We start from the raw sequence: 144,179 nt of genomic DNA, 5'->3' as shown, positions 1-144,179 counted from the left end.
AACTGTCTACCTTCCTTTCTTCCTTCTGGAATTAGTTTTCTGCTCTTTCAGTGAGATAAATCATGTCATGAAAGGCTTCAGCAAGGTCCAGAGCTGGTGCAAGGGAAGCACAGAGGAGTGGCCAGGACAGGCATGGGGATGAGATATGTGAGGTCAGAGCAGGATCTGCCCTTCGATTCTTTGGACCTATTTTCCAAATCTAGGAGGCTTTTAAAATGTCTTTCTGGTGCAATAGAACAAAACTTCTATTTTTTTGCCTCAGTGGACATGCTGGGATGTCACTCTGCACCAGGACCAACAAGCAAAGAAGAATCCCTTTGGGAGTGCTTCGTACCCCATACAAACCTTTGGTGTCCAGCAGTTTTCCTGCCACTGAACTGTGATGACCTCCTCAGAGGTTTCTTAACATGACAGCCAAGCTGTGGGGAGCAGGGCCTCACTGGGAAGGTTTAGGCAAACACGGTGGCAGGAAATCAGTGGCACCTCTGGCCAAAGACCATTTCCAGCTGATCCTCACATGCATTCCCATTCTGCATCTGCAAATCCTCTACACTGAAACACAAGCAAGGATAAGGCAGAACAAACTATGTTTTCTTCCTTTCATGATCATTGACACAGAAGCTGAACCAAGTTACTGTCATCACTTGGACATGGGCAGCTGAGCACTAGTTATGGAGAGTTTCAAAGCAACACCATGAAATCCTGTATGTTTTTCTGATAATGAAGTTCTATTCAATGTATGAATTCCAGATACTTCACAAAGTGGCTCAAAATGTATTTGTTATTTGTCTCAGGCTATTGTGAATCAGCCAGGAGCTGCCACAGACCCTGAGACACATCACTCACCCTGGCCAGAAAAAACTGCCGAACAAACAGCAGGACTCATAAACCATACCCATTGGGCTCCGGCCAAACAGTGACTGAGATAAGGAAGGTGACTGAGTGGGAAAATTAATTTGATTAACTTTATCAGCAGGAAGGTGAGGAGTGGAAAATCCCTAAGCAGGAGAACAAAGGGGCAGAGGTGATAGAGCAGCAGTTTGAAGAGAGAGGCAGCTTTGGGCAAAAAGGAGGAACAAAGGCGCATGCCTTCATGGAGAGGGCTTTTCTCTGCATCATCAGCCAAAGAAACAGAAAACTAGCTGTAGGGGAGGAGACTCCAGGGAGAGAGCAGGAGGAAAGTGTCTCTGTGATTCAGGGAAAAAATCACGCAAGGTTTGGGGAAAAGGGGTAGGTGAGGGGTGATGAGGGTTATTGGACTTACTGTTCGCTTTCAACCAACTCATCTCTGGACCTTCCCAGATATGCCCACTTTTCTTCTCTACCCAGAAACTTTATCAGGAGAAAAAAAGGGCTTTTTTTGGCCTATAAAAGATGCCTGGTCATGCAAAGAGAAGGACTAAGAGAAATAACACTAATAGAGTTGGCAGAGTTCCCAAAGTCCCAGCCACACAGCCATCGCATGTGGTAGGCTGGCTATGAGGCACAGAGAACGTAACACGCTGAACTTCTTCAGTACGTGGGCCCTGCACAGTTACCCTGAACATACACCTACCACCAACACAGCTTACGCTCCAGAGTGTGAATGCATCATGTGCATTGTCCTGGTGGATATTTAGAGGCTCATCCAAAGGATGCTCCAGAAAGGTGCAGAATCTCAGGTCTCACTCTGCTGAGATCTGAATCTCTGTTGTGCCCGAGTCCTTTGCAGAGCCTGGGTGCTATCATTTACCTACTTCACATTGCTTCAAATATCATATTGCTTCAAATATCAATAATCTATTAGAAGCTAAATTATAAATCACAACACTGATGCTATTTTTTTTTCTTTTTTGGCAAAGAGTATGTTTGCCTGCCAAGGGCGCTATGATGTGACTTAGGATGGACAGAGTATTATGGACCATTTTTATGAGAAATAAGAAACACAAAGGCTGTGCCCAAGAAGTGTTAAGAGAAAGGTTCAGAAAAAAGAAAATAAATAGTGCCTCAGTGTATCTGCAAGCATGAGAGCACACAGATTGAGCATTCTCTCAGCAGACAGCAGCCTGACAGATAACTAGGAAGGGTCTCAGCTTAGCTAATTGCTTTTCATCGAGAAATATTAAAAATCTCTTCCTACATATAAAGCTTGAAGCAAAGAACAGGGAACATACTCCTCCAAGGTGACCCACTAGTGAAGCCACTGAGATAAGAATAGACTCTGGCTCCCAAATCCTCACACAGACCGACCTGCAAACATCCATCACTTGTGCAATCACTTTAGCAAGACTAAGGACACTTCAGGGTCACTGTTGGGGAACTAAAGGTGACTTGAAAGATAGTACTGTGACTATTGAGGCACAAGACTCAGGCATTTTTTCAGGGATTGCTATGGAAAAGGAGATCCCAGGATAAACATCCTTAAAACAAGTGTGGTCTGTAGTGCATCAGCACAAGAAACAAAATAGAAGAACATGGAACAGAAGTGCTGGAGAGCATGAACCTCTGTCAAAGCGACTTAACTTGCTACAGGGGGAATGTGAGGCACCATCTGAGGTAAACTGCTGCTCTGGCTGAAGATGTGCTGTGTCTCAAAAACACATTTCCCAGGCAGATTCCCTGTCTGAGCAGGACACTGGTACACAGCCAGTGATGCTACTGTGTGCTTTCAGCCAGTTGCCAGCAAAATATTCTTGTCTTTTGCCATATGCAAACAACCACAGCACTGAAACCACCTCCCTTCAGTACTTTTGAAAAGACATTTCACCCCTGAGTAGCTCTCAACTTGCCAAGCACAAAAGTCATGTCCATCCCAGCTTGCATGTTGCTCTCAACAAACAGAACTCTTTGGGGACATAGTTCTGTTTATACATAGAAAGACATTTTTTTGCAGTGAGAGCAAATACTGGCTTTGGGGATGGTGTGCACCAGGTAAGTGGTACAAAGCGTGGCAGAGTGAACAGTAAAAGCATGAGTAAATTCAGGACTTAGACAAAAACTAGCAGCACATAGGCAGCAGAAAGCCGTAAAGATAAGGACAGATACAGTACTGACTGGCTGCAGTTTACACCTCCATGGCTCCTGTGGTTGTGTGAAGACATCTAAGGTACATGTAGTTGCTCTCTGGTTTTGATAAAACAGATTTTAGACTTAGAGGAATGCAAAAACACCTGAAGAGTGCAAAAAACAGTCCCAGATTAAGAGACCAAGGACATCAGAATGATGGAGACGTTGAGCTGCACGGTATAAAGCTGAAAAGTAAATGACTGGGTGAAGCTGGGACCTCCATCACCTGACAGAAGAAGGAAATCGGGCTTGGGGTCTCCATACTGCTCACTAGATGTGATGAGCACCGATCTGCAGCCCCATCTCTTTCAGTAACCTGACTGCTTAGAAGGATTGTGACCGCTTACTGCAGCGAGTGAGATCATTTATTCCAGTGATGTCATTGCATGCCACCACGAGGATAGCATTCCAGCAGCACACTCTCTTTGCAATACCATTCTGTTATCAAGCATCATAAATTAAAAGTGTATGGGCGGTGTTCGCTACTTCCTGAGCTCTTTCCTGGGATGCCTGTGTAACCTTTCCTGGTGTCAGCTTTCCTTCAACCTTGCAGTATCTTAGCAGCAAATAAAATACCACAGAGTGACTTCATTCATTGCCTTTTACCTCTGGGAGTCGACAGGGAATTTGTCTCGGGCCTTGAAAAGACTGTGTCCTGGGTGGATGGATGGAGAACAGGTGTACTAAACTCACACTGTTTTTCTTTCTCCAGCTGAAAGTGTTCAGCTTGGAGCTGTATGTCAACATCTCAAACCCGAAAATCTGACAGGTTGGGAATCACACACGATCCCAGAATAATCAGTTAGCCATAGTGATTATATATGTGCTGTGGCTGGGAAAGGGACTTACAGGGACAGGCTTTGGAAAGAGCAGATGGTCTTCTAGGAATCACTCAAAGGCACAGCACTTCATTTTGGCTAGCAGAGCTAGTGCCGAAGAAGGAAAGCGTTTTAATTAAGGCTTTGGCTTCCAAGAATGTGATCAAATAGTGAGTCCAGAGCCTTGGCCCAAGGCATCATCTGATTTACTCTGCTTTTCTTCAAGTGAGGACACAGGAACGGAGACTTATCAAGAAAGATGGCAAAACCCCCAACTTTTTAATGTTTCTTTTAACCTCTTCCAGCTATTCTTCAGATTAGTTTAAAGTATTGGCACTTTTCATTTTAGACTCTTTGGCTTTGCACTAGAATGAATAAGTGCAACTGAGAAGTGGTTTCAGATGAAAATTCAGCCCCATAGTTACTGCTGGCTGAAGTCTCGCACACATTCCTGTCCACACTGCACACAGGACCTTCTCCTGGACAGGCTACCCCTTTGCTGATGATTGGTTCCTGCTTGCTTAGCAGCCACCATGAAAATGGGTGGTAGAGTCAGGGTTCAGAGGTTGAGAAGTTTATTTGGCTCCAAATCGGCAGCTAAGCTGGGGCTTAACCAACAGTGTGACCATCCCTGTAGCTTCCAATGAGCTATAGGCTTGTGTCATTAATGGGGATTTCTGTGAGGGTGAGCTGGGCTCTTGCAAATGGAAATGGAAATAAACAACTGTAATGAAGTCTTGGCCCAATGCAAAATAAAACAACAGTGCTCAGAAAACCCTGCTTAGCGATCATTTGTTTATTTCCTCCTCTCAAAAATTAAAGGAGATGCAATGGGTCCTTCAGAGAATGTGTTCCCAAATTGAGCTTTAAAATTACTTTACCTGAATTAAAGGTATCCCTGCCTTCACTCTGAGTCAGCTCTTGGTTGCCTGTCAGTCAATGGGCTGTGTGACCCTGGAGGGGAAGGAAAACAAGGGTGACTCTAAGCCTCCAAGATCATCTAAGACTTCAGTATAAAATAGAGGAGCCTGTTCTCCTCCTGGCCCAGTTCAGGTGATCACCAGGGCACAGAAGTCACCCACAGTTTTCATCTTGAAATTGAGATGGATGAAGGGACACAGTGTAAGAAGAGGCAGAAAGCCATCACCCTTGTGGTATTTAGAGCTCTCTCTCTAGATAAATGTAGATGTCTAGATAAATAATTTATATTTCAAGGTTAAAATGATGCAGACATTTATCTAGAGTAGAATAATCTGTTCCTGTCTCTTAATGTCACACACATTTGCCTGACACCTCTCCAATCATCAGTTTGGGCAGTATATTTGTTTTGAAGGGGAACACTAACAATTTCATGTACCACTAGCCCCACTTGATGTGAGAATCATGGGAGCAGCCATACCAAGTAAAACAAAATCAAAACCAGCATCAGTTCTACCGTCACCTTGTTTCGATGCAATGCCTGCAGGAGAGAATGAGCACAGCCATTGACCACCTTCCTACTGTGGGTTTGTCCTTGCAAGGTGACAGGCCAGTATGCTGACTTGGGGAGGTACCTGCTCCTTCAGGGAGCCCTGAGTGATGTGAGCTGTCTTATTTCTCCGCCTCTGGCTAATTTACAGTCTTTCATTCCACTACAGCCTGTGTTCTGTCTATAACGCCTCTGAGAGCAGGGGCTGCAAGTTTTTAAATGAAGCTCATTCCAAAATAAACGTTTGTCTCTTTTTAAAAAATATGAACAAACTCTTATCAATACTTTTAAATTCCACAGCTTTTCATTTTTCCCGTCGTGAATGTTAATTTTCAAGTATGCTGAACTAATCTGACAGCATTGCAGCTGTGCAAAGGGAAGATGGTTAAAAATAGCTCCAGTGCTACATCCACAAATAACAACCATTAGCTCATCACCCCCACGTCCAGTGTGACAGCACCAGGCCAACCGCATCAGTTTGATGCCAGATGCCTCCTGTGAGCACACACTGATGCTGAATGAGGAATGGAGTCCCAGATGAAAGGGAATCCCGCAGATGAGGGTGGGAAGATGAACAAGTTGTGCAGGGAAGGTGCCAGTGGGAAAGCAGAGATTGCACTTGACAGAGAGCACAGGCAGACACGCGGCGGTGGGGAAGGCAACGTTCACCTACCATGGGCAAGATCTGACTGGGAAAAGGATGGCCAGCACTGAGGTGCTGGAGTTTCAGTGTCTGTTCCCATGAGAGATCCCCCATGTGCCTCAGACCTTAGACAAAGTTGTGATGCAAAGTTGAGGTGGCTCAGTGTCTCACAAGTCTGTGACAGGGGAGGGACATGAAATTCTCCCTCCCTGGGCTGAGTCCAGCGTTAATAACCACCAGACCATTCTCCTTCTCTACAAGAGCTAACAGTCATTTCTTGCTTCACAGCAACATTAAGTAATTGAATTTTTTAGCAGATGTTCCCATGCTAACATCAAGAATGTTCCTGTACATGTAGAAACATATACAGATAACAGAACTCTGCTCATTACATTGCTTGGATATTACATCCTTTTGTTGGGCAAATTATTTAGCTCGAGGAGGTTTTTTTTGTGTGTTTCCTGCCCTTATTCAGGGCCTGCCAAAGCTCCCTCGTTGTTTAAAATACTAAAACTTTGAGAGCTGCATGCTTTATATCTAATGATCTAGCTAATGATCTAACAAATAGACCATTAAACCTCCTACTGTATGCATTTGTGTTAAGGAGATGGAAATTGTAAGCACAACCATTTGTGTTTTTTCTTTTCTCTGAATTGAAAGTACACTCCCTCCTTACTCCACTTTAAACACTGAAGAAAAACCACATATTATTGTCCAGATAGTAGAGAGTAAGGGAAGTTAGCTGCTGGTCAAAACCTGCTTAAAAGATTTATGTCATCAAATACATAAAGATGGAGCTTGGGGCAAGAAAATGATGAGTTGTAGGAAAGGGTTGGTTGTAAGAAAGTGTTAACACATTTATTATAGCTCTAGGGAAAGGTGTAGTTTACATTCTTATCAGACCAGCTGTTAAACTATAAAGGCACTAAATTTTGCATCTGGTTTTGAAAACCCAGACAGAGTCACATGATTGACGCAATACCAAGTTGATCAAATCTATTTTTTGAACTATAAAATGCTGCCTTACATTAGACACAAAACTAAGGAATCTGGTTGTTATGGCCTACACACCACCAGTGGTGTTTCGGCGTATCAGCTTGTATTAATTTTGTTGTCAAAGATACAGCTGTTGTAGGAAATATTTTGAATTTTTAGTACCATCTGGTGTGCTGAAAGAAGGAGAAGAAGAAGTACTTTAAACGTTGGCATAAATCCATTTTCTAAGTGGGTAATATTGGTGCTTTAGAAAGGGGCTGTCAGAGCAGGAGATGAGAGGAGTTGTTAATCCGGGCTGTTTTCATCCTTCTATCGCACTACAAACCCAACCCTGCCTCGATTAAAACAAACATGTTTATGACTCTGACACAGTCCTCAAGATGGCTTGTCATTACCAAATACGTTTGCGTTTTTGAACATATTTTTCAGGGTTTGATGTTTGGCCATGCTGGGAAATGACAGGCTTGGGGATTGCACAAGGCAGAGAGAGGGGGGGAGCTGAGACCTTACGCAAGGCTCCCCGTGGGGGTGAGTACCTGCTTGATTTCTCCTCAGTAGCGCTTGTAGCTCCATTTGCCTCTCCAAAGCTGCCAGTGCGAGCAAGTATCTCACTGCTCTAGCCTGATTTTCTGTGGTTTAGCTTGGGTTTTTTGGTGAGATGGACCCTTATCGTGCAATTAGCTCAGAGAGAAATAACTGAGCTTCTGTGGGAATGGCTGACTACCCCTTGCATGATGACTTGGGTTGGGGAAGAAGCAGCAGCTCTGATGCAATAGTGTTTCCACATGGGAGTCCTGCAATCTTCATGCACAGTCACCAAAGTAACTTTGAGTGTTAAGACAAGCTTAAAACCACAGAAAATGAAGATGACAAAAATTAAGCAACTGGTTCCGGGGGAAGAAATGAGATGAAAAGTTCCTGACACAAACGTTTTCATACAGTCAGCAAAAGTCCTTTGGGAAGCAAAACACAAGCCTCGGTTTCTCTTTGCCCAAATCCTACCAGGTTTTGGGGAAAAGCTGCTGTAAACCTGTGGAGGCTAGGAATAGTGTGTGTGTGGAGACTGCGGCTCTAGTGCTGGCTGTACATCCATCTGTCACAGGGGACATTCAAAATAGGTTCCACAAAGCAAGAGGACTTACTGAGAGACCAACTGCTGTTCTTCCAAACCCCCCCCAATAATCAATGTATGTTTTTGTGAGAATCATGCAAACAGTCATTTTGCCTTCTTTCCATAAACTGCTGGATTTGTACAACACTGCCTTGCTGCATCATTAATCTTGCCAAACTATTGTATTACTTTTTGCTGAAATGCCACTGAAACCTGTTAACATCATCTCTTGCTCCTCCACAATCAACACTTCGTGCAGACAACTGGTTTCCTGAGAGACACTGATGTATATCCTGCCTCTCTGTGAGATACTTTCTCCTTCACCAATACCGGGCTGTAAGTTGATTTTATTGAGTTTACTCAGAAGAAGGACTGAAGACCTTCAACACTTAATAGTGAGCATTTATTTTATTTTTCCCTTCTATTCCCTTCCTTTACAAAGCCATACTTTGGATACACATTCTTCTTCTCATGCACATCTCTAGGGTGGGGGCAGAATGGATGTTTTGAATACCGTGTTCAATCAACATTAGAACTGGATGCTCTTGCTCTCAATGGTCAGTAAAATTTAAAGTCTTCCCAAATGTGAGCTGCATCACCAGACCATGGAGTGGAAATCAAGCCCAGGAACTGAAAACAAGGCTGAGAATCATCATAATTATCTCCCCTTGGAAAAGTACTTGGTTTTGCTCTGGCATTTTGTAGCAGCAGGAGACCATCCTGTGATGATATGCCCTTCCACCAACATTATCACTCAATTCCTTTCTTTTTGAAGGTTTTTATAGGGATTGGGTGCAGCTGTTTTACATCAGCCCCGTCTTATTAGAGTTTCTAAGAATCCTGATTAATTTAGAGCCTGTTTCAGCTGCTGCTTAAGCAGATTGAACATTTTGCCCTCACCCTTCTTGGTCTGTTTTCCCAGTAGGTTTTAAAACACTATGTACAGTATTAAGAATTTCCTTCTGTTGTTTATGGGCAAATATATGCAGAAATTTCTCTCTATTGGAGGCATTTGTCTTATTCTCAGGGGCTTAATTTTTTCTTTCTTATTCCCTCTCTTTTAATTTCTAAAAATGCATCTAATTTGCAGGATAGTACAGAAATATGTGGGAGAAAATTTAAGCTCTGAGGAGACTTTCATAGCCTGATGTGGAGTAAAGCTCTGCTTAAAAGCTGGTCACTCATACTTGCAGGACTTTCCATGGTTGGTTGCCTTTGTGTTTGCAGGGATTGAGCATGAAACTGTTCTTAGGGAGGAGTGTGTCTCCTTTCCCAAACAGTAATTTAGCTTTCCTGTAAAGAATTCCAGTCTCCTATTTGTATTACTTTCCTGCTGAAGGGTTTTGACATCCCTCTTCTTGGAAGTTACTTGTGGTTCTGCTTGTTGCTGTAGTTGAAACCATGTCCAAAGTCTCCTAGTTGCAGGGCTACCACCTTCTGGGGCTTGAGCTTGGGCGTTTTCATGGTGTGCTGCAAACCTCCTCCTCTTACTCTTGAAGCAAAGGGATTGAGTAGCAGGAAGAGGGACAAGGCACAGGGAAAGACAGGTGGCCAGAGGCAGAGAGCCATGAGGATATGAGAGCCCGTCTCTGTTTGGTCACCAGCTCCCAAGGGAGGCTGGTTTTGGTGGCTGGTGAAAGCTGTACTCTCTCTGCCCTTCTGGTAGCTTTTCAGACACATGCTGACTGGCAGACTATGGGCAAACCAGAAGGTTTGTGACACAGAGAACAGAGCTCCGGTGTTATGGGTTAGAAGAGCAGAGGATGGTGCCTTGAAGACAGAAGGGCTGTGGCTGAATGAGAACAAAAGGAAAATCTTTGCAAGAGTTGAAAAGAGGATTTTAGAAAGCTGGTTGCCTGGAAGCAGTGATATAAATTCTCTCTGTGGGCTATGAGCATTTCTAAAGCCTCTTTGTTTTAAATGGCAACTAACTGTCCTAAAAAGATAAATAAATTATGTTGTTTTTCTGTTGATTTCCTGCAGGTAACATTACAGGGATAAGGAAAGTCATTTCAGTCTGATAGACTTGAGAATTCTGGTTTGGTCCTTTTTTGGCCTCTTAACCTCAGCACCTAGATACATTTTGGCAAATGCCATTTCTCTCCTCCAGAAAGAGCCTCCTGATCGGTGTGGACTAATTGTCATCCTCTTTTACAGATGGACCGAAGGCCTCAGAGTTAGCCATCCCATAAAAGCTGTTGAGGCATTCTTCCCAGACGTTAAGAAGATGGTTTGAAAGCTATCTGGCTCCTCAATGAGGTGAATTTTCTCTGAATCTGGGAGTTCATTGTTAGAATACCTGAAGAATTCATTCACCAATAAACTTCAAATGTTGTTTCCTTGCAATAAAGTAAACAATGTTTCTGTTATTGTTTATTCTGCTTTTGGGGCAATGAGAGTTTACAGCAACGGATATGGAGGCAGCACAAGACTACTGGAGAAAAAGGGTGAATAGCCTGATTATTGATTATGTGGTGTGATGGAGCCTATAGATCTCAAAGCAGTTGTATTGTACCATAAAAATGCTGTATACTGCATAACACTTCTACTAGCTTACTGGGGAAAAAGGGTGAATGAAGGAGAAATAACAGTTGATTGCTCAAAAGGCTATGCAGAACCACCACAAGAATCTTGTTTTGAATAGCATCCATGGTTTCCTTAAGTGATCCACATAGTTTAATAATATCTTAGTTTTATACAGGTTGTCTGAACAGTTTTACACAGCAAATAAGTTATATAGAAAAAACACATTGCCTCTAACTAGGGGACAGAATCATGAAGCTTGAGGTCCTGTAACCTTTTAGGTGACATTTGGAGTTTATAACATTCAGTAATCTAATTTTAGCCTGCCTTTTCTCCCCAAACAGGAGTTTACTCCTTTTTAAAGTGAAAGCCCTAAAGATCTTGGTGTTAGTGCAATGCTTCCATTTCACTGAGTTGCTCCTCCCACTCTTACATTCCTGTGGAGTTTCTGCTAAGAGTAATGGAAACCAAGTAATAATTTAGAGTTAAATTTCTGAACTCATCTTGTTAAAACAGGTTAAAGCAAACCTGATATTTTCCCTTTTCCAAAGAGAAAATGTGACCCTTGGGGACATTAACGCATTTGCAGCTAGGATCTTCTAGGGAAAAGCCTGTGGTTGGACTTTATTTTCATCAGTAGAACAGCTCAATGCAAATTCCATTTACAAATTGCCATTAATTAGAAAAAAAATAAAATCAGACCTATAATGCTATCACATCTGTGCTGTACAATATTTCCTTGTCTAATCTAATTTCATCCTCAGGCAGCAATGTGGTGCAAGGTGTCTGAAGTGACTCGTGAAACTCACTGGCTTAGAAAACCCCTGTCTTAGTTTTAATGAACACTTCTATAAAGGTGTAGTGGGGAACTGGCGGTTTTCAGAAGCGGCTCACAATTCTGCTTTCCTCATGAAAAGCTGTGGCATGAGAGGTTCATCTTTCAGAGAGCAGAGCAGACCTCTTGAAGAGCCTGGAATGATGATGGGACCGATGGGAGAAGCCTGCCTAAGACAAAAAAGACACAAGCATGGCTCATTTTACTGGGGCAAGAAGAAAAAGTTGAGCACAGCCCAATGGCAAGATAAGGGAAGAGAGAAGCTTAATGAGCAGGGCGGAGCTTTTGATCGACCCATATTTCCCCTAACTGAGCAAATTAATATAGCTTTTAATAAAAGACTTAGTTATGTTTCTGACAATATTACTACCCAGTAGTTTAGTTAAATTGCGTTAGTTAAAAGATAATTCTTAGTTAACTGACTCTGGTTGAGTTCCAGTCAGGGTGCCCACAGAGAAGCGCAGGGGGGCGAAGGGGACTCACAGTGGCACAGCAAACACTGTGAGGTTTGTACTTCGTTGCCATTAACACACTTTCTGCTCCTTACAGCCCTTTGCAGCTAAGGTTGTTAGATGGTATTTATAATCCATGATAAACTTTATTTTTCTATCTGAGGAGCTTTGGGTTTTCTGCTGCTGAAAACAAAGGCTGACCATAGATGCAGGGCTAATTTACTAACTGGATGTTTATTCTCCCTCCATCTTGTTTTACTTTGCTATGAAAACATATTTTGTTTCTGCTAATCTAGAAAATTAAGCTGTAGTAATCTAAGGCTATTTACCCTGAATGAAACTATTCACACAGAGTTTTAATAAGCTATAACTTATATAAATTGACTTCACACCTTTAGCTGATTGATTTATTTAACTTTCCTGAGTGACCCTGTGTAGGCAGCCCAAACTGTTTCATTAGTAAAACGAGGACTGCCCTTGAAGCTGTATCTCTTACAGCTATTCTCAGCCCCTCTCCTGCCCTTTTTCATTACTCTGGAAATTTAAAAGCTTGCCAGGGGCCTGAGGCCAGCTTTAGCTCACTGCTGGGGACTACACTGTAGACCCAGACTTTCTTTCACACACACCCCCCCCCCATAGGAGCTTCGTTTCCATCTCTGCTTCTACACCACCTCGTCCTCCCACGGGAGTGGATCTGCAGAGCTAGGCCTCACAGCGCGGGGCACCAGCGTGTCTTCTAACATTACCCACGCATCTCTATTTTTCTTCTTTCCCTTTCTGACAAATTTTCTGCCTCTTTACGGTCTTGTGTTGGTTCGGCATTTTTCCCCTGCAACCTTTGGCGATAAGGGCTCCCTCAGACACATTTCCTAACCAGCTAACACAGCGTAAATCAAAAGCCCTGAGGTAGGAAATGCATGAGTGCCCCCTCTTGTCTCCTCTCAAGCACAACAGCTCCAGCACTTTTTCCATGGACGAGAGAGGGGAATAAAGTAATTTTGCTTAATCAGGCCATTTGTGTTTCTTTACCGACTGAAATGCAGTAAACCAGAGATATTCGCAGCCTGGTAAATGAAGGTGTGTGTGCCCATGCTTGCAGACTGAAAGGCTGCTCTGTTCTGGGTTTTTTTGGTGGGGAGGAGGTTCAGAAGGACACACGCTTAGTATTGAGTGAGCATGAGGTTTTTCTGCCTGCTCCACATTCTTCATTGTTTTCTCTGCAGACAGAGAAATGCTTTTGGTATTGCTTTGATCAGAGAGATCATAGATAATAAAATATTCTCTTTTTTCTCAGCCCTGCTTGAACCTTGGGATTCGCTGTTCCTTGAAAGAGGATCTTCAGAATGGTTGTGCTGTGATATGAAGAGGTCTGGCTTCCCAGCTAGTCAGACCCATAAATATTAACAGTCTCACAGACCCTCTAGAATAATTGAGGGAAAGAAAATACTTCTATCCTTTTGAAACATCCTAAGTGATGAGAATGGAAGTGACAAATGGAGGCCCCACAAAAGAGCTACCAGGAGGATGGATCCACCCGTGGTTACTGTAGCTATGCTGTCATCTTCAGGACATCCGCAGAGCTACCAGGGTGTTGCGCAGCAGGGTGGCTCTGGGCAGGATCCATTGGGAAGTGGATCCATGCAATGAATGCTATGTTCAAGGGAATCCCCTGGCCAGGGAACCATCTGCTCCATGCAGTGAGACGAACATGGAGGGCTTGAACATGAAAAAAAATCCTTATCTGTAGGTTTATAAAAGCTCTGAGAGGTTTTCATATTTTAAATTGAAGGTCTGCAACACAGCCTGCTTTTTTTTTCCCTCTCTCTGCCTTGTTTTTCTTCTCCTGCACAGCTTTTGGTTTGCTGGCTGGAAAGTGACCCCTGGAGACAAAGTTAATCTTATTTCAGGAACTGTGCCCGCAAAACTGGGAGATGACTGTTGAGTTCTGGGTAATATTGAGGAAAAACAAAACACAATGCAGCATTAAAGTCCATGAGAAGGCAGTGCTTGTGAGGAGCGCCACGCTGACAGCTAACAAGTAAAGGCTCTGACTTATCCAGGTAACATGCAAGCCAAGTGCTATGTTATCCCACTAGCATGTCTTGATGTCAGGGCTGTTTATCTACCACCTAATCAATATGGCACTGTGCCTGGCCTAATTAGCTCCATTTCTTTAATTAGGCCAGGCAGGATGCTATGCTGGTGTGGCCATGCTGCTTTGAGACCTCAGTGAGTGTCTCTGCAGGGCATGGACCTGTCAGATGTGCCACCCTGTGCTGTGTGGGACTCTGTAGGCATATTCGCTGCGTTTGGTTGGTGTTCAGCCCTTGCTGAACCCCCAGCGTTGGTCAGTGACTGGGAAACTTGTGTGCTTTGTTCATACTGGAGTCCTCTCCCAGGGAAACAAATGATCCTGTAGCAATTGGTGGGCCCCACTCTATGGAAAGCACATTTCAGGGCTTTGCCTTATTAATCTCCAAATAATTGACTCTTCCAGTGCAGATTCTGTCTCCTGGGCGGATTCTACTGAGGAGAGAGTTCAGGCCTTGCTCTTATTATGATTGAGTTAAAAAGTCAGTCATCCACGAAACATGAGTCCACCAGAAACATGGTTTGATGAGTCCCAGAGGCTTGAGAAGGGACGTCTCTCCCAGAGCTGCCAGCACACTGGGCGGGCTGACACCAGCCTCCTCCTCGTCCATGTTGCCCAAGTCACCAGGAGAGGAGATGCGCTTATCTCTGGTCTGGTCCCGTTTTTCATTAAGCCCTTCAATGCTAAATTATTATTTTTATTTTCTTCACAGCTTTGGGATATTTTTGCTTTCCTAGGATACTGTTTCCAGATGAGACTACACTGTATTGCCTCGGATCTCCGCCAGAATTACAGATGTTTCAAAGGAAATGTGCAGAAACCATGTGCCTGAAACAGAATAAATTATGCTTAAAATGAAGGAAATGTCCTAATAAGTGAGAAATGCACCAATTTCTCTGAGAGCTTTTCCCCTGCCTCTACCACCTGTGTTTATTTTTGTTTTTTACTTTACTATGTGGTACAACAGCTGGTTCTTCCACATGAAAAAGTCTGCAACGAGGCCAAAGTTTTAAAAGGATTTTTAGAATTTCTGAAATTTTCTAACTTTGGAGTACTTTACTAAAATATGCAGATGTATTTATTTGTCTGTATTACAGGAAGACACAGTTCTGGAGCAGCTGTTAGAATAGCAAGTCCTCCAAGACAAGCTCCAGATTGAACACCGGACCCAGTCACCATACAGAACCCTAAGTGTTAGCAGAAGTGTTCCCACCTTGAACCAGTGGAGTGAGTCCCTGCACTCAGCTGAATGACACGGCTCTTCTTCCATCTGCAACATTCTGTATTCAGAGAGGAGCATTTCCAAAGTTTTGTCTCCCCATAGCTATATCCCAGGTGTACCTGCAAACTCGAGTGATGTGCCTTGGCTCCTTGCTTTCCAATGAGCTTATCCCTTATTTAACAAATGCCTGTTGCCTGTGCATATGCTTACTCCAACAATGTAAAATACTTCTGGTCTGCTAAGTTTAGGCTATTGGGTTTTTCACCAGTTTCCCCTTGGAAACACTCAAAAAAACCCCTACTTGAAAAGCTTGGCCCAAAATCTCAGTACACTCAGTCTGACAGAAGGTACCAGATTTTTACACCATCCTTGCCAACTGCACCTATTAGTCAAATATCTGATGGGATCTTCACATAGTCACCTGTTTCAATGCTAGTTCATTTCTTTCAAGTCCTTCTGGAGAACAGGCATTTTCACCAGTTTCAGGCAGGAAAATGCATCTTAGATAAGTTTATCTATCTGAAGAGGCAGAAGGTATTTTTCTACACTGTTTGCTGTATTTTTCTCTTCTGTGTCCAGTTTCTTTAATTTACCATATACTCATGCTATCTAACCATACCTGAAGCTCACCTTGTCTTCTGAACTTCCCTGGAGAACCATGGTAGTCACAGAAATAACACTTGTGAGATGAGATCCTCTGGCCTGTTATAGAAGATACATGTAATTCCCCAGGAATTTTATTGTAATTTAGCATGCATTTATGTCTGCTTATTTGAAAGTTTATCTGGATAATGAATTGTATCCCTTAGGCATTCCATAATAGTTCTTATTTTAGTTATAGTATATCTTCAGTGCATTTCTAATACCAAAAAAGTCCTTGTCAAGCAAAATGATCAAAACTGAATGTAGTTTCCTCAGTGTAATTTAACCCAAATTTGAATTCCTTTCTAGCTATGTATTTTAATTATGCAAACTAGGGACTCAAAACAATTTTCCAGTGTTAATGGAAAGCACAACAGATTTTCCCAATGCTGAAAATGCAAATCTCCTCAGCCTTTACTAAGCTCCCAGCCATACTGTATTTCGACTCATCTTTGTTCTTAAAGCTCTTTAGCACCGTGTGAATAGCACCAGCTCTCACAAACCCAGGATCTCGCTGCCATGAGGTTTGTTTGTAAATATGTAGTAAATATGTAGTTTGTAAGTGCCCAGCTGGGGCTCTTGTGCCACTGAGATCCACACGTGGCCAGTGTTATTTCATGACACTTCACACCCTGCAACCTATTGTCTCCCCCTGTGTCTCCCCAGCATTCGCAATCACGCCTTCCCTGTGCTGTCATGGTCACACAGATTGTTTTTCTTTGGACTCCAATAATAAGTCAATTAGAGCAGGATTAGCCTCTGGGAAGTGAAACCAGTTACTCCCAGGATGAGGGCCTTAAATGATCTGCCTGAGCATTTTGATTTCCTTCCTTTGTTTTTCCTGCATTCCAATGAATCCCTTCTCTTGTAATTAGTTTGCCAGTAGGCATCTATCAAATGTTTCTCTCTTAACTTGTTGCCAGAAAAATGAGTTGTGGCATCTTGTCAGGGTACAGCCAAGTTTGGTGTCCGGTAGAGCTAGAAAACAAACAGCGAAGCCCTCCCACCCCCCAAAATACTCTGCCTGAACTCCATGCTGAGTTTCCACACAGGAACGGGCTTGTTTTCCTCCCTGGCTGAAGCTCTCATTTCACTCCGCAGGCAGTTGGGAAGAATCATGGTGGAGTCCTTTTTTCTAAACACCAGCCAGTGTTTAGACAAGGGGGCTGCATTTCTGGTCACAGTTCTCATTTCCTGAATTTTGTCTTTGTTCTGTGTTAAGACCTAAGCAAATTCAAAATATCAGCTTGCCTGCTGTGCCTGGATTTTAATAGGACCATCACCAGCTTCTTGCCATCCCATCCCACCCTTGTCTCACCCCCAGAAAAAACAGATGATCCTCCCCCTGTTAGCCAAGCTGGTCTTAAGGGCCACTGTGCAGATCATCAGTTGTTCTGGGAGGCCCTTGGGGTTACAAATATCTCCACTGCAGTTTCCCATGAGCTTCCTTACCTCTAGGAGCAGCAGCTACAGGAAAGGCATGGAAAGAGCCAGGGCGGCACTCCAGCTGTGAACACAGCTGTGCAAGGTCTCCCTGCATCCCAGCTGCCGCCCCATAGCCATGCAGCAGCTTCTCTGTGGCATTTAGGACTTCTGCACACACATTACACATGAGACACAGGATGCAGGTTTTGCTGGAGGGCCACAACCATCAATAAGCAAGAAAAGGAGGCAGAGCATGATGAAAAAAAATCTGCTGACAAATGAGTTTTGTGAGGAGCTGTAAGAAAAACCTCTGGAAAGATGCTGGGGCCTGACTGTGGACCATGTATAGGTGATTCCTAGAAAATGCTCATCTTGTTTCCACACAAATCTCTGTAACTGCAGAGCTATAAAAACCTGCAACGTGGGCCTCACTTTGTGCAAAGATCATAGCAGAAGAGTTTCAGATTAAGAGAGTCACAGCATGGGTCTTTGCAAGCAAGGCTGTTGAGAAAAGCTATTGGTTCTCAAATCTGGAAATGCAGCTTCTGCTTTTAGCTTTTCTACCTGCTGCCTGCATGGAGCCTGCAGATTTGGCTGAATGCTCTGGGTGCTTTTCTTGCTACTGTGCTCTGAATCACACACTCATAAATCTTCATCTTCCAAACTGCAAAATCTGTCCTATATTTTAAAGTTAATAAAGCAAATATCCGTTGACGGGGAATGGAGGATTCATGTCAGGTGGAACCAGTAAGAGAGACAAATGCAGAGATGTGCAGGCAGAAAACATCCAGGCAGTCACCAAGCTCTGCTTAATCAACTCTGATGATGCCTTTGTGCATGGCCTTTAGCAGTGCTAGCACCCAGAGCACCCAGCTGTCCGGCCTGGACTCCCCGTGCATCGGGCTCTTCTCAGCATCCTCCTCCTGGCAGCGGGGCTGTGATTAACAGCCTGGCCAGGCTGGACCAAGGGCCTCTTGATAAATTCAGTGCTTTAGAACAAAGCCATCATTCTCCAGAGCGGCTGAATGCGCCGTAATGAACTGAAATAAGGCAGAATGTAAAAGGAGGGAGATACAGGCACTCTGCTGGAAAGCAAAGTCATTAAAAATAATGAGCAGTCTTTCACTTCCTTCTTTTTATTAACTTTCTGCAGAGGACAACCTGGCACTTTATTTTTAACACAGTCTCCACTTCACTAATATCCGTTAGACAGATGGCTAAAATTTTTCCATAACATGCCTCAAAATATTTAGAAAAACAGTAAAAAAAAAAGCCAACCCAAACCCAAAACTGACCCCACCCCCCCTTCCCTAATTCTTCATCTCTATATTCCTCAGCCAATTATTTTTTCAATAACCACTCTGGGTTCAACAACTTCTGCCACACTCTGTGGTGATCACATGAAAAGTGGTCCACAAAGGTGCCATGTCCAGCAGAGTTTGAAGTGTGTGTATACTAACCACCATTAACAACCAGCGGAAACTTCAATGAGTGAAGATCTGCAAGCTCTTCCTTGGGACAGAGGTGTCCCCAAAGCCATTGACAGAGCTCCGGCATCCCAGTTTGGGCTGGGTAAATTGGTTCTGTCCTGCAGAGCAGGGGTGATGCAAGTGACAAGACCCATCAAGCACTGAGCAGCTTGGGCCACTTTTGCAATGGCAGCTCAGGTACATCTCCAAGGTTCTTAGAAAAGTCTGTTCACAAGAAACCAGGCTGTTAATTGCTCTAGCAGCTCTCTCTTCCTCTATAACCCTGCTCAGAACCAGAAGGTCTGATCCTGCCCCCATTCCCTGGACGAACACTGCCCTCAGGCTCCTCTGCCCATGTCAGCTGCCCAGCCTTGCAATGCCCTTTGTAGACACCAAGGTACTGAGTGAGGAGAAGATCCAGCTTAGTTAAAAGCAGCATTAAAATATGCCAGTGCTATAATCAGACATGTGGCTCAAATCATTGCCCCAGATCTTAAGAGGTGTGGAGTAGGATTTAGGCTTCTAATTTGCACTTGTAACATGTCTTCATTGCAGCTTTACATGGATTTTTTTTTATTTATTACTGTGATTCTACTACCCATGTGGGGGCCTCCTGGACTCCTAAAACCCAAATTGGCTTCCCAGGTGCCCCTTTGGGTGAGATGGGTCCCTGCTGCACCCCAAGCTAGGCTCTCAGTTTCTGCTGCTTCCCTCCTTGCATGCATACACAGAACCTCTGCAGTTGGATCTCAAAAAATCTGCCATGAGGCCAGAAATGAGAAGGAGGATGCAAGACAAACTGAATGTAATGTCAAAATAAAGAAACCAGAGCATTTGCACCAGGCTTGAGAAGGGGGTGGGCAGAGAGGGGAAGGGAACTGGCTGGAGATGGAGAGCAGTATTGCACAGCCCTTTGCTACCTGCTGGCTACAGCCCAAAGTGCTGGGAAAGCCTCAGAGGTTTGGGTATGGTGGGCAAACAGAGCCACGAGCAGCACATACAGAGGCACAAACAGCCCCAGCTGAATTCAGCATTAGCAGGCTGCACCGTCCCTGCAGCCATAGGGGCCCCAAAGACACCCAAAGATCATCCTTTACAAGCACCTTCAGATGTGGCTGCACAGCAGTTTGGGGACTGTGGTATCACGGTCAAAGAATTTTGTGTAACTTGCATGGTCTTTGTGATTTCTCTGGCACAAGAATTCAGAGAAGCGACTGAAAAACTGTGCCTGCCCTTGGACTTCGGCCTAAAAGCCAAGAAAGAGTAAGTGATGGTAACACTTATCCAGAATTTCAAATATTTTTTATGTCACTTTGACACGTCAGTTCCTCTGTACCTTACAAACCCTAGGCTGTGTCTCACGTCAGTCAACTGATGACAAATCACTGGCTGGTCTCAGTCTCCCTCTTCTGACACATTTGTGAGCAGACTCTGATTCTGCTCACTCAAAGCTTTGGCCGGCGCTGAGCAGGACTAAGTTGTAATGCAAAGGGAAACAATTTCAAAACCTTGAGCTGAGGATGCATGTGCCATGCACCTTGCTCTGAAGTGCATTTGTGGCTGGAGCTGCTTGGAGATCCCTGTCTGTGGAAGATCATGGTCTGTGACTTCCTGGCGAGGGGGAGTGAAGGGGCAGGCGTTGATCTCCTGTCTTTTGTGACCAGTGACAGAACCAGAGGGAATAGTATGAAGCTACAACAGGGGAGGTTTAAGTTGGCTATTAGGAAGAGGCTCTTTACTGAGAGGGTGGTTGGGACATGGAACAGACTCCCCAGGGAAGTGGTCACAGCACCAGGCTTGACTGAGTTCAAGAAGCATCTGGAAGATGCGCTCATTCCCATGCTCTGACTTGAATGGCCCTGTGTGGAGCCAGGAGTTGGCCTTAATGATCCTTATGGGTCACTTCCAACTCAAGAGATTTTATGATTCTATGACTGCAGTGCAGCTCCCCATCATTCACAATAGCTGCCTTAGTCTGGGTTTATGCAGCTGTTGTGGCCACCTAGCACTGATCACCTGATAACAGAACAAATATTTAATTCTGGGTTGCTTGCAAATATTTGCACTTGAGCTGTGTTTCTTGATTGTAACTGATGAAATGCATGCTGTCATTTCTGTCAAGGAAGGTCCAGTGACTTTTTCAGGTTACTTTCCAGTGGGAGTTCTCTCTGAGTTTGCTGTCCATACTCCAGCTAGTTTTCCAGCCACTTCCAGCAGCAGCCACCAGGCCATACACCATCAGTGTCAGATATTCAGTTTTCCAAGTTAAACTATTTTTAGAATTTCCTATTCCTATCTGCATTAATACACACAGTTATGTGTGAAGATTATTTCTGTCCTGTTTGGGACTGAGTCAAGTTTTCAAAAATCGTGACCTTGTCACTACCAGCATGAAACAGCAGAATCTTTGTTTCACTCAGTTCACTACAGAAGGCCAGAGGAAATTCAATTAAGGGAAAAGTACTCATTGTGCTCTCATATCATCCTATATTAGTTGTCTTCCTCCTGTTCTACAAATTGCTGTGGGCTATGCTGGTATACAAGGTATACACCAGCTGAGGATTTGTTTTTATAAATCCCTTTTGGGTTTGCACTCCAGCAGGGCCCGTGCCAGTGACTATCTCTGACAGCCCAGAAGAGATATGAACTATAATTGATGGTGCCCCTGAGAGTTTTTCTTCCTGTTTGTCTGTGTGTGTGTGCGGGAGAGAGAGACCGGCTTTCATCTTTTGCCAAAAGTGGCTTTAATCTAGCACTGAGCTTTTCTTCTTCATGAATGTTCCCCAATGCTGCTACATTTTGTTTTCAGGGTGGGATCAGCAAAAGGCAAGTTTCAGAGAACATCTTGCTCCAGAAATTTCAGAGAGCAGCCTTTTTTTTCTTTAGAAAAGAGGCGAGGGAGGCAGCAGTGATGTGATGACAAAGCTCAGTTTTGAAGACATGGAGGCAATGGAAGTGCTGCACCAGGCCAGGCCCTGTATAGCTCTGCCAAATCCTGCTGAGGCAGTTAGAGAGGTCACAGCTTCCCCCCTGTTCGGTCCCTGACCTTCCCTTCCTCTGCCAGAGGTACCCATCCCAGTACAGGATGTCGCAGGCTGGAGAGGGCTGCATTTCACACTCAGCTTGACAGCCAGTGAGGAGGAGGCTGGTCTCTTCACTGGGCTGTGAAGTGAAGCAGAAGGATGTAAACCATGTTTCCAGCTGCTGCATGTCCCCCAGAGTCCATGGGGTCTGGAGGGATGTGCCTCAGCCTATGCCTGCTCCCCTCACCATCATTCCCCGTGGCCAGGGGGCTGCAATTACCTGTTGGCTTGCAAAAGCAGCTCATATGCACATGCCCACCACCCCAGACTTTAGTTGTCCCAATTCCACTCCAATTAGCAATTTCCAGCTTAGGCAGACCTGTGTGGATAGAAACTGATATCAGGAATAACATCTGCTGGAAGCAAACAGACTGTGGATCCCACTGTCTACAAGGGGATGGGGAAAATGGCCAAAAAATATTTGGCCATGTTTTTGGGTTAAGCAGTGACACGGAACTCAGGACATTCATGTCTTTACCTGATTCTGGTCCAATTTTACTCTAAGTTAGTTGTCTCAAGACCTCATAAATTGAGCAATTAGAAATCGCATGCTCTCTTAGTGCCTGCAAATTAGAATCACAGCATCATAGGACAGCCCAGGCTGGAAGAATCTTGAAAGATCATCTGTTCTGACCTTCAGGGTAAAAGAGAGACTAGCACCCTGTCCAATTACATCCTGAAAACCTCCAGTGATGGGGACTCTGCCACATCCCTGGGAAAGTTCTTACAGTGAATGATTGTTCTTATATCAAGATGAAACCTGTCCTGGTGCAACTTGTACCCATTGTCCCTTGTCTTCTGTATATGGCTCCTTGTGAAGAGCCCTCACCATTTTGGTAGCTGCCCTTTAAGCACTGGAATACTGTGATGAGGTCCTTGTTCAGTTGAGAAGACCCAGCTCAGGAGCAGACGCTGAAAGACAGTCTCTTCTCAACTGAGGGGTGACCTCATCACAAGATTTTCTTAAATGAGAAGACACCTAACTAACTCCTTCAGTCTTTCCCCAAAGGGCAGGTTCTACAGCCCTTTGATCATTTTTGTGACCCTCCTTTTGGCCTTGCCCAATTTGTATAGGGTTTTTTGGACTATGTGGGACAGAATTGGGCACAATATTCCTGGCCTGATGAATGGCCACTGAGTAGAGTGGGGTGATCATGTCTCTGTCTTTGCTAGTAATGCCCCTGTGGATGCAGCCCAGGGTCCAACACTGCTTCTTGTTCACCAGGACTCCCAGGTCCTTTTCAGCAAGGCTACTCCCCAGCCACACAGATCCTGGCCTGTACTTTGTGGCCTTTGTGGCTTTTTTGTCCCAGATGCAGGACCTTGTACCTGTCTTTGTTAAACATCATACTGTGCTTGCTAGTCCAGTCTTCCATATTGTCCAGGTCTCTCTGTAATGTACCTTTCCCCTCTCCCCCTCACGTGCCAATTTAGTGTGATCAGCAAACTTAACAAGAACACTTTCAACCCCATCATTTATGAAGAGGCTGATCAGAAGCATTAGGAATTGTTTCAAATATAGAGAAATATTTGGGCATTTGTTCTGAGGCTGAAGACACCATTTTTCCTCAGTCCTGGGAAGTTTATAGAGACAATCCTCCTGGAAATCATTTCTAAGGACATCAAGATGAGCAAGTGCTTGGGAACAGCCAGAGTGGGTTTCCCAGAGGTGAAGATCAACCTGACAGTCCTCAGTCACAAGATGAGTGGCAGCTGGACATGGGTCTTCTTTGACTTTACTGAAGTTTTCTACAGCATCCTTGCAGACAAACTGGTGAGACATGGGCAAGAGACTTGTACTACAGGATAGGTGGAAACTGGCTAGATAGATTGTGACCAGCAAGGCTAAGGATGGTGAGCAGCAGGGCAAAGTCCACTCAGTTTCTGGTTGACACTGGCATCCTCAGGAATCTATAGTGAAGCCTATAGTTCAACATCTTTATTAAAAGTCTGGATAGCAGGATGATGTGCACTCTTGGTGGTTCTCTGAGTATCAAATTCCCTTATATTCAGCACTTGTGAAACCAGGTTTGGTGTACTTTGTCCAGTTTTGGTCCTCTCCAGTACAAGGGAAACATTGAGAAAGTTCAGCAAGGTGTGTAAGGAGAGACTGGGAAAGCTGGACATGTTCAGTCCAGATGGCTTTGGGGAACTTTACTGCTGTCTAGAAAAATGTAATGGAGTTACAGATAAGAGACCATACTCTTTTTGGAAGCGTGAAAAGCAGCAGACATAAACTGCAACACATACAATTCTAATTAGATGGTAAGATAAAATATTTCCCCACTATGAGGGTTATCAAACACTGGAAGAGGGTGCCCAGAGACTGTGGAAAGTCCATTGTTGGACATGTCCAAAACTCAACTATGCTGAGTAACCTGATCTAGTTGGCCTTCTAGTTGAAAAGCCAACAAAGAATGGAGGAGCAGGATTCTGCATTTTATGTGGCATTTTTCATTCTTTAACTTAATGATTTTTCCTCCTTATTGCTGTATAGGGCCAAGAACTATCCCTGTGGGGTCTTGACTAGAAAAAACAGTTATCTGAGGATGTTTTCTCTTCTACAGTTAATTTTTTTGTCACTTCTGCCAATGAAAAAACCATGATGGTGTTAAACGCCCTGCAGAAGCCTAAATAAATTTTACCAGTCCTAAAATCTTATCAACCAAACTTATTTTGTTAAAATAGCTTGAAAAATGACACCAGTTGCATCTGACAAGATCTGTTTTCCATAAAACCGTGTCAACTGGCATTGCTGATAGCATTCTCCTGCAAAGAGAACTCAAATGAGCTTTCTTACAGGCCTCTGGAAACATAAGCCAGAACTTTCCCAGTTGGGTGCCAAAGATTGCACATTTAAATGATGCTGCAAAGGCCATGGGAATGGCAGATGCTTAAAATTAGGTCATGTTTATTTATATGTGGAGCATGGGTTTAGGCATCTAGCTTCTTATTTGAAAATTATGCAAGTGTGAACAGCCCACTTCCAGACAAGCATGGTTGTGCTTGTGATCATTCATTTTGCTTATATGTAAAAACCTGCTAAAAGTGGGTGTAGACAGCAGGAACTCGTTCAGCATGGCTGTGCTGGCAGGGGAGGTCAGAACTTCCTCCACTGCCAGGTGTCAAACACAGCACCAGACAATACTGGAGGGGTGGAACAGATGCACCTGATGGGAATTTTCCACAGAGTATGTATGGGATGGAGATTACATGGTGTTTGAAGAAAGAGACACAGAGAGGGAAGGAGAGATGAAGAGAAAGAGAATAACCCTTTAAATTAGAATTAAAGTGGGAAAATTATAAGTCCTGAGTCCTGTCCCTGAGTTCAAAACATTTCACTTGGTTCTGCTTACACAGCCATCAACGTGTGCTTTTTCTTGCTGGCTACATCCCATCTCCCGGGGTAGGAACTAAACATTGATAGGATAAATCCAACTGCATCTCACATGTAGTATTAAAAGTCATAAGCGCATCACAATCAGCCTGTTTATGGCCAAAATTGGCAGAAAAGAAATTCACAGCAAACATCTTTGCAGTGCTGAGGGCGGGAGGTGAGACTTTAAAGATGATCTAAGTACATGCCTCAGCAGGGCTGACTTTCCCCTGGGTGGGCTGCTGAGCTCACGTGGGTGCAGCATGTCTGATAGCCAAACAGGCTTGTTCAGAACAAGCTGGGCGTCGCTACACAGCCCCGCTTTATCACACCAGCTTTGCACTTAACATCGGCTCCTGAATGCATAAGTAATTTTTAAGTGGTACTTCTGGCCAGAAATGGAACAAATTCATATTTAAATGACTGGGAGTTAGATGTCTAAATGCCTTTGAAAATCTCATCCTATGGCTTTCAAGTCACTGAAATGCATCTGTAAGTCTCAGCCAAAGGACTCGTCTGATCTTGCCATCTATTGATACAAACCCACGGCTACAGCTGGGAATGTATTTTCTTAACAGAGGTTTTCAGGCACCTGAAGGGACGGAGCCATTCAGTCTATGAAAATCAGCTCCTGCCTTCACCAAAATGAAGAGCTAGCATTTGCAGGGTGTTTCTATTATCTCTTAAGAGCCTAAAAAGAAAAGGGGGGGTTGTGTCCCTTATTGTTTCTAAAACAATAGGACCCAGGGAAGCGACTGTTTCTAATATTGGACAATACATTTACTATTCAAGGACAAGCAGTTTATCCTGTAGGATGCCTGCTCCATCTCCAGTGCCCAGATTTGAGGGCATGATTTCCAAGAGGCAAATTCTGCAGTTCAGGCTCTTTCCAAGGTTTCTCAACTTTGTGCCCCAAAGAAGCAACCGGCCCAAACTGATCATAGATTTAAATAAATAAAAAATAATAATAATTAAAAAAAAAAGTGTAATAAACTATTTTGGGGCTAAGGGTAGGGGAGATGGTTTCCAGCCTGCGATTTTGGAGCCTCAGTTCTTTCCCACCATGTTTGTTCCTTGTCTTACCTCTGGAGAGCATGTATCTGCTCTACAGTGGCCACATTTTATCCCTAATTTACCAAGCCATTTTTTTTCATGCTTAGTTCAGAAGGGAATGAATTTATGGACCAGAAGATCTCAAACACAGAAATAAATAAATAAATAAAATCACAGAGAGAGAAAGAGAGGAAGCAATGTGGCGAAGCGATGGATCAGAAGCAATAAAAATGCTTTTCCTTCTCCAGCATCTAGGGAACTTGTGACTACTAATGTGGGAGGACTGAAACTCGCTTTTCCTTCTCCAGCATCTAGGGAACTTGTGACTACTAATGTGGGAGGACTGAAACTCGCTATGTACTCCTGAAGTTAATTTAAAATATAATCAACAAAGAGAATGAACGTCTGCCAAATGAGCAAGCCATTAAAATATGCCCAAACTATGTTATATAAGCAGAGTTTAATGCAACTGCATGGTAAGAAAATGCATGGAGTCGCTAAGTCTGTATGTACTACAAATCAAAGTGTTGTTTAATTAGAATTATTTTGTCACCATCTTGTGGGACATTAGGGTAACATCTGGCATACTTCTTATTTCAGCTTGTGGGTCCAATATGTGCTGAATAAAATGGTGAGGAAGTGATTGCTCTAAATATTACGCTGGTGTCAGCACACACTATACTGTAAAATGAGCATTTTAGAGCTCCTGCAATTTTACTGTGCTGCTGAGCAAACTTTCCTGTCTGCAGGCCAAATATTTCTCCCAAAGGCTGTACGCAGATTCTTATAAAAGTTGGCACAATAAAGGGGGGAAAGAAATCAGATTGCTAACATAAACAGCTATGTCTTCTCAGAGAACATCTCTGTTTCGGCCATCTGATTTCAAATGGTTTCCTTAAGCCCTAATTTATTACTTCAAGTTCAGAAACTGTGCCTAGCCTGAAGATGCTTAGGAAATACACTCCCTCTCTCCATCGGTCCAAGCAGTTGGTGTCTGATGCAAACTTTTCTGGGTAAATATGAACCAGATGTTCCCCTATCTTAACTCGTGAACTTCTGTCCTGGGTTTCTAACCTCAGTCAGTGCGAGTCGGCACAGGACAAGGGGCTGTGCAGGTTAGCATGCTGCTTGCAGAGCTGTCTCAGTACTCCTCCCTCGCTGCCCGTGCTCACCAAAACACATGATCTTACCAAGGTTGCTGTATACAGCACCTAGCACAACAAAACAGATTTGAAGTGAACAAACACACGACACTGTGGGTTTCTAAGAGAGGTGCTAAGCCTGCATGGGTTGGTTACAGCAGTCCCTCCATGCCAGCTCAGCCCATGGATGCCTTGCAACCAGCTCTTCTGCTGCTGCCCTGTCAGCTGAGGATGTTGTATCAGAGAGTCTGCAACAGAGAAATCTGGAGTCAGATTATATTTCCCAACTGTTAATAAAATTTCCCCTGGAATAAAAGTAGAGGAGCTGGCGCCACTTCATGTTATTCAAAACCACAAATTTCCTCTCCCTCGCAATCTGCCAGAATTACAGACTCTTTTGCAACTTCTTAAAAATTCAAGATGTTTTCCTCAAGTGAGCATCCCCCTCCTTCAAAATGCATCCAGGGAAAATTAGTGATCCAATTTAGCACTCTGTTAATGAGGAGATGGAAGGGTGATAGTGAACCAGACACATGCACAGGAATACATTAACAAGTATTCCATCCCTGCATATCCCTTGGCCTGGGGGTGTGAAAGGATTTTGTAGCCAATATGGATAGGAACGATGCTCTGCGGCCAAGGTGAGGAGCATAAGTTATGTGTGAGAGAGATGAGGAGGATTTCTTCATACACAGCCTCACGGCTGCCCTGAGGCCAGTAAATGGGATGGCTTTGCTTCACTGGCTGTGGCATCAAATTGTTGCCATGTTTCTTGGTGCTCTTTTGGCCTGTACTGCTCTCCACATGGTGGGTGTGTGGGCATGTTTTGGAGCAGCTGTTGTGGTTCTGTGTGGCAAGGTTCGAGGGGAGCTGCAGGGATGGCTTCTGCAAGAAACAGCTAGAAGCTCTATCCAGGCCCCACAGAGCAAACACCAGCTGGGTTCAAGGCCAGACCCACAGCTGACCAAGGCTGAGCCAACCAGCAAGTGTCACAGTGCCTCTGGAAATCACATTTAGGAGAAAAATAATTGCAAGCAGCTGTGCTTTGCCACCAGAGAAGGGAGTGAGAAGAAATTTTGCAGACACCGAAGTCAGTGAAGAAGGGTGAGGAGTAGGCAGTCCAGGTGCCAGGGAGAAAGATCCCTCTGCAGCTCATGGAGAAGACCATGGTGGAGCAGGTGGTCCTCCTGCAGCCCATGGAAGATAATGAGGAGCAGAGACCCCCACCTGCAGCCTGTGGAGAGACCCCACGCTGTAGCAGGTGCAGACATATGGAAGACAGTGTGACCCATGTTGGAGGATCCTGGTAGGACCTGCAGCCTGTGGAGAGAGAACCCCATGCTGGAGCAGGTTTGCTGGGGAGACTTGTGACTCTGTGGGGAACCAGGCTGGAGCACTGTGGGCCTGAGAGACATTCTATGATTCTATGACTGTACCCCATAGAAGTGACCCATGCTGGGGCAGCTGGGGAAGAGCTGAAGCCCCATAGGAAAGGACTACTCATGTTGGAGAAGTTCATGGAAGATTGTCTCCTGTGGATGGGACCCCACACTGGAGCAGGGGAAGAAGCTTTTGAGTTGAGGGCCCGCAAGATGGGGAGACAGAGTCCCTCCAGTAAGTGAAGATAAGGTTCATGACCATCTGAGGAACCTGAACACACACAAGTCCATGGGACCTGATGAGATGTATACCAGAGTCCTGAAGGAATTGGCTGATGTAGTTGCCAAGCCACTCTCCATGATATTTGAAAAGTCCCAATTATTCATACAGGTCAGGAGATGATGTACTTGAAAGCAGCCCTGAGGACAATGACTTGGGAGTGCTCGTAGGTGAGAAGCTGGACATGAGCCACCAATGTGCATCTGCAGCCCAGAAGACCAGCTGCATCCTTGGCTGCATCAAAAGAAGTGTGGCCAGCAGATCAAGACAGGTGATTCTGTCCCTCTACTCTGCTCCAGTGAGGCCTCACCTGGAGTACTCTGTCCAGCTTTGGAGCCCTCAGCACAAGAAGGACATGGACCTGTTGGAGCACATCTAGAGTTAGGCCATAAAAATGATCAAAGGGCTGGAGCACCTCTCCTGTGAAGACAAGCTGAGAGAATTGGGTTTGTTCAGCTTGGAGAAGAGAAGGCTCCAGGGGGACCTTATAGTGGCCTTCCAGTACCTGAAAGGTGCCTGTAAGAAAGCTGGGGAGGAACTGTTCACAGGGGCATGGAGCAGTAGGATGAGGGGTAATGGTTTAAAACTCAAAAAAGGGAGATTTAGGTTGGGTATTAGGAAAAAGTTCTTCAATATGAGGGTATTGGATCACTTGAACAGGTTGCCCAGAGAGGTAGTGGCGGTCCTATCCCTGGAGATACTCAAGGTCAGGTTTGATGAGGCTCTGAGCAACCTGATCTAGCAAAGATGTCCCTGCTTACTGCATAAGGGTTGGACTAGATGACCTCTAAAGGTCCCTTCCAACCTTGTGCATTTTATGATTCTATGTTTTTTATCTATATCTGATGCATGGCAGGGCCTGTTCAATATTTCTTGTCTGGATTTATAAGAAGTTCCTTTTCATGTTAAGAAGTACCTTTGACTTTAAGGCAGGTATGTAGGGAGCTGGGTGGAAAATCATCAAGCAAATTATTTCACAGCTTTTAACAGCATATGTCACTTTATATCTTTCCTTTTTCAGTGTGTTACAGTCCTTCTGTCCTGAGGCCTCAGGTTGTACAGAACATTATAAAATAGACCACTGATGTCAGCTGGACCCTCATTATTATGGTAACAAACTTGTGAAATTTGTTACAGGCAAGAAATGCTGAGAACAGTCAAGAACTCTAAACTGAAGAAGACATCTTTCATATTTGATTTGCCTTATTGTTTCCAGTAGGCTGAAAGAGAGATGGCCCCTGGACTTTATCAGGACAGGAGATCTGCCCTAAGCAGGACACAACAGATACCCCAGCACTGAGCCTTAGAGGCAACCTGCCATATTATGTGGGCCACAGCTACGCTCGGGACACCCAGGCTTCTTGAAAGCATCTGCAGAAAGAAATAGGGCTCAGTTGTGAGATTGACAGAAGGCACTTCTGGGTAAACAGCTGCCACATCATCTCTAGGTGATGCTAAGGCATGAGCTCTTCACTGACCATGGAAGTCCACAGTGGATGGAAGCAGCTCCTTCCTTCGTGGCTTGTGGGTGAGCACTTTCCTGATGACAAAGGATCAACACAGTATCACTGAAGCAATGACTGGGTCAACCAGGCAAGTGTGGAAAACTAAATCACTTCCCAGAGGAGCAAGCAGGGTGTTTATATAATCTTATACATGCTCTGAATAGAGCAATTAGGAGCATACACTTTTTAGGAAGAAGATCTAGATTTGAGACTCTTGTCTGCTTTTTGTAGCTATGTAAGGATGGCAGCCTGTCTCCCACATGCCAATAGATCACTTTATGTCCTCATTATCTAATATGCTGATATTTTTAGCTCATATGGTAAAAGCAGTGTGAATTAGCAGCACAGCATACAACCAGATAGATCTTTAAAGCAAAATATGCCCTCAGATGTGGATGAAACTTCTGCTTTAGGAGTGAGTAACTCTTGTGCAGCAATGAGGAATTTTCCTGGCAACTTTTCTAATTAGACAGATATCTTAAATAACAACTCCCAAGTTAAACCCCCCCAAGAGTTATTCCTGGGTTACACCATTTCTCCTGTTTTCCGATTAGCAAGAGCGTATTTTGAAAAACAGCCACATGCTTCATCCTGAACAAAACACTGATGGAAGACACGTAGCCAGGAAGAAACGTCAAAACCCCCCAGGGCCTGAGGTCTCAAATGGGGATCTCCACACCATCTCCATGCAGCAGAATGACACACACATTACTGTGATTCAGAGAAGGGCTGGAAATACACCCTGGTATGGTAAGTTGTGGGACTGGAGCCAGAAGTCTTGTCTTGTGCTGAACAGTGGTCACACGAATTCACGTAGGATTTTAATGTGCCACGTTACAAAAACACCCTACCAAGGTGCTTGTTAGACTTGCACCAGCTTCTGCCTTCTGACATGGAAAATGCCACAGGCTAGGTGAGGCGTTTGTATGCAGGGGGTGGGTAGAAATATTGAAATAAAAATGTATCTGAATATGTGTTTCTAGGGCAATAACATTAAAATATGTTACCTTGCTTTTTCAGTGGATGAAGCAGAGAGAAAAAATCTTGAAGAGCTAATTTGTCCAAAAGAAGGTTTTTTTGTCAGTTAGAAAAGTCAGGCTCATCCAAAAAATTTGAAAGTTTGTGGTGTAGGGAACAAAACACACAGAAAGAAGAAGACACTGCACAGCATGGGATTGCCTGTGGATATATTTTTATTAAAATTTTATTATTCTTAGAGCTTATGTATAATTTATTATGATGGTAACAACATGGTGCTCATAACAATGGTGGGGGGTTTTGTATGATTAGGGGCTAGGTGAGCTTTTCAGGTAGCCAGAAGCTCATTTCCATTTTAGAGATAAAGCTTTGCCCATCCCTCTGCTTAAATAAGGGGTGCAAGTTCCAGCTGGTCACAGCGCTCTGGCGTTGGCTCCCTTTGCTGCTCTGAAAACATCCCGAATGTTGCATTTCCTGTGAAGCAATGCTGGCGACAGCTGGCCAGGCAAACACATTGCAGGAGAGCGCTCTTCCAATCCAAAGAAAACCTCCCTCTTTCATGCCTGCCTATCCACACTTTCCACAGATCCTTTGCAAAATAATCCCTCTGAGTATCCGTTTGGCAGCATAATATGAAAAATAGACCAGGCCACGTGAGAAAGAGGGGCAACGGATCTGCAACCCTGGCAGGGAAGAGAGGACTTTAGAAGTAAAATTCTCTCTGTGCACTTTCTAGCCTGGCGTTTGTGTCAGCATACAGACACACGGAGGTTTGTGTTTTCCCTTTGAGGTTAGAAATACAAATGTACTCCTCTTTTTCCCTTCTCTCTCCGCAGCAGCAAGCAGAAATTTAGCTGAGGAACAGGGGAGCGTTAGTTTTCTGGCAAGAGTAGTAACAAACTCAAGACAGAAAACAATCATTGAAGGGCAAAATGATTCTTAGCTAAATACCTTGTAAACCCTGATGAAAGGGGCTACTGGTAGCAGCTTTCTTAGCCCTGAGTTGTGGGCCTTCCAGGAGCAGAAGTACTAGCAGTGCTGCTGTTTTCTTTACTGAGGTGTTAAACAAATGTTTTTACAACGAGCTTTTTTTCTGCAAGACATTTGAAATACAAAGCATTAAAAAGAAACTTTCCACCCTCTGATTTTACAAGCACAAATTTCAGTTGGTGTTCTGTGCAACTCCTTTTTTCATTATTCCAGCTTCCAGAGGAACACCAAAAAAAAACCCACCCCACCGCCTCACGGAGAATGATGAACTGACCGTGAATGTCACTGCCATGATCAATGAATGACTGCCAGAGACAACTAAAGTGCAAAAAAGGATTTCATCCCACCAGGCATAAATATATGCTGCTGCTATGAATCACTCTCGCCTTTTGCATACAGAAAATTCATGAGCTCTCCTTGAACGTTCCTTGCTTCTGTAAATCAGACTGTAAAAGAAGACCATACAGTGATTTCAAAAAGAGTCTTTCAGTATTCATAAATGCAGGGTTTTGCTTTCCAAAACAAAATGTAATGGTGTGCAAGACAGAAATAGCTTGTTTTATTTCAGAGAAAGAGTGTGGTTCTCTACCATTTACAGCATGGCTTCTCCCTGTTGCATGCTTTGTTTAATTATACAAATAAGATTTGAAAAACATATGTGGACAAGAAAATTTTGTTGCAGGAATGGAGATAAAAAACACACACAGATTAAAGAAGGAAACATTTGTTTATTAAAAGGAAAAGGTTCTGGATGGCAGCACGGAGTCAGACATGAGACAGATGAATGTATGCACAGCTGTTCGTGTTTAAAGGCAGAATATAGACATAAATACAGTTAGATCTTTGCTCTGCTCTGCTGCTACAGTATTTTTATACAGCTGATTCAAAGGAATATCTGTCATAACTGAACACAAGAAGAAATTTATCAGAAACAGAGCACAGATTGCTTCTCTAAAGCCAGGATAAACAAAGCCCAGAAAAGCCTCTCAAGCAAGCTATGGTATTGCAAAATACACTTAATTGTGCAAAAGAAAGCCACCTTCTGTGAATGAGAAGATTAAATGTCAGATTCAGCTCCAAGTCAGATAGCTTGTCCTTCTGTCTGAATAGAACAGAAAGTAATTTTCTCCTGCTATCATTGCAGTTACTGCCCTGTCTGAAGGAAAGCCAGTATTGTGAAGTAGGAATGCACTTTAAAAGCCATAACCTACTTTTTCTGTGATCTATTCAACCTATTTCCAAAGCACACCACAGAGAGAGAGAGAGAGGCTGATAACACCCCCCTCAATGTTTTGGAGTGGGTTTTGTTTTTAATGCATACAGACAAGGAGACCATCTTCAAAACTCATAGATGTTCTAGAAAAGGTGGCCAAGTACTATGGGAGAGCAAAGCATGCTTTACAAGAGAGGCCATGAGCTGGTGCAGAGGATACCTGAAGGAGACCTGCAGGAAAGCTGGGGAGAGACAGTTTGAAAGAGTACATAGCAATAGGCTGAGGGGCAATGGTTTTAAACTAGAACAGGCTAGGTTTAGATTAGACATTAGGAATAAGATCTTTGCTATGAGGGCAGTCAGACACTGGAACAGGCAGCTCAGAGAGGTGGTGGGGGCCCCATCCTTGGAGGTGTGGAAGGTCCAGCTTGATGAAGCTCTGAGTGACCTGATCTAGTGAAGATCTCTCTGCTTACTGCAGAGGTGTTGGACTAGATGGCCTTTAAAAGTCCTCCCAACTACATTCTATGATTCGATGATACAAATGCTTCCCCAGGGTTTTCACTCTCTACCTCGGACAACATTATCTCATAGTGGTTCTGCCACACTGAACTCTAGTCAGTGATTCTAAGTGAATTGCCTTAAGCAAGTAAGATGTCGTGTAACTGTTCCATACAGGAATAATTATAACGGCATTTTGAGTGCAGCTTTTGGCATTTTGTTGCTCAAGTACAAAACTAGAAATATGGGAGTGTGTCGTGTCACGAAAGTTAATTTCTGGGAAATGCTCTGGGGGGGGGCTTCTTCAAAGTGCAGTTGGAAATTGCTTTAGCTTATAAAAGCAACCTGGATTACTATGAAATCTCAACTGCAACATTTCTCTATGATGCTCATTTAAATATTGATTTCCTATTTAAATATTCAATTACCTGTCTTCAAAACTATTTTTGTACATCGTTTTCCTGTTCTCTAATTTAAGTTAAGCTTAAAATATTGCAGCATATTTCTGTTACACTTCTAATTAAAGTATGTGTAGATTTCAGCAATCTATTTGTTTCTTTATGGAAACAATAAAACCCAACCCCTCACACTTCTCACTAATCTTATTTAAAGCCCTGCATGATATCAGAAGCACTTGCCAGATAGTAATATTTTATTCAGAATCTGAATTTCTCAGGGATCTCATGTGTTACTACAATAAAACTGCAAAACCATAAAGCCCCTCCTTGTTCCATGCAACTTTTATTTCAAATAATCAAAAAACCTGAGAAGTTATGCTAAACATATTCTAGGTTCCAGGAGTGGAAGAAAAACCCCGAAGCTTTCCTTTATCTTTTTGAGTAAGTTAGATAAGAAAAAAACACAACCATCCATTGGAAAACTGCATAGACACATATCAAATCACACAGCCATAACTCTTCCCATTAACGTGGGATTGGCTGACTGCACATCACTTACACCTGTCCTGGGTGAAAGATAAGCATACTCTGCTCATCTCTACAGGGAGAGTGGCACCACAGAGCACACCAAGATGAATTCAGCTAGGCTGGAGTTAATGACCCATAGACAGGATTTCTAGGACCTCTACTACCTCTGAGATAACAGCCTTTGGGGAACTACAGGGACAATACATCTAGATGACGTCTTCATGAAGAGATGTCACACAGATTGTCAAGAGGAGGCTGAGGGGAGACCTTATCACCACCTACAACTACCTGAAGGGAGATTGTGGAGAGGTGGGTGATGGTCTCTTCAGCCAGGTGACAGAAGATAGAACAAGGGGAAGTGGCATGAAGCTGGGCCAGGGCAGGTTTATATTGAATATTAGAAAAAAAAAAATTTACTGAAAGAGTTGTCAGGGCCTGGAACAGGCTGCCCAGGGAGGTGGTTGAGTCACCTTCCCTGGATGTGTTCAAAAAAAGGGTTGATGAGGTACTTAGGGATATGGTTTATCCTAGGATGGGAATGGTTGGACTTGATGATCTTCAAAGGTCTCTTCCAATCTTGTGATTCTGTGATTCTGTGATGGTGGTACATTGCTTCATAGGACACCAAGTGACATTGTTAGACAGATGTCAGCAACAAGGTTTTTTACATGTAGCCCAACTCTGGCATCCGGTATTCAGATAAGCACCATATACGTGCCTGTGTGTGCATACACACAGGCAACTAAGTGCAGCTGTGTTACCTAATATTTGATGCTGTCATTGACAGGATTGAAAACATCCTGGAAGACATCTAACACACTATTGTCACAACCATCTTTAACCATAACCATTCCCTAATTATGCTTTCTGTAAGGAATAGTGACTGGATAGTTCAGTGCTTCATTTCCTAAACATAGACCAAAGCTGGAGAGCTGTGTGGCTGACCGGCCGTGGGCAGCTTGGCACCAGCAGACCCACGAGGTGGAGCTCGCAGCGCTCTCATGGAGCACCCCGCTGCTCTGGCAGGCATCTCAGCTGCCCAGAGTGATGGAAATCCACAGCAATATCAGCTAAAGGGGGTGGAAACACACATAATGCGAGTACAAACCATGAATCTTGTTTTATTGCACAGAACTTCTAACACATCAGCATCAAGTCTTCAAATTCTTCAGAGATGAGCATCAGGCTCTTGGGACGAAAAGTTGGTAAGTTGAAAAGGGATGCTTGATTAAGCCCTTTTTCTTAAGGAAAGCAAAATCCTAAAGACAAGGAAATCACAAAATGCCAGGACACACAGGTACTTTCTCCCTAGACTAGCACTGAAACTCCAAAACAAGGATAAAAAAGAAAATATGCAAAAAATTACATTACATATGGTTTATCCAGAAGTTGATCCTGGGCCAGAGGGCTCGCTCTAATTATAGAAAGTACATTTTTACTCACAAATGAATACTATTGCACAATAAAAACATGCTGAATTGAATATTGGTTTAAAATTCACTTTGCTAGTGGATTTTCAGAGTGACTCTGTGGCAGCAGAGCTGAGTGCTTGCTAGCCCCTTTACTGGGGTTTCAGGGTGAAAAGAACATGGTCCTCCTGGGGATGAAGGTGGAATGCAGCTCCCCTTCTGCCACAGCAGTTGTCAAGGGACCGTGCTATAAAGGCATTTGTCCAGGCTTAGCACAAGGAGGAGGGAGATTATTTCAGATTTCTGCATTATTTCAGTGGACAATTTACAGAGAGACCCCTTAAAAGATAGCCATGAATATGGGAGGACAGCTGGACGCTGGCGTTCAGTTTGTACCTCTGAAGTAGGATTTGCTCCCATGGAAAACGTTCCTGAGACTATAACCTGCTTGTGTGGCAGGTATTCCAGTATAAGCTGATGTATATTACTGGGAAGAGGTATTAAGAATGGAGTTATTCTGGCCATAAATAAGTTTAAGTGTTTCTGCAACTTTTTGTACTAAGCTTTTGATACCTCCCCCCCAAAATAAAGCAAATATACTCTGGCACCATTCACACAAGCATATTTATTATATAAATATTTTATAAATTACAGGATTTTAATTATAAATGTAAACATTTCTAGGAAAATAATGTTTTATATTCTTATTAATGTTTACAACTAATATAAGGCACATAGTGCAAAAATACATTTCTGATGCAGAGATCACAAAATAATTACCTACATGTGTTACCTAAAAAGTAGCTGCTTACGCTTCTGTGGTACAGTATTGTTTTAATTAATGCATATTTCTAATTCAGGGCTAACTTTGTGGGTAAAAAAATATGATATAGCTGCCATTTGATCTACCAATTGTGCTGGCATGCAAAACACAGATTTGTTTTTCAGAATGCATGTTGTCAGAGAGAGCATGATTATAGTTATCTGGTACGTAATGGAAGTTGTTATGCCCCTAGAAAATTTTATTCTGAATACCTGAGAGTTCACCCTGAAACATGTTATCTTTACACACATATATTTCTACAGTTCTGGACTGTATAGTAATATGAAACAATGAATCAAAGAGATTGTGTTTTAAACCTTTTAACTCTTTCATACACTTTTCCAGAAGAAATAATTTTAACTGGCAGATGTTAGAACTGCATTTACAAACATCAAGAAAGGTGGTTAGTAGGTCAAGAGGGGTCCTTCTCCCCTTCTACTCTGCCCTGGTGAGACCACACCTGGAATATTGTGTCCAGTTCTGGGCCCCTCAGTTCAAGAAGGACATAGAACTCCTTGAAAACTGAGACAAAGATGGACACCCAAACCACTGCGGGGCTTGATGCCGCCCCTACTCAGGGTTTTCACTAAGGTTACTGATAATTGTGTTGAACCTAAGAGTGACACACACTAACAGCCTTGACCAATATGCCACTGACCAGTATAAAAGAGCAAGGTGGAGATGTGAAGTAAGTACATATCCATATGATCACATACAAAATGCTATGGTAAACAGAATACACTGCTTGGACAGTATACCTGGATGAGAGGCAGGGACTGAAAATCAGATATCCAAGCTGTTTGCTTCCTTAATTTCTTTTCCTGTAACCACAAAAAAACCTAAGCCTAGGTGTTTAAGGTGTGCTATAGAGACTACAGAGGTTAAACCACACCTCTCAGGATCACTGCTAGTATTTGAGCACCACAAAGAATATCATGAAAGGGATGGGGGAGGAAAAAACGCTTCTACTGACAGAAAAACACACAGATCTATAGAAGCTATCCCAAGTGTGCTGGTTATATGCTTTTCTGCAGTAAGTTGTTGACAGGTGATTCCTAAAGGGTTTCACAAAATTGGAAATACTTGAAATTATTACGTGCCTTCTCTATGTAACAATAATTCTTTCCATTCTAGATTTTAGTACAGCTGATCAAGAAAAGGAGTGGAGTATAAATGTTACTGAATAAAGAATTGCACTGATTAGTTGCAGGTGAAGTATTGCAATTATACAACATTTTAGAGTGTTACCCATGGTAGTAACCTGAGTGCAATTTACTTGCTAATATATAATGTACATTGACCGAATGCCTCTCCGTTAAAACCTGAAGGTTTATGATTGTGGTTTAAGCACTTGCTAGCCCACAAACAGGTAATACATCCCTGAATGTATTCCTGAAGAAAACAGGAATTCTTAGTAGTGAGCATTACAGTAATGAGCATTACAGAGATGAAAGAATGGATATATACACACAGCACCTATAATTTGCACCTAAACGGCCGATGTTCCCGCTTCGATGACCTTACCACATCAGAACTCTCACTGTATTTGAAGTTGGAGACCAATAAATGTGTTTGGAACACATTTTCCACAAAACCCTCCACATCTTCCATATATTTTAGTGCCATCCTGGGAATCAGACAAAGAAAACCATCAATCAAGAAAAGTTGTTAAAATCACACTTGTACAAAAAGCTCCTGGATGTCTGCAGACAATAGATCCTTTGACAAATTGTACCAACAAATACTAAATCAAGAGAGAGCATCAAAGCAGCAAAATGAGCATGGAGATCCTTCCTCAGTATCGCTGTCTACCTTCTTTCCTGGCTTACCATCCAAGTTTATCTTAAACTCTGCACACTTACTGCTCTTCATGGAATCATAGAATGGGTTGGGTTGGAAGGGATCTTAAAGATCGTCAAGTTCTAAGCCTCCTGCCATAGACTGGGACACCTCTCACTAGACCAGGCTGCTTAAGGCCCCATCCAACCTGACCTTGAACACTTCCAGGGAAGGGGCATCCACCACCTCCCTAGGGCAACCTGTTCCACTGCCTCACCACCCTCATAGTGAAGAATCTTTTCCCTAATAGCCAATCTAAATCTACCCCCCTCCATTTAAAACCATTCCCCCTCATCCTATCACTACATGACCTTCTAAAAAGTCCCTCCCCTGCTTTCTTCTAGGCCCCTTTTGGGTACTGGAAGGCTGCTATAAGATCTCCCCAGAGCCTTCTCTTGTCCAGGCTGAACAAGCCCAACTCTCTCAGCCTGTCATCATAGGAGAGGTGCTCCAGCCCTCATTTTCGTTTCCCTCCTCTGGACCTGTTCCAACAGTTTCATGTCCTTCTTATGTTGGGGACTCCAGAACTGGACACAATACTCTAGGTGGGGGCCTCACAAGAGCAGAGTAGAGGGGCAGAATCACCTCTCTTGACCTGATGGCCACACTCCTTTTGATGCAGCCCAGGATATGGTTAGCCTTCTAGGCTGTGAGCATCCTTTGTCAGCTCATGTTGAGCTTCTCATCCACCAGCATCCCTAAGTCCTTCTCAACAGGACTACTCTCTATCACATCCTCTCCCAGCCTGTATTGATGATGAGGATTGTCTGGAGCCAGGTGGAGGACCTTGTGCTTGTTAGTGTTGAACCTCATGAGGTTCACATGGGCCCACCTCTCCAGGTTACTCATTTAACTAGTCTTCTGGTTTCCCACATGAATCAAGAAGGCAGCAAGCAACCTGTAGTAGGGTAACTTTAAAAAAATGGGGTTTTGGCTTGTTTGTTTGGGGTTTTTAAAGTATTATTAGGTATTTTCATAGCATTTAAAAAACTGATTAATATAAGAACAGGCTGTTAAAATCAGTAAAAGAGGGTGGCAGGCAGTGTAGACCTGGCTTATATTCTGTGATTAAACATATTTTTTTACATTATATCTGAAAGAAGACTTAGATGGGCCAGAGACCTTGAGCACTCTCTTCAATTCAGAACTAGCATTCACTAGAGAGGTGTCACTTGCACCCCTGGAGATATAATATTCCACGTTATAAGAGCAGGTAAAGGAAAACAACATTGACTTACGTGGGATTTGTGTATGTCAGCAGTTGCATAGTTGCCCTGAGCAATCCACCTAACCGTGCTGGATAACCTCAGACCTGTACCAGCCAAATTAATGCTGAACTGTCCCTAAGAAAAACAAAACAAAACACAGAGGTAAAATACAGAGCTGATAAGAAGAATTCAGAACACTAAACCACATTATATTGGCATATCTGCACATGTCATTTAAGGTATAGTTGTATATTAAGTACTCAAAGGTATGTACTTAACAGGGGTTGGTTACAGCGCATCATACCCTGTTTTCAGACACTCAGGACATAGGCACACCAAGTAGCACCTGTGTATCAGCTGACCTGTAGCATCTGTACGCAGAATCTGAATACAGAACTAACCTCAGACAATTCCAATTATTTTAGCCTCCTTTCTACATATTAAATTTTAATTTACCAAGAGTATGGACTTGCAACATGCAAGCATGAAGCTGGCTTTTTTTAAAGACTTTATTTCACTTTTTAAGTGCTTGAACATTTTGGAAATAACATGTCCAGCACCTACTACTACCTGGAAATTACAGATAAATTGCTTCTTAGCCACCTAATTCTCAAATTTTTGCAAGCATCATCATCATATCTTCCATTCCTTTTTCAGTATAACAAATAACACAATGGAACATGAACATAAATGGAGGTTAAAATAAACAAACCCATTCAAAACATTTTATTGATTCTAAAATATTTGCCTATGCAAATAGACACTCTGAAAAACAAGCTTTAAAGGAGAATCAGTTCTGATGAGAATAAGAAATATATTAAAAGTAACAAACTTCCTTGCCTTGATAAACAAACTGGGGTACAGTAAATGATGGAATTTCATTCACACAGAAGCACAATATGTAGTGCTGCTTTCACAGAGAGCCTAAACTTCAGTTTAGATGGCACTGCAATCAGAAAACTCCTGCATACCTCCATGCAATTCTCCCAAGGACTGAATTTCTGTATTCGGACCTAATTCCAATTGTCTAAATCCTGAGATCAAAGCTTTAGCAAAGTTAACATTTTTATTATGTATGATAGCTTCTGTATTTATTGGTTAACATCATCATCATAAGATCTATTTGTATATTAGTATTAGTATTTGTGTGTGTATATATGTGCATTCATGTATATAAAAAAGAAGCCTTTATTCTTGTAATTTGATGAAATTCCTTCATAAAAAATCAGTGTTACATTGTCTGAAATGGCAGATGTATTTTGATACCACTTCCATGCAAAATTGATGTGTTTATAAGCACTCATATGCTCAGGATGATGTAACATAAGCTTATATGGGTAGGGTAGGTTGTTCAAGTACCCAAAAGGTGGAAATTTTCCACTTTTTGAAGTGCATAAAGAATCTGGAGGAAGTTCATGCAAACAGTGTGGAATCCTTTCCACAATTAACAGGCCCAAAGTAGCTTCATTCCCAGTGATACAATTTTGCAAAAAGAAATGAGGAATGCTATGTACAATTACACTGACAGCTGTCAAACCCACCTAACTGAGGTCCTTCACTTGCGCCTAAATTGGACATAAATTGTCTCTAGCTGCCCTAGAATGTGTCAACCCTTACAGCCTTAAGTTTGAGCACATAGGATAGATGGACAACGGGGATTTACCTCCCTGCAAGTCTGAGCTGGTCCCTTTGCAATCAGTCAAAAGAAATACGCACTCCCAAAGGACAGCTGACCTCATCCTAAGGTGTTCAATTAACTTAACTATTTTCAGGGGAAGCCCTTTTCCACCAAAGGACTCCAAAGGCAGCCTGGGTTGGTAAATTCAGCCTTGGACTAAATCTGCATTAGCAAGGAGGACACTACAGTATAAGCAGATCTCTACAGTGAAAATGATGGGCCAGAGCCCCCACTGTCTGTATACAGTACACAGATCAGGGTTTTACTTTGGACTAACTCTCCTCCAGTCTCATAGTCCTCATGAGCAGTTAGAGTGCTCCTTCTTCTGGAGCCCATTGTTCGGTTTAGTTTTGTGCAGGAGGCATCCTGTTTGTGTCTTTCAAGACAGCTCTGTGATGTGAACCAATAAACACTAAACTGGGACAATATGGAGATTAACTGAAAAAGCACCATCTAATCCAAACTAAAACACTAATGTAGACACACCAGTGGATATATACATTTTTAATTATACCACTAAACAGGATTAATTTCCTCTGGTAGTCCTCAAAGATATGAAGCATCAGGAGGGAAACAGAAAAGATAAGAAAAAATCTGCAGGATTATAGAGAAGCAAAGTCATTGGAGGGGAGCAAAGATTGAGAAGGGATTAAGGGAAACAAAGGATACATCACGCCCAGACGGAGGGACAGCAGTATATGAAAATGTAGAAAGCTGGATAGGCACACAAGGAGCCCAGAGGGAAAGTGTGGAGTAAACAGTTTGAGGGAGAAATAGGGTGGGAGGAAGATGATGGAAGACGAAAAAGAAAAAAGAATAAAAAAAATCCTTATTAATGAGGTACACAGACAAGACATAACAGGAGATTGGTTTATAACCTTACAGCTCTAAACCAGTCACACAGATGTCTGTTTTTTCCCCTATTACATGCACATTTCACAGGGATCATAAATACCTGTGGACATCTGGCAGCACTGTAGCAATCCCCAGCTGTAGCAAATGGAACTGCTCTCCCAAGTATAGTCTGAGCAAAAAGAAAATCTGTGGCTAGAAAACAGAAAATTACTCAACACTGAAACTGCTGCAATAGAAGGTTAGGTGAAAACAGTGAGAAAAGGCATTAACAGGGTGGGGTTTGGTTTGGGTAGGGATTTTTTGTTTGCTGTTTGTTTTGAGGGGCTTTTTTGTGAGTTTTGGTTTGTTTTTTTTTAGAAACTATGCTTTTAAACAGTCCATTTTGGCTAATGCAACATCAGTCCAACCCTACAAGCCTGGTTTTCTTTACAAGATTGGAAGAGGACAGATGTGCATCTGGATGCAGCTCCAGGTGAGCTGATTGTGGGCCACCTTGCCACCTTCAGGCAGGGGCTTGGAAAAGCTGCAAGATTCCTTGTCCATTTAGTATGTCTGCCAACGTCTGAGAAGGGACTAACTACATCAGAGGAATATTTTCCGAAGAAAAATGTGCCAGGGACTAAAAGGAAATGGAATAACCAGGACATAAAGTACCAGTCTGTAAGATTCATGCCACTTGACCACTTGGGACAAAGTAACAAGGGAAGTGGTGCTGGTTTCTCTTGGTTTGTTTGTTTTGGTTTTTTTTTTCTTTGAAATTCCCATTGAATTCCCAAAGGAAGGTTTTTATTTGCCCAAAAATGGCACAAGTGGATCTGTAAGGGAGTCAGAACGGTGATTTGGTAATCACGACCACGTGCAGTTTCAATGGAACACTCACACAGGCTAAAACTGCCAGGACACTTACTTTTGATTTGCATGGAAGCCACATCAAATCTTATTTTGCTAAAAACCGTGAAGCCAGCTGCAAGGTAATCATTTCGACAGGCACAGTCTTGCCTTCTGCTTCCATTGAAAGGACATTCATATGGATTCTGCAGCCTAGAGAACAGCAAAGATTCAGTTTTCCCTTTGACATTTTTCCATAACATAGTATCACAGTGAGAAAAAAATCCATCGCAGGGTGAAGCATAAGAACTACTAAGCAACTGAACAAGTAGCTCAGCTATTAATCTTGGCTTGGCTGAAACACTAATGTAGATTGAAGCCGTTTGTAATAAAGTCAAGACAGAAAATTATTAGAATCCTTTAATGTGATTAACACAATTTCAGCCTGGAAGCATACACATCTCTGGTTGCATGTTTATATGCCTGGACATTCAAAACAGAAGATCAAAGGAAAGAATTCTACCCATCTGCTCTCACAAAAGTTAAGTATTATTTTATTCTTTTATTTTAGAATGAATAAATGAAATTCATGAAGTTACAAAAACACTTTTGTACCTTAATCCATACACTTCAGAAAAGTTGTCGGCTTCACCTTTTACCAATGTCAAATATTCTTTGGGATTCTCTAAGTGCATGTCTGAGCAATAAATCTGGAAGAGAAAACACAACTCTTCAGCAATTTTTAAAAAGTTATTATTTCATAAGAATATGTTCTCATAAAGCCTCATAAATATTGAGTACCTTTATCATCCTTCCCATAACGTTAAGCAGGTATTCACCGTCCTTTCTAGTCCCTTTTTTAATCTGGATATCTTTGCAGGTAGTAAGAACTTCACCTTCAAAATGAATAATTAAACCGTTTAATATTTCAGGAATAGGGCTTAGTCTTAGGGCTGACTTCTGTATAATAGTGCTCCAAAGATATTTATAGCTTTTGTGTAAGTAACCTGGGAAAACATTAACTTTAGCTGAAAATTACAGCTGTCACTTACATTCTTCCTCGTGGCAGATCTTTCTGGCATCTGGTTTTAAACGGGGCAGGCACAAGTCACTGGATAAGCCACTTTCAGTCATACATTCTACGGTCCTCTCCTTGACTCCTGCTCCACAAGACACTGAGCACTAGAGGAGGATAGTCATCAAGAGTTAGGTTAGAAGGTAGTGAACAATTAACATAATTAAGTCATTCCATAATTCAGTTTGAGGCAGCTATGAAAAATGAGCTTACAAATCTGTACTCACTTTGGTCCACTTCCCCACTCTCCAGGTAGCTGCTTGTGAACATCCTTTGATATTACATCTATCAATGTATGGGGATGGTTCTACTGGGCATTCTCGGTACACCACTGTCCGAAGGCCATGAGCGTGCTGATCTTGAACATGATGGATTCCAACACAGTACGTGATCCTCTGCTGGTAACCAAACCCACAGCTGGCTGAGCACTAAAATTAAATCCCCAAGCACGGGCATTATTTCTGTGAAACAACCTTCCTGAGGCATTCCAGTGACAGATAAATCAGCTCTGATCCTCACTTTGACAGAAGCCTGCAATCTGATGATGCACCAGCCCCAAGGTAGCTCACAGCATGCAGAAGCGAAGGTCTGCAATAGTTACACACATAAGGAGATGGAAAGTCCCACGCTGCCCTTTTTTCAGCTCACAGAGGTGCCAGAGCAGGTCCCTCCCAGGAGCACTGTGCACACAAGCATGCACATATAGGCAGTGCAGATGTGCCAGGGGAAAGAAGGCACCAGTGAGGCACTGGCACAGGTTGCCCACAGAGGTTGTGGAAGCCCCATCCCTGGAAGTGTTCAAGGCCAGGTTGGATGGGGCTTTGGACAACCTGGCCTAGTGAAGGTTCTCATGGCAGGGGGTTGGAACTAGGTGATCTCTGAGGTCCATTCCAGCCTAAAGCATTCTTTGATTTTATGATCCATCACTTCACTGAAACCAAGGAAAAGATTTCTGTTTACTTCAGTGAGATCAGCTTGCAAGAGAGTTTCATGGAAACCAGCAGAGGAATCCTGTTGTAGGGGCTGCTGTCCTCTAGCTGGTGTCCTTAGGTCCCAGGGGGGCTAGCAGAATACTGACAACAGCCACTACAATAAATTATGGCTGATCGAAAGGTTCTATGTGGAGGAAGTTTACACACCCATGTTTGGATGAAAATGTTTTTGTTTTTTTCCTGCTCTGCACACACAGTATAGGTTTTACAGCAATACAGCTCTCTTACATGCAAAGTTATATAAAGATGTGTGGTTAGTTTACCTGAGATAATTCTCCTGTAAGCACAACGTATTTGGAGGTAGCTGCCCCGCAGGTTTTGGTTGATGGAGGCTTTGTGGTAGGATCACAGAAGCTTTCATACACTTGCAGCTGGTTTTCATCCACACACCTAACCCTTCGGTGTATTTCTTTCCTTCTATATGATGCTGAGCACTGAGAGTGAGAAAGCCAGACATAGTTTTCATACTTTAATTAGCCATTTACAGAACAAAGTTATTCACCAATTGCCACACCCCAGTAAAACCCAGACCACGACGCCTTCTGTGACATCTGCTATCCATGCCAGACTGAATTACCCACTGAATCAGAAACCTTTACTTTGAAAACAAAGTGCCAGTGGTTCTGAACTGAAAAATCAACTGAAAAAGACAGTAGTGCATATTGATACAACACTAGCTATTGAGGGAGATGGAGGGACAAATGAAAACGTCAGGCAGGATGGTAAGGTGAATGTAAAAGCTCTTCTGCATGAAAAGGGAAGAGCCAAAAAAAAAAACAACAAAAAGGATTTCAGTGAAATATGAGAGTAATAAGCTGGTCTTGAAAGCAAAACCAAAAACATCCTGGGAAGCATGTGCATGATATCACACACATAAATGAAAACACAACTGCCTGTTAATGAAACCAGCGGCAGCTCTGGGCAGCAGTGTCTGTTGAGCCTGTGCCCTGAGCATCCTCAGACCACTCCCCGAGCCACGGTGGTGGGATGGAGAGTCACCACAGTTCTGCCAGGACAGGATGAGACCTTTACAGCCACTAAAATCCAGAGAAGTGGAGGCACAGGCTAGGTGATGCTTGTCAACTGCATGTCCCCAGCTACCTGTGCCTCGACTAACCTGTTTGAACTTGCTGTGATAAAGGAGGAAGACTAATGATGCAGGGAGATATGTTTTGAATGCAGTAAGAGACAGACTTTTCTGTACATCACTTTAGGGGTTATCCATAATTTTGGTTTTCTCTCTCCCTATTTATTCATGTGTTTGCATACATGAGTACAAAAGATACTACAATTTTTACTGTGTAGAAGAGAGTCATTATGTGTTTTAAAGTGACAGCTGTCTCCTGAAGGTATTGTTAGATTTTCTTAAATACAGAAATGCATTTTATTTTGCTTCCAATGTTTTCTGGTAAGTCTTCCAATACAGATCTTGAAAACTCTGGTGTCCAAAGGTCTTACCTCTAAGGTTTTTATTTCCAGCTGCCATTTCTTTTGCATTTCTATCCTTTTAAAGCCTTTTTTAAAATGATATTTCATAAGGAGGTTTTATTAAATATTTTGTGCACTTTTAAAATAACTGTATTCAGTTTTCACAGTTCTATCAATAGGAACCTGCTCGAAGCTCCACTGGGAGCTTTTGCCTACAACAACAGATAAGTAAATCCCATTTAAGAGAGCAAACAAAGCCTTTGACTTTTGATCTGTCACTCTTCAGCTTTGCAAGCTTGACCTTCAAAATATCCAGCATGGCCACTTGTTATTCTGCAACATAACAGCTATTAGAAATGTATCCAAAAGTGAAAAGAAAAGAACAAAAACTTAAGACATCACTCAGCTGCTTCGTACAAGTTGAAAGCCGTACTTACATCTTCCCATTCATCTGCCAGCCACTGGTACTGCACGCAGGCAGGCAGCCAGCAGCGCCGCTGGCCAGCCGGACGGGTACCACGATTACACATCGCTTCGCTCACTCGACCCAGGCCCTTCACCTGACAGTCGACATCCCTTTGCTGAATCCCCACTCCACAGGATACAGAACACTAAAAGCGATCAAAATTAGTTCTTGTCAGCCTGAGAGGAGACAGTGGCCAGAAGGTGGTACGTTTGCTGTTATCACAAGTTCTTAGGATATTAATTAAAATATACTTCACTGCCCCCCACCATGCTAGTCTTTCACTGTATCTGAAGAAAAATTCAAATTTGTAAGAAATACAAGAAATAAAAAGAATCACAGGATTGTAGGAGTTTGAAGGGACCTCCAGAGATAATCAAGTCCAACCCCCCTGTCAAAGCAGGTTCCCTAGGACAGGTTGCACAGACAGGCATCCAGACGGGTCTTGAATATCTCCAGAGAAGGAGACTCCACAAACCCCCTGTGCAGCCTGTCCCAGGGCTCTGTCACCCTCACTGTGAAAAAGTTCTTCCGCATATTGGTGTGGAACTTCCTATGCTCCAGCTTGCAGCCATTGACCCTTGTCCTGTCCCAACAGACAACCGAAGAGGTTGGCCATTTCCCCCCGTGTCCCACACTTCAGATATTTATAAGCATTAATCAGATCCCCTCTCAATCTTCTTTTCTCAAGGCTGAACAGCCCCAGTTCTTTCAGCCTTTCCTCCTAGGGGAGATGCTCCAGGCCCTTAATCATCTTAGCGACCTTCCGCTGGACTCTTTGCAGGAGATCCCTGTTTTTTTTACACTAGAAAGCCCAGAACTGGATACCAAGTGGGGCCTGACCAGGGCAGAGTAGAGGGGGAGGATTACTTCCTTTGACCTGCTGGCCACGATCCTTTTAATGCACCTCGGGATCCCATTGGCCTTCTTGGCCACTCAGGAACACTGCTGGCTCATGGGCAACTATGGCAAACGCATCCAGATTACCTACACTGATCTTTCTGCTTGTCTTAACACACAGTTGGAACAGTCATGATAGTTACATTCAAAGCAAAAGTTTAGACTTTTACAGGATTAAACCATTCAGGTTCTGAGTTTACCTAATCCCTTTATTAAAAAGAGACCGACATTCTTAGTTGTTTTCTTTTTACAATGCAAATACTAAAATGCAAGAAAAGAATCCCAGCATTTCACATTAGAAAAATGTTGCAAATGATGCAGCACTTTGAGGATACCTCTCTTTATTTTGGAGGTAGCACTAAGGATTTTGAATCCTAAGGGGCTTAAAAAGGTTCATGCTGTCTGTCACCTGCCTCTTTTCCTCCTTCCTGGCCAAAGGTATTTCACTACCATACTGTGGCTGAGATAGACAGCCCCTTTTATGCCAGTCAAAAGCACGATCACTTCCCACAGCCTACCTAAAGGCTCACATCTAATCATAAAGCAGATATTGCTCTATCAAGTGTGGCAGGTGGAACGTGTTGTTATGTGGGGAATTATGTTTTGAAAGAGTGAGCAAAATGCAAAATATTGCCACATGCTCAGGTATGCACAATTTCACACAATGAATGATGTTTTACAAGGCTGGAGTGGGGAAAGGCAGTATTTGTGCCCACAAGCCCTTTTGCTTGTCCTTCCCCCCCCACAAGCTGGCTTCAGTTCAATATTCAGGCTGTGATAGCAGGTACAGCGATGCTACTGAATTCATCACTGAAGGTAAGAAGTAAATTTAAAAATTTGCTGTTATTTTGAGTTTACAAGGGAAGTTGAGGGAGTAAATTGAGTCCTAAGTATATATTCAGTCCAAAACTCAGGTTACCGAAACCTTTCAGTTTTCACAGTTATTTACTTTTAATTAGTCTTAAAAAAAGAAAAATAACATAAATAACTACTAGCAATTTGCAGATTTCATTGTGATGTGCATATAAAAATCCCACCTTTCTGGCATTTGCACTGAAGCAGCGTGTCAGGGATACGATCTTGTCTTGTACTCTCATAGAAAAGATAATTATAGCAGATTTTACATACCTCTTTCCATCTGCTGGCCTTCCAAGCAGGACATCTTCTGGCTCTGCATGTTTTGTACATCCGTGGTTTTTTCAAATGTCTGCAGTTTTCTTCTTCTATTTTAGCTTGGAAGCTATTAAAACAGTGCACATCACGAAACTTCAAACCTTTTCCACAGGAAACAGAACACTGAAAAGAGAAGTGTATTTCATTACTAAAAATCTCGAAAAAAACCCCCAAACCAACCCAAAAAACCAAAAAACCAGAAGCAGCTGTGGCTTTGCCCAAAACGGACTCCAGCTATGGGAATACATTTCTGTGTTATGGTACATCTGCTATATGTGAAATTTTTGTATAAGCTCTCTCATACCAGGCGTTACCCATCAGACACCAAACATTTCTCACACCTTGTTCATTCATTTATGTCATCAGTGACAAATACCTGACCTCAGCCATCCATATCCACCCAGGAGACAGCTTCATATTCCAGTGTCACCAGAACACGCTCTAGCAGTTCACTGTTTCTAGTACACACGTTGCTGTTTTAATGGAATATCATAGCCATTAAAGTAAGGGAAATGCAAAATCATGGGTAGGCATGTTTCCAGCTATTAGACTACAAAATCATGTTTGCTCTGGCATCTCTCTTCCATGGGCTTTGGGTATCTTGCTGTATGCGACAGTGAAGCAAGAGATGAGGTATAAAGGTTCAGTCCTTGGCAATGCGGCCTTGCCCCATGGCCCCGATATTCCACTCCCTCTAGGAAGTTGCTACTATATGTACAACTGGCTCCTTCTCTCCCACCCTCCCTTCCCTCCAACATAAAACCAATGGGGCTGCAGATACCCATCCCAGTGAAACCCACCCTGGCAGTGTGCAAGAGCTTGATTAGAGCATGTCGGACAGATTGGTCTCTTCTCAGAAGGTGCCATTCCTCTGCTAAATTGCTGGACTGCTTCAGTGAGGTTTGGATTTAATCTTGAAAATCAGGGCTGTCCTATTCATCTGCAGAGCTGCAAGTCCTAGGAAGCCGTCAGTCCAACAGGGAACATCTGAAGCACTTCCAAATTAGGTGTCTACTCAGACAACTTATCTTGGACCACGACCATTGTCAATGTAAGCACTTCATTATTATTATTATTATTATTATTATTATTATTATTATTATTATTATTATTATTATTATTATTATTATTTCTTGTAATTAATCTTCCTATTTTACATCATACCATCAAAAAGTTTTGATCAATGGAGACAATTTGTTTTCTGTCCACAAAGAGAATGTTTAGATTATTCTAGGATTTCCTCCATACTTTATTTTACACTGGACAAGCATTTCCCACACAATCAGCTAGATAATTAATATTCAAATCAAAATTTAATTTCTAAGTGGATGGGGAAAAAAGGATTTAAATATAGACTTTCTTCCAAAGCACCAAATGTATTTCTCTTCCTTTTTTTAATTTTACATTACATCATCATCTACGTGACACTGTAACTTAACCAAACACCTTTAAATACATAGACCTTCTGTTTTCAGGACATGAGGCTCAGCTCATACACCTTTCAGTACAAAAACTGACACATACCAGCCTGAGAACAACAGCTGGAGAGAAGTTGTTAAAATGTAGAGTAAGTATAATAAATTAACCTCCTAGGTAAGAAACGTTTTTCACAGGAACAATAACTATGCTTTCTGAAACAGAATTTCAGCGGGCTCACTTGTCCTCAACACCACGGGGATTCCTCTCTGTCCGTAAATGCATTTACATGTGTAATCTTAAAGGTTTAATTGAAACTGCCAATGTGTTTAAAATTAAATCTTTGTAGAATAAAGCAATCCGTTTGATTTATCACACAGGAGAATGGGTAGTATGTTTGTCTCATGTGATAATAATTATATTTGCAAAAAGATTCAGGTATTGATTTGGCCACAACTTGCCTTTTACATGTCTGAGATATAATTCCATTAAATAAAAATGCTTGTTTCTAAATCAAATCCTTTTGCTCTCATCAAAACATTTCAATTTATCATTTTAAAATACTGTTCATGTAGTTCTACAGTTTATGCTTCATTAACTTAAACTGCTTTAAGCTAGGAAGATAAAAAAAAACCCACCCCAAAACCTGGAACTTTAATCTCTGAACACTGTAGGACAGAATGCATAAAACTCTACAAACCATATTATCAGAAAAGCATTTCAGATAACTCAGCTCTGAATTCAGGGGGTTTAATTATCAAAGCAGACAAGATCACATGCATACACAAAATTTAAGACACTGATATTATCTTGGTGATTGATTCTACTCTCCTGCAAAGCTTTTCTTTAAGAATTTCAACCATAAAGTAGACATGAAGGACCCCTAAACTCTGAAGAATTTTCCTTTTTATTCTTCAGTAGTGATGAAGTGAAGAAGCACAGCAGAGAATTACTTAACCTCCTCCTACAACATGTGAGGAAAAGGCAGCATGTCCTGTCCCTCCTTTCACGGTGCCTTTCACCCATGAAAGATAAATCAGGCTCCAGAGCCCCACTAGCCCCATTGAAGACCGTGTCCAGGCAGAACTGCAACTGCAGAAGGTGTCCTCAGAAGTCTCAACCCCAGCAGGTGAGGCTACTGCAGCACAGAATAATCTCACTCTGATTTCTCATTTGCCCACAATATTAAGACAACACTTTTTGATACATATACACATGCTTGCCTATACATCCTGTGCAGGTCTCTAATTCAACAAAAATGAAGGGCCAATAGCTGCTAATATCATAGAATATGCAAAGAAGTCTTTTACCTTGCATCTCAGTCTTCTAAAGATCATAGAATGTGTAAGGTTGGAAGGGACCTTTAAAGGTCATCTAGTCCAATCCCCCTGCAGTAAGCAGGGACATCTTCACTAGATCAGGTTGCTTAGAGTCCCATCAAGCCTGATCTTGAATATCTCCAGCGATGGGACCACCACCTCTCTGGGCAACCTGTTCCAGTGATCTACCACCCTCATATTGAAGAACTTTTTCCTAATATCCAACCTAAATTTCCCCTTTTCTAGTTTAAAACCATTACCCCTTGTCCTACTGCTACATGCAATCTTCTGATAGTGTCTCTACCTACTAGACTCAACTTCTACACAAGTTAAAATTAGGTCTTTTTGTTGGCATGGGAAAGTAAAATACCAGTTTGGATTCTATGAATAAGGGAGGCGTTATGAACAGTTATTTCAAATACTGCCTTAAACTTTCTTTCACTCAAACAGTGTTTAGCTTTGACTCAAGCTAGCTGAAACCTATTGTCATTGTAATGTTCAGTACAGAAAAAACAAAAGAAAGATACTTAAAATCTGCAAGTAGATATTATTTTAAATTATGTTACAAATATTTCTGTATTTAAAATAATTTAATTATAAGAAATATAATTTAACTTTCTATTTAAAATGATTTTGAGTCATCTGATATTTTTCTTTGTCCTTGCTGTAAGAGACAGTAAGTTACAGAATGTTGCAAACCAATACCAAGAAAATATCCCTATTTAAATAACTTTTTCCAGGTAGTTTTTTCACTCCATCTTAATTTAACATTATCTTTAGCAATGTAAAGATATGTGTTCAACAGGATGGGATCACATTGAAAAATTTAAATGCATTAATTCCTTACAAAGTGTAAGTTTTCCAGAAATACAGAGACAGCATTTCTCTATATATATTTGATATCCTATTCTATCATGTATTCATAGAGTTACAGATCTGATCTTGTGTTTTCCTGTGTCCAAACCTCCTGTTGAATAAACTTTACACTGAAAAAGAAACTTAATTGGGCAAGAGGTAACCCACTAGTGTCCTAAAACTATGGGTTTCAATTTATGAGCTTTTGAAGTTGTTGATGTTGTTGGTTTTGTTCTGTGGGTTTTTGTGGCTTTGGTGTTTGTTTCATTTTTAAAATTTAAGTCATGGAAGAAAGAACACTGAAGCTTAATTCATTAGGTTAGTGTAGTTTTGCTGTTTTGCTGCAGGAAAGCAAGATCCCGGTATTTTTAAAAGCTAACACACAGAGAGAAATATTAAGCAGCTATAAACCTCTGCTTAAATACAATTGCCCAAACCTAAAAACAAGTAAATTGCCACACTAAGAAGTGTCTCAAAGCAGTCTTGCTTGAATCAGCTGCTTGAGGTACAGCATCTCCTGGAATTTCATGGAGCAGCTCCTGCCCGCCTCAGCATGGTTCCACAGGGCAGGTTCTTCTCCCACAGTGACCATCTCCCACAAGCATCAGTGTGAGGAAGAGAAGCCTAAATACCTGTAACAGATCAGACCCCTTACAATTTCAATGGGATCCTGATAAATTTTAGGCCAGTAATTCCAGGACTGTTATTCTTCGTGTCTTACATATGTATGAGCTACAGAAGCACCTGGGCTGCCCTGAGCCACAGCCAAAGACCGTTAAAAGTTCCTCTGGTACTGAACAGCCTAATTCTACCAAAGCACACACACTCATTTAAACAGACTGACCCGCTCAGTGCTTTTTTAACCTGCTTGTAAAGACAACAAGCATCCTGAAAACAGGTTTTCCCTCTGTTTCCACTAACAAGTTTAAAAAAGCAAGCAATTGCTCCAGGAGTATGCTGAGCACACAGGAGGAGAACCTGGCACAATACAAACACACAGTGATAGACCACATTTTGTACAACCAGAGAAAGATAAATGCTCCTAGGTATTTTTTTTCTTTAACACATAAAAAAGCTGATGCATTCACCCTGGGGTAGACAATCCAGGATCAGAAATGGACAGTTCAACAGGGTATATTATTCTGCAGGTACAGTGTTCTCCTGAATTCAGAGATATTCTGCCTCCATTCCTTAGATAATATATGAAAATAGTTCTTGAATGCACTGTTTCTTCCCAGAATGCCTCGGCATCTGATGCAGGCAGGCTCAGCTGTGTTCTTTACTGGACAGTGACCCACCTTCAGCAAAAGAAATGAAGACTACTCCCGTTCAATACAGGTTCTCACTGGAGACTCCTGACAAATATGTAAGGGTTGCCTCTCATCCAGCACAGAGAGTAAATAAACAAAGAATGGAAACCAAGTCTCTTAAATGCTGAATCAAAAGCTTTCATTAATATAAAGCGGAGATGCCCCTTTAACTTTTTTGTAAGGGCAGAGCGTAGCTCCTGCTCAGTTCTATGAATGAAAGGATAAGTCCCATACAAGATCCCCGAGTAGGACTCCTAAGTAGCTAAAGGCATCTAAATACCTCATCCAGGGAGATGCCTTGTACTGAGTTCCCTACCCACCATGAGTGGGGAGCTGAATATTGCCCACACCTGTAACTAGCTGCCTTTCAGCTGTGTATCATCAGTCAGAGGCATCAAGTTCTCACTTCTACAGGAGGAAGGCTTAGTCTGTGCTCTGGAACCTTCTCCTGTCCTTTCAGTACATCTAGCCTACAGTGTATTTCTTTAGAGGCTGAATTTTACCCTTTGTAAGCCCATATTCTTTCTTGGAGCTCCTAATGCACCCATCACTACTTGCTATACCTGAAATACAGCGTCCTCTCTCTCACTTCTTGGTGCCCACTCAGGTCTGTGAGATGCTTTGGTAGACATCTTCCCAAGGCTTAACTCTGCTGACTGGGCAAAACCACAACTGCACTTAAATCTCTCCCTGCTTGACCTCCTTGCATTCAAACTTGAACGTGGTCTAGAATAACACAATCTTTATGTCTCAACAAGTCTATAACATGGCTTCACTTCTGTGACATTCCACAGAATCGGAAGCTTATGGAGAGTACATATTCCATACATTGTAATGCAGATTGCCTATGTAGAAAAAAAGCCTATAAGAACTTAAAGTCTCAAAAGAAAAGTGAACATTTCTTAAAAAAAAAAAGGTTGAAAAACCATCCTGTAACCATTTTACACAGAAATTCTAGCACTCGTCTTAGCACTGGCTGGAGTAACACTTCCCATATGTCATGTTCTTTCAAAAAATAAAACTACAGTAAAAAGCTGGACTTGATTAGTCTTGTTCAAAGTCATTCCATAATGCTGGTAATGAGGATTCATCTGTTTGGGGTTTTTTCCCGGTAGTAACGTCCTGTAAGGATCAGCCTGACAGAAGGCCTCGTGCTTTCTGTGGCACAGATACTCAGACAGACACGCCATCATCAGTTCCTACCCAATCAACACTCTTCCAGCAGCTGACATGCAGAGTTTCACTCAAAGCTTTCTGATTCTTTTGCTATTGCTGCTATTTAATTGAAAAGTTGAAGACCCTGGATTGTCCTGGTGGATTTTCTTTTATACTTTCTTAACACTTTCTTTCAAGGCAGCATTTTGTGTAGCTTAGCTGGTAGCTCAGAGGGCTTTTGGATACTGAACAACAGACCAGTAAATGCAAAGCATATAGTGGTTTTTCTTTGTGTTCATATTGGCTGTAAAAGGCCTGTAAAATATAAACAAGGTGGTACTGTAACTGTGCTGGGTTTGACTGGGATAGAGGTAAGTTTTGTCAAAGGACTTAGAATGGTGCAGGGTTTTGGGTCTATGACCAAAACAGTGTTGTCAACACAGGGATGTTATCCTCAGTTGAGCAGGGCTTACACAGAGCCAAGGGCTGTTCTGCTCCTCACCTTGAGCACCCTGTGGGTGTGCACAAGGAGTTGGGAGGAGACACAGCCAGGACAACTAACCCCAACTGACCAAAGGGATAGTCCATACCCTGTGATGTCACTCTCGGAATATACAGCTGGGTGAAGAAGGGGGAAGGGGGGAGGACTTTTGGAGTGATGGCATTTGTCCCCCCAAGTCACTGTTATGAACCCTGCTTTCCTGGGGATGGCTGCCCCCCCAAGCCACTGTTATGAACCCTGCTTTCCTGGGGATGGCTGAATCCCTGCCTGCCCATGGGAAGTGGGAAATGAATTCCTTGTTTGATTTGCTTGCATGTATGGCTTTGGCTTTACCTATTGAACTGTCTTTATCCTAACTCATGAGTTTTCTCACTTTTACTATTCTCTGCCTCATTCCACCAGGAGAGTGAGCGAGCAGCTGCATGGGGCCGAGTTGATGGCTGGGGTTAAACCATGACATTATCACTTGAAAAGGATAAAACATATTATAAATGTTAAAAGGAATTCTCTTCCTGTCTTTTTTTTTTCCTGTCAGGCACTTCTGTGACTGGACAGGAAGATCAGTTTAAAAAAAAAGTCAGGCTTATAATGGATCAGGATAATTATATCTCTACAGGGTTGAACACAGTAGTTGCCTCCATTGTCTGACCAACTGCATTTTGATGATCTCCGGTTGGCCCAAAAGTCTGTTTGGGTTCTCTTCTAAAACTATGCTAGAAGTAGACTGGGACTAGTTACTGTCCAAGACACCAGTAAAATATGACTTGGAGCATTAGTTGAGAGTTGGTCCAGCAATTCATCTGCCATATTAGCACGAACTCTTCTGTGCCTGCCTCCTCCCTGTTAGCCGCATCTCCCCAGGGGTCCTTGCAATGCTTAAGAACAAAAGAGGCCTTTTCCAGCTCCAGTATTCAAATTATCTAGGTACACAAACTACTGGCAGGAAGCACCACAGACTCTGTACTTTGGTTCTACTGAATTCAGAGTCAGTAATTCTTCACCAAAACAAGTACAAACACTTGTGCCATTAACTCAGGCACAGAAAGGACTTGTGGCTATGAAAGAGCAAACATTCCAACATCATTCCTGAGAGAGTGAATTGACCTCCAAGAGGTATGTGTATGACTTGCTGTTACAACTCAGTTATGTCTATGTTAACTACAGATGTTACACCAAAGATACTTCATTGAAGTCATGTCATTAAGCATATAGCTTTGTTTCAAAAGTTCAGTGTTCTATCACATTCCTTTGGTGCTCAAAAAATGTCTTGATTTGATTAAGCCCTCCGTGCAGCTGCCATCTGTAAGCCTGCTTTGCCACATTTCTAAATGTGCTTTTGCAGCTACAGCAATGGAAGGGAGGCATGTTAGGCTAAGAACATAGGCTTCATCCAACCCATCATACTGCTCAGAGTTTGGACCAGCTACACCTGGACTGTTCCTTAGAGCTGTCTGTGAGTCTTGTCTTCAATGACAGGGATACTACAGCCCCCTTGCACGCATTTTTTTCACTGTATAATCCATCCTCATAGACAGTATCTTAGGATTTAATGACAAACTCTTACTGCTAAATAAGATGGTTACTTCCCATTCTACCCTTAGCAAACTCAGAAACACTGAACTCTTTACAACTACTGATTGTGCGTTGGGAGAATACCTCATTCAGTCCATTCTTCTACCAATCTGCTCCTGAAAAAACACAGCTGCCCTCAGCCTTTCCTCACTTGTCACTTTGTCCAAGTCTCTTGCCATCTGTGTAGCTGTCTTCTGAATGCTCCAACTGTCTGCACGCTCTTCACAAGAGGTATTCAAAACCATATGAGCACCGGAGTTAAAATATGTCACGACAAAGGGTATATACCCAGAGTTGTTAGCCTTTGTTCCAGTTCTTTGTGGCCTTCCCACTTTCAGGTGACATTTGGAAGGTAAGGTCTAGAGTGGAAGCTACTTTCTGTGGTAGTTACTGCAATCATACTGTGAGTATCAGAGGATCTTTGCTGTAAATTTATAATAAACACACTTGCTGGTGTGAACCGTATTCCCACTGGGACTGCAATGCTACCCACCCTCTGATCCAAACACTACCTAGATGACATTCCTACCATGTAATCTGACTGGATCTCTAAGGTCAGTAGCGTATGGGTTTTTAAATCAAGAACGGCTATTTCTAATGATCAAATGCGCAGCCAGCTGAGCCCAGTCAGTTCCAGCAGGTCCCTTTCTCTCAAGCTGATGAATGAGTGATGTCTACTGGTGGAATACTCTGAATAGCCTCCACAGTTACTGCAAATTCCTGCCTGTTGCCTATGCATGAGGACATACAGCAGCCCTTGAATCTGACTCTTGGGTACCAAAATATGAAAAGTGAGAAACTGTTATTTCCTGTGTTTCAGTAAGATGCAACACAAGCATCATCCCCAAAACACTCTGGAAAGCTCAGTCCACAGCACGGCTTTGGCACCTGTGACACTGACAGATGGTCCCCCAAGGTCAGTGACACAGGGCAGATCTCCATATTCCTACCACTGGACTTGTCAAAGCCATGTACAAAGCATTCCATGACCTATTGCAGCACATCTGACAACCAAACAAGGTATAGACCACCCAGCAACGCATGTGCCAACCACAGCTCCCTCAGCCAAACTGGTAATAGGGATGTTTAACTGATGTTCTTTCCCAGGCTTCAGGCAGAGAAAGGTCAAGAATATGGATGTTTTTCTGTTCAAGCTCCACAGTGAGAATTCACAGCACGGGTTGGCAGCACTATGCAACAGGAAAAGCCACATTTTTTAGCTGTTGCAACTACCGCCACCTACAAAAATACATATTTGGTTTGACTGTTCAAGACTGAATCCTCCATGAACTTGTTAGAGCTGCCTGAAGCCCTTCCTGATTCCTTGCTAATCCTGGATGGCTCACAAGTCCACAGCCACCTTTCCTCACCCCAACTGTTGAGAAAATTTCTAACAGCCTCTGAAAGAAAGTTTTATTCCCAAATCCTTCTCCATCCAATTTAAGCAACAATAATGCTGTGATGTGTAGAGAAATTTTTGAGTAGACATGTAGGAAGGCTTGAGAGTCTCAACATGTCATTATTCTAGCACATAGAGAAAGCCATTATCCTTCCTCTGTGACTGGATCCTCCAAAATTACCCTAGTACGTCAATTGCAACACTCAACACGAGTTATTTATAGGTAGATCCTGCAGATAACAATTTCTAGTTAACACTGAGCTAAACTTCACCCAGACAGCATAATTTGCAAAAACTTCTATGTATATATTGGATTGCATCAAAATTACCATACTAGTGGGAACACCTCTTCTGTGTTCAGATAGCTTTCAAGTAAAAGTACTGTGTTAAACATATTTACAGCATTACTTTAAAGTTTTCACTCCCCAACAATTCCACCTCAATTACTTGCAATTAATTAAAAAAATTGTAATTTTGGAGTACGTATTTTATAAATAAGCATTAAAATTCTGTTTCCTCATTATTTTTCATGAAGTAAATTTACAAATTTGCCTGTCATGGCTCTCATGTGAAGTAACTGCTATTACCTACTGCTGTCGTGGCATGGCAACCAGAGAACAGTTTGCTCCAAGTATCATCATCTGCAGCCAGTATCACCATCTAATGTTAGAATTTCACCCCTCTCAAGAACAAAAAGAGGCAGTAACCACTTCTTCTAAGGTCAGCCCAAGAAGTACGTCCATGGTTTTGGTTTGTCTGCATACCCTGGCTACAGAGCATTGTGAGAAGCAGACACACACCAAGTCTCCGCCATCCATATGTTGGTTTCCAGGGCTTCCAGCTATGTATTATGGCTGTGAACACCAGTGCTCTCTGAACCCATCCCAGCATGGGTGTGGGAGATGCTGCAGTGCACTGCAGTATGACCTAACAGCTAGTCTGTATGCAGCAGCTGAGAACAGTGAGAGACAGCAGCAACTCTTGAGGTCATCTAACTTGTCGACAGCCATGCCTTTTCTGACATCATCGAGTACTATATGCTCTACAAAACAGCAGCCTTTGTTGGATTCTTTTTTAGAGAAGTTTTGACATTCATCTGAAGGTTTACCAGAAAGTTCTTGAACAACTGTTTTCCAAGCATGCTGAAGCGTTTCTGTTTAATAGGTGGACACAAATGAGAAACTACATATGTACCTATGGTATGTACAGAAAAAGTAGGGATGAAGAAGGAATAAAGAGGATTACAGGCATTATAATAAAGTCAGAACTATCAGGACATATCTGGAAGGTAAGTTGACTTCATGTTTGTAGAAGTCAAACTCTACTGATGATGCCACAGAGAAATTTTAGACCATATATAAAATTGCCCCCACATGGCCTGAATTTTTTGTCCGGTGCAGCTTGCAGCAACATTAATGAGTGAGACCTCTCAGGAAAACAGCAGCCTGTCTGGATGGCAGATGAACAACCATAGTCCTTGCAGCTGCTGGAAAAATCAAAACCAGAACTCCTGAAATTCCACTTAATGATCATCCACAGAATTTCATTTATTCGTTCTAGTTAGATTTGTGACTGTCTTCCATTCGGCCTCTCTGACAACTCAAAGCACTACTCATTACCTCAAGCTTAGCACAGCTAAAACAGATGACTATGTCCTCCTTTGAAAGTCCTGTCATGTCTCTCCCTCCTCATGATGAGGATCACCACTCTGCTGATCACTGTCTAAAGCCTGGCATCCTTTTTGATGCCAACTACAGAGTATTTGAGAAGCGGGCTGTTACCATGCTCAGCTCCCCACCTACAGTGATACTGAGCCAGGCTTCACTGTGCCATGTATGGCCAATCTGTCCACATACATGAGACTGTAAGCTACTCCAGTTAGCAACCTGCTCTTAAATACTCAAACAGGCTTTTAGGTATTACAATAACACAACAGAACTGCCAAAACACCTGCAACATTCTTTTAACAACAGTAGGATTTGGCTTTTATGATACCTGCATATTTAGGTCTTGGTGGATATTTAGTTATATCCATATCCTTTTCAAGGGCATGCTCAAATAATAATCCAGTGCTCAAAGAACTATTTTTCACTGGTGTTGTTTCAGATGTTATTAAAGAAGAAGAAACTTTCAGAATTCTTTGTTTGTAAATGACTGATCATACTTTACACGCAGTGTAATTACTCTTCCTGCATTTTCTATTTTAAAAAAAAATTGTATTACTCTTATTGCTCTTCATTTTAAGAAATAATTTATAACCTACAAAGGACAAGATTTTGTTTATAGACAAAGTTATATCCTTTGTCTTTCAAGAAAGAAGCATCGTCTGACTTGGTTGGAGATGACTCCAGTGTTCTGCATATTAAGAGTGAAAATTCCTGATGCCAGCTAAAAATCTGAAGTTCCAGGGGAGCTCATAAATAGTAATAAAACTCATAAATAATAAAAAATAGCATTTCATGAAAGTTCCCTGTAAAGCCTAAAAATATTAATCTGGGCCCAAGAAATATGTAAGACTAAGTTTCATATCAAGAAACTTCATTTGACTCAAACTTTGGACAAAAGTAAGTCAATATAGCATACAAGTAAAAGGCAATCATCTTCTCTTTTTCCATTAAGAGTATAATCCAAAGCATCAGAGAACAATTATGATGCATTCCGTGCTGTGGCAAAGCCATTTCACACAGATTATGGAGATATTATCATGGATGTTGACAGAAGGTTGTGTGGCACAGTGGAAGACGAGGGAAAAAATGCTCAAGATGAACAGAACGGTGGCAAAAATATAAGAAAAGCTAGAAAAAGATGGAAATTCTTTGCAAGAAATGAGTATCATACTTTATTGGACTCAAACATAAGTAATTGAATCAAAGTCCAAAGTCAGACTCAGTTATCATGACTTGTTCCCCAGATATTACTGATATTCAGGCTTCAGCTCATCTGGAGAAGAGCTCATTATTAGACACAACAGGGAGAACCATCTACCAGTGGTATCTAAACTGCAGCACCAGAGTGGTGCAAAACCAAGCCTTGTGCTAATCGAAGAGATTTTGTGTTTCTGTTAATATCTGCTTGATACTTTTGAAATTTAATCACAATTTCATGATTTGATGATTAATATGTTCTCCTTCAGCACTAACGCCATATCATATTTAGTATCTCATTTAACACATTAAAAATTGAATTGTATACCTACTCTTCCTGCCTTACTTTTGCTTTGAGTCCATTGGATCTGGCTACTACCTGAAAGTCAGAAAAACAATAGGTATTTTCTGCAGCTATTTGGTCTTAAGCATCACTGAAGGGTCTGCATGTACCTGAAGAGCTTGGCCATCAGCCATCATCCCTCATTCAAGCAACATTATCACTGCAGTTAATGACTATATATTAAAACAATGAAAAGTATGATCAGACTATTAATTGCTGGGAAGGGGCGGGGGGGGAACAGGTAAACTACATTCCTCAGCCAGCTTTCCTGCAGCAATGTATCTGGTACAGGTACCTAACTTTTATCAGCTTTCAGACGAACGATATAACAACAGACAGATGGCTGAGGCAAATTCCAATTAAAAATACAGGAACAGTAGTAAATTAAGGGAAAAACCCACAGCAACAAACACCCACAGGGAAAACCCCCAAACAACCAACCTCCAACCCCAAAAGACCAACAGATAACTCTGCCTTACCTCTCCTTCTGAAATGAGTGGAAACCAGGAACAGAGTAAAACCCTGACTAGATCATTCTGAAAATCTTAATCTACAAGGATGTATTTGTGTCAGATTTGTAAGACTGAATCGCAGCCCTGTTCTTCCAAGGAAGTATTTGGTATTGGCACTTTTACCATTGCAGACATCAAATTGCTGACTTGACCACACTTCAAGTCTCATCTTCCTTTATTCACAGTCACGTAACACTAGTAACACCTTTAAGCAATTACATGAAGGCAGCAGCACTGGAGACCAACAGTGAGTAAAGGGCAAGTATCAAGGAAGAAGGGTGGCAGAGAAGGAGTTAGGAGACCTCAGGGAAATCCAGCACGAGCAAAAGAAACAAAGGGGCTTTTTTCTCTGTTGCAAACAAACGGAGAGATTTCCAGACACGTTTTCCAAATGAAGAACAACAGAAGGATTTGCGTTCATCCAGCACTTGGGCTCCCAAACCTCAGCAAACCAGCAGCCCAAGGTGAATCCACTGCTGCTTTCACCAACTGGACAGAATGAAACAGGCTGCCCCAGGGGAAGGACTGCCTCCTGAACAAACACATGGGAGTGGCATCATCTGCATTCTCACGGAAAAGCAACGTTCACCCCTCGAGCACGACATCTCATTCATAGTTCTTCACAACAGAAGTCGGACCATATTTTTAACATGATGGAGGATCTCTGGTGTGGAAGCTACCTTTGCACAATCAATGGAGTTGCACAGAAAAGAGAATCTGGTTATACCCTTTTTGCAATTTAAAACTTCATTTTATGGATTCTGCCTTTTCATCTTCAGAGATAGAGCCCTGTCAACTAACTGATTACAAAAGTAACTAGAGCTCATACAGTCTTACAATGGTAGAGAAATTAGTTTTAGTTGAACTTGCAAAAAGCCAGGCATGAGCAAAAGAAACACTGGATCCCAGCAACCACAGTCTCAGATTTACCTTTTTTAATCGTTAGCAGTAGTGAAACAGTAGCTCAGAAATTAAACCATATGAGGTCTGTGTGTCTGTCTGCTCTACAGAACATAGCAATTAACTTTTTTTTTTCATTTGACTAAAAACTAAAGGTGTTTGTATTTGAATATTAAAGAAAATTGGAAATAGAAAGCGATATATACTGGGATGATACAGTATGGTTAGAAATTTTCCAAACTTTTTAGAAGCATACAAAAATACAACTCTTTACATGCCACTTAACTACACATCAGTTAAAGGATCAATAAAAATATTTTAAATATTAATTTGGTACAAAAAAAAGTTTATATTTTTGATAATGAGAAATACCTACCTCCTTCACATGTTGAATTCCAGGTTATTTTCCACCTAAGCCCTCCTCTGTATATTTTCAATTTACTTATGAATCAATCTTTCTCACGTCATAAATCATGTGCATAAAGTCAGCGTGACTGACTCACCAGGAAATTTAAGTGCCCCATTCTGCTCTCACCAAAGTGAAAGGGTGCTAGAGATACATGCTGGACCACAGTCTGACCAGCACAGCAGTCTTTCTTAGTGGAGTCGCCACTGTCGCACAACTACCAATTTGCAAAGGGAGGACTGGGAACTCCCACAGGAGATAACTGCAGACCATTATTTTTTCAGTTTCCCATGCCAAGTAAGCAAAATATGCGTGTATTAACCTTCACAAAATTTAGGAAATGCTAATACTTTAATATATGTTTAATAACTTCTAAATTTGGGTCTCAAACCCACTTTGAACGAATATTTATGAGTTGTGACTGAGTATTTCAAAACTGCCACATACGTATGGGCAGCTCAGAATGATTTTCACACGGATCTGACCACCCAGAACCCTTCAGCTTTTCTGAAAGTTCTAATTGCTAAAAAGAAATAAGTAAACCAGTAGCTTCACATTCCTTTCACTTTCATCAAATCACTGTACCCATTTAGGAAGGGTATTAAGGACAACCTGTTTTGTTTCCCCTTCTGCAATATTCTGTGTTGATGTTTTTTTTTCACTTTGACCATGTTCCCCTCTAACTTGTACTCCTTCTAAACGGAGGCACCAAAAGGTCTGCAAACCTCCTCATTCAAAAGCATTCTAAGAATATAAAAAATTTTATCTTCAACATTAAGAGTTGAGCATTATGTTATGATCCTCAGCTTCCTGTGGCTGTGTCACTAAGTGGGAGTAGGGCTGGGCCATAAAATTATAGCTCCAGCGAAAGGTTCAACAGCTACTATCTTGAGGCTTTACCAAAGCTCATGTGCCAACTACCTACACCAGTCCAGTTTGGCATCAATTGCTGCTTTTATCACTAACAATGTGTATATATTTTTTTCTGTTCAAGAATAAGCACTTCCCCCATGAGAACAGTGGCACTAAAATATCATATGAAGTTCATTGCAGCACAAAGATTACTGAATAGTAAAAAAAAACAACCTCACTTTCAGCAAAAGCAGTTAGTTCCCCCCCTTTTTTATTTTTTAAGGATGTTAAACATTGGCATTCCTTAATAAAGGACACATTAAATATAAACACAAAGCCACACAACATGCATAAAAAGAAGGGTTAAAATGCAACTGTATTTCGCAGACAGAAGTCACAGTCATTAAATTAAATTATCACACATACATTATAACTTATTTATTAATTCAAGCTATACAGGCAACATAGCACCAAAATGGAGAAATTTCCTCTAAACTTGAGAACAGTACACAAATATTTCTTTTTGAATTTTGGAAACAAGTATTTTTGTTCATTTTTATCAGAATTACCCTAAATGAAATCCACTATCCCAAGTCTGGTTTATGACATTATTTGGGTAGTGACATATGTTATTGGTTATCTGTGAAAAGACACCACCTCCCCTCCCCATTTCCAAAATTTTCAAAAATGAATAGCATATGCTACCATTAAGATTTCAGCCAGTGAGATATTAAATAAATGTGCTGTATTGGTAATGAGGTATTCTGAAGTTCGACATTAGGCAGCAGCAGAAGTAGAGGTAAAAGGCTGAAGCTGGTTTTGAAAACCAAGTTCACTGATCCTGAATTCCCTTTTAATATAAAAGATTATCTTTAACGACATAAATACTTTTTACACATTAGAAAAAAGTGAATGAAGGCACTTATAATACATAGCAAGATTTTCTGCATTGAAATGAACACAAATAAATATTTTCCTTTTGTAAATTTGGTCTGCTTCTGCCCCTGCAGAAACCAATGGGATGCCTGGCAGTAACAACACTGGAAGGGGACTGGGATGTCAATTCTTTAAAAACAACTTTGTATTCATTAAAAGTAATAATAGATTTCTTCCACTAGTGCAAAGAGAGAATTACACTGAAATTACTCTGGAGCAACTAAAAAGAAAACTGAAGAACTAGAAAACAGTTACTTGAAAGACTCACGTGTCTTTGAAGGGCAATAACTAGTAGCAGTACAAAATATTTCTGACACTTAAAGGCAACTTAGAAGATGAGCTGTTCCACTCTTTTTATGCCTATTTTCTCACAAATCACAAGTGATACTTAGGACATTACATAAAAATCCTATCAGTGAGAGGAAAAAAGATTTGTTAACATTTTAGACAAACAAAATATAATTATCTTCTGTAAGGGTCAAATCTTGCCTGTATCACTGACCATAAAGACACCTCAAAGCAGAAACAGAAAAGAACTCAGAAAAAAACTAACATTTTTAGACTGGAGTTTTGTGGGACTTCTTTTTTATATAATTTGAAGAGTTAGTCAAACACTTGTCTGTGATACTCAATGACTATGACTAACAACACACTACAACTGACACAATTGATTTGCTGTCAGCATTTTGTTTTTTCAATAGTGTTAGAACAGGGCAAAAAAACTCTGCACAAGTCCTGTTATTGGGAAAGCAGTTCCTCTCCACTTTTAAGGTTCTTTTAATTACAGAAAGTATTTAACAAACCCCCTGTTATTCAGAATTCTGTTCTGACAACACACCTGGTATATGGTAAAATTTTAGGACCAATTCTTCATAAGTCTGAACTCTGACAAGACCTGGATGCATCATATCTCGACTCACAATATCAGCATGAAATAAGAGAACATGAAGTCCAACATACTAAGAAAACAAATGTAAGAAAACAAAGTGCTAATTACTACAATTAATTCACACTAGAGAGTGTAAATCCTCTTTCACTGACAATCAAATAACATGCCAAATGTACATGTTTTCAAGATCTATCAGAAAATGGCGGGTCCTGTGCGGAGCCAGGAGTTGGACTTGATGATCCTTAAGGGTCCCTCAAAAAGAACTGACTGTTTGAGGTAAAACTGAGGATAGCACAGAGCAAAGGCATAACTGTTTGCTCCTGCAGAAATACTTGATACCTTCAAGTCACAGCAGCTTCCTGTGCTGCATCAGCTCAGATGAGCCATGCACCCAGTAAGCTATCTGGTTTCAAAAGTGCTGTCAAGATTTACTGATAAGAGACTATCCAACAACCTTTAAGTAACACTGAGTGACAATCTGTATTGAATAATCCAGCTAACTATTCTTTCTAAAGGAACAAGAAAGGATGAGAAGCAAACACATCTCTCCATGCCCAGTTACAATATCTCTGATAAAATTTAGGTACCTATTCACATTTATAGAACAAAAGTCTTAATGAAACAGCCTCCACGGCACCAGCAACTGTTACCATCAACTGCCTATGCAGGAACCTTGCTGTTTGGCTACCTGACTCTCCAAGGATTTTGGTAAGCACTGAAAAACTATGGGGCACCAAAAACAAAAATCTATCTCCTACATGTGTCAAATTTTTAATCCAAAAATGCAAACAAACTTCCCTATGTGAAGCTGGAAGGTATGGTCTTCCCATATATCAATAGCCTATTTTATTCCTCCAGTGTGATTCCTCCTCATAATCCATAAAACCTTTAAGAAAATGTGTAAAATGAAAGGTACACCACACAATTAAAAGATATATGTATCGGGAATTTTAAAAAAATTGCACTTGTTTTCTGTTGTGCAGCAACAACTTAAGGGGCATAAAAAATAGACTAGAAAGGAAGATATGATGATTTAACCAAGACATAACTAACAAAAACGTTAAAGAAATTGAGATAAAAAGGGGAAGCTTCTGTTTGTAGTCAGATACAATCCTTGAAGTGAAGACACCATGAAAAAATCTCCATTGAGAAAAGCATATGAGATGAGTGGAACAGTTATCGCTTGTTCAACAGCAGAAGGAAGACTAAAGCAAAACGGGTGCTCGCATGACACATTTTGCCCTGGTACCAGGTGATGGGTTTGGCACTGAAAATGTGCTACTGTGTGTTAAATTATTTCTCAGCCAAGTACTGCATTTCACCTAGAAGGCAGCAGCCAACAGCTGGGAAGTCCTTAAGCCTCCAGTTACAGTTAAGGTCTTCAAGGGGCCTGACTGTCAGCTACCACAGAGATGCAGTTACCATCTCCTTAGTCCTGAAATACAGTGATATATATGTTAGAGTTGTGGGGTTCATGGGTAAAATTACAGTTTAAATTATTGCATACTATATGCTAATAATATTTTATTCTCTAGTATAGCTACTTTACATTGGTGCTATGCATGAAAGCTTTGCAAGACCATGTACATATATGCACTAGGTGTCTGATGATTTGTCATATTTAAACATAACCATAGATCCACCTGACAGTTACTGATTTGATTATATTCCCACCTAACTTTTGGTCAGGTGACAGATGATTGCTTGGTTAAGACTACTGAAGCCTGTGGGTATGTGAAATGCTGTTCAAAAAAAAGTTATTAAAAATAACAATGCAACATTCTTCAGCTCAAGATCAGCACCAAATTGTTAAATCTAGACATCTGGTTCGGTTTTCAAACCTTGTATCTGCAAATTTGTAATACTTTGTCTTTTCATGCTTTAAGTAAAAAACAACTTCTTGGTTTAATATAATAAACCAAAAGTCCTCAGTGCATGGACTAAACACAAAACCCCAATAATGCACTGTGGAAAGAAGGAATACAATAAAAATCAATAGTAGAAAGAAGCACTCTGAGCCAGCTGCCAGAATGCTACGGAATTTTTCTTGACATTATATAATGTGACATATGGTTTCCACAATTTTTAGCTTGCAATTTATTCATTCTTTCAGGAAGTTCTGGATCATTGCCGTGATCCCTTCACCAGTGAAACCAGAGTAGTCTAAACCAAAAAAAATATACAAGATACATGGGCCAAGTTTACTGGTGGTATAACTCCCATTAAAATAAGCAACTGTATTTACCTCAAGAATTATTTAATATTATTATAAGCATGTTTATGTCAAATACACACAACTGTATTGTAATTTTTTTATATAAAAAGAGGTAGTGCACATAGATACGTGCAAAAAAGGAAATGAAATCTTGAAATCAAATGTTTGTATAATATTTATCAACCTCATTTACATTAAGATCTGACAACAATATTGTTTGAAAATGGCAGATTCCCTCAAAATGCATGGGCTGGGTGTAAAACCACTCCATTTCCCTTGGGTGTCGATACAAAGGCGGAAAATAAAATAAAAAAATAAATAAATAATTAAAAAGAAAGGAAAAAAAAGAAAAGAGGTTGGTATGATTCGGTTCTTAGTGAAGAAAACTCCCTTAGAAGCCTGCACAAAATTAAGATGGTGGAAGACGTAACCTACATTCTAAAAAGATCACTGTCAGAGTCTCTCAGCGACCTCCAGATCAAACAAATTCAAGTTGGAGGCAAAAGGATGCATTGCCTAGCCATCCTCCCTGTAAACCTTCAGAGCCTCTTTCTGGCTTGGATGTGAAAATTCTGGACTGAATTAACATTTCAAAGATTTAAAGAACTGAAATTTCTGATAATGTGTGTCCTGGAGTGCAGCAATCCTCCAGAATTTGAGATTTACTCACAGCTGCAGAAACCAGCAGCAAAGGAGTATGTGACGTTTAAGCTTTGAAATGCTCAGCCCTGAGAGCCACAGACAGACACTATAAAGAGTAACAGCCCATAGCTGCTGAACAGCATTAGCCAGAATTCTGCCTTCAAACCCTAAACAGAGCCTTCCTTGAAACTGCCCTATTGAGTATTTGCAAGGTATGCTTTATTTTCATTACACTGTGTAAAATGGATCAAAACCTGAAAGACATGTAGGTACGAGGGATATTGCTAAAAGACTTCCATCCTCAAATACACACCTAGAGCTAGTGGAAGAAGTTGGAATGTCCCAGAATGGAAGAAAGCCATAGAGTTACTAACAACTGACAAATTACAACAGTCCTACATGGTGGTTCAGGTTCTTGGCTCTGAGGATTCCGAATTAGTCTTAGTTAATCTATTTGTGAATCTATTTCTGCTGGAACCTAAATTCCAAGAGCAAACTATCTGGCTATGTAAAAGCTGGCATAATCTGTGAGCGAAGCTTTTAGTTTAGACATGGTTTGGAGAAAGCTATATCAGAATGAGGAAAAGGTTTTAAAAGTAATTTTGATACCCATTTCATAACTGGCTGGGCCAGAGGCAGGGCCAATTATTGAGGGTGGTCAAGGTTGTTCCAGGTAAAGCAGTTGCTCAGAAATTCTCTTCCTTCTACTCACCCTCCCCATGTATAACATTTGTGCCATGCCTGCCAGAAATGAAACAACAGAATCTACTGTGTGTGGCAAATTTCACTGCATGTGGGCAGTCTCACATTTCAGATTCTAATTAAGTTTTGACATCGGAATCTCACTTGCTGATATAAATGTGTAATGCATTGCTGTCCAGACATATTAATATTACTCAGCATTTCTATAAGAAATAGTGTTTTATCTGTTTCTTGCTGTCTTTATGGTAAAGAGAATGTGTATGTAGATGTGACATGCTTGGTGACCCCAGCCACCAGAGAGTTTCCAGTCATAAACGGTCCCCTGTATCAGAACATATTTTATGCCAGAAAGGCGTAAGACAGGCAGAGCCATCATCTATTCCCAAACCACCACATCACTATTAAACCACCCAAAGAGGAAATGGTCGTTCAGAAAAGCTGTTCTCAATGACTAAATTTTGCCCAGCTTAAACAGCAACAAAAAATGAACTGATGTTGGTGTGTCAGCAGAGGTCAAATTAGCTAAACCGCTAGAAGTGACAGCATGTTTAATGTGTGTCAGCTTTTATTTCCTGAATCTGCAACGTTTCTGTAGACAGTGTGATGAAATTAAAACTATGACAGCAAAACCATAGTGCTCCTAATCATACACAAAGCAGAACCCCTAACGTCTCTCCCTGATAACTAGATTCTATTCTAAACTTAGTTTTTGAAGGATTAAAATGACTGTTTGTATCAATTGTGATAAAAACCAGCGTGAAAAATCTTTGCAAAACTAAGCCATATGTAACATTTACAATACATTACAATAGCTTACAGGTAACCTATTAATGCAGCACATACTGCACTGCTTGGTGAAGGAACAGGCTGTGAATAACTTTCCTAGGAAAACAAACATTAAGTTCAAAGACTACAGTGTGCTGAATGCCCTGCTTGTCTTCTCAGTACCTGAAGTACATACATTAATTAAGCATTAGCAAGTCACCACTAATTATTTGGCTAATGGCTAAAAGAAAGATACTCTGGTGTCTGCTAAACAGAAACCCAAAACTCTTGTTTTGCACAGTGGAAGAAAGAGATAACGAATTCAAACTTTCATTTTAAAGTCCATTCGCAATAAATTGTAATAGATTATATAAACACTAATAAATTATCTAAAGTTGGAGTTGGACAATATTTTTAAAAAATATTTCCACTTTAATTCAAGGAACCAAATTACATAACTTTATTAATTAAAAGAAAAAAATATAAAGAACTGTTGTCCTAGCCCATCTCCCAGGGATGCTAATGACAGGTTTTTAACAGATTTCAGTGGAACCAGAACTGGATCCAACCTCCTTTGATTGCCATTATTTGCCTTAGAATTGAGCACAATAATAAATATTGTTGTCAAATTCGCAGCTTGGGAAATATACTATACTCTATCTTGTAGAGCTTGCTATGATTACTTCAGTATGTTAATAATCTGCTAGTGGCAATTTGAAAGATTAATGGTGATTACTGTAGGCATCTTTACACATTAATAGACAGTGACATGTAGACAATAACATATTATAGTTACATACATAATTATACATAGACAGCTTTCATTAGTCACTGTTTTAAAACCACAAATATAAACTTTTATACACAAATGTACACGTAATAGGGAGTAAAATGTTTGATGACAGAGTGTAATATACATGTATGAGTTATTTTATGCTTAAATATACTATTAGAACAAAGTTATGCACTAAAATGCCATTTTTTTTACAAATATAAATATGTAGATAATGCTACAGTATAAATTACAGCATATACTTTTAAATTTAAACACAGATCAAATCATAACCCTTCAAAATAGAAAAACCTATTAGGTATTGCTATCGGCTATGATGATTTCTGGTCATTTTCAAAATATTCTCTATGATGTTTTACAGAGCACAATACTGTTCCCACTGAAGCAAATGGATGTTTCCCATCCAACTCAATGGCTGCAGGAACAATTGCTGCATAAAACTACATAGACTATATTCCACATGTATTATTATTTCACTGTTATGAAATAAAACAGTAATATAATTTTTTAAAGGCAAGGGGAAAGACAGTGACAGAAAGAACAAGGAAGTGAAATATTAGTGAATGCTATCGTACCGATTTCCACGGTCCCCGATGCCATGAAACATCACCAGGGCAAGAATGCACATTACATTGGGCCATATTAGGCGGCTTGTCAAGAATTTCACAGTTTTGATCACCCAACATTTGGCCAGTAGGAAGCTGACAGATCACCAGTCTTGTCTTTATTCCATCTCCACAAGTTTGAGTACACTGAAATAAAGAATTTCATATGCAGTATTTTTGTTAAGAGAGTCATCACATACCATTAAACCAAAAAGATTCAGCAATAATCATTACATGTTACTATTTACTATGTCTAGTTTCATATTGCCTGGGCACTCAATCATTTATTCAGTATATACAGATTCAGTATTTACAGTCTAATCTCATATAATGGAAAGCAATTCTCTTACCAAGATATTTTATAGTTTATCCAATGATTTTCTACAAAAAGTCACAGCTACAAAGAAGCAACTCTATCAAGAAGTAGTAGCCATTTGTGAGAATAAATGTGCAAATGCATCTCTCTTTGAGAGGAAGAAAAGATGGAAATTGGCCCTGCCAAAAAAGAGATAATTCAGACACTGGGCACACTTTCTCATAGTTTGTATCTATACAGGCCAAGTGTAAAATGGTTACAGGTTGTGTTTTCTGGTTTTCAATTTTCCTGTTATTCTTCAGTACCAGACAAAAATACTAATTCTCTTTTCTAATGAGCTATTAAAAACAATGTAATCAAAAGTGAGCATATTCCAACAGTTTATAGCTTTTTACTGTATTTCAGAGAATTCTAAATTGGACAAAGACTTCAGCATCTGCATTAGCCTGCAGCTATAGACAAGAAAAAAAAAAGGTATTTAGACTGGCTTTGAGAACTAAATGGTAAGATCTGGCCAAAATGAGGGACAAAAAAAAAAGTGATTTAATTTTCAACTCTAGATATTGATGTACCAAGAATAAGAAACGAGGGCAGGAATCCACAGGATGTTAGATTAGAATGAAAGCCAAACTAACCAGCTTTAACTCTTACTGTAGTGTTTGAGCAAAAACAACATTACATGACATGGTGATACCATTTGTTGTCCAATAATGTGTTTCATAAAGATATTCTAACCCAGGCACTCTTTTTAGATGCATAATCCTATCTTCATGCTCCCAATTTTTAACTACAACTGAGCGGATACTACTACTTGCAGTTACTCTAGTCAGCACGTATGAAATTTGATGAAACAAATACTTTTGTTTTTTGTTTACTTTATAGTTTTCTGTGCTCAATTTTTTCCTTAGACTAGCTATTACACTGAGCTTTTTTACATACAACTCATCTCTTTTCTAACAGTCACTAATTTTGTATGTCTCAAGATTCTAATGCAGCACTCACATGTTGTACATCCTTAGCCTCACACAATATTTACTTCTTTTGGATGTACATTTACACTACTCACATTTACACTATAGTTTGGGATTTGATCAAAGACCAAAGTTTATCTAAACAGGCTGAAATGTTGTTCAGTTCCATTCAGAGTCAAATAACTATTCTAAGTTTATGTGGTAAATAATGTTTCCCCTTGAAAATGAAAAATTCTTACTTCTCCCCAGTTCCCATAGTTCCATCGTGGACAGGGTCCAGAATCACAGTGTCTTGTCTCTGGAGGTTTTGTTGCCTCCTCACAATAACTAGCACTTCTTCCTTCCTCATCTTGACATACTACAACTCGACGGTGAAATCCACCTGCGCAAGTACTAGAGCACTATCAAAATATGCAAACGTATGTATCACCATCACATAATCAGAAAAATGTAAAATATGCAGGTTAAAACTACTTAGAATTATAATTTTTAATGTTAACTTTTAAAACTGAAAATTGCAAATAAAAATTACTGCTATGTAGAAGTATTTTAAAGTTGAAATCGCAGAAAAATTACATTTTCAACCGAATATATTTCAGTGCTGCTCTTTTGATCAACTCTGTACTGTGATAATATTTCTAGAGATGTTAACACGTGTGTAAGAGAAAAAAATAACATATATAGAAACAAGTCTCTTACTGCTCCCCAGGGTCCAGTTCTCCACTGATATCCTCCCGCAGAGGGACGGTTCCACTGGTTGGTATTGTCTCGTGGATGGTGTACTGGGAGGTAACCTATTTCTGGAAAATGGCTGGACTGGTCATGTGTTTTCGGGCTATGATGATAAACTGGTGGACATGGTGGCATGTTACATTCCTGTTCTCTGGAAGGTCGGCCTTCAGGATCACAGTAATCCTCGTTGATTTGTTGATGATAGTTGACACATATAACTTGTCTTGTTACTATTCCACTATCACACGTAACTGTGCACTGACCAAAAATTAACCCAAAATTTGTAACAGAAGACTGATAATTAATAGCCAAAGACATTTATATTTAATTTTGACAGTAAGAAATTTATACTTTGCTTTTACAACGGATGCAATTTCTATTATACTTGCACAGAATATGAAGTCACAATATCTAACCAGAGACTTTGGCCAATAAACTAAATAGGCCCATTAAAAAAATAATTACAACTAATACTTACAGGAGACCAATTTCCAACTTGCCACTCTCCACATGGGCTAAAGCAGCTTGAAATTTCAGCTGGTCGTGGTAAATGAGCACAGAAAGATTCATCTGCTATTCCTCCGTGAGCATCTCTACAACTCACATAGCGAGCACGATCACCCTTCCCACAGGATGCAGAGCACTGTCAGAGAACAATCCAAGCTCATCGCACTTGAGGAGACCAAAACAAGATCATGCAAGCATCTAAAATACTAACACAGCATAGTATCAGCTTGACTTTAGAATTAACGTGAGAACCAGGTTTCCAACTCACACTGATAGAGCCATGCACTCAGGAAAGAAAGTGAAATATCACTGGATGCTTTAGGCCTTAAGAATTCCCATTGGCTTGGTAATGAATTGCATGCCCTTAATGCTTGTGAAGCAATTCAGCGTATTCGAAAAGGGAGCATTTCAGCTATAACATGGAATCATTATACAAACTGTGTTTTTATTTATTAACAGTAGAAACATTGAAGAGGAATTTCCAGAAAATTGTAGTTATTACACAGTGATGTAATATTTACATCAACTGACACAATAAAAACTGATATTCACAAGCCATTTGCCATTATACTTTATTACCATATTCCACTGAGCTCCTTCCCTTATACCTGAGAAGATCAAGGTAGATTTAGTGAAGAGTTTCTAAATAGCTTCAGCCTATGCACTCTTTACTGCTATTGTAACTAAATAGGTCTGCAAAGATATAATTGTGTTCTATGCTTCATTAAGAACCTCAAGTGATTAACAGACACACCCACGTATTATAATTTTAAATTTTCACATTGCCATCAAGTAAAACATGTTTTCAATACTACCACATAAAAACCTTTTCCAAGTTTGTGTACAAATCATTTTTTATAATTCTCATTTTACAAACTATGTAAACTTAATCTTTAAATACCTAAACCATTTAATATTGCTATTCACATAAAGGATTTAAATCATAGTTTAGAATGAAAGATGTTCTCTGTACTCAGAATCTGATGAATTATTTCAAAAACAACTGTTCCTTGCATGCTTTCAATCATATGAAAGTTATTTTGCTCAGAATCCCAGCTCCTAGAATTCTGGATATTCCCTCCCCCTTCTTTTTTTTCCTTGGGTAGATCTGAAACACAGAGATTCTGTTGGGAGTGTCTATCTCCTCCTTAAGAAGCAGATTCTTAAAAATAAAATAAAATTATATGTCCTTTAAAATTTATCCCAAGCAGGTATCAGTCTGAAAAAAATATATTCATAAGATTTTTACAGAAAATGGGTGAAGGAATGGAGGACTGCTCTGCAAGATACATTACATACTGGGGTCCATGAGCCATATCTCCATTGGGTCACCTTCCCCAAATGAACTGGAGGAAGTGATGTAGTCCATAATTTTGTATTTTCTGGACAAGAGGGTAATTCACATTCCTGTGGGGGTGAGAAAAACAGAAAAGTTTCAAAATACATATTTTGGAAGAGACAAATGTAAAGCAAATGTCTCCCAGAGAGATTTTCAAATCCCCAAACTCCAAATTAGTTTTCTTTTTCTTAATTCCCCGGCTCAAACTTGATGTTCAGGAAAAAGCAGACAGTTTCGTTATTTTTTTTTCTCATTTTTGGAACTTGCTTCCTGTAAGTTCCGTCAAAGACTCCATATACAACATCTGTAATTATATGCTTTTTAGTTAAAAGCACAATCAACTGAAAGACATTTTTTAACTTACTTGATTATCTCTAGGACGAGTAGCAGCATTACATTCCCTGTCATCATCCAAAATAACTCTGTAAGTCCCAGTAACACATTTGACTGCACGCATCTGGTATCCACGTCCACATGTTACAGAACACTGTTGAAGTCAATAATTTCACACACTTGAAATAGCACTATTTATAATAAATTTTAAATGTTAATTACATTTTCTATTTTAAAGCTCCCTCTAGAATGAATTGGAATGACTACTGGGATGGTGTTAACTTTCTTCATAGCAGATTATATCATGCTTAAACATTATCCATAACACAGCAATATTTTGTCTACTGCTGAACAGTGCTCGTGCAGGATAAAGGCTTTCTCTTTTTCCCCCCTACACCTCCTGCAAGGAGTAGGCAGTGGGTGGGCAGGAGAACAGGAGGGAACACAGCCAGAACAGCTGACCCGAACTGATAAAAGGAATAATCCATGCTATATGATGTCCTGCTCTGCAATAAAAACTGGGGTAGAGGAAGTGGTGGGGGGTGGACTGAGGGGTGGCTTTCAAATGAATCAACTAGCTGCAGCTGTTAAATGTCTTTACCTTTGCTACAGAGGTTGACAAGAGCACGCTCAAAGAGTCACCTAAAATGTTAGATGGCTGAAAATACTATGACATAAATGATAGCCTATAAATGTTGTGGTCCAAGTGCAAATAACGGTAAAACCCAGGTCATTAATAGCTATTACCAGGTGGTACTGCGGAAAAACTGCATTGGAAAGCTCTGCTCCAGTGACATGGCTTGGCAAATTGCTTCTACAAGCTATCCCAGCACTGTGATTCATACACAGCAGATATTTTTTATTCACAAGAATTATATCATGGGACTGAAAGGATTTTTTATTTCATTTTTGTATCTGGTTTCTAGGAATGAAAAGCCAGGACCTTGTGATCAAAAGGGTACATGAAAGGAATTCAACGCTGTGTTAGAGAGCAGTGCTGTTATGTCTAATGTGAAAAACCAGTACATGAGTAAAGTTGTATACAAAAGAAATGCTTAGGTTAAAAATACACTTAATGTCAAAAAGTATATTTATTCTGTATATTACTAATAGGTTATATGCAAAAATTAAATATCAGCTGCTATTGAGTTATAAATTCTAACATCCAAGAAACACTGAATAATCCAATACTTCCACTGGTTTCAGTAACCTGACCTTATGATAACTCCATGAAATCAAGTACCTTATCATTTTTCAATTATTCCTTACATATTTGGTGACAAATTTAACTTTCTTCCCAGAATTTTGAAGCCACTCTGATATACTTTAGATGAGCATCATTGCACACAGAGACAGCACTTTCACATAAAGAGAGCAGATCTTTTATCACTGAAGGCCCAAACAAACCATAACAAAATACTAATCCTATTTACTTGTTATTATTAGCATATACCCCTCCATGATCTTAATTAAAGCTACCCCTTAAAAATGCCTAAACCCTTACAAATATTTGGCCTTTTACCCATCTCATTCATTTGAACAGTTTGTTATCTACATTTTCATTATTCTGGAGCTGTAACACATTCATGTGTAAAAGAATCTTTCATATTCAGGCTCAGGGTTAGAGACTATTTTAGGCATTTAAATTAATGTCAGTGTTTCTAAATTACAGCTCAGATAGTCAACAGGAGCAAACAAACATGCAAAACAATTCAACTAAAGTAACTGCTTAAGAACCAATTAAAATGTTTAAAAGATATCACTCATTGTCTGAACTAGAAAAGGAGAAGCCAGGAATCCTTATGTACTCACTGCTCCCCAAGGCCCTACTTGCCAAGATGCACATTCATGAAGTTCACACGGTGCTACTGAATCTGGTCTCTCATTTGGGTTGCAGAAATCCTCTCTCAATTGTTCGTCATTCAGTTGGCACCACACTTGACGATGCTTCATTCCTTTGCCACATGTCACTGAACACTGCAAAATTATGAGAGTAATCAGTTTTTAAGATCAAGAATTGGCACTAGTGGCTTCACTTTCTTTTACTAATCGCCCAGATTTTAGAGGTTACACAAATAACAGAAATATTCCATGAATGTAAGGAGTCCAACAAAACTAGTTCTTTTATGAACTCTCCGTTCCCTGTTAACACCAACCCAAATGCTCATTATTAAATTTCTAAAGCTACAAAAACACGAGTACAATCTACATAAGATTTACTTCCATAAGAATGAAGAATACTTGTTTAAAATGAGTGCACATATCACAGTGTTTACTGGAAAAAATGTTTAAACTACCCATGATTCTTTTACACTCATGTAATCTACAATAAACAAGGTATAATTCTGGTTTGCAGTTGTCTGGATGGTTCTCATTGCGTCACAGAAAAGGAAGGTATGTCTATTGCTGGAGACAGATTTACTTTAAGTATCTTCACTGCCTCATCCTAATTTAACAAAACTTCAGAGAAAATTAAATTCTCACACAAGTTGTACATCTGGGAGGTATATGAAATCCTAGGACTTCAGAATTTCTGTGCCCCAGAATAGCCAGAACGAAAACCCCCAAACACTTAAACTGCTTTTTTTTTTTAATATTAATGATCAGGACCAAAGATGTCTTAAATTTCATTACCTCGCTCCACTCACTAACAGACCAGCTTGGACATAAGAATTCATTACAACTCTGTGTTACAACTCTTGGAAGTTCCTGGCATTCTCTGTCAGGAAGATGACGACCCAAATTGTTCATACAAAAAGCTTCTCTGGTTCTGACACCTCTTCCACAGCTCCTGGAACACTGTGGTGTAGACGGTATAATGAAACAGGAAAGACAATGTGATAAAAACAGATCAAAATACACTATCTGCCTTAAAGAGGAAAGATGTAAATTGTGTGTTAGACAAATGTATCCTAGATTTAATCCACAGACTGCAAATATGTCCACATGAGACAAATCCGGCACTTCTGGTGGTTCCAAGATCATAGAATCATAGAATTGCCTGGGTTGGAAGAAACCCTTAAGATCATTGAGTCCAACCACAGCCTAACCCTGCCCAGTCCACCTCTAGATCATGTCCTTAAGCACTTCATCTACACACCTTTTAAATACCCCCAGGGATGGTGACTCCACCACCTCCCTGGGCAGCCTGTTCCAATGCCTGACAACCCTTTGAGGGAAGAAATTCTTCCTGATATCTAACCTAAATATCCCCTGGTGCAATTTGAAGCCATTCCCTCTCATCCTATCAATTGTCACCTGAGAGAAGAGACCAATCCCACCATCTCTGCAACCTCCTTGCAGGTAGTTGTAGAGACCGATAAGGTCTCCCCTCAGCCTCCTTTTCTTAAGACTAAAAAGGCCCAGCTCCCTCAGTTGCTCCTCATAGCACTTATGCTCAAGACCCTTCACCAGCTTTGTTGCCCTCCTCTGGACATGCTCTAGCATCTTAAATATAGATAAATAAATAAAAATAAAGCCCTTTAATGAAGATTAAAGCTGAAATTGTACTTCCTCATTTTCTCCAAAATACTGTCAGCACTAAATTAAGACTGTAAATAAAATGCACACTTTCAGCCATCAGATCTTCTCTGCTGACTTTCAAAACCAAGCTGCAAACAATTTAGCTAAACTTTCTTAAAATATGAGGAAGATGCTGAAGTATAAATGTTGGTATTAGCTCCTCCTATAACTCTGCATTTGTCAAACTTTATTTTTGTTTAGTTACTTAAACTAAAAAAATATTGATATAGAAATGAAAATTCAATATAAATGCTTGCTGTAACTATAATGATACAATTTTAAGGTTTTGAATTTGTACCTCTGACCATTCTGTGTAGTGCCAACTTGTTGACATACAGTCACCATGGCAGGGCTCTCTGGTTGGTGGTTTCTGCTGATCAGCGCAGTACTTATCATCCACTGGAGCACTGAGTCCTTTTGAAACAGAGTACTTCATGCAGTGGACCTCTATAGTCCGATACCCTGGGCCACACTTTGAGGTGCAGTCACTTTTGCCAACATGGTGCCACCTACAAGGACAAACTGTTATGGAAAGCTAACTAGGATGTAAAAAGTAAGATCTTGGTGAAGAAAGCACTCAGAGGATGTACCAGGATTGTGATGTAAATAAAGACATGCATTTTAAGTAACAAATAATATTGTAGAATCTACCACACCACTGGAATTAGCAAAGTACTATAAAGGAATTTGACTCATAGGCTTAAAAACAACTTTTTAAATTTAAAGAATCTGTCTTAATCTCCTAGGTAATTTTGAAAAATATAAGCTATAATTCTAACTGTTCATCCTCTAAAGCACTTCAGTGTGGGCTTTCTTGTAGTGCAAAAACACAAGTCTGTTTCAAATTAGTTCCAGTTCTGGTTATAATTCTGTCCAGCAATTGAAGCTTTTGCACTAGGATATATAGAACAGATTCACAATCCTAACAAAAGTCTTTACCAATAAAAATTAGAAAGGTACACTAGTTCTACTTGGATTCAGAGGTGTAAACATGATGTTAAACCCATTATACCAACAGATTTGAGTAATGAGAGACGTGAGGGATGAGGGAAGCATAGAGGGGGAGAGGGACAGAGGATAAAGCAACCTGATGTACTTTGTTTTGATCTCTATCAACAAAAATATGCGTGACTACAATAGCTCCATCAGTTAGGAACCTCTTTTTACCTTAATTCACACTCTGTATTACACTCTTCAAAGATTTCTGGTATGGTAGGGATAAGTTCACATCTTTGATCAGACACTACCACGTGATCACTTTTATGTATGCATGTCATTCTTCTTCTTCGAATACCTTGAAAAGGAACCCAAAAAAGAGAATAAAAGGCTAAAACAAGAGTGCCTTCTTAGACAAATTAATTCTATGCATCATTTAACTGAGACACCTCCTCAACACTAATTGTACACAGCATATTTTGCACAAACATGTTGCTTTGTGCAGCTGACTACATTTCAGGTGGAGAACAACCTTGTCCTGGTCACCCTCACCATCTCCCAGCTCTACTAACAGTGGTCTCCCGTGGGTATCAACTTCCAGAAAACTGTAAAAGTGCAACAGTCCAACAGTCCATTTATTCACCAGGTTAAGTATTCCAAATGCATCATATCTGTCATTTTCTAATTAAAAATTTTCATATTAACTAAGAATTGTGACACTTTTCTTTAAGGAAGCAGCAAATTTGATCTCAGGGTGCCTGATAGATCTGGAATGCTAGGAGAAGTACCATGGTTGACAAATGCTCTCCTTCTCTAGCACATGAGCCCATTTACAGACTGACTTAAAAGCAGAAGAAACTCACCACCACGTATCTACAGGCATTTCTACCACCTGTTAATGTGAGTATTTATAAAAAACCCACCTCTGAACATGCACTTTATATATATATTTCATACATACTGTAATTTTACTTTTACACTGGAATGGCCTATAGAATAACAGTTAAAAAAAATTAAAAAGAAATAATAATTAATAAAAAGTTTCACCCCCTGCAGCAGATAACCAAGAGACACAAATAAATACGTAGGAAATATACTGGACAAATCAGTGACCACCTGGAAATATGAAGTGAAAGACTAATATATAGTAGTAAATACACTAATGCTTGCTAAGGATGCATTAGGTTTGATTCAACTTTTTTTTTTATTATTTTAATAAACCACTCCAATGGCTGCAAAAGGAACAGAAATGTAATTTCTAATATAGAATTGCATTGCATGACACTGAAAATAGCAAAACAGAATCAGAAGCCATTCTGCCCTTAACAGCTCCGCACACCTACCATTTACTTGAGAGCACTGACTTTTTTTTCCTTACAAGGAGGGGTGAAAAATCTGAGCACTTAAGACCAGGTTTGGCATTCAGGTCTTTGGTTGTGGTGACAAAAGAATTTACAGTACCTTGGCACATCCTGCTGCAGTCTTGCCAGGGTCCGTAAGGATCCCATGTGAACAGGTCACTTCTGTCTTCTATCGGGATATTGAACGAGTAACGCACATCAGGGTCGTATAAATTCCCTACACACAAAACCTTAATTGAGATAAAACAATAGCTGTTTTTCAGTGAATTTGAACATAAAATTATGAACATTATGATCACGTAGGAAATTTTCAAACTTAAGGAAAAAGTGATCATGCACCTGCAAGGTTAGCTCTTCATCGATTCTGTCTGTGCTGTTAATACGTTCTATTGTGTTGTTTGAACCACTGTACTCAAAAATGGCTCCATGGATATTGATTTCTCTTTTTGACATGCTCACAACAAAATTCCCATTCAAGATAAAATTTCCATGGATATCAGATAGTGCTGTAAGTAAAATAAAATATTGGAAATCAAGCATGTATTTAATTAAAAGGTGTTATCAATAAAAACTTTGAAGATCTTCTCATCAAGACTTAGCTCCCTTTAGTCCATCTGTAATGTTGTATCAAACAGTTTTACTGCATGAATTCAACCCTAACCACCAGAAACTTTCACCTGAGCAGTTGTCCTGTCTTTTCTCTGCATTAACACCACAGTAATATTTGTTCTGCTGAAGGATTGACTGCTGTCATCACTTTTAAATTTGGTAAGATTCTGCTACTGTAAGGAAACAACTATTATCTGTATTTCTGGCCTATTCTACAGCCCACTTTCTTGTATTTGTAGAGCTACTTTTAATGAACTGGATTTAAAAGTAAATTAAAAAATAAAAATCAAGTAAATTATAAGGATTTAATACAATGACTAAATTACAACATTAAAAATTAATAAACAGATAAATAGATTTAAAATGAGAAAAAATAAATTTAAAAATTAAAATTAGATTGAAAAAGAAAGTAAAATTGTTAGTAAAGGCGTATTATTTGAAATGGTAACCAGTGTCAGGGAATGAGGGTTGTTTCTGTGTCCTGCGAGATGTATGTACAACAACAGGGCAACAGGTAGCAAGGAAAACATTTTGAAAACTCTGAAGCTTGTTGAGTAGGATGGTAATGGAAGAAGAGACGGAAGGAAAACCTGCACCAATATTCTCTCAGGCACTTCAGTTAAAAGGTAAGTACTGTGCCGTAGAGCAACCAAGATTTGTGGTACAATGTACTTGTGAATCCTTCATTTCTCTCACACACTTGCAAATCTATCCACATGTGATTTTTATACTTAGACATGAGAGAAAAAGAGAAATGAGACACAACTGGTAAGTTCACTGAAGATCAAACTGCTTTGTTTATAAGCAAAGTGTATGCTTCCAAGATTTAAAACTATAAATACCTATGCCATTTCTGAGTTCACTTGTGGATTTTTAATTTACATTGCCACAACAAAGTAAAAAATTGACAGAATGAGGTGATGTGCTACAATTCCTGTTCTCTGACAAATGAACACACACATTTAAGAGTTACAAACCTAACAACATTTAACTTATTTTTCTGAAAGCCAGTATCTACATAGAGACTTGAGCAAATGATGATCCACTGTAATTGGATATGGCTTTAAAGACTTTATGAGACTTCTGATAATATATGTTTAAAGCAGCTCTCTGGCAAGAGCACAAAGCCTGTCCATTTGTGTAATAAACAGGAGGGTTTTACCAAGGTAGTTGTCATCTTCCGGTTTCCCTGAGTAGCTGTGCTGCTGAATATCAATGTTTGTTGCTCCTCTGGGAATATTTACTACAACATTGTAACCTGCAATGTAATTATTCACAAGTTAATTATAAACAAAGGCAGTCAAATACTAGTAAATACGAACATATGTTTAAGTACTTTATTCACAAAAGCCTACAGTGCACCAGTGATGACCACTGCTAAATGCCTTCATGTTTTGGGAAGGAAATGTGAATATCACCATGCATATTAAATGTCTTTGTTGTTGCTTTCTGTTTTGTTTTTTAACCATCTGTACTGGACTTCTATTTTCATACCTCATTAAAATTCATTCCTGTGTTCAGAAATATGAATTCAATTCTTTACCAATTGTAAGAGTTCAACCTGCCCAGGAAAATCTCTAGAGACCAGCACTGCTCTAGAAAGAGGTCAGTAATACCAAGTGGGACTCAGGAACAACAGTTGCTATTCACATTTTAACCACCAAACTTTTATACTAGCCTGAATAAGTCACTTACTATGAAGTATCTCCACTCCCTGTATCACCCAGTTGTAGAATTGGGTTAGCTGCTCTCTATTTCACATGAGTATTGCACGACAGCACTCTAACAAACAAGTCCTCAGTACTCAAGCATGGCAGCGATGCAGGCTACACACATAGCTGGATGTATCAGATAAACAAACCACACTTGATCCACATTCTTCTACTTGAAATCTTACCCTGGTGTGCTCACTTCAAAATACAAATGCTTCACATGAGTCACCATTTTCTGTAATACCTCCAACTGCTATTATCTTGCATACTATTGCTGTAAGATAACAAGATGTATCATGGTCTACTTTTTAGTTCTGCTGCTCTGCATATAAGCATAGGTAAAAAAAAACCAAACCAGCTTTTCTCACTGATGCTACTCACAAATTCAGAAGGATTCTTATGCCTAAAAACTGAGTATGGCAAACATTGCCTGCTTGTGTTTATTATTTGTTTCCAATCTGAAGCATTAATAAAATCTTCATTAGCTTTTCCACTTATTTTGCTGTATTTAACAACAGTCTTGCTATGATTTAACTTTAGTTAGTTGACTCACCTCTGTGGATAAAAATTTAAATGGAACTATCCTTTTCAATTTCATAATTCATTAACTTCCCAGTGCTTTTAATCTATTATAACTATGCCATGCACTTAGATGAAGATCTAATCTAATCACAGGTCCATCACATCTACCAGCTGGGGGCAGCACTGCAATTCCTAATTGACACACTGCTTGCTCTAGGAAAGAATACACAGCAATCTACTAACATACTGGGGAGAAAACCAAAGCACGCTCAAAAATGCCCCTCATCTCATGTGCTGAAGGCTTGGTGCTAATAGAATGTCAGAAGAAAAAATATGGGAGAAAACTGTAAACATAACTGCAGTGTCAAGGATACACAGAAGAGATCACATACTAATGCACTGAAAATTACCATTTTCCAGGAAATCAGCAGATACTCTAACATGATGCAGCAATAACAGCCAAGATAATAATTATGTGTACATAATTAGATTACCATTTCCTAAATTAGGAGCTAAGTAAATTAGTATTTCATAGCAATGAATTTCTGATGGTTGTTCCACTACTGTTTAATGCTTAATGACAACCTTGTAACAATGAATGCATGCACACAGCATAGGCTGCTTTGGTCTGATTCCAAATTCTGCCTTAGTAAAATGACTCATGTCAGTATGGAAAAGGACCAGGTGGACTTAAAAGAAAGAGATCCAGGTCCAGTGCACAGACTTTGGCATATTTATATCAGTATGCTAACTCAGAACTTTTTGGAGAAAAACATTTCCTCAGACAGCGTTTTCAGTCATTAGCCTAGGGATGCCATGGGCCTCCCATGGACACTGATGTTTTGGTCATCAGCTGGCTACAGGCTCTCATTTGCACTGCTGCACTACTACATGAGCACACCTGAATCATAACCCCAAATGTTTAACATAATGACCAGCAGGATAATTCAGCATCTTCTTTTATATTCTACAATTCCAAGAATTTGAATAGAACTTTAAACATTCAACTAAGTGTAAACCTGAAATAATAAATCAAATTTTTCCTCATTCCAAAACATGTTGATTTTTTCCTCCAACTTTACATGGGAGCAAGGAAGTGTGTGACAATGTGGAGTGACAGTCTCAAATGCATTTATATCAATGGCAGTTTCAGATCACTTGAATGTATTTGGGACAGAATTTGTATGCTACCTACAAGCAAAAATATCTTTCATATGTGGAAAACAAAATCACTGACAGTCCTTTACTCAGAATTATCAACATAATACATTCTTTTCCTTCACTGTTTTGTCCATATGTTCAGAAATCCAGTCTCTAACAGCGGATTGTGTCTTTTTTCTCAGGACAGACAAAAAATCCAACAGGATACTGGGCATACTTTCCTCTTCAACCAGCAATTCCCTTGGTCTATGAAGATCCTATTTGGCAGCTCCCCAGGTATCATTTTCACTTTGCCTGTGGTCTCTTTCAACCAGTGAAGAAGCATGAAGGAGCCTTTAGGAATCTGATATTAACTTGGAGACTTCTATCCCTATGTTCTGTGCTCTAGCTACTTAACTGCACTGCTACACACATACAATAGTCTCTCCATACTTCCCAAAGAAGACTACATATAGAAGAACCATCAGTAGCTCTTTTAGAGAAACTAAATCAAAGACACAGAATGCCAATGTAGAGGAAAGAACATAAACATTGCTGCCCATGTTCTCTAGAAGGCTCACATTTCACAGACTATCTTTCTCACTACAGGAAAAAAGGAACTTCATCATCTGCTAACACCACAGACTTCGTGCTATCTCTTTACACAACCAAATGGAGATGTTTGAGTAAGTCCTTCAGCTGCAGTTCCAAGGGGAGAATGCAAAGTGCAAAGCAGGAAGCACTTTTCCTTTAAAAGTACTTTTACACTCATCGTATCTTTTATTCATGTCTTTTAGTTTGACCTTAGAGCAGATTGATTTTTTTTCCCCCTTGAATGGCTTAGTATGTCACAGTGTTTGCTTCTGCATCCTTCAAAGGGCACATGAGACTGACAATCAGATATATTCTTTGTGGACAGAGACCCTAAAGAACATACACTTCCTTCAAACATTAAACATAATTTAAGTCATTCTGACATGTTCATTAAGAATAAAAAAAAAAAAATGAACATACCATAACGAGCACTGTTGAAAGTACCTGCAAGAGTCTTACATGAAGAATTATCACCACCACAGATTCCACATTTGTCTCTCCTTGCCTTGGAATTCAAAATGTGATCACAGCCTGCTTGCTACAAAAGAATACAATACCCCTGTGTCACTCAGCTAAACGGAAGACATTGAAAACTATGTAAGCTTTGCAGTTCCCCAAAATATTCTTATTCACTCTATATCTCTGGTCTTCCTTGGCAATTCATGAAAAGCCTTTTATGGTTTTGGGAGCTGTGATGTAAGGGCAAAACACAACAGTGCCGTTGCACTAAATATGTACACTCCAAATACACTTGGTATATAAAGAACTGTATAAGAATACATAACAGTATGTAAAGACTATGTATTTTGAAAAAACACTCATCAATATACCGTATAAATTGGAAGTTATATTTACATTAAAAAGTCTTGGAATCCTAAAAGCAGCATGTATGTGTACATGGTCATCAAATCTCTTACAGTCTGCCATTACTGCAAAAGAAGCAAAGGAATACACATAGACTATACTGGTTAAACTAGCAGAAGCACAGTTTTTGCTTGTGTATCTTTACTTAAGCTCCCTTCTTTAAATTATGGTGAATGGGACAATTATCTGGCATTTCCTCTTTCCTCTTGATTCAACATTATTAAAAAAGGCTAAATTTTCTCCTCATCCTGAAATCAATTTCACTGCAATCAGCAAAACAGCCCAGGATTGACAAAAGAATGCTTGAGTTATAACATAGCACCTTGCTTCTCCACAAAAAATCTCATGGCACTTCCAGAACTGTCACTAAGCAAAGAATGCTGAAAAGATCCCTTTCAAGGGGTCAGGTCATCCCAATTTTGTAGTGAAATAATAAACACCTAATCTACCTATCCTTGGATTTTTTACTTTTCCATTTCTTTGATAGCAGAAGTATGATGGCAATAAACACACAGCATGCTTCTTTCCTCCCTTTATCCCAGTTTTGGATCAGTTTCTCTCTGCTCACTTGGACAGTATTAACTCTCTCACATATGAGGCTTAATGAGAAAAGATTAGGGATCTTCAGATCCAGCTCTGTGTCCTTCACTTAATTGCATCCATTTTCAGATCTTTAATTTGGTAAGGATCAAAATTAACTTAAGTAAATTAAAACCATCTTGATTTACATATTTTCAGTAATTGTTATTTGGATTAATATTTAATATTTATTTTACCATCTGTTAAAATTTATTTTAATAATTAATAAGTTTAGATTTAAATACCCTGCATAAGCCTTGAACACAAAGGTCATTGGTTTCTGCTCCACAGGGAGTACCATCAGCAACTCTGTCCTTCAGCTGATAGTAGGAAGTTGTTCCAGAAACTCGGCAAAAAAGTTTACAGCGATCTTTCATAGAAACTGGAAAGAAAATCCAACAGGTTTCTTGTCTGTTTTGAAAACTTTAATTAAAGTAACATTTGTATTTCATTAATAAAAAAAACCAAACCAAACAATTACTTACTACCACTGTATTTTGGAAGCCAGCGAACAGCAGAAGTGAGACCATTGATATTGAAGTGTTTGCCATCAAATTCAGAGCACTGCTGCTCCCGGAAATCTTTTTTGCCTTTTGGACACGAATCGGTATTACACGATCGGAATTTCATCCTGCGGCCAACACAGTATTTCCCTCCATTTCTTGGCCTAAAAAAGAAATAAATCAATCAAAGATAGATATAGGTAAAACATACTCAGTTTCTAAAATCACTATCTTTCATGAAAAGTGGCCTGAGCCACTGATCTAAAGGGGAAAATCTCTCAGAGCATTCCGTTACTGACTTACACATGTGTGTGCACACCCACACTGTGTTATCTCCTATTGCACTGTGCACCCATTTATACCCAGTGGAAGAAAATAAAAAGTCCATGTAAAATACTACTGCTGAGGTAGGTAGTAATCAAGCGACTGATGTTTATTAATGACTACTGCCTTTTTACTTCCCTAATAGTCATAATTATTTTGCTTAGGAAAAAGCCTTGTTAACTTTAATGCTTTTATCAATTCAGCAGACATTATTGCCCTGTTTTTACAGAACCAGCACTTCTCAGGAATTTGGAATTACTATTTTAGAGAGTGACAATGAAATAAGACAGAGTTAGGAGGTGATGCACTCTTTTCTGTAGTCCTAATATCAGTTTCACTTTGGGGATCAAAAGAACTGAAAAAGGGAAAACTGTGGAAAACACCCTATTTGCTGTAAAGTCTAAAATATATTTCTTAACTGTTATAAAACCTGCTAGAAAGCAATTCAGTATTAGTAGATTCTTGGGGAGAAGAAAAAGAATGTATCAAAGACATATCAATACTATCAGTTACTACAGGATGACAGACATATCTAATGGGAATCTAATCCACTGGACCTTACTCAAAGAAAAAAAAAATCCTGGGGTCATTCATTTGAGGTTCATTTATCCCACTGATAGCAAGAAGATGATAGGACGTAGAAAAACCCTGAAACTACCCAGGGTACAGCCATGGTTCTGCTTCTGGAGAAGTTCTGGGTAAAATTCTCCTTGACTTAGTAGAGAGAATGAAACCTGCATTGAATTATTCAGTCAACGGAAGTTTCTCATTATAAAAGTAAGTTATAAATGACTCTGCTGTAACCCATGTTCCTTGTTGATGTTTAAGGCAGTAATGTCATGAAAAAGGCCTACGTCAAAGGAAATCAAGTGTTTCAACAAAAAGATTACCAGGGAACACATGTACTTCTTGCAGCTTTTAGTCCAAAGAGAGCATTGCAACACTTAAGGAAACCCTTAGCATTTAAAGTAAAGCTAGGAAAAAAACACCCTGCCAAAATCAGCCTCTAGAAATATCTATAAATACAAACGACAAAGTTGACAAGAGTAACCTAAATGTGTTCTGCATGTTACAGCCTGTAGACTTCTCTCTCTTTTCAAACACGGCTGAGACACGCATTTGGTTTTATTGTGCTTTTAAGTACTTTGTGCAATCCACAATCCTTTCATTTTGTTTTAAAGTAACCCATTATGTCCTAATATCTTCAATATGCACTAATGTAAAAACACAATAAAAAAAAAACGTACTCTGGTCTGTTACACAGCCTGGTGGTGCTCTTGATTCCACCTCCACAAGTTCTTGAACATGAGCTATAAGGTCCCCATGGTCCCCATTCTCCATCTACAGGACGGGTCTCCATTTCTCTGCTCACACAAATTCCATGGCGGCAGTGCTGCAGGGATGACAAACAAAATAAAACTTCTAAGTCAAGCAAAAGCTTACTGTGTATTTTAGGCACAGAAAGAACAATACTATTTAACAGCTCATAACTCTTAATCTGGTCTGGACATTTTCTAAGATGTTCAAATTCCTTGAAGATATGTTACCCAGCAGTCATATTTTCAAAATATGCTGTCTAGACTTTGCTATCTAGGAAAGCTTCTGGATGATGAATGTATCTTTAGGTCTTTTCCCTTTTATTCCAATGCCTGTAAAGAACCTCAAAACTGATCTTGAATTCCTGATCTCTTCACAGGCACAAACTTCAAAACCACACTTAACAGTTGTCTTGTACATATGAGATTCTTCCAGTTTAATTTGGAAATTCATGATGGTACAAAAAGTAAAAAGATATGATAACAAACCACCAAGAAATTCAGGGTGTTCTGAGAACCCTGAAAACTAAAAAAGTTGGTGGGATTGTTTTGGAAAAGCACACAAATTTTCAAGCATTTAAGACCTTGGTTATGCTAACAAAAGATGATGCTTAAACTCAGACTCTCCCACCTATAAAGCAGGTGAAAAATTTTACGTTTTTATGTATTTATATTTTGCAATATTTTTATATTTACTATCAATGTAACAGACTTAGTATTAGAATTATAAATTAATTAATGTTTAAAGAAACAATAATGATATCATATTACAATGTTTATGTTAGAGTTTAATTCTGCAGAACTACCCCTTTTCAACTAAAAACTTACACCAAGGTGCAATTTTCATTTCTCCTGCTGGGATTTACATTATTAAGACAACAAAGACTACAAGACTATTCTGTTGTGATCATATCAGCTTTAAGAGTTCATCAGCCCATATCTGTACAACTGTTATTATTTACAATAAGTCATAATTGCTATTTTTTTTTTTTCAGAAGAACCAAGTGATTGATCTCTTGCTGTTAAGTATTTGCTATCTAAGGCCCTGACTCTGCAAATATTTATCCACTTCAGTGGTTACTTAAAAAGTACATGACTAAAAACTCTAAATGAGAATCTTATGATTGGTGCATGGGTGACTTTTCCCAAAGAACCTGCAGGACTTACCAGCACTAATCCTACTGATGACTTATGGCAGTTGGAATTCTGATTGACTTGTATGGTTTAGAAAAAAACAAGTGCTAGATTTGATCACATCATTGTAGAAGAACTTAAATACTAAAATAGAATATTTACAAGATACTATAATGTCAGCACTATGTTTTCTGCTGGCATCTATGTGGATAACATGTCCTCAACTTTGTCCTTGACTCCAAACACCCTCTGAAGCATCAAATACTGCCCACATCTGGAGACAAGACACTGGGCAGGACAGACTACATGGGGTCAGTGCTCATACGCTACAGAGAGAATTCATTATTTTAGAGGACTGCAGACTCAGGATTAGACTGATCAGTAGGTTTGTTGTCAGGAGAGATTCTCCTGGTTGTATTATTCCAAATTTTCCCCGTAATACATAAATTGATCAGTCACTAGAATCATCAGAACAGATTACATAAACTCAACTGCTTGTTATTTTAGAAGCTGCTCTCTGTGACACAAACCAGCTTCAAATTAGCTTAAAGTCTAGAAGGGTTTTGGGAACTGAAGTCTCTGGCACATGAAACCATTTAAGAACCTCTGATACACCGAAGAGAAAATAATTCCAGGTTTCCACCCCTTCTTAAAACAAACTTAAATATTTCCCAGCATTTCTCAAGAGGTATTACAGTGTTAAAAATTTATTTTAGGAACTATCAATTAACATTTTTTTTTCTGAAGACACAGAAATTGTGTGCAATCCTTCTGAATATGCTTGAATGACATAAAACTCCAATGCTGTTCAGTGGTTTTACCACAGCATTAGATAATTCCTAAAAGCATTTTTTTTCTAATTTGTTAGCTTTTATTATATTCATACTTATGGTCATATACTAACAATCATTTTGCTCTCAAAATAGAAATTTACCACAGAGCCAAATTCTCCTTTCTGAATTCTGCCTGAGTTCCTAATCCAACTTGGTAATAAATTACATGCAAGTGTAATTCTTCATCATACCAACACTCACACATGGCACTTCCCTTTTAAGCCCTGAATGCCTTCCTCTAAGAATATGACCATTCAAGGTGATTTTCAAGCCCAAAGCAAACACAGAACAAAAGCTCGATCTCTCTTGCCATGCAGTCATTTAAATGATCCAGAAAACCTGCCATAACACCACTTGCTTGATGCTAAGACTAAAGCTTTAACTTAACACCAAAAAGACACCATTATATCACCAGGTACCCACACACGATTTTCACACTGCAGTGCTTACTGATACTTTTCATTACTTTTTCCAAGATACCTTTAGGGTACCTTTGTACCGAAATCTTTTCTTACCTAGGATCTAGTACCTAGAAACAAAAGATATGGCTGAGCTAGGTAAAAGGTCAACATCTGCTGGTTAAAAAACTGACTGGATAGCCAGGCCCAAAGAGTTGTGGTAAGTGGACCTAAATCCAGCTGGAGGCCAGTCACAAGTGGCGTTTCCCAGGGCTCAGTGCTGGGTCCAGTTGATCAGGATGAAGGGACAGAATGCTCCCTTAGTAAGTTTGCAGATGACACTAAGCTAGAAGGAAGTGTCACTCTGCTGGAGGGTAGGGAGGCTCTTCAGAAGGATCAGGGCAGGCTGAATCAATAGGCTGAGACCAACAGAATGAGGTTTAGCAAGGCCAAGTGCAAAGTCCTGCACTAGGTACATAACAACCCCACACAGCACTACAGGCTTGGGGAGGAGTGGCTGGAAAGCTGCCTGGTGGAGAAGGACCTGGGGGTGTTGGTTGACTGCAGACTGAACATGAACCAGCAGTGGCAATGGCACTTGGCTTGTATCAAAAACAGCATGGCCAGCAGGACCAGGGAAGTGATTGTGCCCCTGTATTCAACACTGGTCAGGCCATACCTTGAGTGCTGTGTTCAGCTTTGGGCCCCTCACAACAGCAAAGACATCAAGGTCCTGGAAAGAAGGGCAACCAGGCTGGTGAAGGGGCTGGAGAACAAATCTTATGAAGAGCAGCTGAGGGAACTGGGGTCATTTAGCCTGAAGAAGAGGAGGCTGAGGGGACACCTTATCACTGCCTACAACTACCTGAAAGGAGGCTGTAGAGACGTGGGTGTTGGTCACTTTGCCCAAGTGACAGGTGGTAGGACGAGGGGGAATGGCCTCAAGCTACACAAGGGCAGGTTCAGATTAGACATTAAGAAAAGATTCTTCACTGAAAGGGTTATCAGGCATTGGAACAGGCTGCCCAGAGAGGCGGTTGAGTCACCATCCTTGGTTGTATTTAAAAGACAGATAGATTAGGTGCTTAGGGATATGGTTTAGTAGCAGAAAGGTACAGTTGGACGTGATGATCTCAAATGTCTTTTCCAACCTAGGGATTCTATGATTCTATAAGGAAACATTAAGACCTTGCTTTTCCAAAAAACTGACATTAGCATCTTAGGAAAGAATTTTTACTACTATACACTGAATATTCTAAATCCTACTTCACAAAATGAATACTGCATCCAAATATGGGACAGTGACCTATTGTTTAGGTTCTTCTTCCACTCCCAAAAACATTTATGAGAATTCAGGAAAAGACAGAGCTGTAAAATGAAATTTTATACCCACAACAGCGTTATTTTGATCCATAAAAATGCAAAGCACATGTTCACATCTGGGATTTTAATAGCTTATTCAACAAACTTGTCCCAGCTATTACTCTGCTGCATTCCTACAGAAGCAACATGATGAAGTCACAGTAGAAAACTCCAGCTCCAGACGCATTCCAGATGTTCCTCTGTGCTTGCTTGAATCATTCTTCACTGAGAGTACAATGATACACAAAACTTCCACAAACTTCAATGTATTTGCTAACATTTTTTTCCCTACATTTGTTATGGCTAATATATGTGTCATGTTAAGAGGGTATCACTTGCAATTCCAAACATACTGATTACAGCAACTCTGCTCTAGCCAAGGCCAACAGTTGTTTTTCTGTCAAAAAGGCACAAATTGTGACCCAAACCCACGTGTTATTGTATCTTCAGATATGAGAGATAGAGTCAATGGTTCAAATTTTGGATCAATGAACCTGATTATAATATGCAGTTTGACTCTTGCCTATGGATTAAACTATAATTTGATAAACTGATTTTAGGTACTGTCAACGTATCCCATAGTTTATTGAACTTGCTGAATTTCCAGGAAAGAAATTTTGAACCAAGTTATTAAAGGATTAATTGCCAGACTATGCTTGATTTCAACTAATCAAGGAGAGTGACAGATGCACGCAGAACAGGACTAGAGCTCTTCTGAAATCAGTTCATACACAGACTGGTATGACTCACAGCAGGAAAAGGACTCTAAGTTCACTCTTACTGCCTATACTTAGCAGAGTATTTCCAGAGATATACAAGGTGTTTGAAGATCTTGGGGCCAATATCAAAACACTGATGCTTGGTGTATGAGGACAGTTTCATGCATTAGAGCTCTGTGTAGCCCCACTGAAAAGGAGGCTCAAGAAAAACTATTAATCTATTTTCAGACACTGACATGTTTTCACAGATAATCCTGGTGCTTTTAAAAGATAAGAATATGACGGAACACTGAAGACAGGTGTGAGGAGAAAATTACAAGGACAAAGCATTGTAGAACTGGTCATGCATTTTGCCTTCCGAATATCCAGCTGTATTGTTCTGTTTGCATTTTGCCTTATAAAATAGTTTCTTCACTCCTGATTGTCTAGATGGGGCCCTGAGAATGACTATGAGCTACTGAATAGTTCAGGAAGAGAAAGTCGTGATGGATTGAATGCAGGAAAGGAAAATGGGCATAGCTGGTACCACAAAGCAAGTAAACACTAAACACAGCACTGCAGCACAAGTCCAGTTCACTGTACACCCGGCCTGAAGGTGAGGTCTGAGCATAAACTGTCTCAAAATATATTCCAGTCACACAGAGCTGGGAAAGCAGTATGAATCTTAGAAGTTACAGAGATTCAGCAAATAATCCCATGAGGAAGGAGCGAAGATAGGAGCACCCACTCACACAAATGCCTAAAGTCCACAAACCTCAGAGCTGTTGTTTCGTGGTGTATTTACCTCTACAGGATGTTTCCATTCATTCCCTTGAATGAATGTATCGCTACAGACTTCTCTCTGACTTGCCTGTTGGAAATGGGGGTAAGGAAAAATTTTGATGCATATTAGACCTCTGCCTGCTCTCCAGCTTCCTCCTACAATATGGAGTCAAGAAAGCACATTGCTCAAAGAACCAAAGTAAGAAGCAGAGCCTAGAGCCTATAGTAGTGAAAATAGAGCACTTAGTAAAATGACCATACAAGACAAAGGAAATGGAGCTTAGAGAAATGTCTAACTGAAGTTGTAGCTACAGCATCTCAGGTCTTTATGACTCTAGCAAGGGTTCTCAGAAGAGCTTACATTTATTACTCAGATGACATAAATTATCAACAAACCTGACAATGTTTTAATATTTTTCCAACACTTACATTTTTTTCTTGCAAGAAATCTACATACTTTATTTCTCCCTTGAACTATTTCCACTGAAAACTTAATTTTTCTGAAATCACATCTCATCAGAAAAGCATTTTACAAAAATCCCACTTTATAGCAAAAATTCTTGGTTTGAGCCCTTAAATATACTTGACTGTTTTTGTAGTTCAAAAGATCCTCTGCTGCTTCCCAGATGGTTAACATACCACCCCTATCACACAACTCTTAAAATACATCTGACCTTTTATACTTTCTTTACATATATATATACATGCACACATAATGAATTATCCTTTCAGATTAACTATCTTCACATATTACATTCACAAGGTAGTCAAGTAGTGCAATAAAACTTAAAAGAAATCAATACCTGAGTAGGAACCTACACTGAAGATCAGCAAACGTACTTTAGAATCAGTGACTGGTACTTCTTGTACTGATCAAAGCAATCCTTTCTTGGTCTGCATCCACATATTCAATTGTCCCTGTATCTCCCTACTTACGTGGTTATAAAGGGACTAGGATGAAATCTTGATTCATTTCATACCTGTTCTATATATTTCAGAGACACTAGCTCAATATACAATATATACCTAGAATTAATAGAAGTAATGAACATTTCACACACACAGAGAACATGCTTTCCAATCAAACTTATTTGTATAGTGGATTCTTTCTTGCTGCTAAACAGCTTTTTCCAGACTTCTCTGACATTTGTTTTTTCAGTGGTGTTTAAGTATCAAACTACCATTATGTCGAAAGCTCTGGGACATGAAAAGTCTGTGTCAGAACTCCACAGCTACCTCCTACCTTACTCTTCTAATGTCCAAGGAATCAATGGAACATGGTCATATTTGTCTACTATTCAGGAATCCAGGAAAGATCAGAGTGTAACTCTCCTGATCATCTCAAAAAAACCCACAGCAAAAGCCAAAAAAAAAACCCCAAACCAACACCTAGAAGAGAGATTACTTCACCAGCTGGTCTTCTTCCAAGGCGGGCCTTTTGCCTGAGATGTGCAGCACCAGCTCCAACAGCTGAGCTACCATTATTTGAATATCTCATAAACTACACTACTAAAAACTGCATGACTCCATTATAAAGAAGTCGTGATTCTGAGCCAGGTGGGAGTTGGAGATGGATATGTGTAAGGAGAGTTTGTACATCTGTTGGCTTACAACCAATTTGGTTACAGCTAGCAGTGTAGACATTTCCATAAAACATACTTACTTAGCCTACTACTCCTTTTAATTAGGTCCTCCATAAAATGGGATTGAGTGAACGACATCAATGGTTCTCTGAAAACTGGTATCGTGTAGATTGAGAATTATGAACAAATCCAGCGAATCTAGGGATTCTACCTACTAACATTCTTTTGTGTTTTGTTCTCTTTGGTTTTTGAGAGTTTGTTGCTTGTTGGTGCTTTTTAAATCTGAACAAAGGTAATCAACATGGTAAAACCTGAATCTCTCTCCAAACCTACTTCTTTTTTGGAATCCCATAAAGAAAGGGAAAAAAAAATCAGAAACCAAAACTTCCTATGCTCAAGTTGAGAAATCTTTTGTACTGTCTCAGAGTAAATGTCTCACTACAAAAGTTCTTGAATAGTCTACCAAAAAATAAAAAAAAATTGGATAGTAAAAGAAAGCAATGGGAAACATCGTCCAAGCAGATCATTAGCTCTGCCTACTCATACAGCATAGTTCCTAATTCTGAAGATAATTTCATAGTAACTTTGATTACAGAGAGATGACATGAAAAATATTTTTCACCATTATATGTCATTACATAATAAATTACATAATAAAAAGAATATTTTAATTACAAATTTATATTCTAGTTATATCATATAAATGGATTTTGGAAAGCAATGCAGGAATGCATACCTTTGTATTTAATAATATCTCTATCTAAAAAACCACCAGAAACACTTTCAACCAGTGACTAGGACAGTCCTGCAGTGTGTAGTGTAGAAATTCACCACTGCAAAACTAGCAAATGTTTACATATAGCATATCTAGGTGAATTTACTATAATATTGTCTCTGAAATACCAATTAGACCAAAGAATTTAAAGACCACATCATCTGATTCAAGGAAAGTCTCTAATGTTAAAAGAGCTGGGGGAAGCTCACACTTCCTATCAATCTTTGTGAAGACAAATAGGCAAACAAAAAGTACCTGAACTGATGAGATGCAATGTGAATATCTGTGGAGTGAGCAACTATTTTCAGACTCAGCAGAACTGCTACCTACAGGCTACTGTCCAACCTAAGCACTCCTCAGCATGTATAATAAAAGGACATGAAGAGAAATTTTCAGAAATTGCAGCAGAGGCTCAACAAGCAAATAGAATAAATTTTCACAGGTAATTCTAGCATAAACAAAGTACAGTGTGATCAACTCAAAGAAATTTGACTAGATAGCAAACTAAAGTAAATGGTTTCTATTTTAGTTATATTAATTATACATAATTAATAACCTCAACTCTATAGAATTTAGGAAACATTCAAATTCCCAAGAAAATATATTCTTTATTCTCTATAACACACTGAAATGTTAGACTGCATTTTGTCTTTAATGTTTCAAGAAAATGTTGCCCATACCTACTAATAATATATGTATTAAGAAGTCACTGAGCTCTATTGCTGTGTGCACCATGAGGCATACAAAACAGAGAATCATTGAATCATAAAATCATAGCATGGTGTGTGTTGGATGGGACCTCAAGGATCATAGAGTTCCAACTCCACTGTCACAGGCAGGGACACCAACCTCCAGGCCTGGATCTACACAAGATTGCCCAGGGCTCCATCCAACCTGGCCTTGAACATCTCCAGGGACGGGGCATCCACCACCTCTCTGGGCAGCCTGTTCTAGCACCTCACCACTCTCTGTAAAAAACTTCCTCCTAATATCTAATTCAAACCTTCCCTCCTTTAGCTTCAATCCATTCCCCTTGTCCTGCCACTGTCTACCCTTTAAAACAAGCTGATTCCTCTCCTGCTTGTATGCTCCCTTCAGGTACTGGAAGGCTGCAATGAGGTCTCCCACAGCCTTCTCTTCTCCAGGCTGAACAAGCCCAGCCCCCTCGGTCTCTCTTCGTAGGGCAGGTGCTCCAGCCTTCTCATCATCTTCGTGGCCCTCTGAACCCTCTCCAACAGTTCCACATCCTTCTTGTATTGGGGGCCCCAGATCTGGACATAGTACTCCAGGTGGGGTCTTACAAGGGCAGAGTAGAGAACGACAATCACCTCCCTGTCCCTGCTGGCCACCCCTCTTCTGAATTCTCTTTCAGAATGTGTGCATGCTGATAGATTGCTCATGGCAAGATCAGGAAGCAAAGGCACTCAAGAAAAGCTGTTTGCTTATTCACTTGAGAGTTTCTGATACTATTAGATTTCTATCTTGTATTCTGGGGAAGGAAGATACAGGGAATATTAGAGGTGTCCACAGAACAAGATCCACTAACCAGACACACAACCTGAAGTAAAACTAAAGCTTACAGTGAAAATAAACTCATCTGTCAAATCAAATTTTAAAAAGTTTATGCTAAAATATAAATGCCTCACATTAATATCTTCTGTACTCATCACAACAATAATGCTGCAAATGCTGAACATAAATTTCTGTAACTTGCCAGCAAATATTAATTACAATTAGTAGTCACCATGTCTTCTTCCCATTAACAGCAACAAAATTTGCTGACTGAGTTTGAAAGGAGCTGTCTCTTAGGCAGTAACAGATGACAATTTGCAAGATTAATTGCTGGTCTTTCTTACATCTTTCAGAGGTAATGACTGTAATTAGCTCTTCGCTTCCTAAAGAAAACTTTTTCCACTGCAGTAATTGCATAAAATAGGTTTTTGTATTCTAAAATAAAAGAAGACCTCTGGCTGGCAAATTAGAGTCAAGTCAACTGAACTAAAAATTACACATGAAGTTTAACATTAGAGATTAACTTCCTTTCTGATCAGTGACTGACTGGAAAATGACTTGAACGTTATAACACTAGCTGCATGGACAGATCAAGCAAAGCTTCCAAAAGAACCTTCAAATAACTTTTCCCAATTTTGCAAGAAGGAAAGAAATAATTTGAGAAAGTTTATCCACCAAATCATTATCCATTAAGACAGTATTTTCAAAATCCCTCACTACTACTGTCTTTCCAAACAGAAAAAGAAAAAGAAAAAAAAAGCACCCCAAACCAACAAACCAACCCCAATTTGTAAAGATTAAGTTATTGGGGAAAAATTTAGTAATAACCAAGTGAAACATAGTAGCCTATTATGCAAATAAATTAGACCAGAGATATTTTTAATCATATTTGAATCTATGAAACTATCAAAAGGTAAAAAATTAACATTGGTCCCACAGCCCCTGAAGCTGCCAAATCACACTACTATTAAAAGCAGTTCAACAAGATAAACGTGCCACACTTCAGGGAATCACTGTCATAGCTAAGCATGTAAAACATCTCTGACATATTTATTCTCAGGCTCCTGACAAGAGAGAAAATAATTCCACTTGCTGGTGCTGAATTGAGACATGGAGAAGCCAAAGACTCAATCAGCACAGAACTCAAGTGCCTAACTTCACTTCCCAAACTACATACGAATTCAAAATTAAACCCCTCATATCTTCACTGATAACTGCATTCAGCCAGCCTCCACCACTACTTCTGTTTCTATCAAGGTTCTGCAAGTGCCTTGACTATAGTTATTAAAAATTCATGACCCTTATGGGCAGACCAAGATAGGTCATATCCTCAGAGGATACAGGATCAAAAAAACCAGGCTGGACTCTCAGGACCCAAAAACTCTTTACCAAATAAACCAGTGAACAGGGTATAGGAAGCCCAGCTTCTATTTCCTCTTTTTTTAATGTGTCAAAGCATTCAATCCACACCCCATACAGCCAGGCAGAGTCCTACACGTAAGGGTGTAAGTGTAAAGAAGAGGGGTCCTGGGTTTTAGCACTGAACAGATCCAAGTATCTGGAATTATATTACAATAGGCAAAACAGTGTATGAGCACGAGTTATATGTGGTTAAGGCCCCTACTGGAGTAGGTACTGATCCATGCTTTGTATTTTTGTCTGAAACAGATACAATGTGCAAATATCTACTGAAACCAGGATGCTAATCCAAAGACTCCTTCTTTCAAAAAAAAAAAAAAGTGTACTTCTGTATTTAAGTCACTCATACTTAAATCATTCTGGTTCAGTGCAACAGCCTCAACAAGAAAAACTGTGGGAAACACACTTTTGGGATGTCTTGCTTCCAGGAAATTCAACTTTGGAACACTATTGATGAGGAAAAAAACCAACTTTCAAACAGAAGGAAAGACAGCAACTTTCCCCTTGAGGCCTTCCACCTACTTTTAACCAACACAGAATCTGCAAATTTTAGTAATTATTCTGAACAGACAACCTATGTTATTTATGTCACCACACTACAGGACTAAGAGAAACTGCAGGTAAAGCCTGGTAGATAATTCATACAATAAGTATGCTACAGACACAGTGTTGCCACACAACAAGCACTCATCTTTCTTAGCTACTTCAACAATTTTGCCATCCACAAGTACCAAGAAACAAAGAAAGGCTTACCATTCCCACACCACAAACTGTTCCATCAGCCAAAGGCATGTGCTGAGTACGACAACCCTTGTGAACACCTTCTGTGCTTGTGCACCATAAGCGTTTGCATTGCTTCTAAAAAGAAAACAAGATTACTTTTGTTGTACCTGTAACACCACTTCAGACATTAGTTGGGATATTTGTATTATTTTCTCATACTGTGTGGGCTTAGTTGCTATCAGCACTATTGTTTTTCACAGATAAAACCCCACAAAAACAAAGTGGAATTTGCTTAAGGCCAGGCAGAAATGTGCAATATTTGAAACTGATCCCATTAGAAGTAATAGATAACTCCATTTTCTAATTGAGTAGTAAATGTAATGAAGGAAGTATATAAGAGGTTACGGTTGATACTGTGCAGCACAGTTTGTGTATAATCCCCAGAAAGACTCGTAACTGGAATTCTTAAAAATACATCAACTAGAAAATTAAGAAGAAAGCATCCTTTTCAAATTGTTAAAAGACTCTTAGTAGAAAGCCTTTATGAACTACAAAATTTACAAATCAGTTTTGAGTAATATTGTCTTCAAATCCCCCTTTACTTTTCTGTAATATTCCCATAAAGCCCAACTCCTCCTAAACATATTACTTCCCCAAAAGCTCCAATCTTAATCTCATTTTAAATTACCTCTTTTAAACAGCTCCAACAAGCCTTGCAATACTAGTAGTAGTATTTGACAAGTTGGTCCAAAATCTACCTCCACTTGACATTTTAACAGTAATGAATGAAGTCTTAAAATGATATTTACATTTATTTTATATTGCACTGACCACACTTTCAAGTTTTCAAAATGTAACTGAAGTTTTATTATTAATCAACTCACATTTTCTTTGCAGATCCCAATTCTGCTTTAAATGTTTTCGGGTTTTTTTTTAGTAAAGTATGCAAAATATACACTTTAACAGGCATGAAAATACTTTTTGACTGTTTGACAAAGCAGATGGAATCTACATTTTGGACCAAACATACAGAAAAAATATTGAATCAATATATTTACTTTCAAGATAAGATTTTTTAAAAAGCACTAAAAAAAAGCAGATAACAAAGACCATTTAGTTTAAGGTAAGAGCTATAATGTGAAAACAATTGTAGATTATGTTGAAATAATTCTCTTACAGTAGTTGCATGAAGCCTTAATTTATGCTGGTCTCGATGTTTTAAAGGAATTATAATCCCATTCATACCTATGCAAATCAAAATTGATTCATCGTACTTTTTAATTCTGTGTATTTCTAAATATATGGAGCTGCAATGCTCTCCACTGATCACCTCCCATTTCAATAGAATAGAACGTGAACTTTGACATCTTTCAGGATAAAATTCTTCCTAAATTAGAAATCCTGAGATTTCATTTCTAAATGTACCTTTCACTAATTTTTTACTACAGAGTAAGACTCTGAGTGTTGTTCACTCACCAGATATGGGCACACTTGTGACCCACGACCAAACATAAGTTCACACTGCTTGTTGACATCATACATTGACCCAGGTAGCTGAGATGAAAGATCATATATTCTTCCACTAGGTTTGTCTAGGAGACATTCACCATAACCAGTACTATTGTAAAAAACAAGAACAACTTGTCAATAAACTGCTCTTATTTTATTTGCAGGCTACTCACACCACACTTACACATGTATATCTCAGTGGAGTTCAGGGTTTACATGCCTATATAATGACTTTAATTAAAATTAATACACTTTAAGTCACTCGATTTTCCTTTACTGGCTTTTGCATTATGTCCAAGGCAAACAAAGCTTAATTTTTTTTGCTTTCTGGCTGTTATTTCTCATTTTCACATTCTGACAGAAAAAAAACCTAATAATATTGCCTAAATTATACTGGCCACTTGTTCTTTAAAGAAAAACTTCCAAAGGTAAAGTGTGCTTATTCTGACCTACTAAAGTGATACTGAAGATATTTCAATAAACAATTCCACTATATGCAAGAAACTACCACAAACAACAATTTCTTAGCTTTATGTGTTGAGTACAACTTTAACAAAGCCATGAATCATTCAAAGAGTTAAATTAATGTATTTTTTCTAGAGGATTGAGGCCCTACAAATCAGTAGTTAAATCTAAGGACAGTTCAAAATGGTATTTAAGCAATACCTTTAGAAATGCTTCTCAAAACATCATGAAATTCTAACAGACACACACCCCTCAAACCACAACCCAAAACCCCAATATAGCATGATATTGATACTTACTCAAGAAATTCTGTGATATATTTTTGACTACATTTTGACCAGGTCCATGGACTTGTGTGGTAATTTAAAGTTGGAGCCATCACATGGTATTGATGTTTAATTCCAGCTTCTTTACATTTAAAACTGTCATCATGAGGCACATTAAATCTAAAAAGCAAAACAGACAAACTCCAAAATAAATTCAGCAATAACTAATTGAAACTGGTTTTGTTGTAGCAGCAAATGCCTGAGCTTTGACTTGTAAAATGACGTAACATTTAATGGGATTCACTTAATATGACTATCTGATATTGAGACAATAGGCCTTACAAAATTCTCTCCTCATCCAAAAGTCTCCTAATTCACTAATTCTGGAAACAATAGGAATTTTACAATTACATAGTTCTTTAGCTCACCAGAAAAACTCCAGTGTTTTGGGAATATGCTCCTTTAAATGAATAACCCATCTCCTCAACTGAACGTACGGGCCATCACTAAACTGTCCATAACATAGTATCTCAATATTCACATTATAACTCTTAAAATTCAGTAACAAAAACAAACTACCAAGTGCATAAACACCGTATACATGTAACTAAACACCATCTTATTTTATATTTCAGTGTAAGTACTATGACAAATGGCATGTATTTAAGTGAACTCCAGGCACATGAAAATCAACACGCTAGCTACTGAGCTCTGTAACGTCATCGTTACCTACACTGTGGCATGCCTCATGGAGCTAGATAGAGTATAGCACCTTTCTGCCATCACTGATGAGGTATGCTTCATAAAATAAAATGCTGTCATCTCTTCTTATTTTTTCTGTGTAAAGTATTTCTCTTTGTGTTACTCTACTGTATTCTGAAAGGATCAAACACAAGGAAGAGTATTTCTGCATTACATTAATAATTGTCTTTTCTTAAAGGTAAAACCCTATCAGGGCTAGTGGAGTTAACAGGACTCTGTTGCATACCTGAGATACCTGACCCAGTGTCCCAACCACTTCATAAGACAAAAGTACAGACTACAGCTGTATGGCCAGTTATCTCCCATACTTCAGGATACCAACCAGCCAGGTTATAAAAAACATACTCTCTCTATCTCTAGGTGGTGGGCAGAGGTGGCTTACTGCATGGGGCAGAAATAATGACTTTTCTAAAAGCATTTAGCAGACTTAAGAGACATGGAGCCCATCACTGGAAATGGGTGATATCCAAAAGAAAAAAGTTACCTGCTGGGAAATAGGTACTTACACATGTCCAAGCTCATGCGCTATAGTAAAAGCAGCACTCAATCCATTTTCTTCACTTATAGAACAGCTGCGTAGTGGGTCACACATTGTCCCTAGCTCTGCTAAACCTGCAAAATTGAATCCTTGTATAAAAGCTTAACAGAATGAGTTTTCACATAGAAGGACTGACTCTATAAAGAAATACTATGGCACCCAAGTTGAAAATCATGCCTCCACAATGCAGCAGATCGACAGAAAACAAGCAACCACATGGCACCAAAGTATGTGCTAAGGCAGAACAGCATCAAGAAGTTGATTTTTTGTGTGTGTGTCTGTGTGACTTAAATTTTGCACCTATTTTCTGATTTATTCCTAATGAATTTTTCTCCCTACAGTAAAATTCTCTTACATAATTTCTGTTAGAAAATCATGCTGATTAAAAAAGAATAACTCACCAAGAGTATCACACTTCTCTCTAGCTCTGCAGATATCTTCCCTTGAAGGAAAAGATTTAATTAAAATTATTATAGCAACTAAAATAACATTTTTAAAGTATTTCGCCTTTGTTAAGTTAATTAGAGTAGTTGCATATCTGATTCTCAATTTTTAATCTTACAGTCCTTTCAAACAATTTGCATTCTAGTAGAAGAAATAATTTAAATTCATGCAACTAAGCTTGAAGTATTGCTTTCTATCTAGCTTTTAAAAAAAGAAATAATCAAATTCTACATTATTTCTCTGCAATTCAGGTAGGTCAAGCACAAAGTGCTGCTGAAAAATACACATATTGCAGTATACTTATAACTACTTTATACAGTGGAACAATTTCCAAAATAATAATGTAAAATTCAGGACAAATATCAAACGGTTTCAAGTGGTGGAATGTGTCCAACTTGAAGAGTGGGGAAAGAACGTAATGAAAAAGAACCACAAAAGAAAGAAAATATTTCAGTGAATGAATATCAGAACCTTCACTGTAGCAATTAGTGTACAGGAAGAACATATAGTATTATTTAAATGTTTTCCATCTGTAAGCATTTGGGGGTTCTAATTATGCCCAGGCTATCAGGAGCTGACTGTTACTGCATCCTTCAGCTGATTTCATGACATACAACACCCTGTCCCTACCACCTATTTGTACAACAGTTACAAATTCCATTTCATTCTAAAAGTTTAACATCTTTGAGTAATTTCCATCATCTTTGACAAAAGGTTCATCAAGTGGTTATCCACCAACAAAGCACTGTCAGAGTAACTGCTCATGTACTTCCCAAATTGGTGGTTTAGGAAGTACAATCACTTCAATCACCTATGAACATCACCACTGAAATGATTAAAAAACAATGACTTAAAGAAACTGAAGCATTTTTCTCACCTAGCTGAGCTATTATGGCTACTTCAGATACTGTACCTAGTGATAAGAACAGCAGTATCGTGATGAGAAGGGTGAGCATCATCCAAAGCGTTTTGTGCTTGCTGCCATAAGCAAAAGTTACGAAGAGTGGTAGCTGCATTAAAAGTGATAGCTGGTCCTTCCTAAAAAAGAAATGGGGAAAAAAGAAAGGAAGGGGTTTAATATCCATGCATTTAGGCTTCTTATTTTTTACGTGTCCCTAATCTGCAAAATAATGACTGTGCATGGAAAGGAAGTCATCAGGACTCTGCATAAGAATCCACTCACACAGATTTGTCTGTAGGATCATATCTTCAGTTACCTACAGGTCATCAATCATGAGAATCCATTATTTTAATCGAATACAGATAAAACTAATGCTAGAGGCAAGGTAGGCCCTCTGCTGAATGAGGTGGGTGCCCTGGTGACTGAGGATAGTACGAAGGTGGAGTTGCTGAATGTCACCTTTGCCTCTGTCTACACTGATGGAGACTGTTTGCAGGAGCCCCAGATGGCTGAAGCCCCAGAGAAAGTCAGGATAAATGATGAGTCTGCCTTGGTTGGCGAGGACTGGTTCACAGATGAATCAAGCTGTCTGGACATCTATAAATCCATGGGTCCAGACAGGATGCACCTGAGGGTGCTGAGGGAGCTGGTGGAAGTCATTGCTAGGCCACTATCCATCATCTTTGCTAAATCCTGGGAAATTGGAGAGGTGCCTGAGGACTGGCAAACGTTACTCCAGTCTTCAAAAAGGGAAAGGAGGACCAAGGTAACTACAGACCCATCAGCTTCACTTCCATCCCTGGAAAGGTGATGGAATGACTTATCCTTGGTGCTGTCTCTGGACACATCAAGGATAAGAGGGTTGTTAGGAGCAGTCAACATGATTTTACCCAGGGGAAGTCATGTTTGACTAATCTAATAGCCTTTCATGAGTATATAACCAGGTGGATAAATGATGGTAGGGCAGTAGATGTGGTCTACCTTGACCTCAATAAAGCATTTGACACTGTCTGCCACAGCATCCTCTTTACTAAACGGAGGAAGTGTGGTCTGGAAGGTCAAGTAGTGAGGTTGATTGAGAGCTGGTTGAAGGGAAGAAGCCAGTGAGTTTTGATCAATGGGACAGTCTAGCTGGAGACCTGTATCTAGTGGAGTCTATCAGGAGTCAGTACTGGGGCCTATACTACTCAATATATTTATTGATGACCTGGATGAAGGAATAGAGTGTACAGTCAGAAAGTTTGCTGATGACACAAAACCAGGAGGGGTGGCTGGCAGACCAGAGGGCTGTGCTGCCCTTCAGCAAGACTTAGACAGGCTGGAGAGTTGGACAGGGAGAAGTTTAATGAGATTTAACAAGGACAAGTGTAGGGTCTTGCATCAAGGGAAGAACAACCCCAGGTACCAGTATAGGTTGGGGACTGGCCTGTTGAAGAGCAGCATAGGGGAAAGGGACCTGGGGGCCCTGGTGGACATCAGAATGATCATGAGCCAGCAATGTGCCCTCATGGCTAAGAAGGCTTATGGCATCCCAGGGTGTATTAGAAGGGGTGTGGTTAGTAGGTCAAGAGAGGTCCTTCTCTTCTACTCTGCCCTAGTGATACTGCACCTGGAATATTGTGTCCAGTTCCAGACCCCTCAGTTCAAGAAGGACATAGAACTCCTTGAAAGAGTCCAGCTCAGGGCCACCAAGATGATCAAGGGAGTGGAACACCTTCCTTATGAAGAAAGGCTGAGGGACCTGGGCCCGTTTAGCTTGGAGAAGAGCAGACTGAGGGGTGACCTTATTAATGTTTATAAATGCATAAAGGGTGAGAGCCAGGAGTACGAAGCCGGTAATGGTCAGCAATAGGACAAGGGCAAGCTGGAGCATAGAAAGTTCTATTTGAATATAAGGAGGAACTTTTTCACTGTGAGGGTGACTGAGCACTGGAACAGGCTGCCCAGCAAGGCTATGGAGTCTCCTTCTTTGGAGACATTCAAACCTGTCTGAATGCATTCTTGTGTGATTTAGTCTAGGTGAGGAGGCTTGGACTAGATGATCTTTCGAGGTCCCTTCCAACTTCTAACATTCTGTGATTCTGTGAATGCACCATGTGTTAAATATTTAAAAGAGACCGTCAAGAAATGTATAATAACTAAGCATAAAAACATGTATTTAAGAAGTGCATATTTCTAAGACTCCTAAAATATTACTGCTGTTAGAGCTGAAACCTCTCCATCAAAACCCTCTATAAAAGCTGTCATTTCCCTGTCATGTTTCCATGCACATAACCACACTTCAGGTAGTTACGCCATAAGCTTTCATACAGTATGTGATTTATGTCCATTTAGGTCAATAGAAGGGGCATAAAAAGAGGTGGGAAATACAGGCACTAAATAAAAGCTCTGCAGTTAACCTCACATTTCACGTTTAGTCTCCTAGTTTAAGAAATACTTAAAGAAAATACTTTGTGTTTAAAAAGAAAATATTTTAAAATTGGAATTAAAATGGAAATTCATGTATAAGTCTTTATAATATTTATTTTTCATACCTGTTCATTGTGAATGACAATTAGTTTTACAATAACTATATTTATAAGATTTCCAATACTTGAATCTTTATAGATTGCTGCAACCTAAAGAGAAAAAAGAAATTTAGAATATTAAACTCATCTGATAAACCATATTTCTTTTCCATGCAAAGAAGTTATCAAAAAAACTCCACATTGCTTCACAACATGCATCTGGCTGTACCTTTCTACACAAGGATATAGTGACAGACCAAGTATAGTTTGGCTTGTGCACTGTTTAGATTAATATGCTACCTCAAAATAGCTTGTATTTACTATATACAAAGAGCAGAACATGCACAGATGCTGCTTTCCAGTACTAATTTCCACATAAAAGTAACTATCCTAGAATATTCTTCTTAATGCAGAAAATACAGGTTTTAAGAATTTCATATTTATATCCAAACACTGACACCATGTTGAAATGCCAGTGTACAAAGTATACTTATTATACATTGTAAACATGATAAAATATCAAAGAATAAAAATAGCATCACTGAGACTGTCATAGATATAAACTGTTTTATACGGATGATTTGTAGAATTAATATGGGAAATATTAAGAGGCTTTTAGAAAGAAACTTTGAACCAGCAAGCTTTTTGTCACTGCTTTTAGTGGAAGCTAGACTAAGTTGTAAACTTGTACTGAAAACTGATGTGACACATACAAAGGTTTCTTCCCTTAGTCATAAAATTTGTATTTACGTACCCAACAGGCATTTTTATCTACAATTTCCAGCCAGATAGTAAAAATCAGGAGCCATTTCCATACACCAAAGTGAACCACTTTGAAACTTAGTCTTCATTAAAGCAGTAAAAAAAATTATTTATTCCCAATAACAACTTTAGACATCCCATCCACATGGATTCTACAGTTTGGCTTAAAGCAGTCGTAGAATGACAGAGTGATCAAAATATGAGTTGCCACCAAACACAGAACTACTGGCTTTGCTCCTTCTGACTTGTGCTAAGGCTGCAAGGCTACAAAAGTAACGGGATCAGGGAACTGATTCAGCTGCTCTGCATTTTTTTTCATTTTTGGGTTTGTATCATGTTATATGATCTCATTCCTGGTGCAGCTCATGCAACATAGGTGCTGACAGAGTGAAAGGTGCAGAAGAACAGACTTCTTTCTGAAGTAGCCTAAACCTGAACTGACTTAAATTGCTTATGAAACCACATATTAGCTGTATATGAGTACTATGTGCCTAAGACAATGTAATTCTGCTAAAGTTTGGAATGGAGAGCGCACTCGCTCCCACTGACTCATACCTTCCCTTTCTCTGAACTGAAGAGAGCACAATGTGTGGCATTGTCTTTCATTCTTTTGTTGATATATAAAGCTGGAAATAGAGGATTTGATAAGAGTAGGGAAGGCGCCTGAGTTTTGGAATCCACATGGAGAACATATTTCAGAGCAGCACAGCTATTGCCTGCTCCTTTCCATGTGGGCTCCATTCTTGGCTACTAACCAGCAAGCATCCAATTATTCCAAGGTGGAAATAAGGAGCGTCTGTCAAGAGCTCACTGAAGAGTTCAGTTAGGCATAGACACATTCAGAACACCTTTATGCAACAACAGGTGCTTACAAAGTCTCAAGCAATATACAGGCAGAAGGGGTTATGTAAATTTGAATAAACCTACTATTTTACCATTGTTAAAACAACTTCTAAACTACCACAAACTATCTAGCTCATAACGTGTTCTCTCTAGCTTGAGAGACACTTCGATAAACCTAGAGAGGATATTTATCCTGCACCTGAAGTATGAGAAATAGCCAAGGTATGTTCCTGAATGAACTGTCACCTTTGAATAACATAAGGCAATTATCACATTTATCTCAGCTCACATAGCTAACAGTAAGCTAGCTGTCTAAATCCCTTCACCAGACAACAGAGGAGAAAGGATGAACTGTTGTGCAGACATGCCTATCTGAATATAAATAATTACATATATATATTTCAAGCCAGTAAGATGTTACTTCATTTCTTCATCCCTTTGTCATGGAGGGAGACAAAATACCTCATTTTCAGATGTATGTGGCTAGGGGAGATTAATTCCAGCCCAACTATTTCAAGTTTTACTTCTCTTTAGCAAAGAAGAAACAGAAGATGTGGTCATATGTTATTCCAATATAATTCCAGAGAGGAATTTGGAGTGAGATCTGCAAGGATCTTTGGCTTGTAATGTGAAGGTGCTTGTCCTGAGGACTGACTCTCCTAGCACGTAAGCTGGTATAAGAACCACTTACAACAGGTTTGTGCTGTAACAAATTCTCTGTAAGTTTATCTTTTCTGGGAAAAGTAACAAAGCGTGATGGTTCAGCCCAAAGCAGTGGCTGAGCACACCACTCACTCCCAGAGAGGAAACAGACAGAGCTTCCGTGGGCTGGGATAAGGACAGATTATTGACCAAAATCACTGTGAAAGGGGAACAATAACAGCTGGCAGCAAACTTCACTTACACCCAGTGATAAAAGAGCACCTTATTGGCCCAATGGTAACAGAGTGCTGCACAACACAAGGACCACCATGACACCCTGCCCACACTCGGACTGCCCTGGAGGCATTCAGGAGCACCCCTCCCAAACCAAGGTGGTGTGGAAACAGCCCAGGCTAACTCAGCTCACCTGGGCTGGTTGCTTGGGGAGGTTAACTCTGGCCTGGCCAGAACCAGGACACAAAGCCAGACTGGCTCATGTCTAGATTATAATACTAAAACAGACACTACTATAGACATAGAGCAAACAGAATCCTAGAATGGTTTGGGTTGGAAGGGACTCAAAGATCCTTCTAGTCCAACCCCACCCCCAGCCACAGCAAGGACATCTTTCACTAGATCATTGCTCAAAGCCCCATCCAACCTGGCCTTTAAGTCTTCCAAAGATGGGGCACATCCACAACTTCTCTGAACAACCTGTTCCAGTGCCTCACCACCCTCACCATAAAATAATAATAATAAAAAAAAAAGTCTTCCTTATATGCAAACTCAATCTATTCTCTTCCAGTTTAAAACCATTACACCTTTTCCTGTTAACTACAGGCCTTAGTAAAAAGTCCCGTTATCTTAAGAGTCCTCTTTATATATTAAAATGCCACAGTAAGGTCTCCCTGGAGCCTTTTTTTCTCCAGGATAAACAAGCCTGTCTCTCCTCACTGAGGAACAGCCGAGGTGTTCCAGCCATCTGATCATTTTCATGGCCCTCCTCTGGACCTGCTCCAACAGGTCGACATCTTTCTTGTACTGGAGGCCCCAAAGCTGGACACAGTACTTCTGGTAGAGCCTTATGAGAGCAGAGTAGAAGGGGAGAGTCACCTCCTTCAAACTGATAGCTATGTTTCTTTTTATTCAGCTGAAGATACAGTTGTTTTTCTGAGCTGCAAGTGCACATTGCTGGCCCACATCCAATTATTCATCTACCAGTATCCCAAGTCTCTCAGCAGGGCTGCTCTCAATCCATTCAGTCTCAGGCTGTGCCAATACTGAGGATTAACCCAACCCAACTGCAAGACCTTGCAATTGTCCCTGTTAGGCTTCCTGAGGTTTACACAGGCCCACTCCCCAAGCTTATAGAAAGAGAATTCATCTCCAGTTCTAGGCGAATAGAATGATCTGGCAAGGAGTCCAAGCTGGAGCTGTTTGTGATTCAACATTAGCATTTCTTGTTCTTCTTTATGGATATTACTGCAGCCAGTGGACATTCCCTTAAGTACATTAACAATCCTTTGAAAAAACAATGTTACTGTTGTACAAGTGCTGTCTGTTGAGGTTATCTGCTAACAAAAATATGAAAACAGAGGAGACAAAGAAACCAACGCAGAGTCAGGTGTCTTTCTTGCTTGTTGACACAATGTCCATTTAAAATATTTGAGCAAAAGTATTTCTTCAAAACCCAATACAAGTTACTCATACCTCAGATGAGATGCATTAGACAGTAAGTTTAAGAAGAGAAAATATCTCACTGCACACCTGAAAAAAATCTGTTGCAGGACCTTCAACACCATATCTGAATTACCTACTGGCTATCTCTGTCTGGAGAACAGCTGAGGCTTCAAGTTACATCACTTAGATGTGTGAGGTGAACAGTTCTTTTCAGATTCTGAAGCATACTTTCTCTTATACTGGAGGCAAGTAAGCTCCTACTAAACTAATAGTACCACTACTGTCATTAACCCTACTTTTGAGTCACGCCTCTCATGGGCATTTTGATGACCTCAAAACATTCAGTTATTGCTTTTGAAAGATCAAAGAGCAAGTGACTGTGCTGATAATCAGACACCCTTACCGGTGAAGGAAGGTGTATTCTACACATTGGCTCAACACATGTGTGAGGAGGAAAAGCCTGAGAGGTGAAAACCTCAAGCCAACTTGAAGATTTACCTAGGGAACTGTACAGGCTAAAATCATCAACTGAGACTTGAAATAAGTCAATGCAGGGAAGTATCAAAGATCTGTGAAAAAAATAAAGAGCTAAGTACTCCCTGCTTATGTATCCTAAGGATACCTCTTCCAATGCTCTCTTATCAGAAGCACCATGAAAAAGGATAGGAATTTGATAGAATGCAAGAGTTATTTACAATTTCCAGATCTACTTTCTTTACAGTGATCTAAATCTAGGCTTTACAGAAGTAGGAGGTAATAGCCAAGACAAAGGGAAATTAGTTTCAAGAGATTTTTCAGACTCAGCATCCACACCACAGAACAGTTTAGACTGCACATCAACAAAGAAAGAAGGGGGGAAAAAAGCCAAAAAATGAAGCTAGTTACCCTTCAGTGGAAGGATCACAGCTTTCATTTTCATGAAATTCTCAAAGTTTAAGTCAGATTTTGTCAACACCACAGGTGTGGCTGCCAGGTGACTGGAAGCAATTTGGTCACAACAAAGTTTAGTTTCTCTCAATCTGCCTGTTGTAATTGTCCATTAAACTAGGGCTGTGAATTGTAGTAAACTACCCTATCTATAAAAAGAGCTAGTAAACAAGCGAATGTAACTACAGGCTCGAAGATAAGTATATTGTATATCCAAATTGGACTCACTCAGAATTTTTATTCCCCTAAATATTGTATCATCTCTTTTTCTTTCCTCTTCTCTAATATGCAGAACCATGGCACCAGGACCATACAAGCAGTCACATCCCTTGAAAGCAGCATGGTATCACTTCTTAGCTCCCATGCCTTTTGCAGGCTCCAACAGTCTTTTATTTATCATTGTAGTGCTGAAAGGATGTGACATGTCCAGACTATGGGAGATTTTTCCCTCACTTCTTCCACTGCCACATCCTGATTCTGTCATATATTTCTCAAGACCACAGAATTATCTGAAGTCATGAGATACAGAAGTCATCAAGTTTATTATTTCACTGGGAGAATGAGAAAGCTGTGTAATTTTTGCTCCTGTTACATCCATATTTCTGTACAAACCTGTTCTTTCATGAGTAGAAACTAATGCCAACAGAAACACCTCATGCCAACTTGCATAACTACAGACTGCAGAGTTACCTTTCTTCCTAAAAATTTTTAGGTCATCTCCTGTCCGCTTACTCAAGTGCTCTTCAACCTTGCATCCCCTGAATTAACCAAGTAGAGGTTCCAGATGGCTCCTACTGTGCAAAAGTAGAATACTTCCCTTTTAAAGGCTGAGTCACCCTGCCAGGAATGCCTGTGTTTTGTCTTATAATTTGGGACTGACATGGTAGCAAAGATATATATCCATTTAATATCACAGTAACTCAGTAAAGGGTGATTTAATCATTATCATCTACAGCCTTTGGATGAAAATACAGACCACTGCCATGATCAGATCACACCATCCTGTGCAGTTCAAATGTCAAAGCATCCTTCTTTTCAATATGTAAAAGAAACTACCCAAAAAGGTAATTTTACAAAGCACAACCATAGCCAGATTTCTCTAGCTATTAGAAGCTACCCAGACAAAGACATACAAGTGCTGCTCAACTGAATGTCTCCTCCTCATACACAAGATGAGTTCCAGGTAGCTTAGAGCAAGGTCTTTGTCATAATTAAGCAGTACTCAGGCTTCACTGTAGGGACAGACCTTGAATCCTGTGTTACTGAGAAGAAAATAAGAGAGACAAATACTAGCCTAGTTGTTAAATATCTAATTAACAACAACTGCATATCTAACAACAACCACATTAACATAACAGCACTAACAGCAGTGAATTATACGGATGGCCAGGTATGTGCCTGTCTATATAACGCAGGATTTATTTCAGAGTAATTCCTGTTGGAAAAGACATTTTAGGTTCAACAGTTAACAAGTCCACAAGTTAACACCACTGCTAAGTCTTCCACTAAACCACATCCCTACGCACACCCACAGGTCTTTTAAATGCCTCCAGAGATGGTGACTCAACCATTTCCTTGGGCATCCTGTTTCAATGACTGACAAACCTTTCCGTGAAGAAGTTGTTCTTAACATCCAATCTAAGCCTTCCTTGGCCAAGCTGCGCCAGGGGAGATTCAGGCTGGACATTAGGAAGCACTACTTCTCTGAAAGGGTAGTCAGGCACTGGAATGCACTGCCCAGGGAGGTGGTGGAGTCACTGACCCTGGGGGTGTTCAAGGAAAGACTAGATGTTGTATTGAGGGACATGGTTTAGTGGGAGCTAGTAGTAATAGGTGAATGGTTGGACTAGATGATCTTTTAGGTCTTTTCCAACCTTGATAATTCTGTGATTCTGATTCTGTGATAACTTGAAGTTGTCACATGTTACTTGAGAGAAGAGACACACACCTGGCTACCACCTCCTTTCAGGCAGTTGTAGAAAGTGGTAAGGTCTCTCCTCAGCCTCCTTTTATCCACACTAAAACAACCCTAGTTCCCTTACCTATCCCTTGTAAGACACGGTCTAGCCCCTTCACCAGCTTTGGTACCCAGCACATCAGTGCCTTTCTTGTAGTGAGGGGCCCAAAACTGAACACAGAACTCAAGGTGCAGCCTCACCAGTGCCAAGAACAGGGAGATGATCACCTCTCTAGTACTGCTGGCTACGCTATTTCTGGTACAAGCCAGAATGCTGTTGGCTGCATTGGCCATCTGGGGACACTGCTAGCTCTAATACCTCTCTAATAGCTGGAGGACCTCAAGATGTCATGAAGAAACATATTTAATGATATTTAATATACAGACACACTGAAGCTGGAATACAAGGGCTGTCACAATTGAAAAAACTAGGGATTTTTTTATATCCATGTAGACATCTATATGTCAAGTTAAGCAATAAGAGAATTTTGTATGAATGATACTTTGGAGACAATTGTTTCCAGCTATGTATATTCACTGGTATACAATCAAACATCTATTTTCATTTTATCCACATCAGTGTGTGCAAGATCATGTGATTTTATACATACAGGAGAAACAGAGCTTAAGCAAGAAATGCCTTTGTGCTGGCTCTCCAGATTTCACTGAACATTCCTGCAGCATTAGTAGTAGTACACTGATCTGAGTGAAAAAGGGGTAAAATACCAGCTTAGTAGTCTAAGCAGTAGAGTCAAGAAAAAGTATACTCATCTCTAAACTCTGAATATTATTCTTGCCTTTCAGAGTCTAGTCATGCAAATTAACAAATTATTCAAAATCTATTGCCTATTTTTAAATGATGACTATATGACAGAATCAGTAATGTCAAATATTCTTAAGTGTTAGTATGCATTTATGTTTTCCCAAAATGTTATGAAATGAAATATTAACAGCTGTATAATATGAACTATAAAGAAAGTATAAAAAAATTCTTAAACTTCTGTGGTATAAGCTATAACAAAATTATTTGGTGTTTTTTAATGACAAAGGTAGCACACTACTGCACAGGATGTTTCCACATAGAAAACATTTCACAATTAATTGTGTTACACAATTAATTGTCAGAATGGCAAAAAAACCCACAAGACTACAAATAGAAAAATTTAAGTTAAATGATCTAAACTGATGCTGTCCCGATCCTCTCCTTGAATGCATGGTTACCCCCTTCCCATCTCCAACTCTAGCACTCACATGACTAGGCAGCCAGCCAAGGTCATTGTCTGAGCTGGCCAATACAGCCCTATCTCAGGTTGTTTCACATGTCAAATTTTCTTTTCAGAAAATCAAAATTACAAAGTTCTTCCTACAAGCAGAATAAGAACAGACCAAGAAGCTTTTCCACTACCAAACTATACAAGTAGCACATTTTTTAAAATGATGTCACTAACCAGGTATGTAATGCAAAAAATTAGGACAGTACCTGAAAACATACCATGGAACCAGATTTGATGAGGTTTTACTTTTACAGTAAACCTCAGTGTCTTAATTCAGCTACTAAAAATCAAGCCTTTGTATTAGGGACTTCAAACACAATATGTCTAAGATGCAGTCCTCCAGCTTCTAACCCTATTAGGGCACCTAATAGAACCTACCACTTGTTCTGCTGATGCAACACTTGGAGGAACACGAAAGAACATTGCAAGTTAAGTAATGACAGCTCGCTTTATTATTTTATTATTTCACATTAGATAATGCCACTTAGTCCATCAATACAAAAGTTTTTGATAAAGTCCTACAGCAAAGGTTATTTTTGTACTTTAAATATATGTTTCAATCAGAACTAGTATTTCCAAGACACAGTGTAAATACTGTGAAGACTCATCTTGCCAAGATTTCTGCAATTTTAAAGAAATGAGAAAACACATTCCAGTTCCAGTTCAATAGGATTACTCGCATGCTGAGAGTTAAGCCTTTTCAGGTTGAATTGGATGAGTGACAAGACACTTAAAACCCTAAAAATATTTAGCAGTATATTTCAGTTCTTATTTTCCACTCATAAAACAGTATCCTATAGCAGCAAGTTTACTTTGCTCACTTTCTTGATGCTAAGAAAAAAAAAAGATACAAAAAAATGGGCCAGGATTTCAAAGGTTCTTCTGGGAGCTAGATGTCTAAGTTTCATTAAAATTTAATGGGATTTATATGCTTTAACTTTTTTGGTTTCTTTAAAATCCAAGCCAAAACCGAAGATCCTTAAAAGTTTCAGAATGATTGTAAGAGTGAAGTATAATGCTCAATTCATTTAAACCGCCAGCAACCTGACAATTTCCTGTAGCAGGAGACACTGCTTGACCAGATACAAGTACCCATTAAATTTAATAAGCAAAGCTATCTGTATAATGGCAAAAAAAGATAAATTTTAATAGTTTCATTTCTTCCCTTTATGGGTAATGGAATAAGACTAATAATGGTTCTGTTTCAAACACTAATAGGCTGTGGGTCAAGGCATGACCCACCTGCATACTGACGAATTCTAATATGGATTACATAGCAAGGATTGGTAGTCATTTGATTTCTTATTCTCTTCTATTACTAGTTTATTGGAAAAATAAGTATTGTGGGGAAGGAGAATTAAGAGAAAAGAACAGACAGAAGAGTATTGTAAATACTTCTGTAATTCTATGACATCACTGAAATGTTTCCCATAGAAGGTAAATGAATTGATCTGAATTTCCTCCATACTCCACTAAGAATTGGACTGAAGAACATCTTTCAGAATTAAGAAGTGCATTAATAAAAGATAAACATTTCTAGAAATAAATTCTCAACAAACTTTTGTTTGAAGATTATCTTCAGAAGTTGTAGATGTACATGTAGAATAAGAGCTGACAGAAGATGCCAGTTATATGTCTTAGTGAATAACACAGTAAAGACATTAAATTCACATGAAAAGATGTAGTGTTTTATTGTATGCCATTACCTCAGACAGCAACAACTGCCCAAAACCCTACTTTTACACTTTATATAAGTAAGTGCAAGAATGAAATCACAAGCTTTTTAGCAAAGACCTAGTATTCTTTCACTCATACTTGTATTATTAAATACTAGATCTTATCTGTTCACACAGACTACCTTTAACAGCAATTATACAAGGCATATGCCATTTACCTAGTACAAGTCTGTTATGCAAATAATCAGACATAAAAAGCACTGCACTGTAAGGAATAGAGGTTCAATGTACACCACCAATAGATGCAGGAACAATGATTGTTCTAAAAAAAGACCATTAGGAATTACATTAATTTGAATCACAACCATTTCACCTAATGAAAATCATACAATAAATGTTTCCTTTAATCTTATTGTGAAGTTTTGTAAGAAACAACTTCCATTTTAAATGTTTTGACCACTTCAGCTCTTAGTATAGTTCTGTACTTAAAAAAGTAACTTCATAAAAATGGCATCTTTGGGATCAGTTTTTCCTGTAAAAATTCCAAATTCAGTCAATGCTGTTTAAAAAAAAAATAAATCAGTATTTAAAAATTGCTTTAATACATGAATTTTCAGACCTTCACACTGCCAGTAGAAAGATCAGAATTGTTTTTCTAATTAAAGAATACTAATCTTCCTTAAAATGTCATTCATTATTTCTCTTATAAATTCAAGAAAATCCCATCTTCTAAATTTAGGTGCCTACATCTGTATAATAGGCACCAGCACTTCTACTTCCATTAGCTGGCATAGTCTATTCATTATTGTAAGCAGAGCTCAGTTCAGTTGCCCAACTATACTTTATCTAGTGTCACTTCAGATATTGTATGTTATCAGACACCTACATAGACCTGACAGATATGACACATGGTCTACAGGAGACTTGCACACCTCTGGGAAGCAACAGTTGAAGCCCAGTCAGATGTTCTATAGCATCTTAAATGGCATTGGACACTTCTATGAAACAAATTGATCCCAGTGAAAACTAGAGAGCTATTCTGTTCATCCAAAATCAGATGTGAGTGACTAGTTGAGTTAATAGCCTTGTACTTTATATTATTTAAAGCAGGTATCTCCATAGATACCTATATGTAGGTGTCATAATTTGCAAGCCCACACTTAGATGCAGTTTCATGTAAATTAAGCTTCTTGAGTAGATGAAAGGACAGAAATTTAGAAATAATTACTATGCAAAACATTTTAGCACACCTTTTCCTAAACAGCAGCTGAACAGATATCATGGTAAACTTTTTGATTTTACAGAACTTAACTGTACTAGATTCTGAATCAGTACAAGAAGCGACTCTTGGTTCAAGGAAAAAAAAGCACCACAGAAGAGCTCAACTAAGTGATGCCAACTCAGAGTCTGATCCATATTAATTTGAAATTACTTGAAAAAATGAGGATTACTCTAACCAAGCATTTTTTCACAATGCCTTTTAACCTCTGTCTGCATTAATTAATCTATATGTTTGACTCAGTGAAGCTTAAGAATTCTTCTAACAAAACAGCAAATCAGGAAATAGGTCACAGTGTTTCATCTGTACACCTTACTGCATTGAACTGAAAAGATCCACAATCCAAAGTTCTGGCTCTAGTTTGTTTGTTTGGGGTTTTTTTTCTAGTATATAGAATCTCTTTTTAATACAGGATTCAATCAAATCACAAGACAAGGAAGCTGCAGAAGAGGAATCAAGTGAACAAAAATAACTGAAAGTGCTAATACTTATGAAGTTAAGTTTACTTACTATTGACATCAGCGTTAATATGTAGTGCTGTAAATTCTGCCCATGGTGACGAACCATCTTGGTGTCAGCTGTAACCATCACCTCTACATATCTTGGATAGGAAAGAAAACGTTTTTTTCTGGAATGTGGATTGCCATCATCCTCTATAGATAGGTTATTTAAAGCATACTCTAAACTGTGAGACTTCTGTAAAACACTGCTCTCTTCATTTAAACTGCTGAAGGTTGGATGTAGTAAAGTGCTGCTCTTCAACTCTTTTTCTGAAAATAAAAACAAAACATTTACTGTTGAATGCAATTTCTAAATTTAAAGACATAAACAGGCAAACCAAAATTTTTAAATTAAACATTGAAAGCTAAAACTTAGTTAAGAGATAGCAGTATTATACAGTTCCTAGAATGTAGTATAATGCAAACAGGCAGGCTGGAAGGAGATAAGCACTACAGTTTAAGCAGTGTAACAAAGGAAGCAAGTTAATTAAACAAAATACTCTTTCCTCCCCTCCCAACCTTTGACACCAACAGAACCAATCAAAAGAAACCATAACAAAGACTAGGTCTCAGTGCTGGATTCAAGTCCTTATTAACTTTTTCATTTATATAAATGTTATATGGAGTTTACTTCATAAGCAAGTACACATCAAAAGACTTTGGTGACTTCCATGACAGCTTTGTTAATTATGTAGGGTCAGGTTCTGAAGGATCTATATAACCTGCTCAGATGCCTCCAGATAACTACAATATTTCCAATTATGCTGTACAGTCAAGCCAACAGAGGCTTCTGATGCCTGACACAAAATCCTTGCATTGATTAGGGAGACACCTCAGCACCAACCCCCATGAAAATACTTCACTGAAAAGCACATATGAATTCTCACTACTCTCCAGAACTTAACCACCTAACTAGACACTCCAGCCCTCCACTGTCTTTCTGGAAGCTTAGTTTTCCTCTCAAAGCTAGCTGATTTTTATTCTAATGGCTTAGTGACTATAGCAGTGACTCAAGAATTCAGAGATCCCAACTCTGTCACCTTCAACTAAATCTGTGGATTTAAAGCTACATATTCTGTATTTCAAGGGAAGAGCACTCATCCATAAAATTTAAGCTACTTGTGATAGGTCAATAGTCTGTTCTCTTTAAAGTTAAGGCACAATGCAGCCACAAAGCAACCACAGAAGAACAAGAGGAAGCAATGAAGTCAGTCACCAAATACAGCTATGATAATTGCAAAAAACTATTAGCACTAACAAAAACAAGGGGAGAATTTGGGGACTTGCTCTGAAAAAGGAACTTTTCCATGAATACCTACATATGTCAGACATGTTCAGACTGACTGATGCACTGAAGAGAACAAGCTGAAGCAGTCTCACATGCTCATTATCTTTACTAAGACATAGAAAGTGTGTGTTTTTTCAGATAAATAATTACTTGCAAAATGGGAACAGGATCTATATTTAAAGTGGGACTTTAGGATGAACTGAATTTATGGACCAGACAAAAAATTCGATATTGGAACAAATCAAATTCATTTTGTTTATAAACACCAGCAATAAACAAGCGGATGAGTAAAGCTATCATTCATTAAAAAAAAAAACCAAAACATTATGGCAAACTCAGATGAGCTTCTCTGAAATAAGGAAACAGGATTTATGTGTAGAGGAAACGCAGATGATGTCCTATCCTGACTGAGTAAGGCTTGTAGCCGGGTTTCCAATTAATTTTTCATCAGCAATTTAGTTTAGAAGAAACAAGTACGAAGTGAGAAAAAGGTGAGTTAGACAGTTTTAGAAGTAATTATCATGGTCTAATTTCAAACCTCACCATATCCTCTGTCAAGGTTCACTTAAAGAAACTCCTGATCACAAGTATACCTTGATATACTTTGTTCCTTTTTGAAAGGAGGATGTGAAATTACCAGGCAAGACTAGCATTAAAGGAAACAAATCTCTTCTTTAGAAGGACAGAAACATAACAACACAGAGTTTTTCTCCACAAACATTTCTGCAGCTTTCCTCCCCCAAAATTGACAGTAATCCTTGGCTCAGTCTTTTGTAGTTGCTCCAATAAATGACAAGGGGGAAGTGATCAAAGTCTAAATGCTTGGAGCCTTTTTCCTCACACTGGGTTCCTCATAGTAATAGAATTCTCTAAGCAACATAGAAAAACCCCACAGATGCAAAAACCTCTGCTTTGGTTCAGTACCTATTATTCATCATTAAAAAAAGACTCAGGAGTGACAACACTTGCTTGACTTTGTTTAAAAGTCTTAACTCCTTGTTCTGCAATGACAATCAATGAGTAGATAGCATCAGCTTGCTGACATAGAGCTAAAGAAAAGAAACACAGCCGACAAATTCTAGTGAAAGGTGATCTTAATGGTTGCTTTCTGGCCTCAGTATCTACAGGAAAGCAGAATACTGTACATATTGTTCCTCAATATATAATATGCTTTAAGAGTTTTCCAAAAGTAAAAGCACTAGCCACCCAAGTTGAACTATTATTTCTGCAATTTATGTTTTCAAACATCCGGACAGATATTCCTTAAGAAAGTAAATTTGAAATATTATTTTCCTTTCCTTCAGATATTTGCATTTATGCACTCAGCCTTGCTTGAACATTCCTGGAGTGCAAGCACATTCAAAATGCATAAATGCAGATTTCAGTCTCATGAAAGGTGTAGAATTTTAATTAGACAGGATGTTTCTAAATGCCAAGCTGAACCAAATATAAGCTGCTTTCTCCTATTGTGAATCTCTACCCATTTGTGTTTTCTTTGAAGTCAAATAAATGAAGCCTGTATGCCTCTATCAAAAGCAAAATAACAGCATTTATTATGTCACTAGACTTGAAAAAAGAAATCAAATTATGTTTCAAACAAAGTGAAAATATTTTTTAAATGGCATTAGTATAATAGCAAAGGTTAAGAAGTGCATTGTACAGGCAGGATCTTCAAAGGCTTCTACATCATTATATCCCAAAGCAGATGGTATCTCAGTGTTTAGAATGAGTCTATGGACACCTACAATTTCAAATAAATCCTTTCTAACCCCTTTCTTTTCTCTAGCTTTCACACTTTGATGGTAGCTGCAGGTGCCTTTCTTGCATCGTACTATTTTCTGACTACAAAGATGCATACAAGGCTATGAAAAACTGCTGAAAGTTTGCTGTCTCACTAAAAAACATTAAAGCACTGTGCTTTCTACTCACTGCTTCATGGCATTAGTAAAGTTTTTTCTTTCATAGTCACTTTCATTGCAGACATTCTCACTCAAGTTACTGTTCCTAATGATTTGCCTATATACTGTGAAGCTGTGAAAGTACCACCAGTCAGTCGTCACATATCCTAGTAGTGTGCTTGTAAGTTAACTTCACTGTCCTTTATTTAAAAAAAAAAACCCTCAATGCTATGAATATGTAGTATGAATAAGTTGTTAAAATACTTATAAGGAGAAAAATCTACCTTAGTGGGTAATGTTATATACTGCTTTTATTACAGAAGACAGATGTCCTGTATTATCTGTTAGACTTGTAATCAATTCGTTATCTTCATTATCAACAATAGCTCCCGTGGATCTATTCTTTAAATGTTTACATATGGGTCAATGTAGGTGTAAAAGTAAATTCTCAATGCAATTCTGGCAATAACTTTTTTTAACATGCACATTTTGTCCTACATTTCAATAAGCCACTGGCAGAAAAGAGAAATGGCTGACAAGCCTAGGTGAAAAAAGTGTGTAGGTTCTAACAGAATAATGGAGAGATAAATATTACATATGAAATTTAAACCATGCCTTTTATTTTTTTCTTTAAACATCTGACACATGAAAAATTCACATTGAAATCTTAAGTATGACTATACCTGAAACTTCACAAGGTTTATGGGATTTCTGATAGGTTTTTTTAATTTCTTCATGCCTGTATATAAGATGTGGTTTGTTATGTTCATCTTCATGTTCACCTCCATCTGCTTTCATCAGAGGTTCTAAAAAGTATTCACCATCATGTGCTTTAAAGGTGCCCATCTGAAAATGAGAAAAGCAATTAATTTATTTTCCACTAAAAATACTAATATAATCTTCATTGTAATAAGCTACTTATAATATTTTGAAACTAATGGAAGTAAATTTGCACGTGAGATAGAAGAAGCTTCACTGGAAGCTAGAGATGGAAGCCTGAAGGTAAAGCAAAGAGAAGTTTGCTTTCAGAAACGTGTCCCACCAGAATAACCCATAACAAACCACCTTGCACATTAAAGGCATTGTAGGTAATCACCTACGGAGTTAAGGAAACAAAGGAGATCACAGATGTAAAGAGAATCTAAGGGTGTGACCAAGCAGGACCAGCTGGGAACTGTGCAAAAGGGAGTAGAGGCCATCAGGAAGTTCAGGATTTGAATGCTCTCCAAATTTCACACTCATTTGTTGCCTTCTATTCTTTACTTAACTTGTATATTTCATCTCAAATTGCATTTTGCCCACACACTAGTAACAGAGTTAAACTGATACTAGTCCAGCACTGCTGACTAGTAACAGTGTTAAACTGATCCTCTATTTTAAAGACTTTGAAACAAGTTCCAGAAATTCAAAGTTGATAAATTCATTAATACATTTTTCTCCCTGACATCCCCTCCCCCCAATTTGTTTCTTACCCATGCAGACACACATGGGTTACTATGCAATGGGAACCAAAGGAACCTGATTACTAACAAAAGCACTGGCACATACACAGAAAAAAAGAACAAAAATTAAGCTCCTTTCCCCACCCCCTGCCATATAATCCATTCAATTATGAAATCCTAAAAAGATAAAACTTTTCTTTTTCTAACCAAATTCATAGTTTCCTATGGCTTAAGTCCCTTATTTCAGGAGACTATGAGGAGAAAAAAAAAAAAACAACAAAAAAGGAGGTAAGAATTTAATCAAATTCTCAGACTTCAGCCAATTAAACACCTAGAGTGAGCAGGTGCACTGCATCCTGTGAGGCATGACCAATAAGAGAATAGTGATCATCTACATGATACAGTTTAAGACATTGAATGTTCATGCCAGCCTTGAAACTCAGGGTTATATAGAGAGTGGCTCAGCAAGATACATGAGAAGTGAGAATATTGATGATTTTTTTTTTTTTTTTTTTTCAAGCAGCCTACAAATAGTCTTTTAATATGTGCTGGACTACCTTAGGGTGCAGGGCACTGTACTGGAATTATACCCCCTTGAGTATGGGATCCTTGTAGCAGTTACCAATTTTGCACATCACACTATACCTGCAATCTTGCCTGATGCATGATGTATGGACCATCTAAAACTAGTTATTGCAAACCCACTGTGGCTGGATCCTCTGCATCACCTTTGCTACAGAGTAAATAATAAAAAAGACCCAAAACAGCTAACCAGCATTTGCCTTTCAAGCATGTTTAAATCTAACTCCCAGAAACATGTTTTGCCCTCAGTTTCATTTAAATTCTTTGCAAGTAGTCTTCATGCTGAATCCTTTATAAGTTCAGTTCAGCCTTCTCACATCCAGCGTTCCCAGGGCATGTGGTTTGTAGAGGATGGCAGATTCAGCATGCTGAGAACGCTATGTGCCTCCCTGGGAAGGGCCTCATGAAAACAGATATGCCACAACTTGTCAGCTAGTCCTAAGTAGGTGCAATCTTCTGGGCAAAATGACAGGAACAGGCAAGAGCACCCTGTCACTCAGGGACAAAGCAGTGAAAATTGATGTTAAGATTCATGTTGATTTTTTTTAAAAAAAATATAAATTCTTGGTCCAAATTACCACACCATAATAATTTTGACCCTATGCTATTTGTGAACACTAACATACTAATGAATTTTTTTCTCCTAACATACTATAAAACCTATTTCTAGCTAAGAAGCATTTAAAATATTTTAGATTTAAGCAAAAACTCTACCACTATTTTATTCCACACATATATTTCACTTCCCTGTTATTCCTTCTAATAGCTACAGAAGATATTCTGTATTTGTTTCTCCAATGTTGTTCCCAACTAACAGGCTTTCAGATTGCACAAGGAAATGCCTTCAGCTACAACAAACATACTAATTATGAGAATAGTGGCACAGAACTAATAAGGAAAGAGTTTATGCTACATTTTAATCTAGGATTGCTGATACTCTGAAAGTATTCTTGCCTTGCCCCTCTTCTAAACACACACTCTCACACTTCCTTATTTGCACACTAGCAATGGAAATCATGTACACTGTATACCAACTCTTCTGTGCAATTAAAAACCTATGCCTCCTACTAAAGAAAGATGTTTTAAAGCTATTTTTCAACTGGAATAAGAAGTGGAATAAAGAACCATTTCCCCAGCAAAAGCATCAAGCAACTTGGTGCTCCAAAGCCTGCAAATCAAACTGAGCCTAAGAATGAATACACAGTATTAAATGCCTGGCAACATCTGTGGCTCAACTTTTCCTGCTCTCAGTATCTCAGCCGATACATGGATCTTAACTGAAATTAAGACAGCTGAAGGGGAAGAATCCTATATTATGTTTTATGGCCTTAGAATTATTTTTAGCTTTGTTTTAAATCAAAAGATTAATGCAAGAAGGCCTAATAGTGTCCTGAAGATTGGAGATTCCACCTTTCCAGATACTTGGGCTACCTGTTTTAGAAAAACGGAGCTAGGCTGCTTCTCACTTTCTCATTCTCTGGACCTCTGATTCTTGTACAGTATCCCAGAATCAACTGTCTGCTTAGATATGGAAGAAATAACTGACACAAAAATCTATAATGCAACAAACTTTCATTCTTTCTTCAGTGACTCTCCTCTTCAACAATGCACAGGTAAACAAGTGATTATTACCACTGACTAGTTAGGAACACCTTCCACCAGTAGTCTATGACAATTTTTTTTTGCAACTCCCCTACTCAAGTTGAGAAGAACTCATACTGTATGTGAGAAAAAACAAAGGATGAGAGATGAAAACAGTGCTCTTTCGTAAGAAGGTACATGTCATTTAAAACACAAGCAGACATTGAGCTTGAAGCCACCAGTTTCAATCCTTTAAATTTTTTTCTACAAAGACTAAAGCTGGATTTCTATTAGCTACACATGGTTATCCCCTCATTTGCTTAACATGTAGGTCTGCAGGAAAAAAACACAAACAACCAATCACTAGCTACACTGACTGTTTTACAGTCTTTCATTCATGAAAGCGATACTTAATCTGGTGACACACTCTGCTGATACAAAGGGAGCTACCACCACAAGTTAGGCACACACACACAAAAGGTCTGAGAGATCCAAATGAAAAGTACTTCTGGTAAAACCAAATAAACCAAAGTCACTTAGAAGTATGGAGGCAGGTTGCTGAAACAGGAGCACAAGAATTTGCAGGAAATGAAATCAGAAATGAACTGGATTTACTTATCATCTACAGATGCCTCTCAAATCATATAACAAGAAATCTGCTTGAAACATTCTATTTCTGTTCTCAGATAAAGACGTAAAAGTACATTTAAAAGATCTCTTCAGTGGAAGTGGAATACAAAATTGAAAACAGCCTCTTGCACATCATAAATATATGGTCCAAAGGAGGAGTGCTACTCAGGACCACGCATATGCATGGACTTGAGGAAATTTATGAGAAAACTCACATAAAAAAGATAATTTATTTTTTGGATTTAAAATACTCTGGATGACTTAATCAATTTATATTAAATCAAGGTTCAATAGATCATACAGCTACTCACTATATATGGTACGTCTCTGTGTTTAAAAGTGGCTTAAAACTGCATAGTCCTAATCAATGTATTTGCTCTATTGCAAGAGTAGTAGAAATAAATATTGCAGAATTTATGGCTAAAGTATGTACCCTGCCAATATACAAATTACATCCTTGTGTGTAATGGCAACTTCGTAGAACACATGGAAAACATAAGGGATATATAGCAGGTTTCCAAAACGTGGAATTAATCTTAATACATCCAACAGCAAAATTGGAAAGGTTTCAGAAAAACATTAAAAGAACAACTGAAGTTCTGGAAAATACTATTCTAAACTGACAGACTCCCTCCCAGGTAAACTCCACTCCTATACTCAAGTATTTTTCATGCCCTCATGGTATGGCTTTTTAACTCAAACTCAAAAAACAGCAAGTAGTTTACAGCAAGAGTACTTTCATGGTCAAAGTAAATTACAAAACCCTTTCCTTTTATATTATTCTCTTCCCTCTTCCCTTCCTTTCCCCTTGTGTTTGTTCAAAGCTCTTCTGGATCATGTGAGAAGCCCTTCACCCTTTTCTTCCTGTTCCACTGTTACTGAAGTCTTTCACTAGAAAACACTGTAGAGTTTAGTTAATTGACTGAAGAAAAAAAAAGTATTAGAGGTTATCTGATCATTTTATCATTTTACACTGCCAATATCTGGAAAAAATATTTCTACTAGAAGATAATTCAGCTAAAAACACAAGAGGTAATGCTTGCAAGTTAACATATTAAATAAAACAAGAGCCGATATAACGTAAATAGTAGTAATCAAATAGTAAATAATACACTGGCTAAGCAACAGGGAAGAAACACCTAGCAATTAATAAGTGTTTTCTGGTAGAATGCCTTTCAAGAAGTGACTAAAAGCAACATTATATTTCAAGTTCTTGGAGAAGTGTATAATAAAATGGGAAAAGTTTATTGGGGGGGGAAAGGGGCACAAGGAACAAATTGTCATTGTAAGTTTAACCATAACCTAACTACATCTCTTTACAAATACTGTGATGTTAAGATTTCAGGAGCTGATGGGAATCACTCCTTCAGCACACTTAATCACACCCCAAACAGAACTCATGAAGCATCCACCTCTGCTGAGAGCTGGTCCCGGTCTGGAAAGGCACCTAATCACTGGTTAGATAAAATAACAATTCTAGATCAAAACTTAAATTATATGTAAACCCATAAAGAGATCTGACATATTTGTCTGTTAAAAAAAAAAAGGTATTTCCATTTTGCATAATGCATAGGGAAAACAATAACCTTGCAAGAAGTGTAAAACCTGGCTCTTGTACCCTGAGCACTGCTCTGTAAGGCTACGCTATGGAAAACAGTCTGGCTGAAGCCTGGTAAAAATGATACTCCAGGATTTCCCAGATACTGTTTGTAACAGACTAGCTAAACAGCAGAGAACTGGAGAGAGTGTCACAGTAACAATCTGAAAGGCAGCTGGAAAGAGCAGAGATCATGGCAATTAACAAGATTCACTGGAGTGGAAGGAAGGGGGGGGCAATCTATTTATTTTTACCTTTATATACAATTCACAGGGAACAAGCTAGACAAGTCAATTAAAAAATACAAATGACAGCTTTTGTCATAGATGTATGCATGGATATTCCATGATGGAAAAGCAGTTATTCTGCAGTACCTGTGGAAATGAAATACACAAAGGTTTTTTTTAATGTGGTTTGGCTTTGTAAGTTTGGGGAGGGGGGCACTTTGCTTTTTTGTTTTTAGGGGTTTTGTTTTGTGTATATGAATAGCCATCAGGCTAAGTATTCACATAGAACACAGACCTAGGGGATCTAGATGCTTAATATTGGAGGAAATGCCCTCATATAATCTTGTTTGTCTCTAAATGTCAAGCAAATGTACATTTGCAACTTATCTGTGTTTAAAGAGAACTTCCTAGCTTTGATGTTTTTAAGTACATGCAGAACCACCTTTTTTTTTTTCTTACTGGGATATCAATAGCTCCAAAAAGTCTTTTCAACCTCATATATGCCATCAGGCAGTTATCACTCAAGCACACACAGAGCATGGCTGGATTTTCACCCTTTTTAGTCAACCACACAGTAAGTTGAGTACTTTTGTCAATATGTGTACACTCACAAGGTATGACCTCTCCTCATTGGGTGACTCTGCTGCCACAATCTTGCTTTTTTTTTTTCTACATGAGGGTATGTCTAAAACAGAATGACAACTGAGACTACTGCAAACACGTTATCTCATGGGAAGCCTATTTATTCTCCAAGAGTACAAAGTTTCCTGAGATCCATGATAGCTGTTGACTGCAGCAGGGCTGGAAACATTAACTAAAGACCCAGGGAGAAAGGGAAAAGAAGTAATTTTGCACACCTTTTCAGTAATTTAACTCGCCTAGTGATAGCAGAGGGGGCATATGCCTCCCCTGACACCCCAATCACTCACAGTCATGCTCAGCACCCTTTGTGTAATTCCTGGAAGTTTAACTACCTTCTGTTTAAATCCAACCTGCTGTCGCTGCCCAAAGCTTTGCAGCCATCAGAACAATTTATCTGGCAACACAGTCAAACAGCTGCCAGAGAAGAAAGCTACCAGATGTAGGATGTGGGCAAGATGCAGGTCAGTGAGGGCTGAGTACCCTTAACAGACTACTGGGACATGCCTACGTAAAGGACAATTCATATGGAATCAACATTTTCTGTGACAGACCTCAGCTGCCAAATTTGCACCCCATATATTTTCCATTTACAATTGCAATTACCCCCTGTTAATCACTTCTGGTCCTTGTGTAAAAGCACAGCATCTGTGGAGATATTTTGAGGAGAAGCAGAGATGTAAAAAGCTTCAGGATAATGTACTGGGGATGGTTCAGGGGTTGGTTTGTTTGTTTGTTTGTTTTTTAAGAGCTGTAGTGGGGACCTAAGCCATCTTACTATTTTATGACAAAGTGTGTGATGAACAGTGACTTTGCCAAGGCAGGCAGAAACAGACTCTGGCATACAGGATCATAGTCAAGTGAATTCAAGTGTAACAGTCCACTGTCAGATGTATGCAAGAGACATCTATTGTCTACCAAACTGAAAAGAGGTGAGATAGCAATAGTAAGAGACATGTGCCATTCATCCTGCGACCAGCAGAACAAGAGTGGGAAGAATTCAGGCAATTCCAGTCATCAAAACAGACTGTTACTGAAAAACACTAGAGCAAGTGTCACAGAAGAAATAGCTAATAATTGGTCCTCCTTCTGAAAGCACATATTAGGGGAAGTTAACAGGAAAACAAACTGAAGAAAATGAGAAAAAGTGTAAATAAAGACAAAATGAAAACAACAAATAAAGAAGGAAGAAGCAAAAAAAGAGAAAAATAAATGACAAATTCAACAGGTATAAAAAAGCTTTACATAGGTATTTTCAATATGACAAAGATAGAGTTTGGTCTACTTTCTGATCTTTTTGTTTGTTTGCTTAGCTATAAAAACAACCACCAAGAAAAGGAACATTTTAATTTTTACTTGCAAAGTCAGTGCTTGTGCTTGAAATTATTTTGTTCTGGTGAGAGATGAAACTAATGCAGAGGGTGATAATGGAAGCACTGAAATTTGACTGTTGCACTGCAGAGGTGCAGGACTAGAGACACACCTGGTATGACAAGTAAAACCAGAACTATTAAGTGGAAGTCATCATCAGTACTAGTTTGCTCAAATAAGAACTGTTTGTCTGGAGTTGATGTTTTAGTATGATTTTTCCTAGCTTATGGAATCTTGACATTAAGACAAAAATCTATGGAAACTAGGATGTGGCTTATGGATGCTCATAGGTTTATACATATGACCTGAATGCTGAAAGCTAATCCACCCTTCAGATTTAGAAGGAAACTTTTTTGAAGTCACAGCCCATAAATTAAAGCATTAGGTTACATCAAGGTAAGCATACCTTCCAGTTGCAAGTGTTAAAACTTTATTTGGAAAACCAATGTTGTTTGTATCACCGAAGTTATAAGTAGTAAATGATACAAAACTGGGAAGCAAATGTCTGGGGTCTATTACCTGCACTAGATCTCCAGAAGAAACTAGATGCTGGCTGTGCTACCACTAGCTTCTAGCACATTTCAAAGGGGGTTTTATTTGTTTTAAACTATGTGATTAAAAAATACATTTTATTAAAATAAATTCCAGGGCTGCCTACTTTCCTTGAGAAGGAACCACTGAACTCATCCAGACCAGCAGACAGAATGGTTTTCAAAATCTCTCAGAAAGGTGATCCACTGACCCACGTTAGTAAAAAAATAACCACAACCTCTTGCATTGAGGACAGTCTGAAGATCCACACTTTGGTTCATATCCCTGCTGCTCTCCAGACAAAAAAAAGTAAGCTTGATGTGCCATAAGAGTGGTATTTACCAAATGGCTTCCTTGAGCTCTGGTGGGAAGAGTTTGTCACACAGACTTTGTTACACTCCAGAAGCTCCATTAGAACAAAGCAGCACTGCCTGCCTGGACTGCAGAAAGCTGATGGCTAGCAAATCCATGCAAGAGATTCATGTGTACTTTCTTGCTCCTAACTTTTGCCAGTAGGAAGCATGTGAAATTGCTCTATCCACCAGAGACTGTACACCCCCAGAGATGTATGCTTCCTCCTTTCTTACCACTCTCACAGTAGTCAAATAAAGTCCCTTGGCCACTCTCCCAGATCACAAAAGCCAGTTTTAACTATCCCCAGTATCAGTCAACACGTTCCTGACCCCCACAAAAGAATACGAGGGTTCTCAAAGGACTAAAACTGGTTTTATACCATTCATTCAGGATTAAAACAAATAAAAATAAAGGTCTTTTCTTCAGACAAGGGTCTGATCAGAATCAAAGGTTCATTCTAGCTATAAATGGTGATGCTCCCTCTTTTTAAGATACTTTATTCAGTGGTATTTGCTTGTATTTGACAATAAACTTTAAGCTGTATGCTCTTGAATGTTAAATCATTTTTTAGTTGGGTTTTTTGTTTGACATTTATGTGGAGGGTGGGTTGGTTGTGGTTTTACTACTTTGATTATGCTGTCTGGATAACGTTTGGGAGCTCTCCTTAGCCTACATGCATCCAGGGACATCTTCAGCAGATCTTGTTTCCCAATTGAGGAAGCTATAACTGACCAACATAACAAAAGTAGAGAGAGATACAGAACTTAAGAAAATGCAGTCAAATAAAGTGTTAAATTTCAAAAATTTCTCCAAAGATGCAAGAAATATGTCTTTATGTGATCAGATGTTCAACTAGGCACCCAGGCCATCACTCTGGCATCCTGAACTTCCCTAATTACACACTCCCCCCTTGCAATTACTACAGACTCCCTGCTGACCTTCTAACCTCCCTTTACCATTTGCATCCCTGAACCCAGGGCATGCTCTGAAGTGTAACACAACAGAGCTGCATACAGGGTGTCAGGAGCCATTAAGCAATGCTCCATGGATACTCTGGGTTGTACACACTCTTGGCACACTCAGAAAAAGGCTTAACTGAGGGTGAAAAGGGAAATCAGAGCTTGAGGGGGAGAACACACTCAACTTAGGAATGCAAGAAATAAAAAGAAGGAACTTTGGAAGCAGGAGTGAAGCTGTGAATGAAGGCAGTACAGAGCCTGGGGACAGTGGCTTACAGGATAAAGCAAATCCAAGGACCTGGCTTAACTTCAGATCACTCAGTAACATCTTCAGAGCAGTTTTTGAAATTCTATTTTAAAGTTTCCTGTAGCTTTTTATCTAAGTCAACACCCTGTGATTCTCTCTAGCTTTTACAGCATTAGTCTACAGCAAGTGCCTTATATCTGCAAAGCTGGAAGACAAAATGACACCAAATAGTTTAAAGAAACCTCTATTTTAATTTCCATAAGCCAGCTCAAGTTCAGCATTGAAGAAAACAGAACCTACAAAGAGAAGATACTTTGCTTAAAATAGATATAATACCAGGCTACCAAGTGACTACTATAGTTGCTACTGTCTCACAATAAGTAGTACCCCACCTTGGCAGCAGACCCACTTCAGTCTCTGCATGTAGCATGGCACTGTTCAATAAAAAAAGCACTAACTGACTAGCTTACTTTGGCAGGTACATTTATTAATGCACAAAGCTATGAAATTTTTTAAACCTTTAGGAAAAATAAAATCTTTTTTTTAAACTTTTGAGGACAGCCCTACCTGGGAGTGGGGAATGAGAAAATTCCACCTGACCCATCTCCCTCCTTTCACATCTGTTCTTCTTGACCTGAAAACAGTTGTCTCCTCTGGTTGTCACATGAAGAGAGCAACACTTACTTTGGATGCACGAGGGTGAGGAAGAACATTAGGTTGAAGGCTCTGAGTCAAGATGGGGAATACTCTGTGAAGACATATGCAACCAGCTGGCTATATTCACCTCTTTGTCCCCACACAACCCCTCCATGAGGGACTATAGGCAAGCCCCCCCAAAAAGCACACCAACACCCATGCCTGGCTCTGCCTCCTCTTCTGAAAACCTCACCAACTTCATTTGTGAGACCACAGCAGCCACAAGGCTGGGTGGGTGACACACCCTCCACAAGGCTGTGTCTGCCCAGGCAGAAGGTGAAACAAGCAGTGAGGGAAGTGCCCAAGAACACCAGGACAGCAAGGCCTTTTCTGGTGGCTTAGGCTAGGCACTCTGTCAGCCAGGCAGTGACAGAGGACGTGAAGTCAAGCAGGAAGCTGTAGTGGAAGTGCACAAGGCTCATCTAGAAGAGGCAGTTTAAAGGCACTCAAGGATTTCTGAGTGCAAGTATATAGGATGCAGACTGCAATGTTCCAGCAAAGTAAGACACTCAAATTATTACAGAGAAGAGGGTCTTATATGAAAGATATAGAACTCGTAAATAATGCACAGCTGAGACAGCCTAAGTCCAGTATGTGCACATTTTAGAAAAATTATTTTCAGTGTGTGTGGTCCCTTCAAGTAACAAAAACATGGTTGGCAAGGACAGAATTAAAACAGGCAACAGAAGTTCTGCAAAAAGGAGGTTTTAAAACTTATATATTCCACAATGTATGACACCATTCTCAATGCCATGGTATGAACATCTACTAGAAAATGAAACATGAGAAGAAAAAAAGGTATTTGTGATTCCTCCTCTTTCCTACTCTCTCTGGGAGTTAGAAGTGCAACACATATGGGGGGGGGGGGGGGCGGGGAATGTTGCTATAGGTTTGAATTGAGTTTTGTGTAATGCAGACAAAACCCAGTGACAGCCATTTGTAAAGCAAGATACATGAGAAAAACTGATTAATATAGAATTACAGTTTTTGAATGTTTGCTTCTCCAGTAATTGCCAAGAGCTAGCCCAAGCCTACAGGCCTCAACTGCAGGCAAGGCGGTATGTACCCACGTATCCAAAAATAAACACTGGACAGAGGTGTCTCTCAAGTACCTGTTATTTCTGATTCTCTTTTCCATCATGGGTATCGCCCATTAAGACACACTACACCCTCCTGCACACATCTAGTCATTTCCATTCTATTTCCTATAGGCTTCTAGAAACAGACTAGAATGCAAAGCCAGATATTTTTCATTTCCCAAAAATAAAGTCTTGCACCTTTACTTTCCTGACTGACCGCAATGAACTTGGAACATTAACTGAAACACACAGTAACATTTTACAACACACATCAAGCATCTGGCCCCTGCAACTCAACAGTGATACAGTAAATCACGGAGTATCAAACTTTTTAGTTCTAGAGACAAAACTTTAAGATTTAGCAACACAGTATAACGGTTTTGATAGACAGTTGTGTGATCCTGCTTCTTCATTATCACTTTGCAAGACATAAGGAATGCTATCAAGGGATAGATTAAAGTGTGTATCAATGAAGTTTTGATTTGTTCGCTCGATTTAGTTCTTGAGTGTTTTACAGACACACTTCTGCTGAAGTTAGGAGGAAGCTTCCCATTCACTTAACAGAAACACTATTAGAGAGCACAGCTGCGCATCCATTAGAACAAGACACATCTCTGCGGCACTGATGAAAGCCGAAGAATATCAACACTAGTTCCTTTCTCATCTTCTCAAGCACCATTATTCCTCACTCATAACCACATGGCATCTATAAAGCTACAACTATAACTGATGCCAACTAGCAGCACCATTTTACCAAAACAATAGCTTACTGTGTTTCCGAGGCATGTTTTTTTCTTCCATTATAATGCTCTTGGTGTCAGGAGTTACATCAAGCAATTCTATTACCAGCCACTGCAGTAGATCCTTTTGAAAGCAGCATTTGTATATCCCTCCAAAGAAGCATCATCATGACTGCAAACTGCCGATGCCAAGACATTTCATGACCAACTACTTGGAATGATGCCCAAGGGTTTTCCAGCTCAGCTCTGCTGCTAAGGCATCCCACTACATTTCTTTCAGAGAGGAGAAGAATATGAATGGAGACAGTAGGAAGTAACCAGCATGCTTACCAAGCCACCACAGATGCTGAAGACAGCCATGTGCGCCTCCTGCGCATTGACATGCCCACGGTAGAAACAGTGTCGCAAATCAGGGGAGGGCTGCTTCTGTGGGGCCCCGACATGCACCACAGTGTACTGAGCAGCAACGAAGCCTGCATCAGCGCTCAGGTTGAGCTGGAAGACCTGCCCGTACGCACTGAGCCGGTAATGCGTTCGGAAAGCTGTGGGCTCCAGCGGTGCCTCCAAGCTCCTTTTCCTCCTGCTGAAGTGATGCGTGTGCGGGAAAACTTCGCCGAATTCATTCACTCGGACAGGTGTGACGATTTCGTAGGAGGAGAGCTGCTTCACTAAGGTCTCTGCAACAGAAAGCGGGAGCCTCAGCCTGACGCCACGGCACAGATTGCAGCCTTCACTCGCACCCAAACGGCTCCTGCCACGGGCACCTCGCACTGGCCGAGGGTCCGGTGACAGGATGAGGGGTGGGGGGCTGGCTCCAGCACCCTCAGCGAGACCCCACTCTGGCCCCACCACCCACCCTGCGCGGCAGCCGAAGGGCGCTCCGGCGGCCCCCGCGCTGCCCCCGCCGTGAAGATAACGCTCCCCCTCCTCCCCGCCCGGCAGCGGCGGTGGGTCCGCAGGGCACGGCGCCTGCCGCAGGGCCAGGACCCGCGGGGCAGCCGCCGCCTTTGTTGCCGCTTGTTTACCTTGTCCCGGGTGGAAGCGGACGCCCCACGACTCGGTGACGAGCAGGGAGAGGGGGCACAGCAGACCCGCCAGCCACCTCGCCCCCCGCATGGCTCGCTCCGCGACGGGCGTGCCCGCGGCGCCCCCGGGCCGCAGCCTCAGCGGCCGCCGGCCTCCTGGGCCGACCCCGCACCGCGCCGCTCCTCCATGCTCCCCGCGCCCCTCCTCGCCGTCCCGCTGCCTCCGCGCCCCCTCGCACGCCGGCTCCCGCGGGAAGCCGCCCCGCGACCGCGCTCCCTTTCCTCCCAGCCCTTCGCCCCCTGCTCCCCCCAGCTCGCTCTCCGCCGCCGCTGGGGTGGGCGAAGGCGGCCCTTCCCGGCCCTTCCTCCGCCTCCCTTGCCCCTGCCCCCGCCGCCGGCGGGGAGGCGAGGAGATGCCCAGCTGCCTTCAGGCGGTGGCCATCCCCGGACCCGCACTTCAAAGCGGGCCCCGGGGCCCGGCCCGCCCCCGGGGCAGGAGCTGCCCAATGGCGGAGGGCAGACCCCCGCGCGCGGCCGCCGCGCGGCACCTCCCCCTTGCGCGCCGCCCGCCCGGGCCGGGCCCTCAGCACCCCCGGGGCTGGAGGGGGTGTCCAGGGACCACCGCTGCCCTTCCCACCGCCTGCCACCCCCCTCTCGCCACGGCGGCTCCTGCGCCTGGCCCGAGAGCTCGGGAGAGGTGAGAAAAGGTGGAGGGAAGTAAAGAGGGAAAGACTTTTCAGAAGCCCGGCGATGCCGAACTCACCCTGAGAAGGGCGAAGACGGTGCTGTGGGGTTCGGGGGTGTCCCCTCAGGTTCGGCGCTGCCCGCGCACACCCCACCGATCACCTTCCCGCGCACGTCATCTCCAGGGTGATGACATTTCCATACGCAGCTTCGAAGGAAGGAGATCTGGAGGCAGTCTCTGACACCATGGTGTCCACAGACTGGACTTGTTTTCTTTAAACACCGGGTCCCCCAGCTTAGATTATTCTGTCCGGGCAAAGTCTCTGGTAAAACTGCTTGTCCCAGCACTCAGGGAGCCCTGCATCCCTTGTGCAGCCTGTGGATTATCAACCGTACTGACAAACAGTTGTTAGGAGGTTGTACGCCGGCAATCGCTGAACGAGTACAGCGGTTCCTTTCCAAGGAAAAACAAGCAGTGCTGGAATTTGTTCTAATGAAACGTAGCTTTTAGTTCTTTCATCCTCAAATATAGTTGTTGCAGCTGTGTTTAAACCTACATCTGGGGGGGAGTGGGATGGAGGAAATCTAGCCTTGCTTCCCCAAGATGGAGAATCCATTTAGTTGTTGGCTAATTGCTGTTAAAGATGGGAGAACCATTTTCAGCATCAATCATCTACATGATGCAGATGCCTATGGTGAGCCAGGTTTCCAAACTGGATGGGGGTCTAGTCAATACAGGCAGTGAGATCTGTCTATTCGGCCACCGATGCTGTCCAGAAAATGTGCAACATACATGCACCTTTTTTCTGCCCAAATATTCCTTTTGTCTTCTCTGCAGTGCTTTGTTTCTAGCTTTTCTCAAGCTCATCCAGCCTCTTCCACTGTTCTTACTGGAGTACAAGAGGGGTCCATGACCACTCCGTCAAAGCAAAATGGCCTCAAGGATGGCCTTTGAGCTTGAGGTGTCTTTCATGTCTTAAGGCTGTTTTGCCATCATCTGCTGCTTTAGAAATCTCGTAAGGTAGAAACAAAGTTGGAGGACATGCTTTCTTCTGAAATGAGGAGATGAGCTGATCAGGCTTTGAATGAAGGTGAGTAGTACTGGAAGAACCTTCACTGCTAGAGTAAAGTCAGATGTCCCATGTCAAGAATCCAGGATTGTAGAAGGGATGTCTGGATTGTTCCAAAGTAGATCGGAGTACTTATCCAGGATAATCTGAGAATATTGACCCTTGGTGGAAATACATTCTTCTGTGACAAGAAACAAGTATTTGGAATCTGAAGGCTTCTACAAAACAACAACAAACAGAAAGCCTACGTCTCCAAATACCATGAATATCAAAGCAATCCAACAACAAAGTGGGATTCCAAACTATTTCTTTTTAACTGCTTCCACTGGAGAAGACTGATTGTTGAGACATAAACAAAACCCCAGTTCTGAGCATTGAGTGGTGAGAAAGCATAGGAGGTGGGTGGTGAGATCTTTGTCCTCACCATCACACAAGCATGATGGCAAATTTTTTTTAGTAGGTTGAGATGTTCCATTGCAGAAAGCTAACATGTGGGGAGCTCACATATGGGTAGAGAAAAGTTTAAGGATGAATGTTTCAATTTTACTGACTGTTCTGAAAAGCATGAATAGTGAGAAACAATTAAATTCAGAGGAGCATCTGTCACACATGCCTGTGCACATCTCCAGCGAACAAGAATTTGCCACATTTTAGAATCTCACTTATTCAAAGAGTAGTCAGAGCGTCAGAGCACAGCAGGTTATCTCCTTCCTTAGTCAAACAGTCATCAGTGATGAAATAAATGGGCATTATTTCATTAAGCATAACCAAACACCCACCAAATAAGACATTATGGTTCACTTGTTTATGATTTGCCAAATTATTTATTCTAAAAATACAAAGAAACTTTAAGCATCAGAGAAGACAAAGTTCAATGTTCTTACTTAGAGGACAAAGCATTGTTGTAGCCCACATGAAAGCATGATGATTCCATTTTCTAACAGTTATGTATGCATTTAAGTATGTATTTCCAGTATTTTCTTCAAAATGTGAATATTTTACCAACAGTAAGATTCCTTTTCTTAAATCCCATTTTAATGTGCTCAGCTTTCACTGCATTCTCCATCAGAATGAAGCACCAGCTCTTCTATAGTAAACACTGAAGGTCTATCTCTGTCTAAATATTGAGTCTTTAGACCAGTTTAAAATTGGCAACATTTATTTAGATTGTCAGCGTTGTTCCTGTGGCTCCTGGCAGTGCCATGGGGCTACATTCAGAATCCAGTGCCAATGGAGCCAATTTTTGTCTTTTTTTCTTTTTTTTCCTTCCTAAATAAGAAGAAAACTTGCAAAAGTGAATCTGGTGATTCAGGCAATGTCAGGCATTCCAACCGAACACCTTTTTATACTTGGCAGCCACTACACTTTCAGAAACTGCTGAAGCTCTACAGGTATTAGGCATGAGTCTGATTTTCAAATGCAAGATGGGTTAGCTGTGTTAGGAGAGCAAGTGGGATTTTGGCAGTTCTAGTAGTATTCATGTTACCTGAATGGCTTTGGGCAATAAGCTGCGGTCATTCAACATGACCTCTACCCATATGGCATCAGTTTGAGCCTTGTGAGGAGTAAATATAACCCTGTATATCAAAGGAAGGGGTGTATTTCTATTATGAAGAGGTATAAGTACATCAGAAAATTCAGAAAGGGTGGAAATGGGATGTTTGCTGCAGCTTTAAGAGGTAGAAGTGTAAAGACAGGCAAAGAGACGAAGCAAAGTTGAAGAATTATGGAAGTTGTTTAAAGGAGCAGAACTGCAAAAATACATCGTGAAATATTAAAATTAAAAATTCAGATGAGGGGTTGAGCACTGTAACAAGGACGCAGAGAGATGGTGGAGTCTCCAACCTTATAGATACTCAAAACTCAACTGGACAATGAAGGCCCAAGCAACCTGAACTAACTTTGGAATTAGTCTGGCTTTGAGCAGGAGGTTGGCCTGGATGACCTCCAGAGATTCCTTCCAGTCCAGATTATTACATGGCTCTATGAAACAAAGAAAAATAAAGGTTCCTGGAGAAAGTTTAAGAGACTGAAGTGGATAGGAAGAAGAGAATCATTGAATTTACTGAAAGAACAGAGATGTAGAGGGAAAAAAAATCATGAGAAAGTAGTCTTAGGCTCAAAGAAACAGAAGAGGAAGAAAGAAGAAGCAACTGAGAGTATTTTGTAAGATCTTTCAAGGCTAGAAGTTATAGACTGGTAAAGCTCTAGTTAAGGCAGTGGAACTCTGCGAATACAATCCTCAGCAATGTAATGTATTCTGACTTCATTAAATCTGCATTGACATTAAAGCTTGCTGTTGAGCTTGCTGTTGCCTTTAAAATGCCTCCTACATCAGTGAAATAAATCCATCTATTTACACTGTTTATGCTTTTCACTTATCTCCTTCAGCGGATATGTTTGGAATGAAGTCTGTTGTGCCAGTTACTTGACCAGTGAATGAAATACTGTGCTCACTGAAACCACTTGCCTTCCTCCGGGTTTCACTGGGATTGCATGGACAAACTGCAATGCAATTATGTCATGATTATTCAAATATTTGCACTGTACACTTAACATGCTGCAGTAGGTAAGGCTCACCAGATTAAAGAGTGGGATTTGTAAATACGCACATCAAGTAGTTAATGAATTTCTTCCTTAAGTCCAGTACAATTTACCACAGATTAGCTATTAAATCCTGTGCCTCCATTTTTTTGTAAAGAGATCTTTTGTAGGTGGTTTTTGACTGAAAATCACAAAGTGGAAAATAAGTATAAAAGCCAGTTGTTCAGAAAGGACATATTTAAATAAGTGAAAATTTTATAAAAAGCAAAATTTGAACGAGTTATATTTGGAAAGAAAGACTATACAAATTGTATATGTTTTACTTATTATTTTATCTTGGCTTTCTGCAGTACAGTTTAAGTCCATCACTCAGGCTCTTTATTTACTGTTTGTGTCAGGACTCTAAACCCATGGCACAAATCTGGTCAGTTTGCAGTCCCTTCTCTTATTCATCACCTTGTCTGATGATATCCAGTGCAGTCCCAGAGGCTATATTTAAGCCACATATATATATATATATATATACACACACATATGCACACATCATGGAGCCACCTGACCCCTGGCACAGGGTCAAGAGTGACTTGTGTCCCTGTTGATCAAGTTCTCTGGAGTGGGTTGACCCTGGCCAGATGCTGAGCCTTGAAGAGAGCCTGGCTCAATGCCTGCCCACATCCCTTCCCTTCTGCATCCCGCTGTGTCTCCTACACCACTCTGTCTGCAGTCGGCAGCTGAAGCTGGGGCTGTTGGGAGGAGATGGCTGGCTGGCTAGCTGTGTGCAGGTGAATCGATATTCCATGTGTGGCGGCGGCTGGGCTGTTCCTGCATGCCCCACCACTGTCCCTATGGGCAGCTTTGGCTTTTCTCGTGAGGCTCAGGGCCAGCAGCATTCTCCATCAAAACGCTGCCACAGACTGCCTTTCAGCAAGGACTCTGGGCATACTCCAAATAACTTAAAGCCAACATAGGCCAGATGCTGTTTGCCCCATCCTCCACCCTGCTCTCTCCTCCTTCATCTTATCCCACACCATCCTGACTGGTCCCAGTGTGCCTGTCTGCTCACCAGCCCAGATGTGGCTTCAGGGGCTGGTCAGGAAGGAGAGGATCTAGCCATGAAACCACCACACAGCACACAAGCACAGCATGTACGTTGCAATGAAATACAAATATACTGTCAGTGACATGGGTAAAATGGAGGGTAAATGACCAGAGGGTGCAAATAAAGGGCATTTAAAATAAAATTAGCACTGTTCAAGTGTGAGGTTAAAAACCCCACAAACAACCCACATAGGATAGCACAGTTCTAAGGTCTTTTCTAGGGTTGAGAGCAGGATGGGAAGGTCTGTAAACATGGGAGTAGCATATACAGAAGGGTCAAAGTGTGAGGGCAGCAGGGATGCTGTGGGAGATGCTCCCAGGCGAGCCAGGTAGAACCTTGCCATGGTCCCATCCACTCTCACTGAGTTTGATAAAATCTTTTTTCACTCTTAGACTGATTCAAAAGCTCTTCTGAAAAAAAAAAAAGTGTTTTTTTTATTTAAAGTAGGTGTACGTTTTTGCTACTATCTGTGTTCACACTGTAGTACTTTTTGAACAATGGTGACTTACTCTGAGGTTAATGTCTGCACATTTGCTCTTCTTTTAATCAAAGGTAACTGAAAGTTCATTACTTTCATATTATATAACATGAGGTATTTTTCCAGTTTTTATCCTGTGCAAATACAAACTTACATAGAGACTGAAGGGTACGGTAAACCATACCATGCCGTGGAGTGGAACTCCCCTTATTTTTTATTGAAAGCCTACATTATTTTCCATATGAAGAATTTTTCAGTACTGAAATGCTAACTTGCTGGCAAAAATATGAGTTGCA

General features: G+C 40.0%; 1 protein-coding gene across 1 annotated transcript; it reads right to left on the bottom strand.

Moving 5' to 3' along the window:
• Window positions 1-38,936: 38,936 nt before the first annotated feature.
• Window positions 38,937-138,099, bottom strand: ADAMTS20 (ADAM metallopeptidase with thrombospondin type 1 motif 20; the record flags this gene model as incomplete). The annotated part of the gene is made up of 39 exons (XM_084272636.1): window positions 38,937-39,026; window positions 40,477-40,581; window positions 43,080-43,171; window positions 43,887-44,020; window positions 44,423-44,517; window positions 44,609-44,703; window positions 44,860-44,989; window positions 45,110-45,310; window positions 46,138-46,308; window positions 47,740-47,913; window positions 49,794-49,961; window positions 72,761-72,937; window positions 74,317-74,478; window positions 74,777-75,067; window positions 75,288-75,452; window positions 76,616-76,723; window positions 77,020-77,142; window positions 78,801-78,965; window positions 79,623-79,787; window positions 80,809-81,019; window positions 81,678-81,804; window positions 82,908-83,037; window positions 83,147-83,313; window positions 84,579-84,674; window positions 87,805-87,922; window positions 89,073-89,209; window positions 89,313-89,494; window positions 90,902-91,047; window positions 102,221-102,325; window positions 103,667-103,808; window positions 104,464-104,610; window positions 105,699-105,804; window positions 106,132-106,172; window positions 107,088-107,212; window positions 109,610-109,693; window positions 121,133-121,392; window positions 124,992-125,154; window positions 137,314-137,660; window positions 138,009-138,099. 39 exons carry the CDS (start codon window positions 138,097-138,099, stop codon window positions 38,937-38,939), a joined length of 5,736 nt encoding a protein of 1,911 aa, XP_084128762.1.
• Window positions 138,100-144,179: the final 6,080 nt, after the last annotated feature.

This window comes from Gallinula chloropus (assembly GCF_964237585.1).
Source record: "Gallinula chloropus genome assembly, chromosome: 1".
Lineage (NCBI taxonomy): Eukaryota > Metazoa > Chordata > Aves > Gruiformes > Rallidae > Gallinula > Gallinula chloropus.
Note: the sequence above shows the minus strand (reverse complement) of the source record. Positions and strands in the feature narration are given on the sequence as shown.